Source organism: Seriola aureovittata, chromosome 3, assembly GCF_021018895.1.
Source record: "Seriola aureovittata isolate HTS-2021-v1 ecotype China chromosome 3, ASM2101889v1, whole genome shotgun sequence".
Taxonomy (NCBI): Eukaryota; Metazoa; Chordata; class Actinopteri; order Carangiformes; family Carangidae; genus Seriola; species Seriola aureovittata.
In genome coordinates, this window is record NC_079366.1 from 27,503,262 (window position 1) to 27,631,935 (window position 128,674).

General features: G+C 40.1%; 8 protein-coding genes and 1 long non-coding RNA gene across 15 annotated transcripts in view; 4 read left to right on the top strand and 5 right to left on the bottom strand.

Moving 5' to 3' along the window:
* The window catches only part of LOC130166478 (voltage-dependent calcium channel gamma-2 subunit-like), a 66,626-nt gene extending 63,529 nt beyond the window's left edge, over nucleotides 1-3,097 (bottom strand). Inside the window, exon 1 of the mRNA XM_056372096.1 lies at nucleotides 893-3,097. Coding sequence (XP_056228071.1) covers nucleotides 893-1,103 — 211 coding nt within the window. The 5' untranslated portion in view covers nucleotides 1,104-3,097. The remainder of the gene's footprint in view (nucleotides 1-892) is intronic.
* A 15,632-nt stretch (nucleotides 3,098-18,729) lies between these two features.
* Nucleotides 18,730-23,290, top strand: LOC130166842 (protein CutA homolog). Of its 2 annotated transcripts, XM_056372635.1 has the most exons (7): nucleotides 18,730-18,827; nucleotides 20,362-20,427; nucleotides 20,590-20,738; nucleotides 21,497-21,556; nucleotides 21,763-21,808; nucleotides 22,425-22,474; nucleotides 22,698-23,290. In XM_056372635.1, the coding sequence occupies exons 2-7, from the start codon at nucleotides 20,365-20,367 to the stop codon at nucleotides 22,795-22,797; spliced, it is 468 nt and encodes a 155-aa protein (XP_056228610.1). In that variant the 5' UTR covers nucleotides 18,730-18,827; nucleotides 20,362-20,364; the 3' UTR covers nucleotides 22,798-23,290. The 2 variants fall into 2 exon arrangements, with proteins under 2 accessions (XP_056228610.1, XP_056228611.1); XM_056372636.1 differs by lacking the exon at nucleotides 20,362-20,427 and having other exon boundaries at nucleotides 18,767-18,827.
* On the bottom strand, nucleotides 22,820-28,020 carry si:zfos-169g10.2 (somatostatin receptor type 5). Its single transcript, XM_056372634.1, has 2 exons — nucleotides 27,180-28,020; nucleotides 22,820-26,002 (listed from the first exon to the last, which is right to left on the bottom strand). Exons 1-2 carry the CDS (start codon nucleotides 27,960-27,962, stop codon nucleotides 25,289-25,291), a joined length of 1,497 nt encoding a protein of 498 aa, XP_056228609.1. The 5' UTR covers nucleotides 27,963-28,020; the 3' UTR covers nucleotides 22,820-25,288.
* A 13,676-nt stretch (nucleotides 28,021-41,696) lies between these two features.
* Nucleotides 41,697-49,738, top strand: LOC130163658 (serine protease 53-like). Its single transcript, XM_056367994.1, has 12 exons — nucleotides 41,697-41,797; nucleotides 41,952-42,138; nucleotides 42,403-42,582; nucleotides 43,358-43,416; nucleotides 44,225-44,370; nucleotides 44,524-44,660; nucleotides 46,011-46,015; nucleotides 47,310-47,544; nucleotides 47,723-47,929; nucleotides 48,411-48,463; nucleotides 48,694-48,851; nucleotides 48,979-49,738. Exons 1-12 carry the CDS (start codon nucleotides 41,749-41,751, stop codon nucleotides 49,129-49,131), a joined length of 1,569 nt encoding a protein of 522 aa, XP_056223969.1. The 5' UTR covers nucleotides 41,697-41,748; the 3' UTR covers nucleotides 49,132-49,738.
* Nucleotides 49,739-53,512: 3,774 nt separating this feature from the next.
* rac2 (Rac family small GTPase 2) lies at nucleotides 53,513-66,331 on the bottom strand. 3 transcript variants are annotated; one of them, XM_056372779.1, is made up of 7 exons: nucleotides 66,175-66,331; nucleotides 59,357-59,428; nucleotides 57,965-58,082; nucleotides 57,029-57,091; nucleotides 55,516-55,675; nucleotides 55,045-55,178; nucleotides 53,513-54,172 (listed from the first exon to the last, which is right to left on the bottom strand). In XM_056372779.1, the coding sequence occupies exons 1-6, from the start codon at nucleotides 66,207-66,209 to the stop codon at nucleotides 55,048-55,050; spliced, it is 579 nt and encodes a 192-aa protein (XP_056228754.1). In that variant the 5' UTR covers nucleotides 66,210-66,331; the 3' UTR covers nucleotides 53,513-54,172; nucleotides 55,045-55,047. The 3 variants fall into 3 exon arrangements, with proteins under 3 accessions (XP_056228754.1, XP_056228756.1, XP_056228755.1); XM_056372781.1 differs by lacking the exon at nucleotides 53,513-54,172 and adding an exon at nucleotides 54,179-54,563; XM_056372780.1 differs by lacking the exon at nucleotides 53,513-54,172 and adding an exon at nucleotides 54,179-54,567.
* Nucleotides 66,332-69,086: 2,755 nt separating this feature from the next.
* Nucleotides 69,087-82,274, top strand: cyth4b (cytohesin 4b). The gene is made up of 14 exons (XM_056372384.1): nucleotides 69,087-69,256; nucleotides 71,515-71,597; nucleotides 71,708-71,763; nucleotides 72,296-72,340; nucleotides 72,669-72,735; nucleotides 73,553-73,671; nucleotides 73,917-73,997; nucleotides 75,630-75,742; nucleotides 75,990-76,138; nucleotides 78,171-78,282; nucleotides 78,701-78,777; nucleotides 79,551-79,622; nucleotides 79,759-79,913; nucleotides 81,193-82,274. The coding sequence occupies exons 1-14, from the start codon at nucleotides 69,238-69,240 to the stop codon at nucleotides 81,272-81,274; spliced, it is 1,230 nt and encodes a 409-aa protein (XP_056228359.1). The 5' UTR covers nucleotides 69,087-69,237; the 3' UTR covers nucleotides 81,275-82,274.
* A 676-nt stretch (nucleotides 82,275-82,950) lies between these two features.
* LOC130166677 (protein FAM83F-like) lies at nucleotides 82,951-93,588 on the bottom strand. Its single transcript, XM_056372383.1, has 5 exons — nucleotides 92,769-93,588; nucleotides 86,375-86,542; nucleotides 85,980-86,101; nucleotides 85,079-85,824; nucleotides 82,951-84,707 (listed from the first exon to the last, which is right to left on the bottom strand). The coding sequence occupies exons 1-5, from the start codon at nucleotides 93,258-93,260 to the stop codon at nucleotides 84,661-84,663; spliced, it is 1,575 nt and encodes a 524-aa protein (XP_056228358.1). The 5' UTR covers nucleotides 93,261-93,588; the 3' UTR covers nucleotides 82,951-84,660.
* A 1,679-nt stretch (nucleotides 93,589-95,267) lies between these two features.
* LOC130163633 (GRB2-related adaptor protein 2-like) lies at nucleotides 95,268-104,122 on the bottom strand. Of its 4 annotated transcripts, none has more exons than XM_056367985.1 (7): nucleotides 103,367-104,122; nucleotides 103,190-103,277; nucleotides 101,513-101,604; nucleotides 100,955-101,077; nucleotides 97,934-98,096; nucleotides 96,165-96,254; nucleotides 95,268-95,940 (listed from the first exon to the last, which is right to left on the bottom strand). In XM_056367985.1, the coding sequence occupies exons 1-7, from the start codon at nucleotides 103,402-103,404 to the stop codon at nucleotides 95,755-95,757; spliced, it is 780 nt and encodes a 259-aa protein (XP_056223960.1). In that variant the 5' UTR covers nucleotides 103,405-104,122; the 3' UTR covers nucleotides 95,268-95,754. The 4 variants fall into 4 exon arrangements, with proteins under 4 accessions (XP_056223960.1, XP_056223947.1, XP_056223937.1 ...); XM_056367972.1 differs by having other exon boundaries at nucleotides 96,153-96,254; XM_056367962.1 differs by having other exon boundaries at nucleotides 96,153-96,257; nucleotides 103,367-104,119.
* A 19,425-nt stretch (nucleotides 104,123-123,547) lies between these two features.
* LOC130166747 (uncharacterized) lies at nucleotides 123,548-126,212 on the top strand. The gene is made up of 2 exons (XR_008827198.1): nucleotides 123,548-123,630; nucleotides 125,015-126,212. It is a non-coding gene; the product is annotated as an uncharacterized LOC130166747 (long non-coding RNA).
* Nucleotides 126,213-128,674: the final 2,462 nt, after the last annotated feature.

Sequence of the window (128,674 nt, forward strand, 5' to 3'; positions counted from 1 at the left end):
GGATTACTGAGAGTACTAAACAGTCCCTACATTGACATGGGCAAGAAATATTAAAAAAGTGTTAATCGATCCAATGACGGCCTGCTGGGTGATTCAAACATCTGGCTTATCTGTGTGTCATGAAGATAACCACCTGAAGTTTTACATATCTTTTTTTCCCTTTCAACAGTGTGTAAAACGACAAGCTTCTAGCAGGGACTGGTGGGTATACAAAGCAGCTGTATACCTGGCATGGATCTTGTGGTGTCCTGTGGGGGATTCAAAGTGAGCTGCTCTCTGCTGGGACAATTTAAAAAAAAAAAAAGAACAATCTGCACAGCAGCCAGGACCGACAACTGAAACCCTGGACAAGAGAGGAACCAAAAGGACCATTTGGTGGACGCTCCATCCAGATCACCTCAAAGGAGGAAGCTGTATTCATCTCTCAACACTAAGTTAAGTCTTCCTACACTTCACTAAATGGAAAGGGATGAAGGATGCTGCAATTTGTAAATGAAAGGTACCATTTTGGAATTGTGCAGAAACACAAGCGACTTGCAATACCACTGGCAAAAAGGAATATGATGTCAGAGGTTAGATAGATAGATAGATAGATAGATAGATAGATAGATAGATAGATAGATAGAGCAGAAATGTGTGTGTAGGTTAGAGAGAGTGAGCGTTTGCATGTGTGGAAATGGATGCAGAGCACATACAGAACAATGTGGGCATGTGAGCATATGTGTAGGCATGTGAGTGCAAATGCAGGACTGTGTGTGTGTGTGTGTGTGTGTGTGTGTGTGTGTGTGTGGGCATGTAGGGATCGATCTGCCTGTGTGCCTGAGCGTGGTAGGTGCTGCCGGTGTATCTGCGCATGTATGTGTGGCTTCGCCCCGGTGCATCCCCGGCTCACCTTCCAGGCAGCAGGTCCTCCAGAGGCCCGAGTGCGTCATCACCTCCTCGTTCTTCTTGCTGGTCTCGTTCTCGTTGGTGCTCTTGATCTTGCAGACGCCGCGCGAGTACAGCCAGTAGTCTGTCCCCACGGCGATGGTCATGAGGCTGAAGGCGGCGAAGGCCCCCACCGTGGTCAGCAGCATCTGAACTCCGCGGTCAAACACGCCCATGTTGCCGCATTCCACGAAAGGGGGGCCCCCTTTCCTCTTGATGTACAGGAAGTAAATATTTGTGAGTTTGCGTCGCCACGCCAGCTCGGAAAGCGGGGGGTGGGCGGCGTCGGGCGGACGACGGTAGCGGGGGGCCGCTGGGGGGGCGGGGGAGTTAGGGGAGCTCGGGGGAAATCGTATGGTTGGTTTTGGGTGGGGGGGCAGCAAACAGGTGAAAATTAAGATGAGGGTGAAGGTTCGGGGGTGGATGGGTGGCTGTTTGGCCCGGCAGGTGGGTCAAACAGACTTTGGCGAGGATGACAGAACCTTCAGCTACAAAGGTTCCTAATTTCTAGTCCTCAAGTGGCAGTAAGTTGCCCTGCTCTGGAAAAAATGTTGACCTAAAAACACAGGCTTCTAGCAGATCCCTCAAGAGACCTGGTCTGGGATCTAGGCCTACTTTGTTGAGTTGGAAGGCCTCTAAACGTCAAACTCTGAAAAAGGCCGAGATAATGAGAAGATGGAGGATTTTGCTCCTCTTCTCTGTGGTCGTCTCAGGCCTGAATTTGGCTTTTCCGAGCTGACTAAAGCAGTTACATGTATTACAATCCTCACAGCTTCGACGGTGATGTATGGAACGATGTGCACGTAGCGCTTGATTTTTTTTTTTTTTTTTCCCCACTCAGGCCGTCACATACAGCCTAACACTGTCACTCTGCTGCTCACACACAGACACACACACACACACACACAGACACACACACAAACAGACGCGCAAACACTTGCTCACGGAGCCAAACTTTCAACCGCACACACCTGTACATGGACAAGCACACGCATACATGCAGTGTGAATTAATTCATACTGAAAAGGGATGAAGAAACATGGGGGTGTGGGGGCGGAGAGTGGTTAAGACTAACACAGTTGGCGGCCTGATTTCTTTAAAATGGCCCCAAAAAAAAAAGAAAAGAAAAGAAAGAAAGGCAGAAGCAGAGACCTCCAACAAACGATGACACAATTCAGGATGAGATCTGACTACCTTGATGCAACCCAGTGGATCAGTGAATTATGGAGGCTCATCTCAGGCTTTTCTGAACAATCAGGCTATCACATGTATTCTGTGGGAAGACGGTGACGGGAGACAAGACAGACAGGCAGGGCCCAGAATATGTGGAGAAAAAGCAAAAAAAATAATAAGGACTGGATGTGCTGTAAGAAATGAAAGAACAGACTCAAACCAGCAGAATCAAGCGCTCCCCCAAAATCAAGGACAGAACGATAAATAATGCCAAATAATCAGCTGGTACCATGACTGCCATGAAAACCAGCCATTCCTTAAGAGATGAAGGAAAATAAACCAACCAGGGACGATCAACCCCCTTTCCAAATAAAAAAAAAATCAAGCCAAAGAGAGGAGGAAAAATGTTAAGTTATGAAAATCAAACGACAGCCTGCTTAGTTTTCCTTTTTCCTAAAATTCTGATCCCCAGTTTCCATATGTGGTCCCTAGACCTTTCTCCGGCGACAGAGGAAATCTGCTATGGGGGGATAGAGGCAGCGGTACCGACGGCACACCGCGGAGAGAGGGGCGCATCCAGGCGGAGAGGCCGAGCATCACCGGTCATGCAGCCGGTCGCAGGAATGAGGAGGACACGGAGGGATGGACGAAGCTTCCCGGAACGTCAGAGCCTCTTCCTCCAGCATCCAAACGATCCTAGACGGTTATATCACGGCCAACCGGAGCACACCGAGCGCACACAGACACACAGCCGTTCACTGTCATCACATGAAAATCATCAGAAATCATCAAAAGCAATGATTTTTTTTTTTTTTTTTTTTGGCAAGGCTGTCAGACGTGGTTGGGGGGAGATTATGTGCGCAAAAAAAATTATAAAATTTCAAGTCGAGCAACACACCAATCCTTGGTTTCCTCGTTTTTCTTCTTCGCAGAGCTGAGATAGAAGTGGAGAGAGGAGAGGAGGAGGAGGGGGTGGATGATGGTTAGAAGCAGAGGACGAAAAAAAATCGACACAACCAGAGAGCGAGGAGGAGAGAGAGAGAGAGAGAGAGAGAGAGAGAGAGATGTTCCGTGCGCAGCAGCAGCAGCACTTTACGCAAAAACAAGCGCACTGCAAAAAAAAAAAAAAAAAAGTCCTTTTCAACAAGTAAGTTCATCCAATGCTGAATTTCTCATTTTCCTCAACACAACAACAAAACGTGTCAGCCTGGTGAGGCCACCAACTTGTTTGGAGAATTTTGTCTTTAGATTCATTTTACTTGAGTCTTTTGTTGTATGTTGAAGGCAAAGCAACTGTGTTTGTACAGGACCTTACAGACACAAAGTGATTTACATAAGCTGAAGAAATGCATTAAAAGAATGTGTAAAAACACAAAATAAAATCAGTTAAAACAGAATAAAATGAGTCCAAACGATACAAATTCTATTGTGTATTTTAGTTACAGTAATTGCAATAGCAAGAAGAAACAGCATTCTTTCAAAGAAATTTGGCAAACAAGTTAAATTATAGAAAATGATGAATGATTTGATGAATAACCAAAATTTTAGAAACACTATCTCCCTATACGCTAAAAATAAAGTCTCTAAAAATGTTTAAATTATTTAATGTCGCATATTTTATTAATTGAGTGAACTATTCAATTACATCTTTTTTGTTGCATTTAAAATGAGTCGTTCTTTCAAAGAAATAGGTGTAAGTGGAAATCAACAACTGCTTAAAACTATCTAAACTCTTAAATAAGTGTGTAAGAATATTCGCTGTTTTCCCTTTAATTAGCACCGATTTGCAAAGCTATTTTCTGGAAACTTCCCGAGGACTTTTTTTCTTTAAATAGCAGACCTCTAGAATGAAGCATTAGCATTTTATTTCCCAATTAAAGATCCATGTTGTTTCAAAGCTCTCTCCACGCTGCCAGGAATACTCAATCTTTAATTTATTCATTTGTGCTGGCTTAAAAGTCAAAGGTTTTACGTCTAAAAAGACTGGGCTGAGCCTAAAAAGAATTGTCTATGTGTAAGTTTTTAAGTGTAGATATGTGAGCTTCCTCCCATGGTTACTAAACCCCTTACAGTCCTGACCTCAATGGCAGCAATGGCCTTGTTAAAAAAAGACCTGAATGTAGAACAGATGACTTATTAAGGCAGATATTTTTTGCAGTATGGTTGCCTTAAACCGCTGAAGGAAATCTGGGGTTAGATTGTCTGGTTTATGTAGAACAAAAAAATCTGACTGCATTTCATGAGGGCAGCAGGTGTATCTAATGTTTATAAAGATACACAAACCAAGTTCAAGTCCCTTCGGCAGCCAGCCCTCCACCCTGCTGGAGTGTCCTCCAGCAAGGCACCGCTCCACTCGCCCCTAACAGCCTGTGGGGCGCTGCTCCGTGGCTGACCTCCGACCTCCGGCCTCTTCATAGAAGAGGGGGCACGAAAAAAAAGATAATTTTCTGACAGGGATCAATAAGGTGTCACATTATTACCATCAGCAGGGTTATTATTTTCCAACAGACTGACGTGTATTTTAATTTCCTGGCGAGGGGAAGATGTGAGACACAAATGATGAAAGGGGCGAGTGTAAAACACCTGACCGGGCGGTTAAGGGCTTGGATGGCTTCAACAGAAATAGATTGGTTAGGCTGTAAAGCTCAGTGATCCGTGGCCTGTATGTTTGACTCTGTCATATGTTTCATATCCCCGCGCCTCGCAGAAAAGACAATGATTCTCATACTGTCACAACCACTGAAATATACTTCTTATTATATTTAGAGACATGCTCCAAAGGTTATTACAGAGTCTACAGTGGAATTAATTCATTTTGATATACAGTACACTTTATAATGTAGGTATGCATGCGCATGTAGATGACAGCAATACATGTAGGCGGAAGTATTCTGCACAAAAACAGGAATGGGAACGAATATATCCGCATGTGTGGCTGGATAATTTTCAGTATGTTTTCAATTATAGCTCGAAATATATTCTGAAGTTTGTTTGTTTATGTTGTTATTAGTCACATCCTGTTCATCCTCACAGTGCACCATGGTTACTGCTGCCTCTTCGTGGTGCTGAAATGGACAGCTCCCTCACTGGATCCAGAAGCACGGCAACTGTCTCCCTCTTGTGATAGGCTGCTCCGTAGCCACATGGTATTTTCATGGGGATTGCCAGGGATATAGACACAGATGCACACACACACACACACAAACACACAGATACTCAGTGCAGCAGGGCCTTCTGAGTGGAGACAGAAACGGTCTATAATTTCCCTCTCGATGTCATGTGAAGGTGGGTTGAGGTCTGGTAATGATTTGGTCGTTGTGGATGCATCAGGTTATCGTCCTCATGTTTGAGATGCTTTCTTTCCTGATTGCTTCTCTCACTGGCCTCTTGCTCTCAGTGAGAATAAGCAGATTGAAAATGGTTAAATAGCTAGTGACATTATATTGGTTTTCGTAAATATCCACCCTGCTCTGTGAGGCGTTTCTGAGCGAATCGCTCTCACCTCTGCACTTTGGTGGGAGTCGAGCAAAAAGAGTTTCAGATCATTATCACATCAGATCAGTAAGTAAATGAACAGTGCTGTGAAAAAGTTTTTAGGAACTGAAAGTAAAGTGAGAATACTTTCAAAAATAATCCCATATACTTTAGTTTTTAGTGCAGTAAACAGAAAAAACCTCAATCAAATTAATATTTGCTGTGACCATCCTGGATATATGTGGCCACAGTCTTTCAAGGTACTAACTGTCAGATATATTTGTTCAGAACATCTTGGACAACTTCTGTCTCTTCATGTGATCCCACACTGACTCTTGCTTGTTCGTCTTGTCTCTGAAGACAGGTCTTAAGGGCTCTGGCTGAATGTTTGGGGTCGTTGTTGAATGTTGCAGAATGAATGTGGGACCCATTAGATGCCTCTCTGATGGTACTGTGTGGTGGATAAGAATCGAAACGTCTGATGTGCCTAAAACCTTTTGCACAGAGTGTAAGAGTGTTACGAGTTGAAATCAGTGGTTCCCTACCTGATGGTCAGGATGTCTTATAGGGTTGCTGCACAAAATTATATTTATTCTTTAAGATATTTTTTTAAATCGCCGGATAATTTTACCTCTTCTTGCCTCTAAAAATTATTGAAATAATAATTTCTCAGTTGACTTGTCAAAACATATAAAGCTCTGCAACCAATGATCACAACTCAGTTCACAACTAGATGTTGCTTCATGTCAAGGGTTCACAAGCAAGAGAAAGAATGTCCCATCCCAACATATTGATCCTATTTATGGTGCCACGGTCTGGATTGTGTTACACAGGAACAAACGAGTGTACAGGCTTTCAAATGTACACTGGAATCTGGATGTTTGTACTGATACTGAGTGGATTATCTTTATTTAATTAAAGCCAGTTGAAACTGAAATTATTAGATAAGTTTTAGTTTTGCATTACTTCAAAACTAATACTACAAAAATCGTGTGAGACACACAGTACAAAAATAAAAGGAAGTGATTAATCTCAATTTCAGACTTAAATACCAAACTATCTCTGAAACAGCAGCAAGTAAGATGGACTTATAATTTTAAGACACATAGATTCCTTTCATTTAAATAAAAATAAAACTAATAATTGTATTTATATGTATTTTTCTCACAAGAGTGATATCCCAATAGGAAAGCCAGGCAATAATGAGTTTAACCATATCAATGTACATGTAGAGCTCCATCCAAGTAGAAAGGGAAATAACTAATCAGAACATAGCAAGCTGAACCGTAACCATCTACTATCAAGGTCTTGAATGACAGGTGAACTGATCCTAATAATGGCTAAGATTCAACAAACAAAGTGTGAAATCCTGATCTAAAGAGAGTGATTACATCCTGGCACCAAGAAATAGATTTGTTTATGACGTTTCAGCAGCTCATATCCTACAAATACAGCAGCAGTGTAGCTGTGGGCCATACAGTACAAAGGCTAACTCACAGAGGAAGTGCCATTCTTACACAATATTTCACAATTTCTAGGTATCAAATTTCAGATTTTTCACACTTATCTCTTGCTGCCATTTGTAGCCTCTGATATGCAAAGTTGCTCGCTGCAGCTTTAGCTACAAGGCTGCTACTGGTGCAGGCAAGAAAGAGCAATTCAGGAGACCAGGAGTGAATATATAAACTGAGAAGCGCAGCGTAGCAACCGGATCAGCCTGTCAGTTCATGCATACGTCCATCCAGCATGTTTCAAATGATGCCTGAGACATCTACTGTTAAAGAAACTCGGAACAATGGATTGTTCTAGCACTTTCAAATTACACTAAGTTGCCTGTTGGGGATGTTATAATTAAATGTCAAAACTTCAAACTTTGAAAGGCCATAACTGCTGCAGCACTAGTTTGATCTGTGTGTAATGAGGGAGGCTCTGCTGGCCCACAGCTGCATACACCATTTGTTGGTGACGATGTGCAGCCGACAGTCTATACTTCTGCTTCTTTTGTTGGCCTGCACACATGTCCATACATGAAACTTCAACATGCAGCATGCTCCAATGATGCAGTGATATTTCTTGGTTGTTTTTATGCTTATGCTCCCTTACATTAACTTTTTTTTTTTTTTTTAACCTAAACTTAACCAAACCTTAACCTTAAAATGAAAAAAAATCTAATTTGAATCCTGTCCTCTCCATTTTGGAAGGCAGTAATAAATGATGCTGTCTTGCTGATAATGGCGCCATATCAGATAATGCTCACATGGTCATTTTGGAAGGCAATGACAAAGGTAATTGTTCAAAAAGTATAATGATCAAATGTGCAAAAATTGATGGGATTTGTTTAAGTGGGAGTGCCTAAGTTTCCTGAATAATTTCGAAAAGTACAGCAAGGTATTATGATATTGCACTATCAATCATTCTGAAAGAGCAGATTCTACATCTTTCAAATGAGCGTTGCCTCATTTAGTGACGCAAATCCTTTAGCCTAATAACATTTCATACACTGAGTGAATTACAATTACAGCAACAAAACTAAATCTGAGATCCTGAAAGACACACAGGGAATGACGAACATGAACGGTTTCCAAATGAAAGACACAAAAGATCTCCACAGAAGAGACGAAGCTGCAGATAAGAGTGGGAGGAAGAAAGTGAAAGAAAAAGATAGAGAGAGAGAAAGAGAGAGAAATAGAGGCAGAGCCACAGAGAAGAAGAGAGAGGCAGAGAGAGAACAGTCTGCCATGTTGGCCGCCCTCCCTCCTCCTCCTCTGGGGTCTAGAGGACATGTTTAACATTCTACTCTACTCCTCCTCCTCTCCTCTCATCCAGCCACAGCCTCAAGTCCCTGCTGCACTCTGGTTACTGATGGCCAGAGACGAGAGGAGAGGCACAGAAAATCCCTTAATCATGACCAGCGTGGCATTGTTGCTGCATTGTTGTTGCTACATGTTATGTTCTCATTCTGCACAAGCGACGGATGACACAAGTGCAGTTTGTCTATTGTTTTGGCATTTTCAAGGCTTTTATCCCGTCTTTTACCTCTAGATCAATGCAAGTTTGTCAAGATGCTCAATGCAGCAACAAATGTGTGTCTAAAATGGAGATCTGTAGACCGATATGGTTTAACAGGAAAAAAAAATTCTTTATGTTGACAAACAACATTCAAAATCTGCTGAGGCTTGTCTTACAGTCTGCTGTCAAATTAGAATTGCCTTTGTGATTTATTTCACTGGAAATGCAATCTGCTTGAGGTTTGTGTGCCTTTACTGGGTCCCATAATAACATGAGGCTAGATGCAAAGATCGTAGAAAGTTAGTAAGACAGTTAACTGTCTGCTGCACTAATTAGTATTCACACATTAAAGGTGCTTTGTGTAAGTTTTTGCTATCACTACATAGCCACCTTCAGCATTCACAGTTGTTTACTTACCAGTCTAGAAGAAACGCATCAAACCATTCCGATTTCAAGCAATATCAATGTTAACTCTTTTTTTGCTACTGTTTCTATCACTTATTTTATTTTTCTGAAGTTAGCATGCTAACTAGTTAGCCCCAGCCTATCCCGTCTCATAAACCACGTTAAGATAGTGAATCACTGTAGCATCCACTCTGCCCTCAGTCCAAGATGAGAAGAAGAAGTAGCCCTGATCACAGGAACACACTACCTGCATAGCACATGTCTGGCGGTTGCGTCGCTGACCTGCTGCAGCTTGCATGCATGTGTGTGTTCACATCAGCTGATGTGCGTCTGCTGCATCGCTGCTACTAATCATTTGGCAGCAGAGAAAACTTGCACCTTTAACAGTGGCTCAAAGGACAATGTGTAATGCGGTAGCAGTGACGAACGTACAGACTCTGCTGTTCTCCTCAGCTCTGTGAAGCGAACACCCAACTGGATTGTTCAGGTTCAGTCTCACTGCTGTTCTCATCAACCTGATATACAGCCAGAGCAAGGAAAAGGCCTCTTAAGACACTATCCAGCATCAGACAGATAGTGATTCATTTGTGAAGAAAGTGGAGCTTTTAGCGGCTAGTGAGCCATATTTTCTTTCCCCCAGATTCTTTGGATTTACATCAGGAGACACAACTCCAAAAGAATGCTAATCCTGCTCCATATCTGCTGGATGTATATATATATTCCACTGTGATAATATAGAAATGTTATGTTGTGGCCAAATTTTTTTTAACTTTTCAATCTGTTAATCAATCATTACGGCTTTAAACTTTAGTTTCATCTTTTGTGCTCTGTACTTTGAAACCGCATCTTCAAAGTAACTATTGTTAAGATGGTTTGCAATCTTTTAAACAATTGAAAATGAACATGTCAGAGTTTTTAAGGGATTAACTTTACTTTGCTGCAGTGAGCAAATGCGCTAATCACAGCTGTTCTTTTCAAATGAACCGAATAATGCTGGCATATTAAACGGTCTTGGCCATGTAGTGTATGCATGCTGATTTCTTAACAATTGTGTAAGAATGGGGGAACAGCAGGTAGGTGCTTACTGTCAGTTTTAAAGTACTATTATAATTAACGTGGATCTATGATTATTTCACGCGCAAATTGACGCCAACAGACCTTAAAGGCACATACAGTATATTCAAATACGCAAACATCCCGTGTCTAATTTAGGCTCTTTTCATCTTCCCTCTCCTTCTTTTTTTTTTTTACCTCCTTTCTGTCTTTCTCTCTCTTTCTCAGCCATAATCCCAAGTCCTTTTCTATCCTCCCTCTATCTCCACACCCCCCACCCCCTTTCTTCCTCTCTCTTCTCACTCTCCCCCTTGTTGCCTGAGGGTGAGCCAGGGTGTCCTGTTCCTCTCGCTCGCTCTCATTGCGAGCTTCCACTCTGCATGAATGACTCTGCGTTACCTGCTGCAACCTGGCCTACTTCGAAAGTTCCACCCCTGCTCTGCTCTAGCGCCACCAGCAAAGTCACAGCCAGACAGAAAGAGGTGGTGGGCTGGTGAATTAGCAATGTGGAGGGAGGAAGAGAGGAGATAAGAGTGGAGCGAAGAAGAAAAGTGTGGAGCTTTGAATATATATATTTTTTTGAATGCACTTCAATCCTGCGTTCACATTGTGGCAGTACTTCATAAAGGACAAGCTATTCATTGTTTTTCAGTGGGAGAACAATGGGAAATTTCCTGCCAGCGTTGATGCGAGGGGCAGCGGGCTTTTTGTTCTGGATTTTCCCAGATCTGATCTGCTGCTGTAGCGATGAAGACAAACCAGACATTGAAAAGCCTCTCAGGATGCAGCCACATCTGTTTGTCCAGCTGTTCTCTCACTCCTTTTTCATTTCAGACTGAGAGTTTCGGAGGAAAAAGGACAAAGTGAAATTTGGGCTTAGTCGTTCCACTTCCCTGTGTTTTCTTGCTTTCTTCTCATTTACAGTGGAAACACTTAATGTGGAATCACTTAAATAAATCACGTCCACATTCATTTTCAGACATCACTATAATTACCCTCAACATATTAGACCATCACTGAGACGACAGGCAGCTTGTACACTGAATTAAAATGGGTCAGAGTTTGTGTTGAATCTGCTACATTTCTGTGTTGTGCACAAACCTGGATCTGTTATTATTCTGCAATCTTACACTTTACATGCTGCAGATTTAGTTTATCCAGTCTTCACATTAGCTGACCCGGTCAGAATAAATTTTCACTGTTTCTCAGAGGGATAAACAGCAACGTGCTCGCTGTACTCACAGAAATGAGACTATGAGAAATATGGTCTATAAAAGAGCTTATAATGCTACACTACAGCTTTTATTAAAAATGTATGAGTTGATTAAAGCCCTTAAAAGGGTCATTTCACCCAAATATCACACTGACACACACACACACACACACACACTGTAGTGGTACAGGTATCAATGCAGAAAGTACTTTTTTTTTTTTAATATCAGTTTTATCTGTTTATCGTAATTATAGCGATGTATTTTTGACCCACCCTCCTTTCAGGAATCATTTGCATTAAATAAATAATAAATCAATGCACTCAACCCCAGCATTTGTAAAAGGGTTCTGAATCCTTAAAAGCATAAAGCAAAAGATTAAAAAAAAAAAAAAAATGTCAAACTCAATCTCAATGTGCAAACTGCATGCGTGTTTAATCATCCCTGAAACATGAATAAACTATTTAACTGGAGTGCTGTCCTGGTTTTGCATGGAAACACTTTTATTTTGTCACCTAATTGTTCTTCCTGTCCACATTTTTGTGCTGAGTGTGAATGCATTCACCTCGTATGTGCGTGTACTTTGTGTCCTCTGTCCCTCTTGTAATTCAGTCCCTCGTTCCCATGTTCTTTTTCAGTGGCCTTCCCTCACCAAGACTGTGGCTCTTCACTTCACATTCAAACAAAGATCAGCAGGAAATTCACCTCAAGAAATTCAGGGGGAGAAAAAAAGTCTGAATGAATAAAACAAAAAGGCCAAAATACTGACAATAATGTTGATGATGTATTGTATTATACTCTCATTATTCTCTGTATGAGACCTAACGTAGGTCAGGACGAAGAAACAAGACACCTGCATGTTAATGTGTGCTGGAAGAATGAGTCTTTAGCATTAGTTAGCATTTTAGCACCTTGTACTGAAGTCTTTGGATTTTATGAATGGGTTTTTGGTCACAAGCCTGAACACAAACTACAACATGAAATACATCAGAAAAGACCCCAGTCATGACTTTTGCTTGATTGCTGTCTTAAAAATGTCTTGGTAACAAGTGGCTGAATGAGACTCAATAGGTTGTCGAGCCAATCACGAAAACCGATCTACTAACCAGTCGGCCTTTACAGCCTTGTTGTGTTTGTACTCCTGTTTCTGCGACTATCACTCACTCTGTAAGAGCACAGGCTTGTGTAGAAGAGGTAAGAGCTAAATCAAAATACAAGTTGTAGTTTGGTTGAGGTGTAGTTCGTTTAGCCTAAACATTAGCTTTTTAGCTTGGCAAATGGTATGTAGGCTTCAAAGATCATAAAAGTGCTGCTCATTTGTGAAGATTATCCGGCTGAATAAAATCTTCACATCATGAAGTTTTGTTGTCATATAGCTTATTCTTTGCAACTAAGGTGATGCTAACTTCTGAGTTGGCCTACAAAAATACATCATCCCTGCAGCACTCTAGAAACACATTTTTATGTTATTTCAGATTCCCTGTGGGGCAGAACTAAAACATATACATGTGAAACAATTACAGGATTATTTTTGCAACGTCAATATGTGCAGTATACGTGTTGTCGCTTTCCTGTCAAAACCAGTGCATCAACTTGTCATGAGTTAAGTAAATTAGCTATTTTCAGCTTTGTGATAATACGTTTTTAAGATAATCCGATGATGGTTTATTTAGCAAAATAGAATTTTCATAACTTGAAAAAAGTCATTTTTCAAGGTTTTACAAAATCTTGCAAACTCTTTTGACTTCTAGGCTGAAAACCACAGGTATAATCAAAATACTGTGTAACTGCTTGATCAGCAGTTTTACAGATGAGTGACTAGTCACCTATAGAAAGCCTCGTATTCAAGGTCAAGCCTATAGGTCAGAGAGCTAATCACTGAACAATATGTATGCCTCCATCCTTAAGCCATGGGTATAATTTAAATAAGCAGATAAGTGCAGGAATGAGTGCAATGAAGGGAAAGAGGGAGAGACGAGCTAATTGCTGTGGATTTTCAGTCCTCAGAGGTATTGTCTCCCAGACCCTGCTGTTACAGAGGTGAACTTCTCTCTCCTCTCGTCTCCTGGGTGAACGAGGGAGGTCCCAGGGTGCTCCTCCCTCTTCAGAAGTCAGTGTTAATGGGGGCAGAGGAGAACGGAGGGAGAGAGAGACAGAAGCTCAATCCAGAGTCTCTCCATCTCTTTCTCACCCTTCGCTTTTTCCATTTTCTCTCTCTGTTCAAATTCTGACGTACTGTTGCTGATTCTTTTCTGTCCGTGTGTTTCTGACCCTCTTTCCGTGGTTTGTGTTGGATGGCACTCGCAGTGTGGACAATACTGAGCTGACACATTTTGTCCAAGAACACCAGCCTACACAGAGCCCACCTTATCTGCCGTCACCTGCTTGTCATTATTCTACATCAGATTAATTACAGTTATTGTGCATTCTTATGCAAGTATAGCAAGATTAGTCAGAGGACGTGTGTTCGTGTAGAGTGTCAAAGTGGGTTATTTTAGGCTCCTTTGGTTCCGGAGGAAAAAATCTTTTTGAGTTATTTAATTCATCTGCAATGAATGTGACAATCTGACAATGCGAGGCGACCAACTGTGGGTGCACGTCCACGCCTTGATCCGGCGTTAGACTGTCCAGGTTGAATCACTGATACAACTGATCAGCAGCTGAGGAAATTCAAATACAATAGAAATAGAATAGAAAATATCTGGTTCTTTTATTTTAAAAAGTACAAGGCACAAGCCAGTGTTTATAAAGTTGTTAAAGGTTTGATACTGTATTTAGAGTCTCAAACTGATGGTAAAACACACTGCTTTACATAAACCTATAGGATTATAAGGCATGGCCATTTTTCTATGATTAATTTAGTATGTTAAAAATAGTGAGAAAAATCTCTGGAACCAACAGCTCCTCCAACTTCAAAACTGTAGAGGTGATCATCAGTGCACTCGGCAATACACCCCACATAGCGAGGGTAAAATTGGCAATTACAGTTTGGGTGTTCCTGGTCTCCAGAGGATGAGTCACAAGTTCTTGACATTTAATTAAGTGCTACTATCAGGTCAAAATTTCCACTTCATTAGCTCTTAAGTGACAACGTATCCTGAAAACTGATGGCCGGGTTCTCATGAAGTTAACTTTTCATATTCATGCTCCCTGGAGGATGAGTCCTAATGTTTTAATGAGCACCTGACCTTCCCTCTAATACAATAAAAATTCCAACCAGCACACAAAAATAACAGAATCTAATGGGCAGACTGACATGAAATGTATACTGAGCTCATTTAAGCTGCCCAGAGAGATGAACTGTTTTCATTTCGCAACACTCATCGAACTAGTGCCACGTTCTGACCGAAAAATGTCCAATTGGATTCACGGATTATCTCATTATCTAGCCTATGTTGCACCGAAGGGTTCATTCTGGATTTAGATGGGCTTTACTCTTTCAACGTATTGGTTTGTGTTTGTCGCAGTATCACGACACTCCTAGCATTTGGCGACAGCACATTCAACAGCAGATGTAGGGCTTTTGTGTTGCCAGTCAGTGATGGATAGAAGATTGATACTATGTGAAAAAAAGTGAAGTTGATGCAAGTCTCTTGGGTTCAAGCCCCCGTGTCTGCAAACAGTTTGTTCTGGAATAGTGAAAGAACCAGATTACGGTACAATTAAAAGTGATTCAAACATAATATGTCTTGATGAATCAGGATGACTTTATTTGCCCCCATGAGCACAAGAGGACGAGATGATGAAGACTGATCCCTGTAGAGAAATCTATTCATTAGAGCAGCAAAATAGCAACAGGAGCCCATAAAGACTGAATGTACATAAAAGACAGTGTCACATTGGAGGATGTTAAGTTAAAATGCAACCATCAACTTAAACACTGTAATGTCCCATGGAAATACATGTTGGTAGAAGATAGTGCCCCTAGTGGTCAAAAACATCACAGGTTACCTTTTTAAGAATGAACAACAACACCTTTGTACAGCAGCTATTAAAAGAAACGCCTTAGACGGTTGGTTGGTGTGTATCTATAGTGAACTGAAGTGAAAGCAAAGTTTCAGAAGTTCTTCTAATTTCGATCCACACTGACATTTGTAATGAACAAAAGGACTAAATATGCAACCCTGGAACACAACCTTGCTTGACAATAGGTTGTATGAGTCAGCCCATTCGTGTAGAAAGAGATGATACATTTTTTTTTTTTTAAAAGAACAAGAAAAAACACAGGAAAATTGTTTTTAGTATCTTTTAACACCATTTCCCACAAGCCGGAGGATGTCACAGGTTGAACACTGACAGGGACACGTACTGATGCCGCATTCACGTCATATGGGAGTTACTGTTTGTTTGACATCGCCAATATGTCTGACTCGGCCCTTGATAATGTGGTAGTGCCTAAAAAGCAGGCAAACATGGATGACTCGTGTCAGACAAATTCTGTCACTGAAGGTAATTAAAATCAGCTTTACAGATTTGGTGATACACTGTCACCACAGCACACACAGCATTTTTTAACCCTCACATGACATAGTGGGTGGGTATCATGGCTACAGGAGAAACGGTAAGTACACCTCTCTTGAAGTAAGTAAAACTTCAAGACATTATTTAATTTTAAAACATTTATATATATAAATTCTAATACCAAGTATATAGATTTATCTTAGAATATGGCTGAACCCCCGTGATCACATTTCACTTTTCACACAGGAAGACTGATGAAAAGCAGCTCCATTGAGAGCCTGCACTGAGTTTCTCAGTTGAGAGGGATCACGGCCGGTCCGGATGTGACGTCGTGACTTCTGCTCTCTGTCGTCTTCATCATGCATCCTGTAGTGAAACCGCAACAAAATGTCCTTAAGGGCGTGCTCCACTGACCCTGAGGTTGACACTTTTGCTGCATATTGAAATGTCCTCTGGTTGAGGTCCGTCTCTACCCACCTCTTCTCTCTCTCTCTCTCTCTCTCTCTCTCTCTGTTTCTTCCTGTGTCTCTCTCTCTGGAAGTTAAAGGGCCAGTAGAGCCTGATTAGAATGCAGAGGAGGAAGGCTCTGCTGCAAATTGAAAACATATTGATTCTCCTCATGCTCGGAGGGAGAGGGGGCGAGAGACAGAGGGAAAAGAAGGGGAGAGAAGAGAGGGAGAAAGAAAGAATGAAAGAGAGGGTGAGGGAGAGGGAGAGAAAAGAAGGAGGAAAAAAATCTGGTGATGAAACAGAAGAAGAGAAGACAGTTGCCCAGTGCCAGTAGCAACTCGTGTGTATGTCTGGCCTCTGCCACACACACACACACACACACACACACACACACACACACACACACACACACACACACACACACACACACACACACACACACACATAGGCTATGCATTGTTTCATATACCAAGATAACATCCCATGGGTTCAGGGCTATGGTCACCACGGCAACGGGGTCAGGACAAGCGGTTTGTGCGCATTTGCGTGTGAGTGCATCCTCTACATTTGAGCGCATGCTGTCATGTCCAGCCGTGGTGGGGAGAGGCCGCGGGATGCCGATGAGAGAGGACAGCGCATAACACGTACAGATGTGCTGACTGCACAGTTTCCATGGGAACAAGCCCCTCCACCCCCTTCCACCACCACCACCAACATATCCCTCCTCCTTCCATCGCTCCTCATTGCTCTTGCAAAAGCTTGACAAGCTCCGCTAATACGTCTTCGCTGCGTCTTTATGTGTGCCCATGCATTCCTGGTGGAGCTACAGCTACAGCTCAATCTATCTTGTTCTGAGTGCATGTGTCAAGTATGTGTAAATGTGTGTGTGTGTGTGTGTGTGTGTGTGTGTGTGTGTGTGTGTGTGTGTGTGTTATGCATATTTGTATGTGTGACATGCTTGTCTGATTCTTTAATCAAGGGTGAGGGCGAAGAGAGGAGAGTATGAGGGAGGTGGTGGATGTTATCAAACAAAGTGGCTTTCTGTCTTGTGCACAGAAATAACACACACACACACACACACACACACACACACAAACACACACAAACACACACACACACACACACACACACAGGGTAAACATCATTTGTGTGCAGACAGACAATCACACACATTGCTGCTACCCTGGTGACAGGAACTGATTTAATGTGTGTGTGTGTGTGTGTGTGTGTGTGTGTGTGTGTGTGTGTGTGTGTGTGTGTTATAACTAGCCTACCAGTGCCTATCATAAAACCTATTCTTGTCTTGTCTCCTGTACAAAAGCTGCCATCATATGGTTGTCCCCTGCCACTGCATGTTTAATCATTGCAAAGAGTTGGTTACAATAGTGGAAAATCAGTGTGTGTGTGTGTGTGTGTGTGTGTGTGTGTGTGTGTGTGTGTGTGCAGTGCACATTATATGCATCTGATAGCATGTGCACAAATTGATTGGTATCTCTTTTAGATTGCTTTGAGCCAAGCATGACCATTAAACTGTTGAAGGGAATGCTGAAATGATGAGCAGTGCTATGGATGGATTTTCAACCCTTTCTCTAAGCGAGCCTTGTCTTTCATGAAGGTCACATCTAACATTTAGGGGTGGAAAAACACCTTAAGTATCATTTCTCTAAATGAAAATGATGCTTGTCTGACGTGTGTGTGTGTGTGTGTGTGTGTGTTGCGTGTGTGGGGAGAATTTAAAGTGAGAGTTGCATTGGCCGGGAATCGAACCCTAACCCACCAATGCAAAGATGTTCTTAGAGGTCTCTGGGGCCCTCCACTGGTCTTTTACTGTATTACACTCAACAACTTGAATGAGCTACCCAGCTGCTCACACCTGGCCACCCTTTAAGTGGAACTTACCTGCAGCCTCGAAATGAAGTCAGTTGTTGATGATGTTTCTCCCTACAGTCATCTTGTAAAACATCAACTAAAGCAACCAAACATTTGTGTTTTAGTAGAGAGAATTTAAAAAAAGAAAACAAAGTTTGATCAGCTCAGTAAACAGCTGATATGGTCTACAGTCTTACCATTTTAAATGCCTGTCAATGCCCCAAATATGACTGGTGAAATTTATATAGACTTACAAAACATGGTGTGTCAAGACTTTCAATGCTCAGACCATTTTGAGTGATCAATACTAATTTATGATGTCAAAGATTTATCCTTCATTTACTAATTTACTTTGTGCTATTGACAACAAAGTTGGCAGTGTAAGATGCAGGGGAAGAAATAGGAGAGGCCATAACATCAACATTAAGAATAGGACACAGCAATCTATGCAGCGCACTTCATACGGTGCATCCAACCAGTCTCTGTGAAAAATGTCAGGCACTGGAAACTGTTGAACATGTATTCACCAACTGCAATAGATGCACATCCTAAATGAAGAAGAAGAAGAAGAAGAAGAAGAAGAAGAAGAAGAAGTAGTAGTAGTAGTAGCAGTAGTAGTAGTAGTAGTTTTCATTTTTAATTTTTTTAATCAGTATTCAGATGATTTAATACAAGTATTCTACACACTCCACACAGTAGGTGGCGGTATGCACTTTTAAAGCGGCTTCGCGATCCGCTAAGAAAACCACAGAAGAAGAAGTCAGTATCACGGGCAACATCCGGTAATATCAGAAGGTAAGCTACAAAACTAAAATAAACCTCAGCAGCTGCTGTTTTTTTTTTTTCTCGTATCAACCAAAAGTAATCGTTATCTACATTTTTTGCCAATTGGTATTGCAATGATGTCCTTTCATAAAGTCGCCATTGCTTTTGCTCCCGACTAACAACAGCTAACGTTTTTTGCTAACCCGGAAATCGGTTAGCATGTTTGCACCTCCGGTTCCTTCGTTACGAGTCTCTGGTTCTTTATGACTCTGACTGTATGTTTAGGGTCATTATCCCGCTGTGGAATTAATCTTGGACCGATTAGACTCTTACCTGCTGGTGTTATGTGATAGACAATAAAACCATTGTTTTACGACAGCAAAACAGGAGCTTCTGCTGCTGTACGCTGTGCTGCTACTGCAGGAGAGTATGCAACGCGTCAGTCTTCTTACACTAACATTAAATGTTCAAACAAACAAGCTGTAGAAATCATGCAGCCATTTCCTCACAAGAATATCGTTGTGCAAACATACAGCCAGAGTTATAAACATCTATCTCCAGAGACAAGATGAAGAAGAAGGAGTCCTGCAACAGGTGGTTTGGCCCCCTCAGAGCCCTGATCTCATCATCATGGAGTCAGTCTGGGATCAAACGAAGAGACAGAAGACACTGAGACAGCCTAAATCTTTGGAATAAATTATTTACCAAGTACCTTAAAAATGTGTGCAAACGTACAGAGGAGAACTGGTGCTGCTTAAAAGATACAGGTTGGTTGCACCTAATATTGATTTGACTTAGTTTGCAGTTTTGTGCAAGAGTAAAACTGTTCATAGCACCAGCATCCTCACTTTAGTTTTAGTACCTAAAGTCTTTGCATAGTACTGCACATGCAGAAACAAGTACAATTATGGAACATACAAGTATGCTGTATACAAGTACAAAATGGAACAAAATAAAGCTAAATACAGCATATGACAAACATAGTTTTATGCATAAAATTGAAGCATGCCACACAGGTTAAAATGACTTATTTCCATATTGGTCCCAAACCATGATAACATGGTTAACTAAGTATTATTCATAATAGAAGTTGTACATTTTTATTAAAATACAAAATACACTTTCACACAGTTTTTCAAGGTACTCGGCAGGTATTTTTGTTAAAAACATCTTGGAGAACTTGCCACAGTTCTTTAGTGGATTTAGTCTGTCTCAGTGTCTCCTGTCTGTCATGTAATCCCAGACTCACTCCATGATGAGGAGATCAGGGCTCTGTGTGGGCCAGACCATCAGAAGATAATATAAGACAGGTCTTTATGATTTAGGCTGTATATTTGGGGTCATTGTCATCAGAATCCTCCCTGTGTGATGGATAAAAATCTAAACATATAAAACCTTAAGCTTTGGCACAGCACTTTACATTCTTACTTTAATCTTTTACCTTTATGCAAGTAAAAAATACCCCAGCCTCGAGGTGCAATAAACATTTTTTGGCACATAAAACTCTGAAGCAGTCACTGTGTGTTTGTGTACACGGGCTAACTGTTGTGTTTGACCTGCTTAGGGCATGCGGATTGGACTGCCCAGTGCAGAGACACTGCAAGGTGGATCCTTAAAAGCTTTAATTTTGGTGAGTGTGCAGAGCATGCAGATGCCTCTAACACACCACAACCATTCCACTTAATGGTTGGTTTGTGTTTGTTGAACTCCATGCTTTGCTCTAATGTATTTTGGACATGTTGCCATGTTGTTGGACTTCATCTTCTTCCTCCTCTGTGTTTACTCCTCACAGACGGTGCTCCTGAGTGCGTTTATGTTCCAGCTGCTGAGGACTGTTGGACTGAGGGCGTTCTCCATGGCATCTGAGACGTACACGTCGGGCACACACTCTGCCGCTTTCGTCACCTGTCCTAACGACACAGTAGCTAAAGACTTGGCCAGGTGATACAATGAGTAAATGTGTTTTCTCATGATTATAGAATAAAAGATAAAGTCAAAGTTCTGAAAATCTATTTTTGACGTCCCTCTTCAGTTACTGACTGGACATAATGAAAATTGAGTTTTAGCTCATATACCTCTTCATCCTGTAAAACAAATGTACAGTGCATTTTGAAAGTGTTCAGACCCCTTCAAGTTTCTCCCATCTCCACACAGGATCTCTGGAGCTCAGCCAGAGTGACCATCAGGTTCTTGGTCACCTCTCTTACCAAGGCCCTTCTTCCCAGATTGCTCAGTTTGGCCGGGCGGCCAGCTCTAGGAAGTGTAGGAAGGTGCAGTTCCTTCCTCCTCATGTCTTGGTTTTTGCTCTGATATGCATTATTAGCTGTGAGACTTTTTATATAGACAGGTGTGTGCCTTTCCAAATCATGTCCAATCAGAACATCACAAACATGATCAAGAGAAATGGGAGGCACCTGAGCTAAATTTCAAGTGTCATAGCAAAGTGTCTGAATATGATATTTCAGTTTTTCCTTTTTAATGAATTTGAAAAAAGTTCTGTGTTTTCCTTTTGTCATTATGTGGTATTGAATGTAGATTGATGAGGAAAAACATGATTTTGTCATAAAAACGGAAAGGGTCTGAACACTTTCTGAATGCACTGTAGATTTTCATTTCTGCCATTCAGGCAACAGGATTGTTGCCAGTTCTTTTTAATGCCATTACGTTTATCTGATTCATTCTTTTCTTCTATCTCTCAGGGGTATTGTGGAGAAGAAGTTAGCCGCTTGCGTCAACATTATCCCAGCAATCAAATCTGTGTAAGTTTAGATACGGCTGCTTGTCAGTGTCAGGTCAGACTGGGATGTCTGCGTCTGTATTTTGAACGTGCACCGAGTGTTTTTGAATAATGACAGGTCGTGAATGACACTTGCATTTAAAGTAAAGAAATGATCTTTTCATCCAATATCGGTGCTTAATTATACTGTTGTTGTATAATTAAAATCATTTTGTCTCGGTCCTTCAGATATGAATGGCAGGGGAAGATTGAGGAGGACAACGAGGTGCTGCTGGTGAGTGCCCACTAAGTCTTGTGTTATTATAAGATGTCTACATCTTAAAAGGTAAATTACTAAAACTGCTGTTGTTACTTCAGAATAATATTATTGCAACAGCGTCACATATTACCATAACTGCTACTGCATCGACTACAACTTTAACTGCTACATATGTTATAATTGCAGCTACAAATAGCACTCACAGGTATTGTTAGGATTTTATTAATATTGTTCATAAACACTGATAACCAACCTCTCCAGAGTATTTTGATTAAAATGTTGTGTTTGACCCACTTGCACTGAAGGGTCATTAGTTTGGAACGACACTTAATGTGGCAGCTGCTTCATGCCAACACACGCTAACGGTGTGAAAGGGTGTTGGGGGAGGCTGGAGGGGCTGGATTGGAATTTGTCCTGTATTTTGAAGTGTGACCAGTATTAGATTTTGCTCTTTCATGGCCTGCATCTCATGCAAACTTAAGCAGGACGTCAAAAACCATTAGCATCTCGTTAACTTTGTAGAGGAATGAAGTCAGTGTCCTAGACTCAGAATGGGTTATTTTTCAATATTAAAAGACTGCACATCTGATGAAGTCGGTCAACTTGACGTTGTGTCTCTCTCCTCGTTTAGATGATTAAAACAAGAAGTTCCAAAGTGCCTGCTCTTGCTGAATATGTCCGGTACGTCTGTTTTTTTTTTTTTTAGACCCACTGCAGAAAATATCTTGCTCCATCCCATCTCTTATGGGAACACTGGGCTGATCATTTCTTCCATTACCTGCCGTGACTCACACAGTCAGAGGGCATGGCTTTAAATTACTGCCGTTAATATGTACTGTACTGTGTGTAACGACTGTCTGTCTGTGCACTCGGTCGACTTATGACCGCTTGTTGTCCTCCTCAGCTCGAACCATCCTTACGAGGTGGCCGAGGTCATCAGCCTGCCTATCGACCAGGGCAACCCGCCCTACCTCAAGTGGATAGGAGAGGTCGTACCAGAATGAGGCTGCGCTGATGGATGAGGAGATGAATTAAAGGATGCATGTAAAAAAAAAAAAACGAATCTGAAATAATGTGAAATTTCCTCCCTTTCAAACACGCATCCAGTGCTTCAACAAGGCTAGAAACGCACTAAAACAATACCATCCAAATCTGTAATGTTGTTACTGTTAAGTGCACAAGACCAAAACACCACAAAGTAACACATTTGTTTTTTTGGAAATGAATAAAACTCATATTTTCTAAAGTATTTCCTATTTTGCTTTACTCAATAGTGAAGATCTTCTTTTCCTTTACTACCTTCAACCACTAGAGGGCAGCCTTGGTCTCTTGTTCCGTCAACCGAGCGCAGAACAAACTGTACTTCAGCTTTGACTTGTTTAAACCTTTTCACTGAAGTGTTTAAAGTGAACAGCAGCAACAACGTTGGTCAGATCTCTGATGTCTTAAGCAAAAAAAAAAAAAGCATTTTGAAATAAAGTGAAGGATTATTTTTCATTGGTTTTAGTCTTTCTTGGTGATCAACAGAGAGTTCAGAGGTCAAAATGACAAAGGTTACACATTTATATACATGTAATAAATATATTACATACTGCATACGTGCACATACTATGTGCAGTAGTTCAAGTGACATGATTGCAACAACATCAGGTTTTACTATGGTGCAAAAATATTTACATACAATATCATGTGTAAACATTTATTTATTCCACTCTCACCACACCACTCTTTGCTTTAGTGCTTCACCAAAGCTCTTGACAACATGCTGATAACACAACATCTTAATACAAACACTGAACGTTTTGTGATCACACACAACAGACTGATTAAAAAAACAATTATGTGGCAAGTTGGCCTTGTAATATAACCTGTCGATCTGGGATTTAATTAGACATAAAATACTGACTTCACAGCACACTACAAAACACAGCCCTACTATTTCAACCATCATGACCAATCCAGTTTCTTTACATTGCCTGTGTCAGCAAAGTGTTAAACTATGAGCACAAAGCAGAAGTTTTTCAAGAAAATATCTTGACACACTTGACAGGAATGTCTTAAAGGTGACAGAAGTTAAAAAGTTGTTTGCGTTATTCGCCACAGATTCATATTTTATATCATTGAATCTATGAAATATCCCCCAAAAAAGAAGACCAACTCTTTGCAATGATTTTAAATCTGTCTCATTCTCTTCATCTAAAGGTCTATTTAAATATTTAAGAGGATTTAAGATTGAAATATACATATTTAAACACGTTTCCTACATGGAGGTGTGCAGTTCCCACTACCATGTTTTAGATTTGATAGAAAAAAATGAAGTTAAACAGTTTTGCAGAAAACAGACTTAAATATATACTGCTATACTGAACAAAAATATAAATGCAACAGTTTTAGTTTTTTCCATTAGCTGAAATCTACTATCTAAGACTATTTTGAAGCACACAAAATACCCCCCCCCTCAAAAAAAATGCATATCTGTAGCTCAAGTCACACAGTTCAGTACCTAATAAATGTAAAACTGCACATTTCATTGTGACCAACCCAAGACACACCTGTGCAGTAATCATGCTGATTAATCAGCCTCTTGCATTTATAGTTGAATCATTGCACCTGTTCTTGAAACCTCCTCTATACCTATTTAGAGAGTGTTTTTATGTGTTGCTATTGCACATCTCATGTAACAAGCTAAAGCAAGTTAACCTTGAAGGAGGAAAAAGAAAGCACAAAAAATAAAAACCGCTAAACAACAGACTGAGAGATGTGTTTGTGTAAACAGTGGCCTACAATTCACCTGTGCCGGCTGCAGTAAAAGCCGAAGCAGTAAAAGTAAAAGGTTAACATAGCTGACGTTTGTCATTTCACCATGGGTTGCAGTGTCTCCCATTGGGACATGATTCATACAGCGCATTAGCCATTTCAGTGCAAGATGTTCCTGATCCTTACAAAAAAAAAAAAAAAAAACGTGGCAGTTTTCTGCAGCATAACAGCAATAAATAAATTAATGATGGTCTTTCGTGTAGTAGATCATTTACTTAGAAGAGTCGCTGAAGCCAGACCACCAACATCAATCTCTGATGGCTGATTAGGTAGAAAATCTGGGCTTTTCTCAGTCTAAATTACCATGACAGTTGGTACAATAATCTCACTCTCAAGATCAGGAGTGAGAAATTAAGACAAAACCATCAAGAAAAAAATGTGTCAGTCTTGATGATACCACTGTTTCTTCATGTCTTAGACTATTTGCAAAGATAACGTCACACTGAGCTTCATAATACTTTGGCTATTTTCCAAGGCAAAGTATTTAACACATTTGCGCTCGTACTTCCCACCTTTCATGTTTCCATCCAACACGGTTAACATCATGTCTGCTTCTTTTTTTTTTTTTTACATTCTCGCACCGTTGCAGAAAGACTTTCATCGTTAACAATGCGCACATCTCTGAGAATTGATTTAACTGGCCTGTGCCAAAATCCACTGGAAACAGGTTCACGTCTGTTACAGATAGCTGATTTCAAGCACAGAGTTTTTATCCAGGAGTTCTTCAGGTTGTGACCTGCTGTTTCGACCGGGCAGAGAGGACACTGCCTCAGCAGGATCGAGGCCTGGGCCTTTTCCACTCAGTTGCTTGGCACTTTGACCAGAGTCCTCCGGCTCAGGCTTACCCCTCTGCACCGCCTGTGTCCTTGAGCCATCCGTTACTCCACTGTGGTTTCCATTTTCTGACATTTTGCGTATTTCACTCATCTGTACGGCCCCTTCTGTTCCGTTGATTTCCTCCTGGTCTTCGTTTTCACCACAGTCTTCCCTATGCGCCTTGGTGACTCCTTCACTTTTTTGCATTTGAAGCACGATGCCGCCCCACTCCTCTGTGGGCCGCTGTGCCTCAGTGCCGGCCCTGTCGTTGCTCTTCACCCTGCGTGAAGTGCGGCACAGGGCCTTCCTGAAGCCTCTCTTGAAGTTGTCGGACAGAAATCCGTACAGTATGGGGTTGGCGCAGCTGTTCGCATATGACAGCACGACAACAAAAAAGTAGAGCCCCCTGAAGTCCCCCGGCAGCACCACCAGGAGGTTGATGATGTTCAGAGCGTAAAACGGTAGCCAGCAGAGGACAAACACGGCCACCACGACAACTACCATCCTGGTGATTTTACGCTCTGACTTCCTGCGTCGAGAGGATGTGGCCTGTGCCCGTTTTCCAACGGTTCGCACCTTTTGAAAGAAAAACAAAAGAACTTTTTAGCTGTCTCGCGTAAACACTCACTGCTGCTAATGCTGCTGTATCACATCAGACACAATATGATGTAATATGATTTATGACATGAGATACAGAAACATTTTGCCTGAAACAGTTAAACAGTGCGTAGCTCAAAACACTACATATCGCTGGTTGGGTTAGGGAAAAAAAATATGTGAACTGATCTTTCAAATATTAAAGTAAACAGCACAAGAGAAACACATTATTACTGATAGCATCAATGCTAGTTTATGCTCTAAAGTAATAAAATAAATGTAGTCTTGTGTTAGATCTTGTGGTGGATACTTAATATTTTCCCACAGAGTCATAACAATACTGACTCGGGCACAGTGTGCTTTTCCATTTTCTGTGCACATATTGCATCAGTGTAATGTCCTCCATAATCATTAGTAATCTCAAACGATAACGGTCCAATTATAAAGAATATTAGCGTGTACCCATGTGTTGAAAGCTGTTGCATTAAAGGGCTTCACTGCTTTTCTCTACATGCATACTTACATAATACATATTTTTGGTAATATATATATTTGTGGCAGAAAAATAATGTTATACAATAGAATTGAAAAGTACGTGGAGCTCTTTAATTCATTTTTGACCATGTTTGGTTGGTGCCTCACAGCTGGAGCATTTCTCCAGCGTGGTTCGATACGAAACTGTCCTGGTTGAAACATCAGTACAATGATAAACATCTGTATTGGAAATGATCTGATTCTTTGATTTAAAAAAAAAAAGTTAAAGGCATGAGCCTGTGCGCATATAAACATATAATTAGACAGTGGTGTACCTACCTTTGTTGCCATGGTTACTATAATAACAGTCATGGCTTGGTTAGGTTTAGGAAAAGATCATGATATGGGTTTGAAATAACTACTTCCTCAACATGAGATGATCTTTGTTGTCATGGTTAAAGTATGAACTCATGGTTTCATGTGGGAATCGAACATCGCTCTCCTCGTTGTTTGTTGACACATCCATCCACCTCAACTGCTTCCTAACGCTGACTTTGGTGCTCTTTATACTTTACGTCACCGCACTTTTGCCTTTGCTCTTGTCATAATTATAAGCGTCTCCTCCGACTTCACAACTCTGAGTAAACAAATCTAAACATCTATGTTACTATAAATGTTTTACCTTGATGACTATCAGCAGGTAGCACAAGCAGATGACCAGCAGCGGACAGAAGAAACCAACAGTGCACGTGTACACGATGAAAGATGTCTTCCACACTTCTGCTGGCTCCGGCCACACGATGCTGCAGTTCCCATCGTCCTTCAGCACATCGGCAAATACCACCACCGGCAGCACCACCACGAAGGACCCTGCCCAAACTGTGGTACTGATGGCCTTAGCCACATGGGGACGCCGCCACCAAGAGGAGCGGATGGGGTGCACCACGGCCAGGTAGCGGTCCACTGACATCACCGTCAGGCAGAAGATGCTGGTAAACTGGTTGATGGCGTCCACCGTCATGACCACGCGGCACATTAGAGAGCCGAAGGGCCAGGAGAGCAGAGCGTTCTGCGCCGCCAAGAAGGGCAGACCCAGCATGAAGAGCTCGTCTGCAATGGCTAAGTTAAGGATGTAGATGTTGGTGACTGATTCATTCTTGGTGTAGTTGACAATAACATGGATGACCAGAGTGTTTCCCACCAGGCCAACGACACACACTATCCCATAGATAAGAGGAATGAAGATTCCAGCCAAACCAGGGAGCGATCCAGGTTCAGGTTTGGTGCAGTTCAGACAGGTGCTAAAGAGGAAAGGGGCATCAGTTGGAGTGAAGCTGAGAACCGGTTCAGAGGGAGTGGAGAGCAGCAGGAAATGGGAGTAAGGCGGCACAGAGCTGTTGCTCCAGGTGGCTGTAGGGGCTTCCTGAGGCAGCAAGGAAACCTGGGTGGCCTGGATGATCTCCATGGAGGCGTTAAGGGATTTGAGGCAACAGAAGTCGATAAGATCCCATCAGTGACAGGTAAGCAACCCTGAAAGGCAAAGCCAAGTTAGTTAATGTGGCACATTTAAAAAAACAAAGGCAATGGAATGTGCTTTACATTACATTAGAGCTGTAGTTTGAAATTTTGGGTATTACACTTGTCTGCTTTATGGGGCTGGAGGCAAGAGGTAATTAGCTTAGCTTAGCTTAGCACAAAGACTGAAAGCAATCATTTTGTTGTCAAGAGTTAGATGAAGAGATACGCCTCCAATATCTGTGCATTCAATATAAAGCTTTAGCCAACAGTCTGTTAGCTTAGTATTTCTTAGCTTAGCTTAGCTTAGCTTATCGTAAAGACTGGAAAAAGGTAAACAGCTACCGTGACGGTGTACAACGGTAACAGAATCTTACTAATAGCATCTCTAACGTTCACAAATTAACATGTTATATCTTGTGTTGACTCTGTAAAACACCAATGTGTAAATGCAAGTTGTGTGCTTGACTCTTTCTTGGATGGGAGCATTGATTTTCTTTATTTTTTTTAGATAAAATAAATAATATATAATTTGTCAATTGGCAAACTTTTGAGAAAGCCAGGCTAGCTGGTTCCCCTTGCTTCCAGTCTTTATGCTAAGCTAGGCTAACTGCCTCCTTGCTCCAGCTCCATACAGACATTAAAGTGGTATCAATCTCCTCTTCTTACTCTTAGCAAGAAACTGAATCTATTAAACTATTCCTTTAAATGACATGAAAAAAGAAATACAATGTAAGACTTAAAAAAATTAAAGGGATAGATACCATTGTTGAACAGAAAAGGAGAAGAGACTGGGAAATTAAAATGCAGCCACATAGAGACATATTGATGATGTGGATGGTCAAAATTTTCAAAAGTTTGGTCCAATCTCAGCCCAGTGGCTTGTAGAATACTAAACTACTAATCAACTTAACAACCCTCCTTCCATCACAACAAAAACAAGCCTGCACCAGAACAGAAACATAACGCATTTAGTTCTATTAGTACGAGACCTGTTTATGAAGCCATACTGGCTTCTTAATTACCACCGGGTCGCACAAAGGCACACCTTCATCCCTCACAGCGATGGCTAATAATTGGTGCTGTGTTAGGAACAATACACACTGACCTATGGAGAAAAAAATAACAGAGGCATGTCCTTCACAACCTTGGCTTAACAGCATTAATGAGGATGTGAGGAAGGAAGCTACAGTAATTTACAGTGCTGCAGGATACAGGGGGAAATCGTGAGGGATAAAGTAAGGATATCAACATTAGCAAATGAAGGGAAATACGATACAGCTTGTTCAATTAAGCAATTAGTGTGTTTGGAGAGGCTTTTTTCTTGTTTTTATATTTTGTAAGAACAATCACAAATGGTTAAAAAAACAAAACAAAGAGAAGAAGACAAAACAAGTTGCTATTTGATTACGTTGGCTTCATTTCAAGCTAAAGCTCTAATAAGAAAATCACCTTTGTTCAAACTGTTGAAATATTTGGTACACATGAATCTTTCTCCTGTAGCTTCTGTATTTTTTCTTTCCAGGTCGAATGTAACAGCCAATAACTAGAGGTCAGGGCCTCAATTACAAAATCTAAATGGCCTTGGTTGGTATATGCTGTGCAGCTGTGAGATGACCTGAGCCACTTCATACTTCAAAATATGCGAGTTCACACACTTATATAATCCAGCAAATATGCACATGACAGTTTTTGTTATGTAAGGTCATTTTGTAATTTTGTCTATTGTATTTTCTGGAGCCATAAAATCAAAGAGTAAAGCTCACATATTTAACATTTTTCCAGGGTTTTATTTGAAGTGTTGATCCATGAGAAGATATATTTGTGGTTAAAAGAACTCTCAGAAGAGATTGGCTGACTGTTTCTTGAGTGATTGAATAAAAATATAGCAGATTTCAGGTAAAACACTCAGAGAAACTAAATCCTGCACGGTTAGATGGTTGAACTTAGACCAGCTTTATAATTAAAAAAGACATGGAAATCTCATTTCATACAATATGGGACCTTTAATAGAATTGGTAAATCTACAGTCATTTTAAGACACTTGATGCATTTCCTGAGCCTTAAAATAACCCAATCCCCAACTACATATGAAAACTACATATTTGGTAGTGTCCATATTTACATTAAAGGTAGATATATTCTTGTTTTACAACCAAATTTATAGAAAAAAAGTTAAATTGAAAACTATAAATTAAAACACCACCTGCTCACACAGAGTCCTGCAGTGATGATAAAGAATCACCCATTAAAACCTCATTTATAACAGAGTAAATATGGGTAAAAAAAGGAAAATATAGAAACTGCACAAGATAAATATACGAATGCAAAGCAAGCCACTTGTTTTAGCTGATCATAAATCGTAACAATGCCTGCCTGGAGGAGAGAGATACAGCTTTATCACCAAAAGACCTGAATGCCTTGACCAGCTGGTATAACCCAGAGGAGGGAAATTAATCCACGAACATACAGTACACATTTATCATCTTCTTCTAAATCATAAAAGACTGCAGGCACACTAAAATGATTTTTTTTGACCAAATATAGTACTTAAAAGTAATATATAATCACTGAATGTCCTACTCAAGACAAGACCTCCCTTACATATCGGGCAGCTCACATTATCATGCACTTCCCTAGATGCTCCTGATTTCACCCTCCCAACAGCCGACCATCCTAATCTCTGACACACACAATAAGAGCAGACAGACAATCCTTCTTTCCAGAAGGCATCCCCTCCTTTGTCTGCCGTTCTGTGCCCAGGTCTAAGAGGAACTTCCAGAGATATGTTGCTATGGTGATGGATGATCACAACAAGGTCCCAAAAGGCTCTGTATGGAGCAAGTCAAAGAGATAAACAAGAGAGTCCAAATGAATGCTGCTTGAAGATCCCCGGGTGCTCTTTACATTGAGATACAAAGGCAACAATGAAATATACTGAGTATTGTGTGTCAGTGGACAGGTGTGTGTATGTGTGTGTGTGTGTGTGAGTGTGTGTGTGTGTGTGTGTGTGTGTGTGTGCGTGTGGTGTGCATGTGTGTATGGAAACTCCTTTCCCTCTGTGCATCTGCTGAGTGCAGATAATACAGGTTCGTATTTTTTTTCCTGTTACTGTTTATGCTCATTTAAATTCAGTCCCAGCATATTTGCCAGAGTCAAAAGCTAAATTGGGGCATTAACTCCCAGACTTGATTAAAATCATGATTTCAACATGAAAGCCACTCCAGAGCGAACATTCAGATCCAATGACTTCCTCCTCTGATCCACAGAGCTAATACAAAAACATTGTGTGATAACTAGTTTTAGTGAATCTTGCATAGCCAGACCTCTATTATCACGCTCATACAGAGAAAATAAAGCTCAAAGGTTGATTAAAACGGGGAGCAGACAGAGTGGGAGTTATTATTCTTCAGTGAAACAGCACTACAGGGAACAGTTTGTACTTGAACAGAGCAGGTGCCATTTCTGAAGGTGTGGGAGGGAACGTTTTAAGCTAATATCCAATCTAATTGATGCCTCGACATTACAAAGGTCTTGTTATTCCAAGTATTATGACAAGATTTTCTCCAGAACTCTGTGATCCTGCTGAACAAGATTATATAACCTTAAAGCTGCACTACTCAACATTTTTGTTTTAATAACAATCGGTCAAATGACGTCCCCCTCTAACCTACGCAGTGTTATAGCAACCTAAACCTTTACTGTTCTGGTTCACTTTCACCACTCTTATCCTCATATCCAGCTGCAACAGCCAGCTGTTTTTAGTGAAAACAACTGTACAGTACCTGCGCAGCACCACATTGCAAACATACAAATGTAAAGATTAGCTGTGGCACGTTTAGCTGCCAACGAGCCCGATGCTTTCCTCAGGAGCTGGTGCAGACCAAAACAGTGGTAAAAGGAGAATGAATATTGGACTTTAATTCATCACGTTAACATAATCATGACTCCAAATATATGCTGCAACTTTTTGCTAACACACTTCGCCACGACAAGATGATGTCAACGTGGTATTTAGAGGTTGTTCAACGATCAATTATCAACTCATTAATTTTTTATATTAAAAAATGCCTATGGCAGAAAATACTAAAGAAAGTGTCTTTTTCCTTAATGAAATCTTTATCCCAGGAAGAAAATATTTTTAGCTCAAAGTGTTCCCACACCAAGCTTTGCCTTGCTCTCTTCATGTTTGATCTGCGATGCCTACGGCAGCCCGTGTGCCGGCAGCTGAGTTTTCATTTCCATCTGTTGAAAATGAAAATTGCGCCCCGGCTGGTTGCTGCCACGTAGGGAACTTCATCGCATTGCTTCAAGACACACTACACAAAACACAACCTCGATGATACACACCAATTAGATCGATCAGATTCCATGTGATCGACAAAATTCTTAACGATAATTTTAATTTTATTTATTTAATTAATTTTAGATCATTGATTAATCATGCCCACCCAAAGACCACACCCATTCATTTTGATCTCAACTACACACCTGTAAAGTTTCGTGTATCTTACACTAATGCGTTGACGAAATCTGTCCACAAACAAACAGACACATAAAAACCTGCCAAAGAGCTTAACGCCACCTCTGTGTTAGTTCCCGCTACAGTAGGTAACTTCAGGACCACATTTTGCCTCGATGACACACACCTACACACACACTCACTCGCACAGTTAAAGCAATACCAGCCATGCCGTTGCGGCAGGCAATTAATTCAGGTTTTAACTGCGGAATAGATTTCCGCAGCGTTTTGATGGCTTGTAACAATGGAATAATTCTAGGAGAAACTCTAAACTCGTCCTTTTGAGGTGACATTTAATGTCTATCTCACACCAGTCAATGACAGCTTTTGTGAACAGCGCAAACACCTGAGGACGAGAAAATAGAGTCACACATGACACAAGGACACGTTTACTTTCAAGATCATCTCTCACATTGTGCCTCCACACAAACAATCTAAAGAGGTGGCAGAGAGGCAGAGAGAGGCATGTTAGCCATTTTTTGCTACCTAGTGTGATTGTTAACACTATTGATCATCAGGCTGTTAGAGAGTGAAGTAACAATAACTCTTGGCAATGAATTTCCTTTAGTTTGTCAAATCATTTTCTGACAAACATTTTGAGAGTAACAGTGAAAATGTGAAACATCTCTCTCCGTGCAAACGCCAACATGCTCCAAAGATGTTTATGTTTCTACCACTAGTTTTAAAAGATCCAATATCCCAAAAAAATGATACAAGGCAGATGAAAACTGGTGCAGTCTCTGTGTTGTTTCCAGTCCATCCATCTCAGCGTCGTCAAGTCAGATCCATGGGAGGAAGGGGTGAAGAGGTAGCAGTTTGCAGTGTCTGTTGTAATAACACCACTGTACAGCAAGTCAGCCCCCCCCCCCCCCGATTTCAGTGGCTTTAAAAATTTGTCTGAAACACCACAACTGTCCATATCACTCGTGGCAGTCCAAGTATTGTGCAAAATATGATGAGCTGTGTATGAACATGGGAAAACAAATATACCGATAGACCGGTACTCACGATAACTGTGATATTTTTAAAAATGAAACGTTGCCTCTGATAATATTATGATGGCAGATGTTTGTTTGTTAGTTCATCTGGTTTCCTTTTCACTATCCATTAAGTGTAAATCTTCTTTTCGTTCACTCTTGTACAGCTATGGTTCCAGCCTCTCTTTGAGTCTAATCCTTTTGTCATGGTTTGCTATGGCAGACACTTTCTGTTAGTTTTGTTTGGACTTTTCTCACTTCCTGTTTTATTTTGTAATTGGTTCCCTTGTGGGTCTCAGTGTTTTTGCTTCCTGTCTTGTCCTGTTTCTTTGTAGTGATTGTCTGCCCCGCCCTAATGTGTTTCACCTGTGTGCAATCACCCTTGCCTCCCTTGTCAATATAGTCTTTGTGCTCCCCTTTGTCTGGGTCGGTTCGTCTGTTGATTTCTGGGTTTGTCCTCATCGGTTCATGTTGCCTGTTCCTGTTTCCTGTTTTGAGTTCCTGTGTTTCCCTGTGCTTCACCAGTGTTGTGTGTAAGATTCATGGTTTTGTTAAATAAACCTTTTGCACCGTCTCCCAAGTGTTGGCTGCATTTTGGGTCCAGCCTTACCCCCCTTACCCTGACACCTTTTGCCAAAAAAAGAGATAAAATGAAACGAAAGATAAATTTGACTGATAATTTTTTCTAAAATTTTCTATAGAATATTGTTATCCTGAATTGTTTTGGTCATAATAATAATAATCATAGAGTGAAAATCCGATATCGTGACAGAAAAGCAGGCGGAACAGGAAAAGTAGACACTTGTAAGCATAACCTGCAGGAGCTAACGTGGCTACTGAGCTAACCAGTCCAGAAGTTGAATATTAGACCATTATCAGGATTTAATCATTTAACTGTCATTGCTCTCCACTAATGTCCTATCACTTGCTGGAACCAAGCCGCATCCTTCCTTCTCTCCCGGTTGAATTTTTTATAATGTGAGTTTTTATTTAAGAAACGTCAGTATGTGCAGAAGGAGAGCTCAATCACACTCCTTCTCTCAGACATTTAACAGCCGTGTGATTTTGCGTTTCACGGCTAAATGTGACAGAACTCTGCTCGAAGGAAACAAAGCAGGGTTGTGTTTGAATTAGTTGGAGCAAAGTACGCGTTAGTTCCTATTTGTTTGGGTTAAATATTTAATAAAGTGACACTGAACCTTTATGTGTGCATTGTCACTCAACACCTTTGTCTCTTGGCAAAATAAACTGTAAATGTGTGCGTATGCTCACAGAGTACTTGGCGTATTGATGACACTGGGCGCCATGGCTGCCACTCCTGCAGTATAATCCACTTCTCCGCCATTGATTGCTAAGTTCATTATCTTACACTCTTCGTTTGTCCACAACATTCCTGAATACACTGCTTGCATAACATGCTCATTGTCAGTCATCGTAACTCAGAACAAAGCTCCACTGGGGGGATTGTACTTACAGATTCATGGGCGAAGTGACGAGTGTTTGGACCAGAACGAACGGGATCGGCACCGGAGACTCTGGGTTTCTATTGGAATTCATTGTACCTGCTGTGAATCCAAGCGTCAGCTGCTGTTCTCAATGAAGGAGCAAGTTACAAGCTTTTCAGAGCCTCCTTTCAAGCACGCAGCGGTTGAGTACTTTGTTTTTTAGTGGAGTGCTCCTTTAACATCAGTTTCCACACTACAGCTGCAGTTTTACAGAGATGACACATTTGCAGGCACTATTTTCTGTGCTGAGCACCCATGCATCAGTCGAGCTTTAACAGGCCACACTTCTGACAGTGATTAACCTCTCACGCAGATGGAGGACCACGTATCCAGAGATGGCAAACACATACAAATACATCTTTAACAAACAGCCACACGGCCTTTGAATGAATTTCAGCAGCTGAATTTTCTGAATGCAGTCAGTATGAGAGGCCGCTACATGATTACATGGTTGGATACTGGGGGGGTGAAGGGATGCTTCCTCCTCACTGGAAACTCTATTGATGCATGTGTAATTGCCTCATAGTTGTTCGAAGCCGCAGCTCAGTAAAAACACCCTGCTGATGTGATGGAGAGACCACAAGGTCACCATTAAAACAAATGCCTGTCTGGTAAATATTTAGTCAGTGAAATTAATTCATGCTAATTGTTGAAATGGCCAAGCATTACTATTATCTTCAGTAAGTGCATTTCAGTGCATTTCCATTGTTTGTTTTACACTGTGTCTGGTTTCGAAGTTAAAGTTGTTCCCATTTGGTGACCTTTTCTGACAGTGAAAACGTATTCACATGGCATTTTAACAAACAGTTTGTAGCATTTAAATGCATTTGAGACCCCTCGTTGTGAATTTCACCAATCTGTCGTTAGTACTGAGCCTGGGGGACTTTCATAGAGATCTCTCCACCCTTGCTTCACATGTTTTACACAGTGATAACACCTGATCTACCACATCTGACGCCACAGGACATAAAACCACCATCTCCACGCATAACTGCACCCGTTCCCAGAACGACATGCGCACCGGAGCCTGAAACGCGCTCCTGCATCGTATGGCGCTCAAATATTGCCGGTGTCTGCTCCTAACATTTCTGCTTGCACACTGAGAAGGATATTGCTTTTATCGGGCCTGAATGTAAGAGGAAATTAATACGAAGACCGTTTTCAACCACAGAAATTGACTCTGTTCTGAAACATCAGTTATAAGTCATTAATATGAAAAGATTTTGTGTTGCCAGGTAGTGTCTGGTGTTTATGCTCCTCCAGCCTCCAGATATTTAATCCCGTCACTGGACTGTTTCTTCTGGAGGAGAGCTGCAGAGCATCTGGACCAAAATTAATCTAACAACCTATTAATCTATACAACTGCAGACTCGATAGACTGTTTCCTTAATAACTTACTATCACAGACAACTGCACACTTTGCTGCAGACTCAACACTTCACAACCTCAAAGCACAAAATATCTTCTTATGGTGACTTTATATGAACTATAAGTGTGTTATTAGTAGTGACAACTTGTGAACCCTTTTAAGGGGTGAGTCATTAGAGTGGCGCCTGTTTTGTACAGGTAAATGTAGCACCGCATGAACAATATAATACCTCAGAGGGAAATATTGTACTTTTGATTCTAATACAACTGAAGATTTCACAAAACAAAACAAGAAGTGATCATATCAAATATGATGCATTAATAGAGATTATAGTACGCAACAGTAAATAAAATTCTTGAAGTTAGTTCCTTCACTACAGGCTACAACAGTAAAATACTACCTACAAATAAATGCATTAGCAGCTGGACTGGCACTCAGTAGAGTGCATATCTCAGCCACGGCCAAACATTTTCTTCCACCAGATCTGGATTTTATGTGGGTTGGCACCAAAGTTGTAAAAACTCGTAGACGTCAACACCATAAATATGTCAGATTGATTTTACATGAAGATCTAAATATTATTTCCTGAGAAATTGACGACAATGTCTCACAATTTTAAGGAAGGTGATAAAAAACAATTCCTGGCTGCACCTCCTTTAACCAGATCAGAACCACACCAAGAGTTAATGGGTTCATCACTGGCCCGTGCCACATCCATCCACCAAGTTCGGTGCAAATCGGTTCAGTATTTTTTTTTTTTTTTGTAATCCTGCTGAGAAACAAACAAACCAATAGACACAGGTGAAAACATAACCTCCCTTGGTGGAGATGAAAAAAAACCTACTAACATATAATATAATTTATTATTAATTAGTCAAAGTGAAAAAGCAACAATGCCAAAAGCTCCATCGCACAGTACTTCAACACCACATACACTGGTACACACAGTGATGCTCCTCGGAGGAAGACAGTGAACTAATTATGTGAAAGCTGTGGTTGTTTATCTGACAGATGATCGACAGGAATCCCGAACGGATCCACTCGAGAACAAGAAAGTGTGAGTGGAAGAGAGATACACCATCAGCTAATTGGCAATCCCTCAGTTTTATTCCCCAAAGGGAGTCTATACTTCCTCCGGTTCAATCAACACATTTACAGGGTTGGACCCAGTCTGCAGCCCCGCCACAGTGCTGCCCCCACACGTTTCATTACAAAGACCGACAACAGCTCGTAGATTAGCCTGAGCGTGATCAATACTCCCACAAGCTTGTCATCCATATTGAAACGCACGGACACGCAAACGCGCTCGCAGGACTTTCATGAACGTGTTAAACCTTTTTTCCGCACGTACGTATAAGCACAAAGCATTCACACAAAGAGAAACATACAGGTGCGCTCACATACACGCACCTTCAAATGAGTCATTGTTCCCTGAGTGACGGATTAAACAAAGACAAAGACTTTGCAGCTCCCATAGAGAACATACAGAGGATTGAAGAGGGTAAACTATGTGTGTTTATGTTATATGTATGTATGTTCACTATGATTCTACACACAATATTAGCTACAATTAAGTCCTCCCACACAGTGTGCAACTCACATGCGGTCCATACAAATGCAAGTGATTACAGGCCAAATTGGCCAGATGAACAGAATCGAATAAAAAGCCTTAAAAGCTGCATTAGAGTGGGTGTTTACCAATTAAATAAAAAGCTCCTGTGTTTTCAGACAGATGCAGAGAGAGACGGAGAGAAAGGTCGTGAAAGGTTTGTTTTTTTTCTTTCTATTTGACTCCTATATCCATTAATTTAAGCAGTAAGACTTACAATAACAGGAACAAACCCAGACTGATTAAAAAGTTTAAACAGTGGATATACAGAGGGAGCACAGGAGTGATTTTGCCACTATTCATATCCTCTCCTCTCCTATCTCTTCTTTCCTCTCTTTCTTTTGTATCTCATCTTCTCTTTTCATCTTATTCTCTACTCTAGTTTCTCCTGTTTCCCTCCTCACCTCACCTCTCCCCTCTCATACTCTCATCTTCTCTCCCCTCCACTTTCCTTTGCACTTCTCTCTCTCTACTTGTCTCATATCTCATTTCCCCCCCCCCCCCCCCCCCCCCCGTCTCCACCTCTCCATCACATCCTCTGGTCTTCCATCCCAGTGGTTCCCAACCATCTTTTTTGTTTTTGTCCTTTAGTCTCCCACCTCAGGACAAAATCAGCGTCTACTTGCAACCCTTGTGTGATGCTGCACCTTACACCTGAATGAGCACATGCATTTGTCTGTGTGTGTGACAGGGAGATGGAGGGAGATTTTCCCACAATTGCCAAACAATACAGAACAATACCTACCTACGAGTAGGCTAAAGGCGGTAAAGGCGATGAGCTATAAGCAAATTATACAGAACATGTGTCTGTTAGATGACCACCCATAAAAAGTGACTCTCAACAAAGACCGTTGTGTAAAAGTACAATGAGATAACGACATTTAAATTGACATTCAGGTACAGAGTGTCCGCAGTCCGTGAACGCGCCCTACTATCACACTGAGGCAAATTTAGGACATAAAGCAAATAAACGTGTGTGAATTTATGGACTTTCAGCGACTCACCCGAGCTCTGCTGTTTTGATAAGCCAACCGCAATAGTTAATGTTTTACGACTGAACTAAAATGAACTTATCAAAAAAAAAAACAAACTCGTGTCTGATCTTTAGTGGACAGAGTCAGTGAGAATACAGAGAGCGCTGAAGACAGCAGAGCCAGAGCCAGGCAGCCATTAGAAAGATTAACAACAACAACAACAACAAAAAGGGTTAAACTTACCTTTATCCGTCAAGTCTCTGGTGATGTTGCACCGGGAAACCCCCGTTAGAGTCCCAGCTGAGGGTGAATTACATTGGACTGTTGAAGTGTTGCGCTGCAGAGCTGTGCAGGGGGAGAGAGAGCTGCGAGACCAGCCTCCACCCCCAGAGCCCTACACACACACACACACACACACACACACACACACACACACACACACACACACACACACACACAAACACACACACACACACACACACACACATTCACACAAAAGCGCAATTATGATGTTAATGATGTTATCGACCCGTTAGTTACTACAGGCCATGACCCGACCTGTGTCACTTCACCTCGTCAGTTTAATAAATAGTTTCTACCAATTTGAATTTGGTTCACTGAGAACCACATCGTTTGTAACACATATAATATAATAATCATCATCATCGTCATCATTATCCTCATCATCATCTTTAATTGTGGAGCATTTGAGTTTCAAGGTGCTTCACACAGATCAGTAAGTAAAAGAAAACACAAGATCAGGTTACGTCATTCTACAACTGAGAGCAAAATAAACCAAAACCATAAGATAAAAAGGTAAGAAAAATCAATTCAGAAAAAGAAATGATTAAATGGGGATTTCAACTGAACACTACTTCAAATAAAATTTTAGAAAAGTAGAAACTAAGAAAAAAAGAAAAAAGTCAGGATAGGCTCTCTGAGAAATGCATGTGTTACAGTAAGAAAGGTTTAAAAGACGTCACTGACTCAGCCATCCTGAATTCCTCAGTCAGGTCCTTCCAGAGCCTCGAGGCCCCGACTGCTAACACTCTGACCCCTTTAGTTTTCAACCAGGTCTCTGGAACAGATACAAGATTTCTGCATGAGGATCTCAGACTACACGTGATACTAAAAGGTCATCCATGTAACTTGGAGAAAGTAATCAATAAGACCTTAAAACTAATTCCAAAACAAAGAAAGAAGCTAAGACAGGAGTGATGTGATCGCTAAAAGCCCGTGCAGTTTTGAGTTAATCAATAGATGTTTTGCAATAATCAAGGCATGTAGAAATAAAAGCTTGTAAAATGGTCTCTGTATCTTTAAGGATAAGGAAAGATCATATTTTTGAAATATTTTACAAATGATAAAATCATGACTGAACCAATTTTGTGGTTTGCTGCTCAAAACTAGAAACTAAAAAGAATAAAACACCACAGCCTCTTTCAACAGATTTGACCTGTTCCAGCAGAGATCCAGCAGATGGCAGAATTTGAGGTACACCATCCCTAATGTGAGCAAATGATGAGAAATAGTTAGGATATAAAATAGGAAATAGTTAAGAGGAAAACCACCTAGTTTTGTTTTGAGTGTAGCGTCAGAGCACAGTGCAGAAACCAGTCAGTTTAGCAATAGGAGAGAAAACAGTGGAGTCTTATTTCAGTCAAATTACATACAGGACTTACAATGACACACAATAAAGATAGTATTCACTTTTATGTTCAGAACATAATGGCACTTATGAATTTGCATTTATTTCAGATCAAACATTACCATGTTATTTGCAGGAGGCAGCGAAGCTGAGCGGACTGCTTCTTCATGGGCAGTTTTTCAAGATAAGGAAACATTGAACCTTTAATGACCATTCAAACTGTTTTACAACAGAAGCCGCATTCTCCCATCCACACACACACACACACAATTCATCACATCAGTTTGGGGTTCAGTATCTTGAACCTTTCAAAACGCGAACCAGAGGAGCCGGGGAATCGAACAACCGGCCTGCAGAGCCGCTCTGCCTCCAGGACACACTTGTGATGTTGTATTGGTCTTAATGATTGGAACATTGTGAGTTCTTACCAAACATCAGTCCAGCAGCACTATCACTATCACCTGAGTAAAGGAAAGCACATGGAGGCACAGTACACTGGGATGTACAGTGTAGAAAAGGTCTCAAGGAAAAAGGAAAATAATCTTCCATCAAAATACAACATTGCTCTGTAGTTGTTTGGTGACTATCAAAATTGCTCATTTCTATGGTGCTAAAACAAAAATGAAACCAGATAATGTCAAGAAAACACCTCTGCATGAAAAAATGTAGAAGAAACTCCAGTTTATTTAAAGACCATTGTTCAGTCAACAGCAGCGTGAGGGACATTTACTTTGTCTTGTTTCCTGTCGAAACACAATCCATCGACTCCAATCAGAAAGGTCCGTCTGAAGGATTATTTTGTTTCCCCTTTAAAAGAGAAAGATGGAGGGATACAGGAGCACTGTGTATTTTACAGTGCTAACATGAACCTTGCTGTATTTCAGCCTGATCAGTGGGGAACTTTTTTTTCCTACTCAGTGTTACAGTCCCTCCTAAAACTTTGTCGAAGACAGTGACAGTTACTGTTGATAAGCGATCCTACATTTGCATAAATGTGTAGTCCTGTGTCGCCCATGGGGTCATGGTGACTTATCTTAATGAGATGATTATTGTGTCTCAGTTCAACAGGACGGTGTGAAGGTATTTAAAAAGGCACGGCTGTGGCACCAGGACAGCAGTCATTAGATGGTCAATGACAGCAATGGCTTCTCTGGCACTTCTTTACTTTCTGCTGTGGGTCGGTGAGTATAGAAACAATTGAAGTGTGGTTGATATGTGTAGGTCTTGTTTTTATCATGTATCTACAATAACAAAGACTTTTTAATTCTGTTCCTTGAAGAAGCAAAACGTTTGTTTCTAACTCACACTCACCTGGTGGAGGACTTTCTCTTTCAGGTGTGGCAGCGAGTACACCGGTGGATCTACAGAAGAGAATCTATAATGGTGTCCTTTGTGGTCAAACTGATCGTCTGTACCACGTCAGGCTGAGAGCAACTGATGGAACATCTACGTCACTCTGTGGTGGCTCTTTAATCCATGACGAGTGGATTCTGACTGCAGCTCACTGCTGGGATGATTCAAGGTGAGAAATAGATTTATAATTAATGACTAAAGTAAATGTGAAACTCTTGAAGATGAACTGACAATTGAGGTGTCCCTAATGAAAATGACATTGCATTGAAGACTGCATGTCTAAATAACTGGCGGTGTTTGTGTAAATAATTCTGTCTAACGTACATGCTTTTCTCTTGATAACAATCAAAATGAGATGGATAATCAACAGACAGATCTGTTACGAATGTATGTATTTAACTAAGTGATGTTTCTCTTTTTCTTCTACTTGTAGGACCATGTATGCAGATGTAAATTTCCACCCAGGTAACGAAAAGGAGACACTCAAAATCACAAGACATGAGATCTATACGGAAAACAGCAAAGGACACGACATCATGCTACTGAAGCTGGAGAAGAAACCTAAAAATATCTATAAAATAGATCTTCCAGACTGTTCAACTGATATCAAACTGTGAGTTGTGATCTCTCTCTCTCTCTCTCTCTCTCTCTCTCTCTCTCTCTCTCTCTCTCTCTCTCTCTCTCTCTGGCAACAATAAGTGCAGTTCTTTGTCAGAGTTTTATTAGATGCTATAGGAAATCCACCTCTGCTCAGGAGCTGCAGTTATAGATGAGGCAACATGGTTCACGTCCACGTCTCTCCACGATGACACAATGACCAAATGTCAGATACTGTAGGTTTCATTTACATGTTTTAGTTTTCAGACGATTTAGATTTTTCTGATAGACAGAGAAACATAAGTTTGACATGTGATCTGAGACTGTAAAAAGAAGAAATATTCAATTAATGTCTGAAACACCAGGGACGGTTGGAAAGGCATCAGTCATTTGAGTAATAATTTATAATTGATTATATTTTTCAAAGCCATTAATTTCACATTGACTTGTCCGACGTCTTCAGAACTTCACTTGTGTAATGTCATGTTGTGGTAGATGTATCCATCTCTGTGTAGAAGGAAATCAGGTTTCTTGTCTAAAGAAATATGTATAGTATATAGTTTTTGTAGTTTTAGAGCTCAAAAAACTGTCAAGATTCATTTTTCATTTAAATAATAACTTGTGCGCACAAGATACAAAGATGTTCAGCTAAAAGGACATCAGGAGTGTTTGCATCAGATGCTGTGTGTTCTTGAGGTCTTCATATTCTGGGTATTGTTTTATTCTTTAGAAAGTGTTTTTTAAAGTCTGCTTTCTTTCTCTAAAAATTGTTTTGTATTTTTATTTTCTAGGAATGACAAATTTAAGGTTTCAGGCTATGTCCATGGTGTAGATGCCAAAGGTGTAAAAGGTAAGATGCCTTTTAATTATCTATTTTATGATGATAATGCTTATGTTCATAGGGAAGATTTCCTTTTTCAGGGATTTCTATTTGCTAATATCCTGTTTTTACAGGATAAAATTTCAAATTTGTACACTTCAATTATGTAAGAAAAGAAATCTACCATTCAGCTGAGATGGGCTCCTTTCTTTATCAACAATAGCTGCAGTTATGTTCTGTCCTGTCTGCCAGAAGTTCTGTCTTAATTGATGTTTTATTCGGATTTTAAGTCATAATTTTACGATAGACTTTTTAGATCCTTGTCATTTTACCTACATGTTTTAAACAGAGCAAAACATTTTAGTCATCTGCTCTTGGATTTCGAGTGAATCGAGAGCCTGAAAGATGTTTTTATCCTGGGAGAAGCTGCTTAGGAAACTTAAATAATTAGTAAAACAACATACACCCTCGTAGGAGGGATAGCTCTCTCATTAATATCACATTTTTAGTGGTTAAATCCAGTTCAGTATTTACCTTTTCAATTTCAATTGAGGTTTCAAAACAGGTTATGAATTACAGACACAATTGCCGTGCTAATTTACTGTTCTCTGCATTGAACCAGTTCTACATATGGGGCAATAAATAATGAACCTCAGATGACTGTATGGTAATGCCCCACTACTAATGCCACATAAGCTGCTTTATTCTGTCCTTCAAAAAACTAAATGATGAAACCCTTCAGGTTGATTCTTGTTTATGATTCTTGTTTATGTTTGTATGAAATGAAGAGTTAACAGGTTTTTCTTTTTGAAATGTTGTCTTTTCTATCCTCCTCCAGTTCTCAAGGACTACAATGTTCTCCACTGCACAGATATGACAGTTGCTGACTGTAGCAATATCAAAACTGGCATACAAAAATGTTTTCCAAATCAGCCATATGGTAACTTTTTCTGTGGACAAGAAGCCGGGGTGGACACAGCTGGAGTGAGTTGGCATGGCTTCTTACTTTTTACATATCTGATGTGTAGTCAGCCAATGTTTTGAACATTTTAATTTTTCTAAACAATATTTCAATAATTGAGTAAAATTACATTATATACAATGTATAATTAAGAATAATAATGTTTTCTTCCTCAGGGTGACTCTGGCAGTGGAGCTGTGGTGGGCACCAAAATTTATGGCGTCTATAACGGTAGTAATAAATATGCATGTATGGCTCCAGTTATGTTCACGAGAGTCTGTGATTACATTACCTGGATCAACAACACTATTTAGTAGACTGAAACAACTAAACATTTATAATAAATAAATGATGAGAGTTCAGCTCTACAATGAACCTTGTGTGATTTGTGTGTCTTTAAATGTGAACTGTTTGTCACTATAACCGTGTAAAACTGATATTAAAATTGGATAGAAATAGTAATAGTTTCTATTTTCAGGAGTTTTGGGTTTTCAGGAGTATTTCATCCTTGGCCTCTTTACTTAAGAATTGTTCATTTTGTTTTTTGTTTTTTGTTTTTGAACTATTTACAACTGCTTTGCAAAAAAAGAAGAAAACTAGAGGGCATTAAAAACACTGAACTGAGTGTGATCTGCCGTCAAAGGGCAACGATAAAGAAGATTTCTCCTCACACATTCGTCTAAGATCTTTGTACATAGACTGTGTCCAAATTTAAGGGCTTGATCCCCAGGAGAATAAATCTATTTGAAGACCAGAGGGTTACACTGAACATGCGCCTCGTCCCACAATAACAGTGTTTCCTAACTGACTAAACATGACTGACTAAATGCTGATTCAAAAGTCTGTTATCAACTTGTATAATTAAACAATTAAAAAAAAAAAGAAGCAAGTCAAGGGTGTAAATAAATAATATAATGTAAAATGTAGAGGCTAATGGGTGCTTATATTCATATACTGTAGCTTTGATCTTTAGCCGTGGGCTCTATGAATGACAACGTTGGCCAGTTGGTCCTACACTTCTACACTGATCAATACTGAAATATCTCAACAAATATTGGGTGAATTGTAATGAAATGTGGTACAGACATTCATGTTCCTCAAGGATGAATAGTAGCAACTCTGATGCAAAGATAACATTCCCTCAAGCCTCAGTTACACTTTTTTGTGCTGGTTAATACATTTTTGCATGCATAACTAAGATGGACAAAACTGTAAACATGAGACCTGTTAAACATCAGCTGAACACACAGTATATCTGCGTACCGCTGATGGTGACACGCAGACACTGTTTATGTCCCAGTGAAGCCTGAAAACCCCACTAGCTTGTCCTCCACAAAAGAGTGTCTAGTTGGAAACTGGATGTCTGTTAAGTTCCCTCAGTAAAATCCAGATAAAAGTGAGATTCCTATCATTGGCCATGGCCCTGTGCATATAGATTTAGATCTTTAAAATATTTCACATACTTTGACAATGCTTGTTTGTTTCTGTTTTTATTGTTTTTATTTTTTATCTTGAGTAATTTATTATTATTTGATTATTTGAGTTATTTGATACATTTGTTTTGTTTATTTTTTTCTACCCAGAAAATGCTTTTTAAAATGAAACAAAAAAAAAACTGTGTTTATCATAATTATCATCTAAATGTAATTCTTCCTCTGTTCAGTGGACGTAAACATGATGATTGTTTTAACTATTGTAACATCAGATAATCAAGTAATAAAATTACAAAACAATTGTTGGACAATTTGGTTTTATTAGGAAATTAGCACTAAATTGTTCATGGCTAAGTTAAGTTATTTATCAACAGTTTTTATTGTAATGGTGTGCCATCTTCCCTTTTACAAAGCATCATTTCAGGTATTCCTGATGCTTTATTTTTTTTATCTAACCCTATTGACAAACCAGAACATTTATATGGGACAATTATGCAAAAGTAAATTTACAGATTACATTCAAAAACATGTTTTCATGTTCAATGACAAAGTAAATTTAAATGAAGGTTTGGTTAAAGGTGGAGAAAATCATGGTAAATACCACCACTCTGACCTCTATCCCTTTACTTTCCTCTAGCTATAAGGGTGCACTACTTCCTGCATTGGCTCTGAATGTTCACATTTGTATTATATTTATGAAATTCCTAATGATCCGTCACCCTTTTAATTTCATGAATAAACATTTTGAACATTTTTCTCTGTAATGAAAATCACAAATCACATGAGGGACAAACAGTAAGTGAGTTCCTCTGTGGGGCAGGATTAAATTTCAATTCATGGAAGGCGAGAGCAGGAACTGTTGATAGTGAAGAAAACTTTGCATGAATATCCAGCAGCAGGACTGTGCTGAAGCCTTTATGAGTTGACTGGTAGCTGCTGTGACGGAAAGGCAGAGCTACCACAGGGTGAAAGACAGAAATGACTCTGATGCTTCTTCTCTTTTTGCTGTGGCTCGGTGAGGATTCAGATATTCTCTCTACCTTGTTGTCGTTGTTTCAATAATGTAATTTTACGTCTTCCTAATCCATTTCATATAATGTGATTGCTCCTCTCACTTGCCCTGGGGCCGTCAATGTGACCATTTATCTGTATGGTGGGTCATTATGAAAATGAGTGCGTATGTTTTAAGTGGCGTGCTATGAAGCAACATCTTTAAGTGCGTGTCCTCATTGTTTTTTCCTCATGCACCAAAATCAGCAAATGTTTGTTTGTTACACATTTTTTAGGTCTCATTAACACTTTCATGGCATTTTAAGGAATAACAGGAACTTTTTCTGTTTACATAAAAAACTCCATAGGACTGGATTTAGTCTGCAGTTGTACTTTAAGAGACGTCTGTAGCCCCGGCACAGCTGTGGCAGCTACAAAGATACCACATGGGAACTGTGTCGGACTGTCAGGGACTGTGATTGGTCAGCTTGGGATGCTTGCATATCACCTGTTCTCCTAACGGGGTTCTCCACCTTAAGGTGTATTCTACTGTCCCAGCTCACGGTCACCTGGTGGAGGATTTTCTCTTTCAGGAGTCACAGGGAGCTCAGTGACGGATCTGCAGAAGAGAATCATCGGAGGTCGACGCTGTGAGCGTCAGTACCACGTCAGACTGAGGGGAGTGGCTGCTGACGGATCGTGGAGCCCGTGCGGCGGCTCTCTGATCAGTAACCGGTGGATTCTGACTGCAGCTCACTGTCTGAAGCCAGGAAGGTGAGAGAATGACAGATCTACTTCAAAAATACTGTAACACTGAAACACTATAAACATATAGACTTGTATAGTCTAAAGACAAAACAAATATAGATTAGAAAAAGAACTGCAGCTGGAGTATTAATGATGAATGTGTTTAATTGTTTAATGTTCATCTTTAACCTCTACCTACATGTAGGACTATGTTTGCAAATGTAAGTGTGACTCCAGGGAGTCCAGCACAGGAAGTGCAAATCACAGCAGAACCTGTCATCTATGTGGAAAAAGACAACAACAACAACAACAACAACAACGACAGGTCTCATGACATCATGCTGCTGCAGCTTCCCAGCCCCACTGACATTAAACCTGTAGGTCTTCCTGACTGTGAACATCTTCCAAAAATGTGAGTTGTGATTTTTCCCACGTAAATGTAGAAAGAAATGTAGGTAAGAAAAAAAAATGGCTGTAACAGACACTGAGGCATGTGGAGCTGTGTTATTCTGTGTTGTTCTGTTGTGTTATCTTCTAAAGGGTGAATAGCTAAGACATGATTTTTTTTTTTTTTTGGCTTTGATTCACTGTAAAACTAAAACTTATTCAGGCAAGTCTTTGACTCCATTTACACTTGTCATTCATGTCTCATAATCACATAAAATCCAGATGAGATATAATAGCCGCACTTTTGTTTACTCACAAGTCCGATTCAAACTCACCTTCCTTAATTTGCTGTGATTTAGAAAAAGATCTGTCCACACTAGTACGGAAGGAGAAGAAAGAAATCACATATCTCCATATAGTCTTCCATGTAAATGAGATGGGAGCTGAAATATCATATCATCACTACTGAGATCAGTAATAGTTTTATTACGGGTGTTATTTTCCAGAGTTCAGATTGCAGGACACGCTGCCACCACTGGAGGCCCTGGTAATAAACGAAGTGAGATTACTTTTGATCATCTATTAAAATTAGTTAGTCATTTTAGTTCCTACCAGTACTGTCATACACTCTGCACTGCAAAACAATTTGTAAGTTGTTATTTTAAGTATCGATACATTTTATAATTAAAATTATTTTTGAAGCCATTGTTTGGGATTAAATAGATTGTGTTAAAGTTCATATTTTTGCAGCGTATAAACTTTTTTCCTCTTCTTCTTCTTCTTCTCTAGAACCAGGTAAATCACCTGCTCTCCACTGTGCAGACATTGATGTTGTCGACTGTGAAGACCTCAAAAAAACTTTGCAGCAAAATTTTCAAGAGGTCTACCGGGTCAAGAAGTATCAGCACTGGTTCTGTGGCCAAACTCCTGGGATCGACATCTGTTATGTGGGTTGGCATGACCTCTGACCTCAAAGCTGTCATTTAAGTTTTGACCATTTTAAGTTATGTACATCAGTATTTCAATAACTAGGCCATAATTATATTGAAAACAAAATATATTTCTGTCTCACAGGGAGACTCTGGCGGAGGAGCGGTGTATGGAGACAAGATTTACGGGGTCATTTCTTTTCTTGGTGATCCTAAGTATGTATGTCGAAAAGCAAGTGCATTCATGGACCTCTGCAATCCAGAGTATACAGCTTGGATCAGTAAAACTATCACCTGACAGAACAGATGTCTACAGTAGTATGGTGTGGCTGACTGTAAAGACTCTGTCATAAATAAAGAGATTTCAGCTCAATGAGAAATGTTACCTGGTTCTGTAGTTTTGTGTTTTTCACACCCAAAAATGAAGTCATACAAATTGGAAACAGTGTTTGTAAGGATCAGACCAGATAATTGATCAGTTATCTGTTACTATATATTGTGCCATTTGTGAGCGATACAAGGGAATTTAGAAAAACTGAAGTAATGTTTTTTTGTTTTTGTTTTTTTCTGGTAAGAAAGAAAGAAAAAACTACCTCCAATCCCAAAACTGAAGAATTCCGCTATGTTGATAAATGGCCTGCGGTACTATAACACTGAAAAGGTACAATTGAAATAATAAAGGAATTTTAATATGAGTTTTACTATGTGCAGCTTATATTGTAACTTTTAATGTTCTATTACTTAGTTTTAAGTGCTAGTATTCCAGGAGAAAATAAACTACATAGTTAACTTTGACGTCATGTGATGAAATATGGTAACTTTTTTCTCACTTCACAAGCTAAGTTTCACAGACCTCCTTCATCCTTCCCTCTCTTCACCATCCATTTCTTCCATTTCTTCCTTTCCTTGTAACGTCTCTGTCCGTCTTTGGTGCCCTCTGTTGGATACTTTAAAAAACTACACCAAGTTGCCATTTCATTTTACCTGTGTTTTGTTAGATTTAAGGAGGTATCGCATTCAAAAGTTTCTTTCTTTGTCTATTCATCTGCTGTAAGTCTAGTACTTATTGGCTGCAGTATTTAATTGATGAAATATTATATTTTGAAGTAAACATTACAAGAGGGGGCACAGTACACCTGAGGGAAAGTAAAGTGGAACTAAAGTTGAATAGACCTTTAACACATTTTGTCCCATCAAACACAGCTGTCAGTGATATTATTAATTTCTGCTTTACATTGCAATCACAGCTGCAACAGATCCATCATTAATGTTACTTCCACCTGTGCTTTTCCTGCTTTGAAGAAAAGGCATATGAATCTGATTCTTTTCATGTGCACATGTAAATGTAATGAGCTTATAACAGAGGAACTGTAAGGCCAAAATGCATTTATGAGACCCTGTTTGAAATGTAACACTAGTTTCAGAAAATGTGCTTGTTTTGCATGTGACTACAACCAAACCTAAACTACATCAGCTCATACATGGTATTTGTTTTTGTTTTTTTCAGTCCTCACTTGTGAAAAAAGTCATATTACATAACTACCACCAGGATCTACTTTATACAAGAACAATGAAAAAACTGCTCTGTGAAGCTTCGAGGCCTCTAGGCCTAATAGTTAAGTTGGCCTTTATAGTTCAAATCTTTCTAAAATGAAAACTGTGAGAAATGTGCTTTTACTCTTTAAAATGAAATAATAGAAAACATACTGAAGCATTTTGATGCCTAAGAAACCTTTTGGAAACATTCAAAACAGGCTGATCCTTCTCTGTCATACTAAACCAAAACTCCTCTATAGTGTCTATGATATAACTCCACCTGCAGGCTCAGTGTGAGAGGTGTGAAAAAAGCGATTGATCTTGCCTCTGAAGTGCCACACCCCCCCCCCCCCCCCCCCTAGTTTGCTCTGATTGGTCAGGAGAGACGTCTATTTATTAGGGCTGTCCCAAACGATTATTTTTTAAACGATTAATCTAGCGATTATTTTTTCAATTATTCGACTAATCTAACGATTTTTTTTTTTTTTAAATTAACCTAACAGTAATTTTATTGCAATTATTTTCCAGTTATTCATTTAATATAACAATTTGCCCCGTCCAACATCTTGACTCGCTGCACCAGGGTGTTTCCTCTTTATGTGCTCGTGCATGACTGTCGTGCTAGAGTGATATGTCAGAGTCACTTTGCAGAGTCTGCAGACTACCGCACTGTCGGTGTCAAGATTAAAGTATTCCCAAACTCTGGAGGACCGCGTGCGAGCCTTTTTTGCCGCGTGTTGCTCCACACGCTCCGTCGTACTGCTGGTAGACGCCGCCGTGTTGTTCAAATAGATATACACAGACGCAAATCATTCACGTAGTCATTGACTTCAATTACGTCACCGCGTTGTCCCGGTCCGTGCGCTGCGCTTGTATCCGGGTAAACCAAAGACGACGGATATAAACGGTCCCAATAGAAAGTTCCGGTTTTGTTCTATGAACATTTACTCTGTGTGGTTTTACACGACGCGTCGACACTAAAATTCCACGTCGAATAATTTTTTATAATCGACAACGTCGATTACGTCGGATAATCGTCCCAGCCCTACATGCAATTAATCATGGATCCATGCAATCAATAACTTTACTCAATCGTGGCATGCTAACATCAGTGTTAGCAGCCAGTTAGTGCTAGCTAACGTTAGCTAACTTGGTGGATATGTGCTCTATAAATAAAGTCAGAGTTGAATGGACTCCTTAATTTCACACAAAATTATGCTAATATTGCTGTGATATGTGTTGAAAATTGCTCGTATTATCAGGTCTCTACGGTGCGAGCATTTCACTCGCATTTGCGTCAAAAAAACAAAAACAAAAAATCAGGTTGGTGTCCAGAAGCGCTTTGGTGGGATGATGGAAGACCCTGAACTGACAGCTGCAGCGATCCTTCTGCCAAAATTCAAGACTACTTGGACTGAGAAGGCAAACACCATAGAAGCAGGTATGATTTTCATCACTTATTATTATTATTATTATTAAAGGTTGTCATTTGGATTATTGATGGGGGATGTATAAACTACACAGTCAGTGTATCACCTACTATAGATGCTGGTCACACACAGTTTGAAGAGGAGTCTCCACTTCTTCAGCACAGAAGCAAAGCAGTGTACTGCTGTGCACAGGGCCAGCAACAAAACATTTAGCCACTTTAAAGAAGGCTTTGACCAATATCATACAGTACATGCAACGAAATAATGAGCTTGTCTACATGAGTGTAGAAAATGTTTTGGTTTTTGTAATGGCAACATTATGCTGAATTAAGTTGCCACATAAATGAAAGCCTCAATGTCTGATATATTCTGTGTTTTGTGTGTATTTGTCACTTAACACAGGTTTGGCCTATGTGAAGCATCACATTGAGCACATGACAGAGGATGAGATGGAGCATGTCGGCCACTCATCAGACGAGGACGATTTCGCTTTCCTCACTGAAGCCCAAAAAGTCAAAAGGCACAAGTGAGCTAGATGGGTTCCTTGCCTGTGTCTCAGACAAAATGGACCTACTGAACTCTTTTCCTCTCATCAAAAAGCTCTCTCTCAAACTCAACACTGGCCTGCCTGCTTCTGCTGCTTGTGAGCGTCTCTTCAGCTGTGCTGGACTGCTGTTCACTGCAAACCGAGCTAGAATGAACTCAACTAACTTTGAAAACCAGCTCCTGCTCAAACTAAATAGTAAGTTCATTGAGTAATTAAAATGAGGAACTGAAGCATTTACTTTCACTTTGGATGGTTCATCCAGAGATCTTTGATCCATAGACTTGAGGTTCAACTGAGGAGTGTTCCAGATGTTTCTGTTGGTTAACAGTGAAAAGACACTTTCACATCAACTGAGTTTTGTTAACATTTATTTTCATATGTGGGATAATCTTGTGCTGCTTTTATGTCTAAAGCCCTGTTGATTTTCTGTTACAGTGAGATGTGAATGAAAGCTCAGGCATGAATCAAGGCATGAGTATTTTGTCAAATTTGGATTTACATTATTTGTACAGTTTTTGATATGTGTATATCTGTACACCTAAGCATGCGACAGCCAGGTGAGTCAGTACAACCAGTAATCCATGTTTTCTTAAATAAGAAAGTGAGTTTGAGCTTTGTTTATGATTTTGTACTTTTTCATTGCATGGGGAGAGATTATACCCCCCCCCCCCCCAACACACACGCTTACCCAAAAGAAGTAACTAAGTAACTTGTACTCTGCGTACATTTTAAATGAAGTACTTTTTACTTTTACTTGAGTAGATTCCACCCCTGCTAGCTGATAATGCGCCCTTTGATTTCCAGTATTGGCTTATCATTTCATTACCAATATAAAATGTCATGTATGGTCGTATGTTGCTAAACTCTGTTGCTCAGACATGAGCAGTGAGACAATGGATTAGTTGTTGTACAGATACTTGACCCCATAGAGTGTATTTAATGTTATTAGTCTTTTGTGTAGCTGTTATGGTTTAGTCTTTTACCTTTTTGATATTAGCTTCTATAAGAGACATCCCCTTTGTTTTCAGTCAGATACATCAGTGTTACCTTACACAGACCCTCCACCCTCTGCTCATTCATTTCACTGCTGGGATCATGCAGGTGATGATGCGTGTCTGATGCTGCTTTCTGGAAGCTGTAGAGACTGTGCAGTAACTGGAAAAACATGTTTTTCTCATCTTTTATTCTAATATCACAACAAAGAATACATTTATGAATAGATTTTACTGAAATACAACATTGTTCAGCTCCCTACTCGTACAAAACTACATTACTGATCCTTATTCATAATCATTGTTCTTCACTCTCAAAACAACAGTGGTAGCACATTTTCCACTAATCTCATTGTAACACCATGTTTTCAATAAGTAACAAGTATTATCATGATTAGAAACTGCACAAGACTCCTTGTGTGCCTTATACTAGTGGCCCCAAAAAGGGCAGTGACATATGTGCAGGAATTTTGGTACACTGGTTAAAGCTGGCTGGGCGAATCTACAGTCTAATGAAGTGTGTGACAGTCTGTGGGACAGTGTGTTGCTTCCACATTAAGTGATTTATTCTGGTATAATTGAATAATTAACAGAGAAATCCTAACTGGTGCTGTGTATGTAATGCACTTTAAAATTCAGTCTCAGAATATGCTGTACAGAAAGTATTGTACCGTTTTATTATAACAGCAAAAGCATTATGATTTTTTTAAACTAGTGGAAATCTAGTTTTATTTTTCTCTTAGAAACATTACAACATTATAACAAATGTTTTTCTCATGAGCTGGGTTCAGCAGTCTCAATCTCTTTGTGGCTTCTCTCTGGTCCTGGAGGAACCTAAAATGATGAAGACCACATACATGTAGATGGTGATGTATGAGATTTGAATGTGTGATGTCTGAAAAAGTTCATTTCCGCTTCAGCATTAAGAACAAAAACATTTCTTCCTCTCAGCAAAGACGTGAGTCATTATTGCACATGCAATTTTGTAAAAATCATTTCTTTGTCACGTCTTTAAATACTCTCTGTACTATGACATTTTGAAATGCCAGCAGGATGCAGTTCTGCATCTATTAGGGTAATTTTAAAAAAAGATATTTTTTCACATTCCTGCATCTTTGGGTTTTTCAATAACTAATGTGACTCTTGTGGAGAAAAAGCTTGGATTGTTGTCCGTCAAATTGTTGCTGTAGTTTCCAGCTCACTGCATGATGTGTCTGTCCTCCTCCTTTCTGGAAAAAAGGAAATCTTCCCTGAAGAGTCTTGTGATAATAATTACCCAAGTGCTGTAATAGGAACTTTTATTTCACATATAAAATGTGACATTAGTGACGTCACTTTGCAAGAATCAGCCTTTATTTTCAGTGTGATATCAGAGCTCACTCCTTGTGTTTCTTATTCTATCTGTTGTGTTTAATTTGTCTTGTCTATTAATGTGATGGTTTTTTTTTCCTTCACCTTTATTCTGTTTCTCCAGCGCATGAAACTCTATGTTCAATAAGGAAGAAGCTTTTGAATCATCCATTAGTGACAAGTCCAATCTCGCTGCACAGTATGTGATCAAGAAGTTGTGTAGGGTGAGTTGAGATTTAAGATCCAGGAATAAATAAATCACTGTGACTACTGTTCTCTCTCTCTTGTTCACTACAACTTCTCATTGTTTCCTTTTTTTCTCTTCTCCTCCCTCCCTCTGTTTATTTCAGACTTACCGTCTACAGCAGTGAGCAGGGCTTCTTCTTGACCTTGGTGGGCTGGGGGCAGAGCACGGCGCGGATGGCCTCATCAAACACAGTCTTCAGACCACGCTGGGTCAAAGCCGAGCACTCCAGGTACTTCACTGCGTCTAAAGACACAGAATAACGCACATCAATAAACCGACACATAGAAATTAAGGCTAAGTCGGGGAAGTAGGCTGAAGTAAACAAGATGCCATTGTTAACAACAAAAGTAACTGCAGGTTTGATTGATGACCATGATCTGAAAGTCAATAACAACTCAACCAACATCTAAAGGCAAACCCAGTGTGTGAAACAACCTCATTCATCTATACACACAGAGTGGTTGATTATCACTTGCTCAGCAATTAAGCACCACTTTGTTTCAAGCCTCCACCAGCCAGTGAGGCTACGGTCCGCTGTCATACAAGACCTGAGAGTCAGTCACCCATGAGTGTCACTGACCTATCTCCTTTGCCAGAGCCAGGCCCTGAGGATAGGTGATTGGTGCAAGCTTTTTTTCCTTCAGCTTCTCGATGGTCTCCTTCTCGTCCCTCAGATCCAGCTTGGTTCCCACCAGGATGATGGGCGTGGAGGGGCAGTGGTGGCGAACCTCCGGGTACCACTGGTAGAGGACAAGCAAGGAGTTAAAGACAAACCAAATGAATGAAGAGAGAGAGAGAGGAAGACACTAAGTGAAGGTACGTGTCAGAGATGAGGAAAATGACAGGGGCTTTCAATCAAGCCATCCAGGTTTCAGGCACAAACTTTCAAATCATTTCAATCCTGTACTGACAGTCTCAACGCTCTCATCACCTCCTCCCACTTCTACAAATTCTCTTACTGTTTCCTTTTACTTTTCTCACCCAGGCTCGGTTGTTGAGCACTGCACTAATCTTCCTGCTCTTTGTCTCCAGTTGATTGTGCGTCTTGTAATGTAGCACAGATTGAATATTGTCTGATTAGTGATGGATGGACGTTGAGTGAACAGGATGCTGGTCAATCTATTCTCCACTGTGTCATTATGCTTTGATTTGCTCGACATTCAGCTGCTCGGGAGCCTTGCTGTCAATAGTTGTTCACTTCTACACACTAAAACTAACGAGCTTTCTGAAACTGATGAAGGAAGGAATGTGAAGTCAGACCAGGGTTAAAAGGTTGAGCATCATAAGAGGTTTGCGCTGGGACAAAAATCTCAAAAATTAAAATGATCATAACCAATCAGTATTTGTTTAACTGATTGTAGTCGTGACCACACGTGCAAAATAAATTTAAGTTTCATTATCTTAATATACATTCAGGTAATGTGGTAATTTGTTTTGCTTTAGCTCAAATACAGCTTTGTTTTCTGGGTGTAAATGTATAACGTTAGCTCTCTTTCCACTATAGAAGTTTCTCTACCTTTTCATCACCTGGGCTTCCTTTTTAATTTCCCTCCATGCCAACATTTTACTAAGAACCACTTTATTTACCATCATGTCAGTTCCATGTTAATGTGTTGAAAGATAAATAAAAGAGAGTCAATACAGTGTTTGAATAATCTATCACTGGAGCCTGAAAATGACCTGAGGTTCTGGAGACAGTGACACAAGTAATTTAATAAGATGCAACTAGGAGGCAGGTTATTAGCTTCTGGGCTCCAAAAGAAAATTGAAATCAGTTATTTTAAAGGAGCACTTCTATCAAACAGTAACGGTACCTGTGAAGTAAATTTACCTATAATATACCCATGGTATAACAAATTAAAAATAGAATATAATAAATTGTGCATCTCTTTATAGACACTCTTAATAGATGTGGTGATGGTGACGCAGGAACAATATCTGCCATGTTGATTGTTTCTTGCTTTTCTTGTCATTCAGCCATTTCTATTTTAGGACTACTTTATTTAATAGAGAGAAATATACAGTATATAAGTGGGAGCTATCGATTCCAGTGACATATAAAATAATAATGTACCTTCAGAGACGAGACTCACCTTAGCTCTGACGTTCTCGTAGGACGCCGGGCTCACCAGGGAGAAACAGATTAGGAAAACATCCTGGATGAAGATAAACAATGAGAAGAGGGAAAGATTAAATAGATTGTACCACACCAGCTCAGTCACTATGTCTGCAAGGATATATAGGAAATAGAAAATATATATTAAGTAACTTGTGGAGATGTCCACTTTGCTCTACCTGTGTGTGATTTTGTTGAAACAAGTATTTGATTTAAAAAGGGCCAAAATGTTCAGGCTGATTCGACCAAAATAAAATCTTATACCAACATGCACTTACTTGGTTTTCCCTGCACTTTCAGCCACTTCTTATGTGGTTATGTCTGTTATTATGACAACTGAGCAAAACAGTGCCGATGAAGGCCACAAGTGGGGGCTGAAAGCTCTGGTTAAATCAAGTAAATGAGCCATGTGTCACTAAATTACAGAATTAACTCAATTTTTCAAATGAAATACTCATCAAGTTAAAACTCTCTTTTCTCCTTCGGTCTCATGCAGGAACTTCTCACACTAAATAGCCTCTATAATGTTGGATATTGAAATAATAAGCCAGTCACAATAACAAAGGTTTTATATGTGTATTCTGATACTATGCTACTGCTACTACTATACAATACTACTGATTCTGATACTAAAACTTTTTTACTTTATCACAGTCAAGTGACACTATAAAGTCATCTGCATTTGTAGGAATTTATATCTACATATTACGTGTTTTCCCACATTAATCAGCTTCCTCAGTAACATCTTTCTTCTCTTTTCTGTTCCTGTCTTCTAATTTAATCAGCTGTAGCACGATCACTCTGCAGTGTTGGATATAGATCTGAAACGCTCTTGACTCCCAGTGTGAAACCCAGTGGGACACAAAGTGTATTTTACTTTATTATTTTTTCCTTCGTGTTAGTGATAGTATACCGTCTGTGGGTAGGAGAGTGGGCGGAGCCTGTCGTAGTCTTCCTGTCCAGCTGTATCCCAAAGGCCCAGGTTGACTGGCTTGCTGTCGACCATCACATTAGCTGAGTAGTTGTCAAATCTGCGGGGAGTAAGAAGGTCAGCGATCAATCAGTCAATCAGTTGGTGAGTCATTTGTGCCAAGGTAGAGTCTCATGATGAGACATTTATTGGAAAGGAGAGAAAACACAACTTATTAAAAACTGACCATTTCTTACCTTCACTTTGAGAACAGTTAGACACCTTCCCCTGTTAAAACACCAGTGTTTCAGGAAACCACTACAATGCTGTAGATTATAACGTTTAAGCAGCACTGCCCCCGTGTGGTCACACTGAAACACTGCAGTCTCATTTATGAGCTCTGTGTGTTACTTTCCTAACTTCATGTAAAGAGCAGTGACTGCAGGTACAGACTCTTCCAACCCGGGTCGCCTTATTGATTACATCACTTTTCTCTAATGCGACTTTGATGAACACGCTATTTTTTTAGCAGCGTCCTGTAACATTGTCATGTATTTGCATCTCACACCTTCAGTTAGTAAAAAACAGCTGTTTTAGGCTTTTTAAAAGCATCATAGAGACGACACCATCCCTGATCTTTCTTCTCTTTAACAGTATCCAGTCTGGTTTACAGATGATTATAAGATTTTACTGATTACATATCAATTACTTTAAAGGCTGACTTCTAGTTATATTCCTATATAATCCCTGATAAAGACTAAAGGAAACATTACATTATAAAGTCGGTGGGCACAGCAACATCAATTGTTGAAGAGGAGGAGAGTGTTAATCATTTACTCTCTTCTCTATTTTCTGTACCTGTTCAGTTTTTAACTGGCAAGCTTTTAGGAAGAAGTGTGTTTTCATAACCTGTAGGCTGCTGCCAGCCTGAACCTGTCAGCATTAACACCATCAGACATGTGCACATGTACTGCTACAGCATGTGTTTTTGTGTGTTTGTGTGTGTGTGTGTGTGTGTGCGTGTGTGTGTGTGTGTGTGTGTGTGTGTGTGTGTGTGTGTGTGTGTGTGTGTGTGTGTGCGCGTCATACCGAAACTTTAATGTGTGAACATTCAGACAGAAAGTTGACATATTGCAATGCATAATGGTAAGTTGTAAATGTGCAGCTACATGTCTGTTTGCTTGTACTTTTAATTTCCGTCATGTTTTTCATATATCTCTCTATATTTATATATATATATATATATATATATATATATATATATATATATATATATATATATAGAGAGAGAGAGAGAGAGAGAGAGAGAGAGAGAGAGAGAGAGAGAGAGAGAGAGAGAGAGAGAGAAATAGAGAGAAAGAAAAGAGGGAATGTGTTTGTGTGCACCATACTCACACAGTAGGAATGTACTCCCCAGGGAAGGCATTGGTTGTGTAGCTGATGAGAAGACATGTCTTTCCCACAGCGCTAAATCACACAAGTAAAAACACATAGAGAGAGAGAGAGAGAGAGAGAGAGAGAGAGAGAGAGACATTATGAAAAGACAATAAGTGTTTCAGCCAATAAAACTGGAAGTGAGAGAAAGATTATTGGTGGGTGGGGCTTTACCAAGACACATAGGTTTTGTCCCACTACGCTCTACATATGTACTACATACTAATGTTCACAGTGGGCTTCTTTTTGGGTTAGTGTTCTTTGCTTTCCATCTTGTGCTAACAGGAAATGATGTAAGACATACACTAACAGACATCAGTCACACCTCAGCTTTAAAATGCCACTGCCAGCTTTACAACGAGAAAGTAATTTGTTTCACTGTCACCCACATGGAGACACAGTTTTAGTGCTAATACAGCATTTTTTAAATCGAGACATGGGACCCAGTAACATGTTCATTACAATGAACAGCTTGTCTCAACATCCACTGTGAGGGAAGTGTACGGCTGCACGCAGGAGATGATCAAACAAGTATCAACTAGCATTGTTCTTATTTAGTTCAAGAGCTTTGCCGTCAGCATTTCAACAACAACACCAGAACTCGTGACCCGTCTTCATCAGGACACCGATCCACATCCTGGATAAATCTGATTGGTTGCAAGGTGCAAGGAGCTTCACCCTCGCTGCTCTTTAAGCAAAAAGCAGTTCTCCAGGAGGGTGAAAGCCCATCTTGAAACTGGGGGATCTGAAGGTCAGGTTCCCAAAATCCCCAAATGTTCCAACTTAGCCTTGTCTGTCAGGATGATATTTAGGCTTGAGTCTTCTGTATATAGTAATATAATGAATAGCTTCTTTGCCTCTGGTATGGTCTTACAGTTTCAGGTAAATCTTACTCCTTTTGCTCACAGAGTGACTGTATGCAGACATGCCCAAGCAAATCCAGACTGTGCCCAATTTGCAAGGAACCCATCAGCTAATCACGCACAATCACAATCACTAGTTCACCACCATCTACTTAGAAAGGCCCTGAGGTTCATTTACTGCATCTCATCAGTGAGTGGAGTTAGCGCAGTTGTCAGGGGGATGGTTCAGCGGATATCGTGTTACGTTAGTATAGAAACTTTGGTCACATGATAACAGGCGGTCTTATATGTCTTTAGTTGTTCTCACTTGTAATTTTTATGCCAAAAGAAAAACAAACTTCATCCACTGATGAGGATCATCAAATGCAGGTGAAAGCTCCAGATGAAGCTACAGTGGACTGTAAATTTAGATTAATTTTGTTAAAGTAAAGTTAAGTTTACTTATAGAAAATGTATGATGCAATGAAAAGAGGCATAAAAATATTTACAGTCTGTTCAGAGTCACAGGTGTTATTGATACCATCATCAATAAGAACATGAAAAAAACAGCTGTCCAGTGTATTAAGTCTTGTAAGAGTGGAAACTGTTCAATGGCAGTCAGAAAAAAATATCCGGGGCACTCCAGTTGTAGATGTGAAACTAAAAATCCTTTATCAATATATGGATGCGCCAATGTGTTTTCATGCCCTGATGAAGACTGTGAATCGAAACGCCTTGGCGTATCCATACATTAATAAAGGATTTTTAGTTTCACATCTACAATAAATAGGAACAAGGCGTACTTAACCTGATATTACACCATGTGGCATCAGGTTTAACACACAAGTTGAGTACCAAAGTGGGTAGGTACTAAAATCACGGGGTTAATATGCAAGTGTCAACTGAATTAATTTTTCACGAAATGACTCAATTTCTCTTGTCAGTTCACCCAAATCACAAACACAAAAAAACCCCCACTGACCCTTTTTGCATACTCAGCCGTGCACATAGTGTCATTTTCTAAAGCTTATTGAAAATAAAATATCTGCCACAGACAACTTCTGCTGCCAAAACCAGGCAGTGGAAGTGAATGGAATTTAGTTTGTTGCGCAACACTCAAAAGTCTTTGGACAGTTTTCACTGTTTTTGAAAAATAATGTGACAATTGAATTTTTTTCTAAATAATTTTCAAAGAAAAATACAATAGAGTAATGACTTTTGAATTCTTTGGCTATTGTCAGTGTAAATTTTGTGTAAAAAGTGTAAAACAACATATTGCCCTCAAAAATTCAAAACACTTCGCCTTTGATAGATGTGAAAATCACAGGGACGATACATCTGTTAGTGGCACAAAATCATGACGATGATTGATGATTGTCCAAAATCTTGATTTACTGTTCACTATTGAAGTTTTGAGTGTCTGTTATGTGGAGAATAGTAAAAGTGGGAGTAATTTCAGACATCGCTTTGGCCACAAAAAATGAATTCCCTTTTGTGTTAGGCGACAAAAGCATCACCTAAACCCAGTGGAGGATTTGTTTTAGCTAGAAAAACGTATCTTTTTGTGATTTTGTTGGACTGACCTTTTAAAGAGAAGTCGACAAATGCTTATATTTACTAAATTAGTACAATTTTGTTAGCTAAAGTCAAAATAATCAATAAAAATCTAAATATTTTCTCTTAAAGAGAACCATATTAAGAACTGCTCTAGGGTGTAAAAATAAAAAGTTGGCATTTTTAAGATGGCTGAGGAAGGAGATGACTCAATAATGGTTATGAGCAGCTCAGCTTAGAAAAGCTGTATGTGTTTGAGTACTTCTATCTTTATGTGGGCCGGTTTGAGTTTTAGAGGTTGAGTTTGATGATATTATGTCAAGTCATCACTTCTCCAAAAGGCTATTTGAGGATCCAGACTTGGCAGTTCCAGTTAGAATAAGGTTTATGTGAAATGTAAAGGTTGGGGTTAGGCATGTAGTTGTGCAAGTTAACGTTATTGTTTAAAGACTGTGTTTTGTCAGTGAAGACTCTCATAAGTATAGACATACAAGTGTGTATATGTGCTTTGTGGTTGTGTGTGAGTCAGAAAGGAACTGATCTGTTTCAGAAGCCTCAGTTAGTGCTGAAAACAGGAACCAGCCAAAGTGAGCTATCAAGAAAAAAAAAAAACCTCCACGACTGATCTCTCTGTCTGTTTGCTCTTAATCTGGTCTTCCATCGACTTTTCTGTCCCCTTCTGACACCATCGACCTTATCTGGTTTTAGTTTGGCAAACTCTTCAAAGGAGACTCATTCCCGCTCTATCTCTGTCCCCTCTTCACTCTTATTGCTTTCTGTCTTCCGCTGATTCTTTCTATCTTTTCTCTTCATTTCCATCTTTGTCCACGTTAGCCTGTTGGTTTGGCTCTCTTAACCATCACATAGACGTACTTTCATTAATTTCTTCAATCTGTGTTTGAGACACCCCCGTATTCCTCCCCTTGGTTCAGGCCAAACAGAATAAGCTTTAACGACATGGAAGCAAAGAGGTGTCATTTAGCTAATAATGTTTATATGAAAGTAGAGTAAAGCTTTAATATCTCAGAGGGGTAATTGGCTCATATTTTCCTCTTGCTTAGGTTTATGTTTGTTATGATTTACGTATTAGACCTTTTGCTTTTCAGTCTCCGTTCATGGTGGCTACTTCACAGAGCTAGTTGGTGAAATACTGTAGCTAGCAAGCTAATCACAAACACGCTAGCCAGCCAGCAGCATGCTAGTGCTAGTCAGTCACAATAGCTCTCCAAACAAACTATTCACAGGATTCATCACTTCAAAAGCTGTCTAAGCTAGCAGTTAGTTAGCAAGTCCATTAACATGGTCGCTAACAGGACGAGATGCTCACACAGTTTAGTCAAAAGATGTGTTTCTGCTTTTGGCTCCTGTGTCCTAACTGTCTAAGAACCATTCCTCTCTTGTGGAACAGTTTATAATCCATAGTTTTCCAAACTCAAAGTGAAAACTTTTCACCCCTTAAGTGAAAGCTCTGATCGCAGCAGTTCATTTGGAATTAATTCATTTTGCTGTGAAATTTTGGTGATTTAAACGTTGGCGTGATAAAATAGTACATTAAGTTAAAATAACATCATTCTACTCTGTATGACGTATAAATCAAATTACACTTTGTTGTTGACGTCATGTGACCGCGGTGTACTTTGTTACATTAGCTTTTTACTTCCAGCGATTGTATTGAGGCTTCAAAGATCACACAAGTGGTGTTTAGTGAAAATGATCTCCTTCAGGAAAATGTATCGTAAAAATCCAAAAGTTAATGTAAAAATCATTTTATACATATTTATACTGCAATATTTGTTATTTTCGAGAATCTGTAGGCACTACACTAGAATTTATATACTGTAAAGTTTTAAATAATGTTTAGATGGACAGCATAAAAGTCCCCTGTTCGTTATAGGGTTTTATATATATATATTATTACTATTATTATTATTATTATTATTATTATATATTAAGACAGTGATTTTTTTTTTCTTATGTCCCTTGAACTGTTATAGGCCATTCAACATGGATGGCCTATATAACAAGGTCATATAACAGCAGCACGTTGGCTTGTATTTACACAGACTTCCACACAACTTGAGAACAACTTCCTCTTTTCTGTCTGTTAATAGAAGCTTTATATCTCTTTTTCACACCTGGTTCAGTCACATGTTTAGACAGAAGAATTAGTGCAGCTGCTGTGTTTCTTGTAAAAGACTGTAGCTATTCTCTCCACAAGGCTTCACCTTGTGTGAGAGTGGTAGAGCCCCAAACTCAGCAGTAGAAAGGCCAAGCTGCTGCTACACAAGGATGTATGCAGGGCCTGCAGCACAATGTGCCACATCGGCACCTACCAGAGTCATTCAGAAATTACTCATACCACCACCAGCAGCTTCAACTGACAGCTTCTCAGCTCTGATAAGGCCAACACACATACTCTCTCAGGAGTGTTGTAAAGACTATGTTTTCAATTTTTGAAATCAGACACATTTCTTTCCACTGTGGCTATAATCTGCAGATTTGTTTCCTCTCATTCCTCACATTACGTCCTCCACTGTTCACTGCTGACCTTCACGGCTTGAAAATGTGTTGAAGATGTGGTCAAACAAACAAAAAAAAAAATGGGAGGAGTGTGACTGAAATTTGGTTCACGTTCTGGTCAGCCGCCAAGACAGACTGTGATTAAACAGAACCCATGAGGTTGTGTTTTCAAAATAAGAGGCTGAGCTTGTCATTCATGTGGTTTTAATTCACGTGAACAACTTTCTAACCTCGTGTCAGTATTAATTTTATAAAACACATAAAGAAATTAATGTAATTTCCTGAGCGAGTGTCATTTTAAACAGCCTCAGGGTATGTCACAACTCGTGAACTTCATGAACAGAATTAACACAAACCCATTGGAAGCCAAGATACAGAGCAGTCCACACATTTTCACTTGTTTTTGGCTTTGCTCTCCAAATCAGTCAACAAAGTAGGCGTTGGTACGTGCTCTCCAGGATGACACATAAAAGCTTTTTCTGATCTGACGCCACAAGACAACACTGTTATTTCAAAATTAAACCTTTTTTGATCGTAGACCACAATGGTCAAAGATTTCTCGATTTTTAGATTTCAGCACAAAATGTACTAGGTTAGGTAAAAAAAGGAAAGCATGGTGGGGATATTACAACTTCGATAAAGTTACAACACACTTGGTTATGGTTTGGGGAATGACCACAGTCAAGATTAAGCAAAACCTAAGCTAACTGTTGGTAGTTACCAGGAAACAAACAGCCGTCTACTGTTTTGTCGACTCCCCCTTCGTTCCGGACAGACAAAAGCTTTAATTTCTATGTCCGCTCGAGGGTTTTGTCACTTGAATGGAAATAAATGTGATTTTTTGGAAACAACGGATGCGTTCGTGACAGGAAAGTTTTGTTTTTTTAGGGTGTTCACCTACAAATAAAAGCTTTAAGTCTGCATCTTAGTGTCATAAACACTGTTTTATTTTAAATTTAGAGTGCTAAAGTAAATGTCTTTACTTCCTAAGTGATGACAGACTTCACTCTTCCCTGCTTACCCTACCTACTCTATAAATTTTAAATCACAGTGTCACATTCAGCAAACAACAGGAAGTGAGCAAGGGGAATCCAGCAGCAATACCTGTATGCAACCTGTAAATGTTTAATTTTCGCTAACTGTTTATTGATCTCTAGCAGCTACAACTACAGCACTTCCGCTTTACAATTTCCTTTAACATGACAACCGGCCCCTTTTGTCCCACCTTCAAGTGCAAAAACTCTGTAGCAGTTATTTTCCCTGATGTGGGAGACCACATCTTGTCCAAACTTGTTCTCAGAGTGTATTTTAACTGTTAGACTGAGGAATTTCACCAATTTTTCTAATACTGAAGAGAGCAATAATGTCCAACTTCAACTAAGTAGAGCTTCTATGTGTCATTTCTTGTCTTATCTTTTCTTTTCTGCGCCTCATGAGCCACTCTCTTTGGCATTTCTTGGATTTTAGTCTGTACTCTTACAGCATTTACAGCATTTTCCTGCATGTTGTGGCCTGCACTACTCATCCAGCACCCTCACTGTGGCTCAGCGCTGTCAAACACACGCCTAAAGGTTTACACGTATTACTGGACAGACTGTGTTCTTCAGCAAGTTTAAGAGTACAGTAGCCTCGAGTTTTTGACTGAACACAGCCACATCACTGCGGAAGTTGATCAAACTGTCACTCAAGGCTGATCGGGCCATGTGAAAACCGTTGACATTTCTATTAAAATAGCCCTAAATTCAGAGCCTGGGGCCAAACCATCCCTTTCATCATGCATCAGCCCAGTTAACACTTCTTGATTCAATACTTGAAGACAGCTTAAGTTATAACAATGTAGGTAAAGTAAAAATAATGCCGTACCCATCTCCCACGACCACACATTTGATAGCCTGCATCCTGTTCCGCTCTGCTTCGTTTGCGCTCTTCACCCTGACAGAAACAGACTCCGAGAGGAAGGTGCAGAGGCGCCGATCAGCATGCAACTACAGGAAATTGTTACACACCTCCCTCACTTCCCTCCCTTCGGCTGCCTCTTTTTTTCCTTCATTTTTGCACACATCTCTTCTTCCTGTTTTGTTGTGTGCTCGCTACTTCTAAACAGCAGAACTTGTGCAAACAAGTGTACAAATGTTGTAAAATGCAGGATAAATGAGGCGGAAGAAGTCTCTGTTGCATCAGATAAAAGCTGTGAAATGTCCATGAGGGGTTTCGAAAGTGGGAAGGTGGTGCAGTAACAATAACCTGGGCTTTATTTAAAACTTCCTCCTTTTGCATTCATGCATGTGTATACACACACACACACACACACAAAACACACACACACACACACACACACACACACACACACACACACACACATGCACATGCACACAAAACACACACACACACGCACATGCACATGCACACACATATGCACATGCACACAGAATACACACACACACACAAAACACACACACACACATGCACATGCACACAAAACACACACACACGCACACACACATGCACATGCACACACACACACACACACACACACACACTCAGAGAACCACATAAATTCACATGCATGTTTGTTTAATTAGTTAATTTAAGTTTAATTTCAATTTATAAAGTGATAGAAATAGATGGAAATGAAGAGAAATAAAACAGTTTTACACACAACTCTATCTAAGAGTTAAGTTTAACTTAAGTTAATATTATGTAATTTTAAGTTTAATTTCAGTTTGTTAAGTGATTTAAATAAAAAGTTCATTACTACTACACAACACACAGACATGTTTGTAGTTTAGTTTTTTGTATTTATTAATTAATTTATTTATTATTTCAGTATTTCTGGGCGACAGATTCTCCATACAGTTATGCAAGTGATTAAGTAACATCACGTCAGTATATCAAAAATAAATCAATATCAAAACTTTTATTCTCTGACCAAAAAAAAAGGTGTAGGCTGAAGCCTGAGCTTCTTGTGCCTAACCCTTAACCCTCAACGAAGCATAATCCTGGCTTTAGCAATACAGCCGTGAAGCCAAACAAAGACAGTGTAAGTTTTTTATACGAACACAACAGTACAAGACAGAAACAGATAAACAAAACATGACGGCTTATAACTGTCAGTCATTTCTCAATGATTTAACAATAACATAATCAATTATTTGTCCATTTTCATGAACTCCACTGAATGAGCATTCTTATCAGAGCTGTTGCTTTCCAACTTTTATGAAGTATTTTGGTTTTAACAATATAACTTGAGTAACCTGCTCCTCCAATACCTTATTTGATTATGCTGTTGAGCTTTTTACGTTTCCTGAACATTACTTCAATTTTCCCCCAATAATATCCCTTTTTACTGAATCTCATAATGCTTATTAATTGATCTTTTTATGTCTTATATTCATTTTTCATTTCATGTTCTACATTCTACATTTCAGGTATTTTCTGTAGAGTTTGTTCTTACATGTATCCTGCAGTAATCCATGGTTTATCCACATATTTTTGCTTCCCTCTGAATTTTTTAACATGAAATTTCAGTACAGCCAGGAGTGCATTGTAAGCTTTTTCTGGATCATGCTCAAGTAGTTTAAGTTTAATTTGTAAAAGTGATATGTAAGTAATATAACATACACTACAGCACACAAACACATCTTCAGACATTCTTCAATAACTGTAATATTCCTTTTCTACCAGTAGATGGCACTTCAGCATCATTTCTGTCATTAATTATCATGTCCAAAACTTTGACTGTGCACAGCAGAGGAGCTCTTTGTTCAACTATTAAACCTATTCAGGTTTGCATCTAATTTTCATCAGTTTTTAATCTTTCTTAAGAGGGAAAATATTTTAGTTTTGAGGCAAACAGCTGATGCATTCATTAGATCAACCATGAGAAACTCCTGAAATATCCTCATTCCAGTTGTGATTATGTCTGTGCTGCTGAGTGAATTAAAATGACTTTATGCTGTTGTTGTTTTTCCAAATCCTTCAGTAATATGAAAATGTTCCTGCAGTGACTTGCTCATTGTTTCCTGAATGCATTGCAAGATTACTTATATCCATTTTTTGATGAAGTTGTATTTATATTTTAGTCATTTAGCAAATGTTCCAGATGAATTTCAATAACAAAAGACACTGTTCAGGATGCTGCGTGCAGAACCACCCATGTTGACCCTTCATGACTTCTGCTTTAATCAAACTTTATCAGATGTCAAGTCAAGAAGGAAGGTGATCCCACCTTCAAAATAAAAGTGTATAATTTGCAGTTAAAATTTTATCAAAGTCAACAGCAGGGCTGATAGGTATCAGGGGATCAATGCTTACATCACCATGTGATGCGATTCTGGGCTTTCAAAACTCACTTCTTGGCTCATGCTGTGTTTTGCAACCAAGACTCATCGTCCGAGCAAATTTCAAAACACTCTCTGTCACTTCCACTCATAGTTTCTCGTTTCTACCTCATAACAACGGAGGATGTGCTACCAGTGTTTCAAGACACCTCAGATCCAGAAAACTATTGTCAATGCAAAAAAAAAGAAGCAAATTAAAAGCCTGTATTATTTTGTTACCTGAGCTTTCCTAGACTGCTTTAGACCACTTCTCTTGTTTGTTCTGCTGTTATTGTGAGACTAGATTTTTTTTTTAAAAACGCCACAACTTACCGTCCCTTGATTGCTTCACTTTACTTAATAAATCATCAAATAACAGTTTTATTTTGAAGGAGGGTCTACTTTGTCATTCATTCTGGCTTCATGCAAATTTCAGCTTGACAAAGTGATGGATGGGGAAGAGGAGGGGTTAAAAGACAACATCTACTTCATTCAAGTGACACTGCACTATGTGCCGAGCAGCCTGCATATCTTGACACCTCCACTTGGTTGTTTTTAACTGTGTTCATATTGTGCCTATTTCTTTTTTTTTTTTTATTGGATATAAATGACTGATTTCCCAATGGGTAAGACCTGCTTTCTTTCTGTCTTTTGATTGCTGCTCCTCATATTTTAATTTTAATTTTAAATCTCCACAAAGACTTTAAAACATTTGTTGGCACTTTGTTTTCTACTTGTGTAATACAGAACATGTTGTATGACATTTTAGGGTGAGGAGTAAGAGACTGTTTTATGAAATATGATTATATTGTTTTTAATGTATTTATTTTGATGCATTATCAAACTATCCTGTTATTATTTATCCCTATATGGTGTCCCCAGCTTCTATCTGCTCACAGTGTCAGCTTTCTAATTTAGAAACAGCTGTGATATAAAAAAGAAATTAAAAATGAGCTTCATTCTTTCTGGTGTGACCTGTCAGTGCACTGTCAGAGCAGCTGGTGTTTAGTTATTTAGGTCACTGGTGCACAGTTCTTGGTAGACCCTTATCACCACACAGCGCTGAAATAGGGAAGAGACATTAAAACTCATATCACCATTACGCACATCACCGATAATTATATATAAATAGAGGTTTTCCATCCATCCATTATTAAAAGTCAAACTATCAAGTAACTTTTGGTCCACAGGCTTCTTTTTTTTAGAGATTTCAACCAAAAGTCTAAATGATGTAAAATGAGGAGTTTGATGATTTATGACATCAGCTTGTGTTACAAGAGATGTAAAGGAAGGGTGGGGAAGTGGAAGTCCTGTGGTCACATCATCAACACCATACAGCTCACAGATCTCTACACAAAGTGTAACCGTTTTGTTAACTTTATTTTTTTACAAGGTTTGTTTGTCAGTGCAGAAAGAAGCTGCAAACAGGTGTCTCTAACTTTATGAGATAAGTGTAACAATCAGTTCTAGCTGTTCTCGGACGTGACATTGTCTGCGTTGCTCAGAGATACATGTACATTTATATTACTTCTGTTTTTGTCTCGTGAGAACCTCTCTTTGGTGGCTGAAATTCAAAGCAGCTTTCTAACTTTACCCAAAGCTCCTTCCCTACATGCAACAGCCACAGCTGATTAGCCTATGCTTGTAGAAAGTAGTAGGACAACAGTTATAGGTAAGCAATTTGCAGACAGGGTACTCTGTGGAGCAGTTGTGCATTCAAATCTGATGCTACTGGAAAGTTAAGCATGGAAACAATAAGTAAACTTGCAGCTTATGGATGGATGGATGGATGGATGGATGGATGGATGGATGGATGGATGGATGGATGGATGGATTCAGGAGTATTCTGTGATATTTTCTAATCGTTACAAGCAATGATAACATGACTTTTATAAAATAATATAAAAAGCTAGCATTGCGCATAGCAAGTATCCAGGAGCATGAGGGTTGGGACCCCTGAGATAAAACTGAATGGTCAACCTTTGACAAAAAGTATACGGGAAAAAAAAAAATCAGCATTACACAAAATTATGTTTTTTCCTACTTTTTTTGTGAAGTACGAGATACTTTCACCTCTTCAGGTCCCTCAAGCAAGAAATCTAATGGAAATCTAAAATCTAAAAATGGCCTCTGACTATTACTATTACAGTATCAAGTTCAGGGAACTCTGGCTCACCTGGACAATAATACCTGTGACGCAGTGACATATGGAATTGTTGATATAGAAACCAAGTGCACGTTGTCACTCAGAACCAAGCATTGGTGGTGGTTGATGGAGATGTTATCTGTTGTGGAGATAACCTAGCAACCTTCTATCAAAACCAATTTACCAGTCATGAAGGTGATTTCTTATTATGACTGTGTCACTGTTTCATCATCACATCTGTGCGTCTGTCAGCTTCCCTCTTATTGGGAGTGGGGAGTGACAGCGGTTGGCAGACTGGAGACATGGCAGGAGCCTGTTTAGCTGTTAGTTTAAATATAGATCCATGTGTTTGCATGCTAATGTCTAAATGTGTGTTTTTCAAGAAATGCAAAAAAACCACAACACCTGTATCACATATCTTCCAGAGAAACCTCTATTCCCCTGCGCCGCGGTTATCTGTAAATATACAATACACTGATACCGCATGCAGATTTTTATTCAAATCATTCAAGAGGTGATATCATACTGACTGACATGGACTTGACTCTGTAAACCAAACATTTTCTTTGGTTTACAAAGTGTAATCCTTTGAAAAGGAAATCCTGCAATGGATGTCAACGGATTTGAAGAAAGTTGTGTGGCTTATTATTAAACGTGAAAAACTGATTCTTTATTGTGAGTGAAACCTGAGTTTCTGAGAATCAGTGTGACGTTTTTTTTGTTCTGATTTTTGATCAGTTTCCTCAGATTTTACAGCAGATGAGAAGATGGAGATTGAGAGCATTAAGACGTATAAAGAAGACCTAATGGATGATATCCAGGTAACACACATTAACGCAAGTATGGTAGTCAGACATCTGCCTTTTCTGTCAGTCTTTTAATTTAAGTGACTATTTAAACAAATGTTTTTCTTCCATTCTGCCCTGTCCAGAAGCTGAAGATGCAGATAGACAACGTAATGGCGGAAATACTCAGCTTTGAGGAAAAGTGAGTTTATTCTGGGGAAACCTGGCACCTGTTGAAACACCTACCTTACAAACCAGTGTAGTATTTTTTTTTTTATAGAACTACTTCTTTTTCTTTTCTTTTTTTTGTTGAACGTCCACCAAAATGCTCCTTTGTGATTCATTAAAGCCACATAACTGTGGATCTTTAACAACTTTCACCTACCACAGTGTTAGCGTCTGCTCCCATGAGTCTTAACCTTGTGGGAGGTGAGGTTGTTGTTTTATGTGAGCAGAGTATGTAGCAATTTCCCCAAGAATATGGACTTAAAATCCTCAGCATCATGTTCCAGCTTTTCATTAAAGATGCACTGGCTCAGGTTCCTGGTACAGATGCTAACTTGAAAAGGGGGCTGTCGATTTAAGGTTTATATTCCTCCACATTTGTGTGGGTACTATTGATGGTGTAAAATGATTATAATTAGAGTTAAGACTCTTTTTTTAATGCCAACAACATAACTTGTTTTGTTAAGAGAAGTCTGCTTCTGAAAATACACTTTATACCACTTTATTAGGTACACCCAGCCTAAACCAATACAGTCCGAGACAACAGTCCCAAAGTAAGTGCTCCCTTCCAGAAGGTTATAATGTTCAGTTCTTGTTGAAACTGTTTCAGACAGGTGCTGATTCAACTGTGTGACCATTCTGGAGACAGCAGTTTGACTTATACTACCCATTTATATCAATGAGGAAATAACACACCTCTCTGTATAATGCAGCACTGTTCAACAGCACCACACACTGCAGCCTCCACAATGATCATACAGTTGAACCAATCAGCATTTAGTACAGCATTAGTTTTATTACCTAATAAACTGCATCATTTATTAATTTTACAACTCTTCATGAATGCTCATTTGTCTTTCTTCAATGTTACTTTTCCTGCAGCAAGACAATAGAGAAGAACAAACAGTCCTCAAATGGGAAGAAGAAATTCAACATGGACCCCAAAAAGGTGAGCTCAGGAGTGTGTGCACACGTCTGTCATATTATAATATAATATAATATAATAATATTTGGCAAGAAATGACTTCTTGCAATTCTTAAAAAGTTTATCAGGGAGTGCCTCTGAGCGTCTTCGACTGAGCAGCTTTAGCGAGCAGCTGTCTTGCATGTCGCTTTGTGGACTTCCTCCCTCTCAACCACACTGGAGCCCCTGTGACTCTCCGAAGTGACACTGTCACAGGCCCATAGCAAAGTTTCAGTGGTTTCAGTGGCAGGTCAAGCTTGTCACTGTGTGGAACACGAATGCTTGCAACAACGAATACAAAGTTAAAAAAGAAAAAAGCATTATCGGTTTGGCTTACTCTGAGCTGCAGATGGTGTTTAAGAGTACCTGAACTTAAGTTTAGAGGTTAATTAATGTTTTCTTCTTCTGTTTGATGCCTTGCTGATACTAATGCAAGCATGTTAAAGTATGCAAAAGAGGTGTGGTAGAGAGGTGGTGTTGCATTAGTTGTTCCTGCAGTAGGATATATCTTTTCTTTTTTTTTTATTTTCAGAGCAAATCTATTTGAATCACCGTTTCCTTTTCCCTTCCAGCCCCCCCCCCCCCAGGAGAGAAAGGAGAAAGAGGAAGAGAGATTGGTTTTAGGGAATTGGGATTACAGAAACAGCGAATTCTCTCAGTCTTACCAACCATAGATGAGATCATTATGAAACTTGACACATTTAGCCGCAGCACAGTAGGAAGTGTGTGTCTCGAGCACTATATTATGAACTGGAAAATGCTAAGCAACAATCTGCTTTGTTTTGCATGTTTGCGTGTGCAGGGCATCAATTACTTGGTGGAGAACAAGCTGCTGGATGGAGGCGCTCATTCCATCGCCGAGTTCCTCTACAAGGAGGAGGGACTCAACAAGACGGCAATTGGAGAGTTTCTTGGAGAAAGGTGAGGAAGAGGAGAGAGGAGGGTAGGAAGCAGGAAGAAATACAAGGTAGATAAGAAAGGGGGAAGAGAGGAAGAGGAAAAGCCTAACCCTCTAATCCTATGAGAGGAAAAGAGGATACTCATGTAAGGAAGAATGGGGGGGGGTGAAGGAAGAAGAAAGGGGAACAGAGGGATTGTAAAGGCAGGTTCCAACAAGGTGAACACTTTCCTCTGGTTTCATGTATCTTCCCCACTCTTTCTCACAGGGAGGAGCTCCACCTCCAGACCTTGAAGGCCTTTGTGGAGCTGCACGAGTTCTCCGACCTCAACCTGGTCCAGGCCCTCAGGTAAGATCTCTTCATCGTCCCTCCTGTCTCATCTACGACTTTCATTTATCAGGAAAAACACATCAAAAAGAGATGTAACTAACCATTTTACCACTTTTCTATGACATGATTGCATAATCCAGATGAGAGTCACTTACTACTCAGCATAGATCACCAGCCACATCAGGCATGTTGTGAGCAGTGGGGGAAAAAAGTATTTAGATCTTCCATGTAGATAAAGAAATACAGTATATATCAATACCACACTGTAAAATCGTGTATTACAAGTAGAAGGGCCTGTACACGGAAAACAAGCGCACGTAAACATCGGTTTACTCATCGTGGGGAGAACTACTCGGCCTGGGAGAAGAGTTGCTTGATGTTGTTTGCGAGGGTTTTGTCAGGTCTGAGATAATGATCCTGTTGATGTCTGCAGGCTTATCTTGGTGGCTACAATAACAGAAATCCTGCATCACAAACCGCGGGTGTGAAGTTTGTTTGAGAAAGGGCCAAACAGATGTTCCAGATGTAAGAAAACCTCATTCAAAATCTTACTAATATGCTAATAACTAAAAAAAAAAATCAGTGGCAGTTTTTTGACAAATTATCTAACATCATTGTTTATTCAGTACTAAGGAAATTTAGCAACCTTCAACGAACACCATTTTCCACAAAGCCCCAGACGCTGCTGGGCTAAATGTCACGGCTCGAAAGAAGAGGCGAGTCTGTGAGCGAGCCGTGGGGTCGTGGTTAGTTCAGATATGTCTGTGATGACAGCGTCTGTGGGTTTCATGGACAGTGATGAAAGGATGGCGTAAATACCCGTGCTTGTAGTTTCTTCACCCTAGTTTAGTTTTTTTTTTTCTGTGCTCACAACGTAATTGTTGTTTAACTTTGTTAAAATCACAAAGGTTTGAGTTTCTTATAGCAACTGCTGTAGTGGAAATGGAGAGAAAGTGACCCAGAGGAACACGCTTCATTTATTCAGAAAGACTGATGAAAGAAACGCTACATCAGAGATTGTATTGAAGCTAGTAGAACAGAAGTTAGCGTGGACATGACGGCTCTCTGTGAAAAGACAATGTTGGTTGCATTATGGGAAATGTGGGCTCAAGCTTAACACATACTATTGATTTAAAGCTGCGACATCTCTGCCTCTGCTGCGGCCTCACAGAGCCGATGGTGCAGCTGTTGATTCTTAGCTTCGTTAATCTGTCTCTTGCAAGTCCTCCAACTCTAAGTGCAATACGAAACAGCTGGAGCGCCCCTTTAAGGAAAAGTACATAACTATAATAAGATAATATAAGAGAGAGTCTTTTATTAGCTGATTATGTTTCACGAAGCAACTAGTAACTATATCTGTCAAGTAAATACAGTGAAATAATAAATACGCAGCAACAAATTCAAATGAAATAAATATTCAATAAAATACATTGTGCCTTCGTATAGTAACTGATGAGTTGCATGACATAACTGGAAAGAAAAGGAAGGAGTCATAATAAGTCACTCTGGAATTATCTAGTATTGAATTAATAACATTTCCTGTGCACTCACTCGCCAGACGTGTGGGTCAGCCACATTTCACACACCTCAGTAAACATGTATACAGTGTCATACAGGGGTCTTATTTTGTGGCGGCGTGTTTTTTGACAGGCAGTTTCTGTGGAGTTTCCGTTTGCCTGGCGAAGCCCAAAAGATCGACCGCATGATGGAGGCCTTCGCCACGCGCTACTGTGACTGCAACGCTAATGTCTTCCAGTCGACCGGTGAGCTTCGACAAATATGCATCCGTCCACCTCCTCTCTGGTCTGCGTGTGTGTGAGAAAATGTTTTTGTGTTGTGTAGAAGTGGATGTGTTTGACGGACTTGAGTTTGTCTTTGTGACTTTCATTTCTTCTTTTGTCAGATTTTTTCTCTACTCTATATTTATATGAACTACATTATAGAGTTATAAATATTTCACTTCCACCTATTTTTTTGGTGTGTGTGTTGCATCTTCCTTTAAAACACCAGACACGTGCTACATCCTGTCTTTTGCCATCATCATGCTGAACACCAGCCTCCACAACCCCAACGTGAAGGACAAGACCACTCTGGAGCGCTTCATCTCCATGAACAGAGGCATCAACAACGGAGAGGATCTACCCGATGATCTGCTCTCGGTGAGAACCTCCAGCCAATCACAGTGTCCAAACAGAAACACCAGGAAGCAGTAATCCAGATGGTAACACAGCTGACATTTCAGCTTCTGGGAGTTGATTGTTCATCTATTTTTGCCTTTAGAGATTTGATTATTAGCCCCTACATGTGTAACAACACAACCAGATCACGGCACAATGCATCATACAAAGTGAACTATATTTTGGGGGTTTTTAAAGTTGGAACAAAGACGATCTGTAGCTGTAAAAATAACAAAACTATACATACAAACAATGTCCCTTTTAATAACATTTGTAATAACTAACCTGAAGATTTAAAGATTGTCTATAAAGAATGTATATAGAATAAGAACACCGTCAACATATATCCATGAAAAGACCCAAACCAACAGTGTATTAGTCTCTTCCAATACTCTCTGACTTTCTTTCCCTGTCTGTGGCACTCACCTCCAAGCGTATTTATTCCTCAGGTGTAAATCATTAAAACTTAGTCACAAAAATATGGATTCACTGTTTTTAAAGTATAAAGTAAAGTATAAATAATTTCCCTAAATTGTAGCAAATGTTACTCAAACACAAGTTAATAGTAATAAATACTAGTTGGGGACTATTTTCAGCTGCAAATTAATACACATTCAGTGCTGTAGTGAGTATTTATGGTGACTCATAAATACTCACCATGTCACCCAGTGCAACAGTGTGGCTCATTGAGGTGTTTTAAAAGTTTTAAAGAAAAATGATGAAGCTCTATGACTCGGATTTCATCCGATTTGTTAACAAAAAGAAAAATACTGTATATTACCATCTTTACACTCTTACACCCATATTAGCCATCATGGTTTTATGGTGTAACATATAGTCACTATTATCAGTTAGGTGGTGAAATAAGTAAAAGCCCAGTTTCAAAGATTTTGATGACTCAAATGACTTTAAATCACCAAAGAAAGTGGTAATTTTACTGTGTTATTCAAGTGCAGATTTTTTTGGGTGGAGTTACTGAATGCAGTGTAGGTGGTTTTCATTTAAAGGAGCTATTTGTAAGTTTTCCTATTGCTACATAGCCAGTGTTAGCATTAACAGCTGTTTACTCACCAGTCTAGAGGAAACGTTATGAATTCAGTATCAAACTTCATTCCTTTACTCACCAACAGCTGTCTCCAGAGGTGGAAAGAAACACCAATGTTAACTCTTGTCTATATCACATCTTTTCTTCTACTGAAGTTAGCATGCTAACTAGCTTCCCCCGGCCCGTCTTGGCACTTTCTGATAGCGAGTCACTGTAGCCTCGGGTCAGCCCTGAAGACGTAGCGCAGCTCAGAGAACGTATTATAACCTCTTGTGTTATAAAGACAACCACCACCTTCTCCCGCCAAGAAACCACATTTGGTGGCAGAGAAAACAAATAGCCCCTTGGTGCCAAATATGAAGATTATTATTCAAGTGAGTTTTGTTTAGAAACCCCAAAAAAATGCCAGTTTCACTTCTGACTCTTTACATTTTCCAAGGTCAAGTTTGTAGTTTGACTTTCATAGAGTAAAAAGGAAGTTTAAAATCAAACAGAAAATGAGTGTCAAAATTAAACACAGAACCACACAGTACTTTCCCTACTTTCAAAAATGATACCACTGTCTCACGATCACATCATCTAGAACAGAAACACGCACACACAACCATATCCAGGTTGTTTTCATGCCAGTGTTTCCACCTGTACGTGACAATGAGCAGTAGGCTGTAGGAGATGGTAATGTTAAACAGTGTCCCAGACTGTGGGCTGGTGTTGGATTAACGATACATAAACACACCAAATGTCCCACTCTCCCTGAAAACGGCTGATTCATCGTTTCTCACTCCGAAGTCACACATACACACAGCGGTGTCTCAGTTTGAGTGAATGTAATAACTGACAACATCTTGACATCTTTAAGCATTTACTACGGCTTTTGTTCACCATGTATGTTCAATAGATGGAACAAGACGTTCAATAGCAGAACATTTTTTTATGTTTTCTTTAACTATTCAATTCTTTTCCACTCAGAAACTGTATGAGAGCATTCGCAACGAGCCTTTCAAAATCCCAGAAGATGATGGGAATGATCTGACTCACACCTTCTTCAACCCTGACAGAGAAGGCTGGCTCCTCAAACTTGGTAAAACAACTCTCTAAAATACATTTTTATTGTGAACAATTTGGGCTTTTAAAGAAATGCAATTTCCTATAAAGCCGCAGTATCACGAACCGGGCCCTACAGAGGAGAGAGGTTTAAATGTGCTTCTTGTGTGCTGCGTGACAAAGCTGCTAAACAAGGTTTTAAAAACAGGAAAGTACAGAGGAAGCACTAAGAAAATGACCCAATATTGGAGCATACCCTAAGTGTGCATGTAAACCACACAACGTCATGGGTTTATAAACACGGAAGTTCAACGCCTCTCAAACAACCGCTAATATTTGTATGTTGGTCAGTTTGTTGTGCAGTGACACAACTTTTGAATTCTTGTTATAGTCTCCACTGACAACCGATAACACAGCTAATAAGCTACATTTTCTTTGCTGTGTCTGTATCTCAGGAGGCCGAGTGAAGACGTGGAAGAGGCGATGGTTCATCCTGACCGACAGCTGCCTCTACTACTTTGAGTTCACCACTGTAAGGCCGCCACACTGCTCCTTCTTAAGTTATCGAGGCATAAAATACATATGAAAGTCTCTCAAGCCCTGTCCTTACTTTTTTTGTTTTTTAAACTTTTCTCGCTATTTATCCACCAGTCGGGTGGAGACCGTCCTCGATAGAGAGACAATACATACAAGTAGTCATTTGTCCAAATGCTTCAAATGAACTCTTGTACTCTATAATTAAGTTGGTTGCTGCAAAACCTCTTGGAGAGACAGTAACAGTGTGTGGTAGGGCATAACTTTAACCACAGAGATGTGGGTTTCTCTTCATATCGACGCTACCTTTAGCGAGAAGTTGTAGTTTTGAAAGTCTAACCAGACATTAACCAAAGAGGTGGCTGATCAGAAAAGGCTCACTGGTTGTTTCTAAGAAGTCATATGGCTCATTGTACAAGACATTTTGTTTGTCACATACAAATTACAAGTTAATGCTTTTAATTATGTTGTATTGTGTTAAATTTTAATTGTAACAAAATGCATTTCTATTTTCAGTAGAGTCACAGATTGTTACATTACAGATCATAATTCACTGTCGAGTCGAGTCAGAATTTTATTTATATAACCTAATATCACAAATTACTAATTTGCCTCAAGTGGCTTCAAAATCTGTACGCTATTACGAAACCATCTGTCTCTCCCGCTTCCCTTCTTTCCTTGACGCCAATGATATTGGTTCTCTCAGCTCTTTCTTCTTGCCCTCCTGATACATCACCCGACTCACTCCATCTCTTTCTAATCCATGTGCAGGATAAAGAGCCCAGAGGCATCATCCCTCTAGAGAACCTCTGTGTGAAAGAAGTGCCGTATCCCCGCAAACCGGTAAGTTCCTGCCAGCTGTGTTTTCTTTCATCACAAACACGTTAATAATATATATATATATAAAATATAACGATCATTTGATAGATCAATAGAGAGATTTATAAATTGATTATCACATGATTCCTGTGTCGTCTAGTACTGTCTGGAGCTGTACAACCCCAACAGTCGAGGGCAGAAGATCAAAGCGTGTAAAACAGAGACTGACGGACGAGTGGTGGAGGGGAAACATCAGTCCTACACCATCTGTGCCGCCAGCGCCGAGGAGAGAGACTCCTGGATCGAGGCCATCAGGTCAGACCACACACACACACACACACACACACAAACACAAACGAACACATACACACACAAGCATGCAAACATCAACACAAATAGCACTATAACATCTACACCAGACACATCAGAAAACATTACGTTATTTTCACTCATGGAAAACTCACACATCCACATGCACATTCCCGCAGTCTTGTTTGCCTGTGATCATCATTATTGAGCAGCTTCACTCCCTAAACATTTTTTCATATCTATTTTTCATATTTAAGAGTAACTCTCCGCTAGAGAGTTACTAGAGCGTGAGAGGAAAAGCGTTGCTGCTTACCTCTGATGGTTGAAAGGTATAAGTCTGGTAAACATATGTCCACTCTCAACATCACAGCGGGGTGAAGTCAGGTTGTGCAGAGAGCATGTAAGTCACCACTAGTTGGCAGTGTTAACAGTGTTGTTTGGAAACATCAGCATTCATTTGGAGTCATGTTTTTGTCAAGCTGATGAATAGAAGTCCAATTCTCACTCTCCTTTTAGCTCTGGTCTGGTCTTTCTAGTACGTGGGCTCTTTAGTTGCTCCACTTTGTCCCGAAGCTAACCGTTATTTTCATCTGTCTGCCGTTTGGTGTGAAGAGTAGCATACAGTGAGTTTTGCGTAGCTTTTTTTGAGAACAGCTGCCTGCTGTCTCTGGAAACAGTGATGATCGCTGTAAGAGTCACCAAAAGAGTAAAGTCGCTGTTTTAACCAATGAGCTGAAAGACGCTAAAACGCTCCAAAGAACTGAGGGGAACTACAGAGTTGGGCTACACTTTTAGTAAATGCATTTGATCCATTGTAATATTTAAATATTGATTGAAGTATCATTATATACCCTAACCCTAACCTAAACGTGATTCTAACCTCAACCTTAAAATCAAATCTTGACCCCTCAAACAGCACTTTGTGAGGTCGGGCCAAGATGTTGTCACAACAATGGTTTCAAACCAAAATTTGTCCATGCAGCCATAGAAAGACATGTACACAGACACACACACACTTGTCTTGTGTGTCACTACTTATGAGGACCCTTAATGAGGTAATGCATTCCCTCGCCCCCTAATCTAATTCTAACCTTAACATTAAAACCAAATATTTACCTTCAAACAGTCCTTTGAAGTCAAAGATTTAAGACTGCCATTTGTTCTTAGATAGATAGCTATGCAAGCACACACACACACACACACACACACACACACACACACACACTCTCACTCTCCCATATTGCTAGTTTAGCGTCTTCATCACAGTCTTCTTTACTTCAAACAGAGCAAGTATCACCAAAGATCCGTTCTACGACTTGGTCTCAGTCCGCAAGAAGAAGGTCATAAACCAAGCGCCTCAGGACTGAGCTGTCCCCCTATGGATGCTTACGGGTACTGCACCACCGAGGGATTTTGACCCCCTTTCACTTGTATTTAACACTGTGCAACACATCTGAGCGAGGACACTGGAGGCCAGACAGACTGGCACTGAGGGCAGTTGTTTGGGCTAAAAGAGGGACTTCTCTTTCCACTTCTCTTTTTACAGACTGAGCTTAACAAAGGTGGAAAAACATTGACTCGTTTCTGTTGCCCTCCTTCTTCACGTGACAAGCCACAGAGCGTCGACAAGATGGTGTTAGTGAAATCTCTTCAGCGGTTGTGGATTTTTTTATTTTTCTGTTTACATCATCATTAAAGAAGTGGCTGTGTATTTACCACACTTGTTTTTGTATCTCCTATACATGAGAGGATTGGTGCCATTTGGTTGATGATGGTCTACTCCACAAGATTTAGTTCCATGAAGACAAATCATGCATGTGATCTCTCAGCAGTTCCGTGAATGCTATAAAAAAATAATTGCAAAAAGCAGTGTCTTTCTCAGCTTCCTAACAGTTCTCACACGGCCCAGACACTTGCAAGTAAAGTAACAGTAAACAGCTTACTGTTTCTGTCCAGTGGGTCATTTTAAGGTTCAGTACAAAAGTAAGGGTCTTTAAGTTGTTTATGAGATGCTCCAGTTTGTACAGAAATAATTTCATGCATTTTCTCAAGCATTTTGGTATTTACTCTTTCCATTGTTTCTAAATTTGTGATACTTTATAGAGTGACGTAGGATTTACCTTGTAATATAGCCTGCTTTTTTTAATGTTTCACTTAATTATAAAGCAGTGCAATAAGTGCAATATGAATTAGGTCTGATTTTTTACGAATGCAATGTGTACGCTGTAAAATCTTAAAGAAATTGTTGAGCTGTTTCTTATATTGTAAGCCATTGTAACGACTGTACACCATATAGTGTGTATCATTGTAAGTATTGTATGCGTTTTGGTCTCATGAAATAATTATTTAATAAAAAAATTCAGTTGACATGTTAGACTGGATGCTGATTTTGGATCAAAGGGCAGATTGACAGCTGTGTTTTCAGCTGAGTGCACTTTGAAACCATTCGACCACACCTCACTTCCTCATATTTACTTCTTTCTGTGTGCCTGCTGATTTTATCTGTTTGCATCATTGCATGTGGCTCTTGAAGCACCAACGCCACCTTTGCGGTATAATTCAAAATCACATACACAAGTGTAGAAACCAGCTAATTTTAAGTATTTAATCGAACCCACACAGGTTGTGTACCAGCTTCCTCTGGCCTCCTACATCAACCAGCTAGTGCTTTGCATTACGTTATGATCCAAAATTATAAATGTAAATGTTTTAAATGATGGCTTCCTATTTTCAGAGTGGAGCAGGTTCTGTCTGCAGATTTAAGTAAATTAACCTGATTTGAACTTTGACATGTTTTCATCAGCTTGCAAACATCAGCTGGAATTGCAGTGTTGAATTAAAGGCATGATGGTCTGTGGCACTGTTATTTTAAACAGTTATGGTTTAGTCATTCGGCATTCCTCACCAAAAAAACACATTGTAAACATCCTTAAGGCTCTATGACCATTTTTACCTACTGTATGAAACCCTTTAAATATTTAAATCCTCATTGTTTACATACATATGCAGCTTTATTCGTGCCTTTTCACAAGTTGTTGTGAGCAAAACTTTATTTAAAAGCTTATGTAGAATCACAAATTGTAATTATTATTATCATACAACTGCAGATTTATGCTGTATTTCAAAAAGTTATCCGTGGGTTGCATTTTAAACATTGCTTTTGTTTGAGTTTTCCAAGACAACTGCAACCAGCAAACAAACTCTGGTCAGAGTTCTGATGCGTGCTGCCCGCCATGCACTGCATGTTTGTTATGGTCAGATCTGTATTTTCTAGTAGACACATTTTGCAGACATTCTGGCTGTTGATTTTCACTTAATCTTACAGAAAACCTCTCTCTGATAAAGCAGGAAGGATTTCTAGTTAGACAGACAGATGCAGTGTTTTAGAATGAACATTAAGATGCCAGTAACTCAGGAAACAACATATTTTCAGCCCTGCTGTGTGTGAGTAACACCAGACTATAAATGAGTGCGAGAACGCCTCTTCCTGCTGCAGCTTTGACTTCCTGTTTCGGTGTTGCACCACATACTCTACCCTCAACCCAACCCTGAGCTCCCATCATGCCTGTGGTTCCACTGTTGAGTTACGAGCTGTCAGAAAACAGCAGAGGGAGGACAAGGGTGTCAGCTAGTGGCCAGTTTGCGCAATGCACAGCTTTCCATCTTAAAAGTTGGAGTTGCACTGCAGTGTCACCACCAGGTGGAGCTGCAGTCAAAGTGAAGCATCGTGTTTGAACAGAAATACCCTATGACAACATCTTGCTTTTCTCCCATTTCATTTTATTTTTTACTGTATTTATGTTTTTAAAACACATTTTTAAATGTTTTGATCATGTGGTCCTCCTGTTTGAATTCAGCCATCCACTAAACAATCCAAATATTAAAAAAAAAAATCTTCTTGGTACCTTTTAAAGCTTTCCTTATCTGAGACCATTTAGTAAGCACAATGAACAAAAGATCCCACAATGTATTAGTGCAACAAAAAAACATTCACAGAAATTCTTTGTAACATTCATTTGCATAGAAGTGACAAAACGGAAAAAGTACACACATAACGGCCCACAACACCACTCAAGGGGTAATACAAGGTGAGATTTACTCACCTTCATGATTTCTTTCTGATGATTCCTTTTTTTTTTAAAGCAAAGGTAACAATCATCCGAGGTTTGAATATGACCTGCTTTAGGTTGCTCATGATAAGTGTGGTTCTTGCCCCTTTTGGGTCTTTCAGCAGAGTTAGTTCTTCAGAGGTCAGGTATGGTTCATGGTTACAGATAATTCCTGATCAGGGAAAAACCATCGATTTGCAACCTCAGACAACCTCATTTCTATATATTCTCTAAACAGATGAAGAAGATTTGTGCAAACTTACTTCACATTTTGTGCACTAAAATGTACACTATAAACCTATGCACTCAGGGTCCAGCAGGGAAGCAGTTATCCCTACATCCCTGAAGCCCCAAAAAGAGGCTCAGAGTAAACAAGATGCAAGTGATCACCGGGAAATATCTCATTTAAACCTTTCTGCACTCTCCCAGGGAAATAGATATCCCTTAAAACTTTGAATTTTCATTTTACATTTGGCACTAAACATATAAACAGAATGCATCACAACCTGAGTGATCTTTTCTTTCTGTAAGGCACATACAATATTGCACAAACAAAAGTGTCATTAGTGTTAAGGAAGTTATTTTTGTAATCCATCTCAAGCCTGCATGACTTGTTTCTGTCGTCAGAGAATGGCAGGTTCACCTCAGGACACTGTACATTCTTGTTTTTTTCGACGTCGACTCTTAACACCTGTATGAAAAAGAAAACACATTATGTCAGGATTGACATAGGATAATGCCTGTGAACACTAACCCTAACCCAAAAAAATAACTAGTTTATTTGCTGTAAAAGTTAGATTAAATCAGCGGTTTCGAACACTTTGGGCATGTGACCTATTTAAATGAAGAAAACACTATTTGTGACTCTTTACCAGTTTCATGTATCTACAAATTCTTTTTCCTAGATTAGAGTAAAAAAATATATTTTCTGCTTTCCTTACAGTTAAATCATTTCATCATTCCTATCTCTCAACCCTTTACAAAAATTGGGCCCACAGGTTGAGAACCACTGATTAAATCATTTGTCAATCTTTAGACACATCCACTTTATCCCTAACTTACTCTCATTGTCATGTGTAGTGACAGTTTGCTCGGACTCTGTCTTCCGGCCCAGTTTAGACGGCTTCTTCGTCTTCCATTTGGATGGAGATCTCACGATCACCTCAAGGTTGTCTTCGTTCTCATCGGCCCAGTTGGTTTCTGTGGGTGAAGGACATGTGCTGTCTGCAGGGCTCTTGAATGAAGGCTTACTGGACAATTTCTTCCTGAATAATTTCTGTGTCCATGTGAGCTGCCCCTTCTTGTCCTGCTTGAGTCCATTGGGCCTCTTGAAACTTTCACTCGGGGCTTCTGATGGCACCGGACTCAGCTGGCCCGTCCTCTCACTACTGGCCTGTCGTGGCCTCCCCTCATGTATCTCCTCGGGAGCCTCGGCCAGGAGTGAGCCCCTCTTAGGTCCTGGCCCCTGCAGAGACCCTGGTGGACGAGGGATGTCCCCAAACACCAGCGAGTATTTGGGGTTGTAGTATTTGTGAGCAGGCACCTGGATTTTGGCTTTCCGAGAATCCCCTAAGCTGACCTGGAAACGGGACGTGGTGGCTGGCAAAGGCGGGCGTTTGGGCCCCGCTTTGGATCGTATTGTAGCGGTCACGTTAGCAGCAGGCGGGCTAACGTGGAACTCCTTGTAGAGGTCCAACTTCTCAGAGATGGCGTACATTTCGCGGAAGTCCCGGTCAAAGAAGTCAACCACCTGCCCCGTCATCACGGTGATCATGTTTCGGTCCATACGAGATGTACACCAGGAGAAACTGCGACAGAGACGCCATTTATCAACTTCATTAGATTCTGCGTGTCCTCATTGGTTTATTAGGCTTACAGCAAACATTAAAAATCATTTTATAGAAAATACTTCAAGATTAACAAGATCTACACTAGAACTCATGCACACACGATTAGACCTCACCTGTAGGAGCCGAACATGACTTTTTCTCCGTCCACCAGCATGTACTTGTTACAGAGTGAACCAGGCAGTCTGCCGAAGGACAAACCGAATCCGGTTCCCTGCAGCGTCCTGGTTCTGATGTTCTGCAGCCACAGGAAAACAACACAGCCAGCAATGTTGAGAGGGTGACTTTGTACCAAAGACGCACACAGACGATACTACACTTCGACTTTAACCCCAAGAACTTCATACAGGTAATGAAACTGTGGGCGATATGCTACAGTATGGCTCCTGGACTACTTCTGAGGCATTGCTATGAAGGTAATCCATATCATTGTAACAATGAATCACACCTGTCAGAAATGAATCCAGGGTCATTCTCGTGCTTAATGTCTGTGCTGCATTCATCTCCTTACCCGCAGGTGCTGTGAGCCAATCTGCAGCCTGGAGCACATATCCAGGAAGTGTGGCACGCCTTGGTGATCCAACAAGATGTAAATGGGCACGGAGCGTCGCCAGGCCGCGTCCATCAGGTCCTGCAGGATCTGGACGTCTGTGAGCATGTCCATCACTACCGCTATCACCTGCAAGAGAAGACATATTTTAAAAGGCAACAGCAATTAATAATATATTTAGGTAGTAATGTAGAGGAATGGGTTTGTGTGATCACATAATTTAGGTTTTTAAAAAAAGGCTGTTTTCAAAGGCAGAATGCGTCACAGCGGCGTGACTAGGCTGCCCCATTTCGAAGGCTCTTTCAAATGTGTCTTTCTTTTTCTGGGCCCCATTCCTGGGAAGATAAACCGCTGAAAATATTCTACAGGAAGCGGACATTTAAACGGATATTAGATTGTTTCGGTGGTTGTTTTTAAAAGTGTCTAAAACACGTTTTTTTCCTGCTGGCTTCGTGCACAGCAACACATCGCTCAGTACCTCAGTACCTCACACAAGCCCACGTCAAACAACCCGAACTATCCCTTTAACTTTAAGCCAGTAATGGGCTTCACTTTCGTGCTTCATGGCTGTGCATTTTACACAAAACCCTTTTACAAATTTTACAAAAGCTGGATTTACATTTTAAAAATGCACATTTATGAAAATTCCCCTTGCTGCTGGGTCAGTAAATCATGTAGCAGGAAGAAAAACACATAGTAACAAATGAAGAAGCATGGATTTAAGTGCTCTGGTTCTCATTCATGTTACATTTCTATAGCTAAGGGGAAACAAATCTATAAAATGCTTAGAGGCAGAATGTCTTTTTAGACAGCCAACAAAGAAACCAGCAGGTGAAGCTAATCTGTCTAACCGAGGCTCTTTGCCACCCAGGGATACACTCACCCTGAGGGCGCTGTACAGCCGCATGAAAGAGTCTTAGCTGCTGGTCTGACAAAACCACAGTATTATCCCTCTGCTGTGTTCCAGTCAGGCCGACAGATCATAGAGACAGAGCTCTGCAACAACAACAAAAGGAGACTTGTTGAGGAATTGTCTGTCTTAATGTCTTAAGAAATGCTGCCGTACAGCTTTCGCTTTCTCCTCTGTCGGACTGCTGGGATTCGTAGTAGCACTTATAGCTTTTTACCAAATAAAAGCCAAACAAGACGATGGTTAATTGGTCTTTTTCTGCATTTAACTGTAACTAGTAAAAAATAACAACTAAATGCTGAAAAAGACCAGGAGGTGCAAGGGGGGAAACGACAGTCTCCTGCTGCTCTGTATATGTTTTATGTATTTTTATGATCTGTTCTGATACTCGTGCATCATGAAGTGATGAACGCCAGGATCAGGGTCAACCACAGGAAGTTAAAGACCCTGTTGATGGCACCTAGAGGCTGCAGTGTTCATCATACCTGACAATAAAGTGGAGTGAACAACACACTGATCCGATCATTTTGTTATTACAAGTTACTTTATGTTACATTCTCCCCCCCTGCTGTTCATGACGTGCAAATGTTCCTTGACTCATGATGTTTCGTCTTCTCTCCTCAGGTGTTGTGTGTTCTGGTCTGATTGAGAGGAAACCTACAGAGAGGGGGCAGCACACCGTCTTCCACCTTCCGGCCGCCGCAGCAGCAGTTAGTGTTGATGCTGTACAGGTCTGTTTCACTGCTCCTTTTGTTTTCGTGATGGGTTTTCTGTGGCGTTCTTTCTGTTAGGTTTAGTTTTGGTGTTGGTTTAGGTTTGAGGGAAGACACCAGATCCTACGACCCTTTGTGGGTTGTTCTGAGTGGCTTTCCATCCAACCACGGCCCATCACCTTTCAGTTGTTTGTTTTAGATGTTCACTATGGTTCTTTTCTGTTTAGTTTTTTTACTTCAACAAATTGACTATTTTGATTCTGTTGAACCTCTGTTTTTTTTTAGAGAGCCTTTGTGGGGGTTGAAACACTTACCAGTTCAATACTAATGACAATTTCAATCAACCGATTACAGCCCAGCCTAAAAAAAAAAGAAGACATTAAGCATCAAGATCAAAACTGACTGCTTGATTTATCCAGTGTCGTGTTGTGTCGTATAAAGGGGTGACTGAGACACAAAGACTAGCATCTCTTTCAGAGGAATGTTTTATCTTATTTCAGTGACCCTGCAACTATTTGACTCACAAATCACCTTCATGCCTGGAGCATTCATTCCAAATATATCACCAATGTGCTTGTGATGGTATCCTCTGCACAAGTATTTGAGCTGTATAGTCACATACTCTCCCTCTTTCTACCTACAGGGAGAAAAATATCTAATTGGAAAGTAATGAACTGTTCCAAGTTCACTTTCATTCATAAAACTGCGATTACATACATCAGCATTGGTTGTTGGTTCTGTCAGAGGAGACAGTGAAGCTGGTCCCCGGCACCTCGTTGGTGACCAAGGTATAGTATGTCACACAGTTTAAGCGTATGTGTTCAAAGGAGGGTGCTAGAGAAAAAGCGACCACTGCTACTAGATCATTATAAAAATAAAAAAAAAGGGTTTTATAAATTTGCCCTACACATTTTTTGCCAAGCTGCTTAATAGATTGGAGATATCTTGTGTATGTTAAGTTTTTGCCTGCGAGTGTTGCTTTGTCTAAATTGCATGTAGGTGTGATTGTGAGCGTGACTGGTTGTTTACTTGTGTATGTCAGCCCTGAGATAGACTGGCGACTTGTCCAACATCAGCTGGGATTGGCTCCAGCGACCCCTCGAGGGTAAGTGCTATAGCTAATGGATGGAGTGGAGCTACAGGAAATGTTTGTCATGGAAAATAGTGTCATGATAAGCTGCCCATTACATTTGAAATGTATCTCATATACAAGTAGTGATATTGTGGCACTACACAAAAGGTGTTGTGATGGGAAAAGTGATATAGCAGCACTTGGTGCCCTTGAGCAAGGCCTTTGACCCCAACTGCTCCAGTGGAGCTGCTGAGTGGACAGATTGTGTTGGTGCTGGCAGCTTCCAGGTGTGTATGTGTGGAACTATGTGGGTGTGATCAGGGCGTTCCTGTTAGAGAGAGGTTGTCTCAGTGAAACTCACCCGAATGAATAAAGCTTGAAAAAAAAAAAAAAAGGATTCCTTGGCAACTGACCACAAAATGTCTAAATGTAAATGAATGTTAGTCCGGTCCGTTGTAGTCCAGACGTGTAGACCAAAATGTTGGACAGACAGACAGATGACCAGAAGTGTCATTCTTAGGCCCTGCAGCTTACAAGACAAGGTCTGTGGATCATCGGCGTTAAAGGAACTCAATCATTCAGGGTCAAAGCCGTAGAAGTATCTTGTTGGGTCAATGAAACGTAGGATGGAGACGCGCAGGTTAAAAGAAGAGAGGTAAAACGAGAGACAGTTGGTCCTTTCAAACATGTGGAGACATGTTCAGTCCAAGCGGAGGATGAAGGCCTGGGAAGTGTGCATTATTGGACCGTTCCACTGCCCCCTGAAAACCAGAGTCATGGAAAAACCCTCTACTTTAACCTTGCAACAAATGTTGCTCTGTTCCTCTCAGAAAAGGCCTGTTGTTTCCACCCAGTGTCTCACTGAGGAAAAATGCTGAGCAGACGTGCGAGGGTAACGACAGAGATACAAGCTGAGGCATGTGGACAGTAGACTCGGTACTGAGAAGCCTAACAAACTGGATCATCATCATTAAGCAAAGTGAGAAAAAAAAAAAACGAGAAACATACAGCGACAGTAGATGTAATATCTGCGTGCAAAGATGAACATGTTGGTGCCTGGAGAACTGGTTGCCCAGCATGTGTTACATTAGTGTGTGAGTGTGATTATTTCTGATCAGTTACAACAAAGCTGGTAGGTTTGTAACATTCCACACATGCATAGCAAGCTTAACTACCATGTCACATGTAATCTTTTCTTTATCCGACAACTTTGGGAAACACCCACAAAAGATAGAAAAACTTTCTTTTTTTTAAGTAGGTTTATTATGAAGCGTATAGCGAGCTGGAAGCTCTTACTCCTGGCTTATCTAGGAGAATATTAAAAGATCACGTGAGCTAGTAAACAAAACACTGACGTGTACCTGCTGTGTGCCCTGCATGATAAGGTAATAAGTGGAAGGTAATGGATGTGTACGCACTGCGGACTGCAAATCACTTCATCAATAAAAGCATAAAAGCATAAAAACATAAAAGAGGAATCTGTCAAGGGCCAGTTATCTAGTTTAACCACTTGCAGAACTTCTGAGTTGTAACATGAATTTGTTTGCAACCAGGAAGAAAGGAACGAAAGGAAGGTAAGAACATGAGCAAGTAAACAGAAAGTAAGAAAGCATTAAAGAAAGGAATGCAACAACACAAAAGAAAAGAAAGAAAGTGGGAGGGGGAAAGAAGGACAGAGGAGGAGGAGGAAGAAAAAAAGAAGGGGAATTTCTCAAGATAATTCTGGGGAATTGCTAAAAGTAGTTGTTCAATAAAACCAATTAAACAGCTCTGAAGGAGTTATTTGGAAACATGCTCGTGTCGTCCTTCCTGACCCAGTTTTTAAGAGGCATTAAGAGGCAGAGAGGCCGAGCAGGGCCTGACACTGTGAGCAGGCGGAGAGGATGACTCAGCGGAGTCATCTGGCAGTCTCTGAGTAAACATTACGACGGGCAACGTGAAAACACAGACCCACTCCAGGCTCTCAGTCACTGTGTGGGGGGGTATTAATCACTCGAACGTGACTCCACCCCACCTGGACCATACGCGACTGAACATACGACTGCAAAGGGCAGAATGGCTTTGTAGGTGAACAAGTTGGCAGTAAACTGAGGCCCCAGCTTAAGAAGGTAGTGTAATATTACAACATGGTGGTCCTTTCGTTCCCATTAAAAGGAATCTTAATGATGTTATAAACAACAATGTGCTTCCAACTTTGTGGCAGAAATTCTGGGAAGACCCTCTCCTGGTTCAGCGTGACACTGCTCTCCTTAAGAGCTGAAACCAGCGATTATTCTCATTATCAGAAGATTTTATTGCGTAATCTATGAATCATTTATCTGCAAATGTTTGAAAAATGCCCATCAGGATTTCCTTAAGGCCGAGGTAACGTCATCATACTCCAGCCAACACCTCAAACTCTAAAGATGTTCAGTTTTATCATCAGAAGATCATTTAAAGAGTGGAATATTTTGCTTTTGTTTGTGATGAAAGTCAGGATTTATCATCTGCAAGAATTACAACAATCAATAAGGTTTTAAGTCTTTTTTTAAGAGAATATGTCAAAACTTCTCAAAGCTGAATATTTGCTTTTTGTGTTGGCATAAAAAAGTAAATCATATGTATTTGAGTTCTGGACCACTGGTCAGACAGAACAATACAATAACATGGTAGTTGTGATAAATAGATTAATAAGATTCATAAAATTAATAAGATTAATCAGTAGTTATATTTGTTAGTTGCAGCCACATGGTTTTTGAATTATATCTTCAACAGCCATATATGGACATAATGTTCTGGTGTCCTCATACTTTTGGCCACATAGTGCAGCACTATTACTGCTGACAGAAACTAACTGACCTCTCATGTTCTCTATTGTAGACGTGGAGTTTTGCAGTCCAGATTAAATCATAAATAAACACAGTAAACAACCGTATCATTTTTTTTTTTGTCTTTTTCATTTCTATTTTTTCTTCATTATATATTTTCTTCTTCCTTCAGGTTCTTTCTTTGGATCCATCGGTCAGATTGTTTCTCCCTCAACAGCAGCACACTGTTCCCAGGCAGCGATACATCTCATATTTAAACATGTGGTTAAACGTGTGTGTTGTTTACTGCTGACGTGAATTACAGGATTCAAGCAGGTAATACAAGCATAACTTCCTGTAGAGGATGTTAAGATTGTAGGTGATACAGAAAACGAAACTGTCCTGTCATCCACACACACAGATGATGTCCCTTGACAACACTGTATTTTTACTCTGTGACATTTGACCTCACCCCCTTGTCTTGTTATTGTCTCTAATGACTTATTTAGTCAACTGTTGACTTTAAACACATGCGATTCTTTCTGTGAAATGTTGCCTATTCCTCACAGCGCTTCATAAATCTCTATCCTGGGCTCACCTGTGCCATTAAGGTTTAAACTGTATTAATTTTGGTGTAGCCTCATCCTTCCTATTATGACAGACTATTTGGTATTTTGTACAGTTTTCAAATAATTATAGAGGACATCATGAACTTTATTTTTGACCCGTAATATGAAGATTTCAAAAAGGGGACATAAAAAGTTATATATTTACTGACATAATCTGATTTTGTGTGAATTTAAGATTACTTTTTCACTATCATGACTGTAAAGGAGAATACTGGCCATGTCTGCCTCGGACTTGCCCTCCTCACCTTGCTGGCGTCCTGTATGAGCCGCCGCACCACCTCTTTGATGTGAGGTCCATTATCTTTAGGCGGATGTGTGTGCACGACCACCCGGGTCACCCCTTTGAACAGACCCCCGCCGGTCCAGCCGATATCCAGCGGCGGCACCTGGGTGTCCGACATCTGGGGCCAGTAGGTGGAATGGACCCCCGAATCACTGGCGTCAGTGCCGGCGGCTCCCTGATCCGACTTGGACTGTGTTGCTTTGCTGCTGCTGTTGCTGTCATTACCCGAGTCATACTGTTTGAAAGTGCTCAACAACACTTTGACTTCTCTGGCCGATAGAAAGTCTTTCATGTTGTCATCTTTGAGTCTTGTTTTGAAGGCACCGTCGCCGTTCTTGAGGAGCTCCTCGATGGCAGCGCGCTGCTCCTCGCTGTAGTAAAACTCCGGTTTAGTCTCCGGGACACTGGCTCCGATGTGGCCGTCTTCCATGCACATAAGCTGGGATTCGGCCATGGCTGTGGCGGCGGTTACCCCTCCTGCAGCTCAGAAACTCTGTGGTCTGTTTGGTAAAACCTCTCAGTATGTGTGACACCGGACCCGGACAGATTGAACTAACCTGGGACAGTTTTCTTACCTGTCCGGGACGGGAATGAGGCGGAAACTATATGCTGCGTTCATGTGCTATCGGAAAAAAGGCCACTAAGCTGTAGGTACGCCCAAGACACTGTCTGTTAAATGTGGCCTTGAAACAATTCCTTACAGTCAGTGAATAAGATCAGATGTTTCTGTTTTTCTTTCAAATTAAAAATCAATTTAGTGCTTTTCGCTCACATTTTTCACATTTAATAACTAAATAACACCTATATCACATATTCTCTTATTCTGCCAAATGTTTGAATTTAACCCTTGCAGCCCATGTACATAACTAATCTTTGTAACATTAGGCAACCTCTCAAATATGAATTTAGAAGAAATGGATCTGGGAGTTAGGATTGCAAATCGAAATTTCCAATTTACAAACAGGACTTGAATGCATTGCGTTGTTTGCAAAGGGCTGGTTCTGTTTAAAGGTAGGGCTGTAAAGAGTTTCTCTTCCATCTACCCTGTGCTCATGTTGCATAAACAAACCCAGATAATAAACTGAGCAAAGAACAATTTATATGTAGGTCAAGATAGTCTCGTGCCACATGGAATATATGACAAATCCTAGATTTATATAAACCATAGAATAGAGCCATCATAAGGAGATTTAGGTCATGTTCCTTACAAAAAACAAGCTAAGCCTATTTCACTATCAATGTCACACAATCTGGTTCCTTCACAGAAGAAGCCAAATTACTTGTGTAATCATTGTCAGGTGTGATCGTGGTTAAATTGATGGTGATGCAAGAGTCTGAGGACACAGCTGTGTGATTCTTTTGAATGTACAAGGCCTCTCCTGCTCATTAAGTGATTGGTAACATCAGGGTTTTGTCACTGAGGCAACACCACTAATTCGCATAAATTCACTGAGGTCATTTCAGCCTCAGGAACAGGCGACTTAGTGAAAATTGATGGCATCATGGATAAGAAATTATACCACAACATTCTGGTGAGGCACGGAGCACCATCTGGGAGTCGTCTTATTGGGCCTGGATTTATTTTGCAAGAGGACGATGACCCTAAACATTCTTCTAACTATTTCCGGAACTACCTGCGACAGAAGGAATCTGCTGGAACATTGAAAATGATGGACTGGCCCCTGAAAAGTCCAGACCTCAACCCCATCGAGCAAATTTGGAGCGAGTTGGAAAATAAACTGGACAAATCTATTGTACATTCAAAGGAAAGCCTTTGGCTTGAGTTGCAGAACGCATGGGAGAACATTAGTGTTGAAGTTCTCAGGAAATATATTGACACTATGCAAGAGAGATGTGCTGCTGTAATTGCTGCAAAAGGTGGATATACCAGATATTAAAGTTAACAGTGGATAAAAACAGTAGGACTCACTTCATCTGATATTTGTTGAGCAACCATCTGCATGTTTCATGAACATTGTGAAATGAAATCATGTTTTGGAGGCAAAAAAACAGGTCAATATTTTCAGCTCTGTCAGGTGTTCTAATAATTTTGGCCACCACTGTAAATGTGTAACAGTTTTATTCATGGCACTGTGTGTTTTGTTCTCACCTTTCAGTATTACAAAGAACTGAATGCATCTTCTGGATGGTTTAGTTGTTATTTATTTTACAGGACACTGTTGTTCTATGGATGCTGAGCAATCAGCTATAACTTCAAAAGCTTCCTAAGTTGTAACTTATTGTAACGATGACCTTTGAGGGATTGTTATATCATGTAGGAGTGCTGCAGAGCCGAGTGTCAGTTTATAGAACCACTGACGTAAAGTGAAGTATTTTGCTCCAGATTTTTGGAAAGCATGATTTAATAGATAACACTGTAATAGCATAATATTTTTCCTGATTGAAAATGATTGTATAAATATGTACAGTATATACTGTCAACTCTCAATAATAATGCGTATCAATGTTTTTTATTAAAAAATAAAGCATTTTCAAAAATAAATACATTACTGTTGTGACATATTCATATCTTTTATATTGCAGGTTACAGTTTATGTCAAATACTCAGACCAAATTCAGTGGAATAAAGGACAGCAGTGTTACAGTATAACTGACACAGTACATGACCATGGCATTGGTTTGATTATTTTGTATTATCAGTCACTTTGTAAAAGCAGATGTCACTTTTTCCAGATTTATTGGAATCAAATTCATAATGTTTAGGATTGCTGTATGTTATAAATATATAAAATATTGAATCCAATATATAAACTTCATGTGTTAAATCTTTGAAAGCAGTTTGACAAACAACCAGTTTTATATTTTTCTATTCTATTGAAGACTTCATGCAGGTTCAGGGTTAAGTTGAGACTGTTAGCATAAGGCATTAATTGGAATAAAACATTACTGTAATATTACACCTGTTTGTCTTTATTTGTGTGCTCCTCTCAGATGGGGCTGGTGTAGTTGGAGGGGAACAGGCCTGTCCTGCCCCTCAGCTGGCCTCTCCACCAGGCCTGGTCAGAGCACTCCAGGACCTCGATGATATCGCCGACGCTGAACTCCAGCTCATCTGTGTCTTCAGCATGGAAACTGTACAGAGCTTTGACCTTCCTGGTGGAGGAAGCTTTGTGCTGGACACAGAGGAGGATATACAAGATGAGACACACAGACAGAAAGACAAGTTTCAGAGATCTTTTAAAGGTTGATCCACACTCACTTTTTCAGCTCAATATTACAGCTGGAAGACGTTTCAGAGTTTCATTTCTTGTGTGAAGAGATTTCTACCTGAATTTTGTGCACACACACATCAGTGTAGGCACACAAAAAATACACAGACACACACCGTATTAAATACCTGTCGTGGTGCAGGTTCACATGGGCGGTCGAGCACTGGAGGAGTATGGAGAGAAGCAGGGAGAGGTGGGAGATTGTCTGAAGTTCCTCTCTGCTGTTGGGACATGAAAAGCTTTACAGTATATTTTATCTTTGTAAATTTCCTTTGTTTATCTTCACTGTATTCAGAGGATAATATTCAAAAATCCTTTTCAAAATAATTCTTGAACCACACATACAATGACTTGTCTGATTGTATGACAGGTCATTTAGTCCCTTATTTTACCATGAGACCACCATGAGTGTAAACTGTCCATAAATAACAGTACATCTTAATTATATTGTCCAACTCTAGTTGCTAATTTTCTTTTCCTACTCAGAATAAATATGCTGTGGCCAGTATTAACATGTTCAGCTCCATGTAAACATTTGTGCCACTTTAAATAGGCTTAGGTTGTTTGCATTGTACATCGTGATACTGTGGAGTTAACAGTACAATTTATTATGTTGGATTTTACCATATGTGGTTGGTTGATTAAGAGTCATGTGATTTTTCTGCATTGTGATTGGCTGGGGGGCGGAACCTCTGAAGAGGTGCGGAGGTAGAGCTAAAAAAATAAGCTAACGATGCGCGTAGCAAAGATCGGTGTTCGGTGGACAAGTGCGTGAAGGAAAGACTGAGAACTGTTGTAAAACAGATTTAAAGTGTGGTTTGCCAGTTAATGCCCTGTACACATTAGATCACAAGACTGCTAACCAGTGAAAATTGGTATGTGTACTGTGAGAGGTTAAGTAGTAGGCGCAGTAGATGATGTTGTGTTATTATTAGCCTTTTCAGCTAGCTAGCTAGCTAGCGAGCTAAGTTAGCTGCCACAAGGAACAATCTGAGCTACGCAGACAGACTACAAGTTTGTTATTCGGCTAAGGACTGGAAGTTTCTTTGGATTACAAGAGACAGTCGGTGTCACCAGCCAGCACCACACGTAGCCAAGTGAAGCCTGGAAACTTCTTGAAGGAAGACGTGGGACGGAGAGAGGACTCCCCTGTCAGCCCGCCACGGTCAGCCGTCAGCCCGCCTGCTCACCGCACCAGCGTGGATATCAAACACTGGGATTGTGTGACTAACCTGCGGCTATTGTGAGTACTGAACAGTTATGTTTGCTTAGTTAGAGTGAAGCAACTTCCACGTCATTTCGCCATCGGACCTGCAACTGGGGTTTATTTGTTTAAATTTATTTAATTTTGTCGCCGGCTTGTTTTACGTTAAATAAAAGTACATAAAGTGGTTTATTAATGGTTGACATATGGATACAAAACAAGATTTAGAGGGAAATAAAAGGGTTATTAAAGGTTGAAATACAGAAGCAAAACAAAGGTAAAGGGATATAAGTTCAATTTACTTGGTTAAATACAAAGTTAATTTTAAAAAGAGGTCAGTAGACTGAATTTTCATTTTGTGTGAACCTTTTTTTTGTTTTATTCCTTTAACTTATTTTTTTATTATTCCTGAAATTATTAAATCCCTTTGAATATAATAAATCCAGACCTAACTTGGGGAAACATAGTATAAATTTTTGTGATTCCTTTTTAAATTGATAACCTTGTAAAGCCATAGGAATAAAGAAAAAAATAGATATCGGTAATTAATATTAAAGCACACTCTTTAAAAAAAAAAAACAGAATTAAGAGCTTAACTAACTTAAATGGGGAATTAAGCTTACAAACACAGGGCGCTACCTATAGAATAGGGTACACACTAGTTTGGCTGAAGTTTTACATGAGGTTTCCTACCTGTTGTTGTGTCTCCTGTAGAAATATCTGAGTGTGTTTAGAGACAGTGTTTTTTTTATAAAATTCCACCAGCTGGTTGAGAGAAGGGAACTTTTCTGACCACAGCTTATACTGCCCTCTCCCATCCTGCAGCACCTTGAAGTGCTGTACATCTGTTGCATGTCTACAAGAGAGTAAAATTAAAAAAGAAAAACAATATTTATACATTTACAAATTCTGTTTCTTGCAAATTTATAACAAATTGTAGCATTGACTTCTTATTTACAACAATCTCTCCATCTTTTGTTATTGAACAGACCTTGCCATATTCTTACCACCAGCCAGAAAGAAGGGGACAGGATGTAATGTAGGTGGATTAGAACAGAATTTAAAAGGGAAGGGAAATGCTACATGAGAGGACACTTCTGCCCCACTAAAAAACAAAAATTCACTCTCTAATAGTCAAAACTTTACAGTAATCTACAACATCAACATGAAATTCTTTTGTCAGCCACCCAGAAGTTTTGTGTTTTGTGCATGGGTCTGCCATATAGCACCAACATTATACAGAGAAGAATCCATCTTAGTAAAGGAAGTAAGAGATAAAACCAGAAAACTTGTACAGTTCATGATTTTGATGAAGACCCAGTGGCTAACATGAGCTGCCAACAAAGTACCATATGCAAACAAATTAAATCAGTCAAATCAAATCAGTTGTTAATTTACACTTAAAACTAATTTAGATCTTGTGTTTCTGTTTCAAACATCATAAAGTAGTTCCTGAGCACCAGATTTCCTCTTGTTTGCGTTGCTAAGCAACATCTAACTAAACAGGAAGAGGTTTGCAAGGTTGAGCCAGGAGTTTTTAAATCATGACAAGTTTTGAAACCGGGAGGGAAAACGACATTCACTGACCTGTCATTGTCAAGAATAGAGAAGAGCTCTGCTGCTATATGATATTATTTAAAACTTTCCAGCAGAGATAATGTTAGGAAAGCTCTTTGGGTTCCTCACACAGGCTGTCTTTCTGTCTCACACACACACTCACACACACACACACACACACACACACACACACACACACACTGCACCCTCGCTCACTCGCTCTCTCACTCCCTCACTGTTGTCCACATCTTTTTATTTTCTGTGAAAGGCTCGTTGTGTTCCTCCTCTTACTGTTATTTGATTTGAATGTCCTAATTCTCGCAAGTATCAAACATGTTTGAAATTAAATTTGCCTTGTTCTAACTGAACAGCTATTTATATTTGTTGTTGTGGTTGGCAGTTACACATACAACCCTTGCACCAAGATCCAGCTAAGCTTCCCTGTTGTTGTCTTTACCTATAGTTTAATTCTGGTGCATTAATTGAGATTTGCAAAGAAACACCTACGTCATAAGTTCTGTTACTTAAAGAATTATTGATGGTCTTCAAATCTAAGAAAGTCTTGTAAAGTATCTTTGTATCTTTAAGTATCCAGAGTTCTGATGTCTTGCTTGAACCAAAACATCAGATTTGTACTGATCAGTCTGTGTAATGCTCATCATGATGTATCCCATAACCATCTGCACCTGGATGTGTGTCACTGAACAGGCATATTTCATAGGAAGTTCAGTGGATTCATGTGATGCGAAACTTCAGCTACAGTATGTCACAGTCAGTGTTACACTGTTGTAAGCAGAAAAGGTTCTCAGACAGAAAGTGTGTCTGCAGGAGGAAGTGGTGTGGTCAGACAGTAATAAATACACACACACAAGACCAGGTCACAACAATGTATGTGGCTGGGCTGTGTCTTAGACTATTTGCATTCTTCCTACTTTCAGGTGTTTATCTGTTTGCTTATCTCCTCTCTGTGTTCACATTAACAATGTTTTAATACAGCTGAATTCTCAATAAAGCAGTTCTCATTTACAGGTTTTCCTCTGTCTGTTGTTAAGACTACATGTTAACCAGCAGTCACTTCAAAGCCGTTTCCAAACTGCTGCTAAAATCCTGATCTTATAACCATGACGGTGTCTGACAAAATAGAGAAGTGTGTCTGCGGAGGGAAAGCCCGACCTCATGCCCATGGGGCAATACTGGTGTCTGTTTTCCACTGAAAGTAACTGAGGTTTGTCCAGAAACTCGCTGAATTTGTCTCTAGGTGCTTATTTGAAAAAGAGTTGGTAAAGGGTTCTGAAAAGTTGGTAAATTTAGCAAGAAAGGTGCTAATTTATCAACAAGTTGTTTGTGCTCAATCATTTTAAAAGAGCAACGACCAGTGAGGAAACTCCAACATTCGGCCAACTGGCCAATGGAGTAACCTTATCACTCCGTCACACAGCATTCGGCTGACCAATGGTGTATCTCCATCACTCACTCAACTCCATCACTCAGTCAGTCAGAGACATTTGCATTTATAGGGCTGCCTACACTCATGTGACATTGAAGCAGAATGAGGAAAATCTTGGTTGAGAAGAACAAGTTGGGGGGGTCACTGAAAGGCATTAAAAAAAAAAAAGCGAAAACGGTGGACAATCTTAAAAAGATAGATTTTTGAAAAAAAAAGGGGTTTCATTGCAGGCAGGAAAAGAAACAGAATTTGAAACTATTCATTTCTACCAGTAGGCTTACTCGTAGAAATGATTGCTGATGCTAGTATGTTTGCAGCAGCAACGCAATACCAAGTTTACCTGCAATATACTAAAAACATATGGCATCAACCAAAACAGTAAAAGCCATCTCTTTAACTGTTACCCATCACTAACTGCATCCATGAAATCACTCACAGCTATAGTTGATTAATAGTAACCAAATTTCAGTGCTTGTTAGCCCTACAGGTGGGTGGCATGGTGGTGCAGTGGTTAGCAGGAAGGTTGGTTCAAGCCTGACTTTGCATATTCTCCTCGTGTCTGTGTGTTTCCTGTGAGAAACCTGGCTTCCTCCCAAAGTCCAAAGACATGCATATTACTCTAAATTGTCCGTAAGTGTGAATGTGAGCTATATGTCAGCCCCTTGATCGAAAGGCACCTACATGCACACATAAACACACACTGACTGCACCTGACAGAGATAGAGAAGTCACCCAGGGCTGCACTTTGGCTGCCTCGTATCAGAAAGGCCCCCACAGGTTGTGACATCAGCTTCTCCTCTGCGTCACTGCGACTGGCATCTTCCTGGTACCAGCTGGAGTCATGGGGGAGGGAGGTAGAGAAAACAACAGAGGATGAAATTAGGAAAATTATTAGCAGTCCAAACATAAATGCAGAGATCTAAGGAGTTAAAAAAGAAATGACATTGCTTAAAGTCTGGAAACATAATCAGGTAAATATCTATCAGCCATGCAGGCTAGTGTGTAACAGTATAAAGTGTAGGAAAACTTTGTCTGTGTACAGTATCTACTAACTGACCATTCATTTATCATGTGATGACTGTGTTTGAAAGAGAAATGTAACTTAACATAATTAAACAAAGAATGGTTTTCTCATGACACTGGGCATGTTAACTTTCATGATAAGATGACTTCTTCCTCTCTTCTGTGTGACTTTAGAAATAGTGAGTGTCCGTCTATCCCTCTGTACTTTTCTCTCTGGCCTCTGTGTGTAGACTTTTGGCTTTTACCTGGGCAGGTGAATGCTGATGAAGTTTTTGGGTACAAACCCCTCAGCTCCATTCAGCTCTGCTTTGTACCAGTTCCCAGTGGTCTGCAGAATCTGACGCAGTGGGACACAGTCACATGAGACACACTCACATGAAATGAAGTCACATTGAGGTGAATATAGTAAACAGCTTTCTTTTGGCGGTACAACAGAAATTAAATCAGTACACGAATACAGTAGAAGGGCACTCAGAGAGCCAGACCTCTGCCAAGGCCAATGTCAAACAACATACACCAGACTTGAGGGAAAAAACTGTAAATTCATAGTAAATGATCCTGATCTGCTCCAAAATTTAATGGGTTCTTCCATGGCCCATGCGCCATCCCTCCACCATGTTCGGCACAAATTGGCTGACAAATAAATGGACATAATATATAAAATAAATAACCACTGTAGTCTACATTTGTTGTTGCAGAGTGAACTTATCCAACAATGTCAAGCTAACGATTCCCTATCTGATCTATAGGGGTGGTGGTCCTCCTGGTTAATAAACCGATCTGACCCTCAACATAGAGGATTAACAGCAAGCTTATTAAACTTATTTGAGCTTTTTCACACTAGGAATAAACATTAAGACTAAAGTAACTTTGCACTTAATCATTTGCCTTCCAACAGCCCTTTCCTGGGAACTACATTTTCTCAACTGTTGGACCACCGTATCCCTACGCACAAGTGCCCCTACCTAGCTCTGCCTGACTAAAACAGCCAATCTGCGCCGTAGGTGTGCTTGTATGCAGTAATATTGTAGTTCAGCGGTTCACAAGTTGTAGTTCCAAAGGAAAGTGCTGTTTGACTGCAAGATAAAGTGAAAATATATATATTTTTTAATAAAGCGCACACCTACACTGATGTTAGCTTTTTTTTCCCATGGGCATATTTTTAAATGGCTATGGCATGTTTTTATTTTGCAGATTGCCCCGTTCACAGCGGCGCATCGCTCAAGTTCTGTGCCGCTGCTTCTCTAAACTAAGAGCGTGTTGAGCCGAACCTACTGCAGGTATTTAAATGACTATAGATCCTCACACAACCTCACGTCAAATAACCTGGACTGTCACTTTAAGAGGAAGACTAACATGTCTTGAGCAAGATTGTGATTCAGGGGTTTTGAGGTGACAGGGTCAATCTGTCTTGAAAACACAGAACTCAACTGTGCTACACAGGAGTAAAGATAGTTTGCACTGTTTACTTGTCATTATGCTTTAATTTTAGTTTGTGTGGTCCGTATATCAGCATTTAACTTATACATTTCTTCATGTCTTTGCTATTTATTTTTACTTTTTGTAAAACTTCAGTCAAGAAGAGATAAGATTGCAACTGATTGCAAATAGGAAATAAACTTGAATTTGAGCAGCAGGATGCAGTTTCGTAACACATTTTCATAACCAGCTGCAACAACTACACAGTGATACAAATTATTTCTTATGCTGTATTAATGTTCTGAATGTCCAGTTGACTCTGTGACACTGATTTACATGAAAACGCTGCTGGCACTATTTACACACTCCGCATTTGAATGCGTTTTCATATCGAGCGCTATTCATAACATGTAATGTGTGCACTAGGTTGTTGAAAACACAAAGCAGGAACAATGTATAAGGTCAAGGTGTGTTTGTTGTGTGTGTGTGTGTGTGTTCCTTACCTTCAATTTCTCTCCCTTTCTGAAGCTGAGTTCATCATCAGCTGTAGCTTCAAAGTCGTACTTGGCTGCAGCCTCCATAGTAAAGGACCTAAAAGAAAGAGGACAAAAGTATGAGGGTGTACATTTGGGGGTTAACAAATAACAAAACTGAAAGTATATTTATAGTTTTTTACTTACATAACACACCCAGGTTTAACCAAGATGTCTACATGCATTTTGGGAAGCTATAAAAACAGCACATTTAACACTGGTGTAACAAGTATTTTCTCTTGTCTGTCTTACCCACAGAAACACATATTCCTGTTATTTGGAGGCCAAAAACACCACAAACATAGTGATTTAACCTGTCCTCTCATCATTTTTCTTTTGTACACATGACAGAAATTGATTTGACAGAAGAAATCAATAAGCTATCACCAGCTTCACCTGGACTCTGTTGGCAGGTAAGGTGCTGTCTGCAGTAGGAAGAAAGTTCGTTTTGACAGCTCAGAAAGCAGCGGGCCAACAAACCATAATTCAAAATGACAAACTGTTGCCGTCTGTGCCTCATTGAAAAGAGAAAGAAACATTGTGTTACTCACCGTGTGTGTTGTCCTTGCAGTGCAGAGATCGTAGGGTTTACAAGGAGAAGTAGCAAACTCCTGCTGCCAACTCACAGGAAGCACAGTCAGACTGCAGCTGCTACTGAAACACTGTCACTGCTGACCTGTTGCACTGTCACATGAGCACACACAAATGTAGAGGTGTAAAGATGCACAAAAAAGATTAGAACTTACATGCACTGCATGGATGGAAGAAATTACTGTATGAATGTAAATCAATATTTAACTGAATAACTGGCAACTGTATATTTTTTAATGTATCAAGACAAAATACTAGCTTTTTCCAAACCTCTCAAAGAAAGTTGAAATGCATTTTAAAAAAAAAAAGGACACGTAAAACAAAGTTGAAGGCTCTACAAAAAGCTAATAAGCAGACATTGAGTCATTCGTTTGTTTTGTCAAAACATTGTTTTTGTAAAGACTGAATTAGTATTCAGTATTAGCTGTATGGTAACTATGGCTAGACATTAAATGCTAACATCAGAAAGCTAACAATAAGTTAACATTGTAAATGTTACACACTAAACATCAACATGTGATGTCAAATTGTTCTTAACATGCATAATATACCAATGGGCATTTTAGCACATTAGAGTACTCACAGCTGTGCTTATATGGCGCTGGATACTAAAGATAAAATGCTAATGAGCGAATGTTAACATTAAGCTTAAAGTAGCGAAGCTTAAAACATCTTGTGCCGATAAATTAACTATTAACTGATGAAAGCTGAACGGCTAGTTAACCACTCTTTGGTCAAACAGGTTGGTTGGAACTTTTAAACTATGGGATGTATTCACCAAACCAAAAGATTTACAATGTTAAATCAATAAGCCACTTGACACAGCCCTGTTAATAATACTGTATAGTTAAGCAGATTTTATTAAACAAGTAATTAACTTCATTTTATGTATCAAACATACCAAGGAAAGCAACTCAAGCAATGGAATTACATCTATTACAGTCTACACAGTGGTGTTAGAAACAGGAAGTTGAATTCCTGTCAACAAAGAGTTTGTCTCTTTCATTAGGTGACTTTTGCTGCTGTGGTTTGCTCAACTTGCAAAGTTCACGGATAGTACAACTGTGGTGGAGCTGATCAACGATGACGACCAAACGGCTTACTGGGAAGAGGTGGAAGAACTAGTAGGCTGGTGTGATGACAAGAACCTTTCTCTTAATGTTGACAAGACTGAAGATGACATCACCAACAACCCTCTTCTGGTCTTTGAGCTCAAACAAATGTGTGGAAAGAACTCAGAAGAGGATGTCTTTTCTAAGAAAGCTGAAGCAAAGAAAGATACCACCCCCAGTTCTCACTACATTCTTCCAGGGCTCTGTTTAAAGTATCCTGACCAACATCATCATCATAATCATCAATTGTATGAACTGTAATGCAGCCGATTGCAAGACCCTGCAAAAGACAGTGAGGGCAGCAGAGGGAATCATCAGAGTGCCTCTCCTCTCTGTTGGGGACATTTGTCAGGAGAGATGCTGACAGAAAGCCAGCAGCACTGTGGGGGGACTCCCCTCCCCCTGTCCACTGACTGTTTGCTCATCTGTCCTCTGGGAGGCGATGTAAGTGCATCAAACACCTCTAGGATGAACAATAGCTTTTTCCCTCAGGCTGCAGGGCAGTTCAAAGAAATAACCTGAATACACAGTTCACAACTAGAGACACTTTTTAAATATACTATGAAGTGACTATAGCATAAAACCAAAGATATGCAGAACAAAGAGAAAAATATTGTCAGAACACCCCTTGGTAATACTAGAAAAGATAATTAGAACAAAGCAAAGAGTCTGTTCGCTGTTTAGCTTGTAAGAATCTTTGTTATTTAGCACAAACACAAAGTAAAGAAGGGGCTGATGGGAAGTGCAGGTATTAAAGCATAAACCAAAATTAAAAAAAAAAAAAGATTTTGATCTGATGAAGAATTTGGTTACCAAATGTTATGGCAATCCATCCAACAACTGTTCAGACATTTCACTCTAAACCTTAGATGGTAACCACATGGTGGCACTGTATGAAAGGCAGGGGATAATGCACTAAGGATATATCTGCACCTCATTTCATGGCAATCCACCCAGAGGTTGTTGAGATATTTCAGTCCAGAGTGGTGGACTGACCATTAGACTGACATTACAATCCATATAGCCATATATCATGACTAAAACAGGGTTAGACTATAGTATAAGTGTACCATGAGATGTTATTAATATGCCATCAGGGATTAAATTTTGTTTATACAGTGTCAGCCATCCTCTATAGATGTATCAGGCCATTGTGAGCAATGTTGCACATCAACATGCAGAACCTCTTAACACATATATTGGATTTTTATATTATTTTTGCATTAACTTTCTTTATTAATCAGGTGTTTAATTTGCTTGGTTTTTCAAAAATTGACATTCCTGTCTGTTTTCAATATGTAAACAGTTCCTCAAATGAAAAATGTACTGTGTCTTAATAAATATTGATACTACAATATAAAAATGCATTTGTGATAGTTTTATTATGATTGCTAAATTAACCACACTGTTTGTTCATATGTTCCACTTCCTCATTTGTCTTTAATACATGAACCAGAAAAGTTAAATTCTAAACCACTATCACCAATATACAAGCCACTTTTTAGGCCACATGACTTACGGCTCGAAAGCCTTCCTTCACATGTAGCCTACTTATCTAAATTAACACAATGCAGCAAAGAACATTGTCCCACTATGTCTCATACAGTAGAAAACAAACTGAGTGTGATCACACATGTAGTGTCAAGTGAATTATCAGGAACAGAAATATAGAATATGCCTGTAGGGGGAAGGAGGTAAGACGGAGTGATGTAGGGAAAGAGGAAGGAAGTACAGTGTTCTGAAAAAGAAATGTGGCAAAAGGAATGAAGGGGGAGGGGGTAGAGGTGGAGTCAAAGTCAGCTAAGAAAACGAATAATAAGGAACAGATTTGACAGAGTGCAGGACTGAAACAGAAGGTGTTGGAGGTGTTAAGGTATGGACATGAAGCCGGGGAAAATGCAAGCAAATACTGACAAACCAACACACTCTTGTCTGTGTCTCTCCCTCTGATATTCACAGTCAGTCTCAATAGTCGGTCTGCCATCAGTGCTCAGATCCCCGTGTGGTGTTCGCTGGGGATTTGATCGTGAGACTTGGCTGAAAAGCAAATGATTTGAGAGAAAGAAAAAAAAAAAGGGAGGGGGGGTGATGCAGGGTCCAAGCAATCAGCATTCCCACCATGAGAGACTTGATGAATGGACCCAATGTACCCTCATAGATGTTTATGCGTGTGGGTTATTGTGTGTTTCTTTCTTTCTTCCTTTTTTTTTTTTTTTTTTACAATGCCAAAAGAATCATTTACCTCTTGATGACTGTTGCCAAGGTGACCTACAGCTGTACGTGCATCTATTGTTATGCAGCCTATTATGGAGAATCAGGAAAAAAACAAAATAGGTACAGGTGTAACTATTCAGATTATGTATTGTCATCTGTGTGTTTTTTTTGTCTGTGTGCGTGATACGCTATTTATTGTGTTTAATGGCCTGAGCCCGTGAAACATCCCATTTAGCTTCATGACAGAGCTCATAAAACTCTGTTTAAACAGGTGGAAAGGAATGTATATGGCTCAATGCAGAGCTGCCATTCTGCATTAATAGGCCCATTAACTCGGGGCCCATGTGCATGACTACGTGCACGTCTGTGTGTGTTAACACTCTGCGACATTGACAGTTGCATCTTTAGATGTCGAGAGACTTCAAACTCTGCAGGGTGAGTGAGTGCAAATGGAAGAGGTAGAGACTGAGAGAAAGACGAATGTGTTTGGCAACACAGGGACAGAGATGTATAAATAAATATTCTGTGAGCAAACATCACATTTCATTTTGTTTACCTCACATAACTCTGCTAATCCCCCTTCTCCCAAACCTCTGTCCACGTCTGAGGTGGCAGAAGGATTGAGTTCTTCGACAAAACAGCTCTCTGGAAATCTAATAAGACAAAAAAAAAAACAAACAAAAAAAACATCCCGCCAGGACTTGAAAGCAGCAAGACCAATATTGTCAGCACTACAATAACAGTGCTATAAAATCCCTTCTAACATTCAAAAATCTGACAGAACTGTCCCCAATAGGAAAACACCTGAACTCCACAGAAAGACGCATGATCTCCAAGTACAGGTTTGAACTGAGCAATGCAACATCAGGACCATCAATACAATATAAACGTCATAAACCATTTAAATCTTCCAAATTCTTCCTTTTTATTAATAAAGTGAATGTTAATTTGGATGACCAGTGTGCCCAGATGAAAGCAGATTAATAAAAAAAGTAGGCCCTTTATTTGCCTCTTACTAATAAATCATTAAACCATACGATCTATCACTTGCAACAGTGAGTAATGCGTGCCCTCGGATCCAAATAAGACACAAAAAGATGCAATTGTATGAGTACCCAAGCATGCGGCTTTGTAAAATAATGCATAAAAAAAAAAAAGCTCAAAATGCAGGTCTTATCTTGCAGATGTTACCGAGGCTGCACTGCAGTCTGAGCAAGTGAGCAGCTCCATGCAGACAGGATTTAATCCTCTAGGGGAGGTGGGGTGATTTTAACATTATTTTTGCCAGTCACTGATCTTCTTCCTGACTGTAGCGTAAATATAGTTAATTATTTTTCACCCCCACCCCAGTGATAATTACAGCTGCAATTCTCTACTTTTTTTTTTTTTTTTTTGGCAAACTGTTCCTCTGGTAATTTAACACCTGTCCAGCGTGGTGTCCTTGTATTTTATGGTGGATCTCTGAGTTTATTTCCACAGGAATAGTTGCTTGTCCTTCTACTTGTCTTTCTTTTTTTTTTTAAATCAAGTAACTGTAAAATTTGACGTTTGTGTGAAAATGGAGTAAGGTCCAGTGTTTTCACTAATCTGATAGATGGAAACATGCTAACAGCCTGTTATGTCAGCGACAGGTAGTGGTATTCTCCGTTGAGCCCTTTTTTTTCTTAGCCTCCATTTGTTTCCATATTGGCAAATTGGCACCATCAAAAATACGCAGAATTAGCTATTCATAGTTTTTGTTTGCAGTGTTCCCATGGACGTCCAGACAGCTGGATGTAAAATGTGTGATGATTCAAGTTTGCTCCATGCGTTTTCTTCTAGCATTTCTAAGTAGATTTATGGAAGTTTATTTTCAGTGGACATCTAAGATAATTCCTTGGGAAGTATACGTCACACTAAATGATATTGATATCTGTTTTATGGATCTGACTGACTTATGACTCAACTGACAATAATTAAGCTTAGCCATAGAGTAATGCGCATTTTTCAATACATATTTCCATCGAGTTTTGATCTGTTGTTCCATGCCGGAAACGGTGGGTTGCTCTCTTCAGGTTGGGATGGAGTGTTTAAATATCTCGGGGTCTTATACACGAGGATAGAGCAAGAGATCAACAAGCAGATCGGTGCAGCATCAGCAGTGAATCAGGTGTTGTACCGGACCGTTATGGTGAAGAAGGAGCTGAGCCAGAAGTCGATCTTTGTTCTGACCCTTACCTATGGTCATGAGCTTTGGGTACTGACCAAAGGATGAGATCCCTGATACAAGTGGCTGATATGAGTTTCCTCTGCAGGGTGGCTGGCCTCAGCGTTAGAGATAGGGTAAGTAGCACTGACATCCAGGGGGGAGCTTGGAGTAGAGCCACTGCTCCTTCACGTCGAATGGAGCCAGTTGAGGTGGTTTGGGCATCTTGTATAAAATGCCTCCCGGCTGCTTCCATTAGAGGTCGCCTTCTGGGCACATCCAACTGGTAGGAGGCCCTGGGGTAGAATCAGAAGTCACTGGAGAGATTATATACCTCATTTGGCCTGGGAACACCTTGACATCCCCCAGGAGGAGCTGGAAAACGTTGCTAGGGAGAGGGATGTCTGGACTACTTTGCTGATCTGCTGCCACCGCGACCCAACCTCGGATAGGCGACAGAAAATAGATTGATGGTTGTGATCTAAGTTCAAAAAACTGTCCTTAAACATTTAGGTTTAAGTTCGATGCACAGTGTCTGACCTTCTAAACCACCCATCACAAAAGCTAAACTAGAAGGTCTTCAATCTCATAGCCTTCACACCGCTTTTCTCGAGGAGCAGAGTGAAGACCCACACTCAACCAGAGTACTCAAGCATCGACCCTGTTGAAGCATCCCTGAATAAAGACTGAATTAACTCCAGCTCCACCGGCAGCTGACCCCGAACCCCCCCACCCCTTCTGCAAAATGGGCCTAAGTGAAATGATAATTTTACCTCAAGAATCAATAAAATGCCGTGTATTAGTAGGCCTCTTCTGCCAGTCAGTGTTCTGGCCTTGTTCTGAACATAATGATGGATAAGAGCCTATCTGTCTCTGTCAATGAGAGTCCATACCTCACCTTCATCCACTGGACTCATACATCAGCTGCTCATATCCATGCATCATACCACATAACACTGATGGTGCCTTTGGGTTTAAACGGCTGTGAAATGAATGGTTGTGTCTGGGCTGCAGGGGGGGCTGACACCACAGAAACAGTCCATCAAGTAAAGTGGATTTAGGACCTTAGGAAGACGCTGGAACATTTGAAGTGGGTTCGTCAGGATGGGTCAACTCATTGCATTTTCCTCTTGTTCTAAAACTCTTAACAGTAATGCTATGTCTCTTGAGACTGCTCCCTTAAAGTGATCCTCCCTAAAATAAAAGAACTAAAATTCTCCAATACTGCCGGATATAAATCAAACATTGATGATGGTGTATTTAAGGTGTTATTTTGTCCTTTAAAGTTGATTGAAATTTGCTTAGAAATGTAAAATATGTGTATGTCAGTTCACTTTATGGGTCGGTCCGCATTAAACTCTCCTCACCATGACAACGGTTCCCATGTGTGTCCTGCTATTGCAAACAGTGCTGAAAATGACCCTCATTTCAATACCATGCATATTCATCTCATCTGGATGACACACAGACTGGGTCAGAGTGGGCGGAGGCGGGGAGATAAAGAGCGGAGATGAAGGGATGAAGGAATACAGGCACTGCAGAGACAACAGACTTCTATAGGAGAAAATGTCAATGTACAAAACACACACACACCCCCACAGAGGGGTTACTGAGGGCAGTGGTGTGTCAATCTCTCTAAAATAATTGTATTGCTCAGTCTGTCATATGCTGTATGGCAAGTTGAAGTTTACTGTTGTGATTATATTCCTATAGTTCCATCTGTTTCCATACTGAGGTCTACATGGGATCCTGAATGTCGCAGGAAAATAAAAACAGCAAAAATAAAAAGTTTAGGTGTTGGCTTAGTTACTGGACACTTATACTGTATTACCATATTGAATTTTGGTGGTCTCCAAAAGAAAGAAAAGTGAATACGGAGTGCTGCATAGTTGGTTGTTTGTAACCTAAGCATGGCTTCAGGTCTGTTTACAGTGATCATTATAGTTAGTCAACACACTTAATCACTAAAATATTTAGGAAAACCCAGGTCAACCTAGATGAGTTGCAGAGAAACTGCAAAACACATGAGGGTCAGAATCGTCTGTAAAGCAGCCAAGAACTGTGGGTGTAACAAATGATGGGGAGCTCAAAAACATCATTTCGACTGCTTCCAAGAGCCCGACAGGCGAGTGTGTGAGTATGAGACTGGTAAACAAGCTACACCAATGTGGGTGTTTACATTCTGCTTTAAAGAAGTATTTTGTGTTTAACTTTTACATCTTAATACAGTAGATCTCTTTTCTTTGTGTTTACTTGATCTGTAATCTAGTATATTACATGACAACTTGATCTGTGAGAAACTGTAACATCTCTAACACATTTTCAACACAAGCGAGTGTATGTGGGATCGAAGTAAACTACAGTGACTACAGTTCCCCCAGTGCAACAGTGTGGATCACTGATGTGTCTTTAATAGTTTTCTGGACAGTAGTGGAGCTATCTGGCGCAGAGGAATAAGCTAAATCAGTCTTTGAATACACAGGCAATACTTTAGTTAGTAGGATCATTTCATTGTTGGGTTTCGCTCTTTTAATTGGATTTGCCAACTATGAGAAAAATATAGAATATTGGCAGCCTTATCCTGCAAATGCTTCTTTAATTTGCATTTGAATGAATCTCCACTAGACTAGAATAATCTCTGTGTGTTTCTCTAGACTTCTCCTCACTGTTTTCTCTCTGAAATCTACACTGTCAGTTTCTCATCTCTCCACTGTCTGTCTTACTTTTCACTGTGTGTCAGCAGAGAACAGCTGCACCTTTTCATCAGAAGGACGCTTTTTGCCCTGTGTGTAAAACCACTTAACCTGTATAAATCACCGTCTGTTTGACTGGACTGTGTGCCAATTATTTGTTCGGGCGGTTTGAACACTTGTTAGAGCAGCTTTTGGTTTATACAGTGGGAGACAGAGACAGAGAGAGAGAGAGAGCAAGAAACAGGAAACAGAAAATTGGAGTGACAGAAAGAGTCTGGGAAAAAAAAGGGGATGAGAGGAAGGCTAACGAGCTCTTGAGTGCACAGAAACAGTTTTGTGTAATCGCTGATCTCACTCACTTCACATAAAGTAAACATGTCAGTGAGCTATCTACCAATGAGGAAACACATGCTTGACAGATTAGAACTTATTAAGAGTCAGTTTGCTCTGTTCAAATCATTCAGAGCATCAGCCGAACCAAGCACAAACACACTGGTCCTCACTGTCAAATACGGCTCCACATGTATTTCCACATAGGACTGGAAAATGGCTTGCAGAGTGTGATCAAAGGGAAAGGGAACACATTGAGAACTAAAGATTGGTGCAAGGCAACAAAAGTGGCAAACACTTAGCAGAGGTTTGGAGCAACAGCAGTGTACTGTATAGTGTCTTTATGGAGGTTTAAGGAGGTGTATAGTTGTCTTTGCAAAATATGCCAATATGAGGGGCCATCAGGGGCTCCTTTTCTCCTTGGGGGGGCCCCCCAAGCATTTGCCTGGTTTGCCTCTCCTAGTTGTGTGTCTGGTGATGAGCAAGAAGTCGATGATGAGGGCGCCTAAAACATCTTCAGGTTTAAAGTCAGTTGTCTTAAAGACAAAACCCAGATTTAGCTTTTATACCATTTGAACCAAGCACTTTTCTCCAAAGACTGCAATGATAAAGTTGAAGATGAAGCATCATTGCAGGTTTTTCTACGAAGACACAGTCACTATATGTATAGCATAAAAGTTGCAGTATGAAAAACACACATTTTCTATTTCTATTTAAATCATAAGAGCAGGAGCGAAGAGCTCCCTTTTCCCACACTTTGGGACACCAACATTCACTTTCTCTCGCTGTAAAGAGCAGCAAGAGAGACCATCCATGCATAAAAACTTAAGACTCTGATGATTGGTCGTACCATTTCCCCACCCCCACCCCCATCAGATACTGAGTGGAAGAAATAAATGTCAAAAAAGTGTCTGCAGAACGCCCTACTGACATTATATTAGCCAAGTTTGAGGCAATAAAATTCTTTAAATTAAAAAAAATAGTTTTCTTCCACTTCCAGATTCAAATGCCAAGAACAAATGCCAGGGTGGAGAGACACATTATATAAGCCTCAGTATGTAGAGCATGCAAGGGGTTAAGTTTACATGGAAATCTATGTTCTAGCCCGTTGGGTAATTTAGATGAGAATGCACACAAACCTAACCCTTCATATAATTTACCTGGAGGTGAATCAGGTAAAAAGTTCTACACCACATTAATTTCCCTCATCAAGTCTCTGCCAATCACAGAGGAGGACATCCAGATAAAAAGAAGCTGATGACAGAGATAATTCCACACTGTGATATAATTGGGATGTGTATTCTACCAAATGGGATTCAACATGAGAAAGATTAACATCAAAAGTTTTGTCCACGCGGTGAATTCTGATGGGGGCACTACTGAGGCTGGTCAGCAGGGGTCAGTAGAGCGCTGCTGACTGTTTACTGTTCATTTGCAGCTGCTGGAGCTGAGGGGAGATGTGTGAACACAAACAGGCTCTCAATCAACACAGACACACACACACACACACACACACACACACACACACACACACACACAGAAACTAGCCTGTCCATCAGACACATTCTCAACAGAGTAATGATGTCACACTCTGGGCATGTTGCTCAGCACCTGACAGCCACTAGCCACGACAGTGTGCCGCTGTGTCAAACACACACACACACACACACACAAACACACACAATGTCAGGTCTTTGAACTTTCTAATCTTTCTTCTGTCTGACTCTCTCTCACACACTTGCACTGTGTGGTCACTCGTGGCTCTTGATGGATGCCAGTGAACAGGTCACGGGGTTCTCACTGAGCTAAACTACCTGTCCATTACAGGCTCATTGGTCGTCAGTGGAGTGAGAAGTTCAGGGCTGCTGGACTATGTTTTGTATTATTTGCTCAGTGAGCATCGCACTGTGTGAAAACACAAAAGAGAAACTTATAGATTTGCTTTTTTTTTCTTCCATTTTTGGTGGCCTCGCTTTCACTAGTGCTGGAAGGAGAACCACTTATTAAATATTTGACAGACCTAATCATATATTTCCCTCCTTCTCTTTAATCATGAGAGATAAAGCTCATCTTCATCAATAAATTCATAAGTCAAGCTTATAAGTGCTTCACTTTAATATCATTTTGAACATCCTCTCTGTTCTCATGTCTTTTATCGTGTCTTGTTCTCATGTTCGGTCACTGTCTTGTTTTCATGAATCAATATGCATCATTTCTATCGCCGCTCTCACCTTTCTTTAGATCCTCCGACTCCCGTAGCCTCCACCTTTCCCTCTATGTGCTCAGCCAGTAATGTTTTGTATGTTGGTCTGCACAGTCCAGGTCACACGGTTGCCCTTGTGTGCCAGGGGCACCAGATGGTACAGCCGCAGGAGTTGGCCTGCCCACGGGACCTCCATCCCCCCATCATACAGCACTGCTGCCCACCCTAAGAAGCGCTCGGCTCCCCGACGCCACTGCACTTCATACAGGACCGGTCCTGAAAGGACAATACTGAATTTACATGTAGAATTAAATGAGTATTTTAAATCAACCATCCAACTGTTGAATTTTCATCTCAGTCTTTATCCAGTGTTTTTATTTTGTAAAGACTAATTTATGTCATGAAAGCAGTGCTGTGTCTTTGCTTTGAGACACCTGCAGATGACAGTAGTATGATACCACATGACTTGAGACTTTGGCTTGCAGTAGTGTATTTAAGTTATCCAATATATTCATACCTATTGTTTTACAACTCCAATATGCTTTGAGCGTTATATCCTGAGAGATATGTTAATGAAGGCAAAAATGCCCCAAAACACACTCCTCTTTAAACCCTAATATCTCTTTATGGAAAAAAACGCATTGTAAAAAACAAAAATTGCTACACATTACAGCGTGAAATGAGCTATTAAGACTAATCTTTTGTGGGGGAAGTATTTCCTTTGTATTTTCTAGAGAGGATTTGGGGATTTTCTGATTGACTTCAGCATAGTCAGAGAGTTACATACACACACCTTTAATTCCATTTGATCTCACAGTCTGTTAATTAATCTGACTTCTAATTGAATTCTTACACTGTGCTGATTCACTGTTGCCATTCTCCTTTTTCTCCTTTTGGTTTTTAAAACTTATCTTTTACCAGTGAAAGGCTCAGTTTACTAAAATCCCTTCTTATGATATTGATGATATTGAGACACATGTAGTTTCGGCTTTTTAAGACTCCATCAAATGAAAATCAAGTTTATAACCACAGCCAGGGTTTTATGCGTCATACAACCTAAGGAACCAATCCCGTCAATTAGCGACAGAGGTGCAAGTAAAAGATGCTAACTACGCTAACCGTTCTGATATGTCTGCTAGTCGCCGATTTTGGTCACAACAGACTCCTCATCTGGGTCTGACTGCGGCTCAAACATGTGGCGGAGTCTCTGATTTTCCTCCTCTAAGCATCTTGATACTCTCGGCTCTTTCACCTGTCCACCTGGAGCCAGCAACGGCGGTGGGCGGGGCATAAGGCCTGATCCAGAATTTCTCAATGAGGAAGAAAGTGCAGATGTGTTACCAGCCCCAGCTTTCCATTGTTTCCTCACTTTTTATGTGGGAAACATGTTAAAGAAAAATATTAATCATAGCAAAGGATTTTTACATATGTCTGGAGAGAAACTTTAAATATACAGCACTTTCTCAGTGCCATTACCAAAAACCAACTTCCATTAATTTGTGATTAGGGCTGGGCTATTGATTAAAGTTCAAAGACATGAAGAGCAGGCACCGAATGTTGCATCGGATGTGTATCCTTGCTACTTATTCTTGGATGGAAATGTTTTGCCTGATTTAGCTTGGATCTATTTTAGTTCTTAGTTACAAAGTTGTTGCTGCTCTTAACTTGGCTGACCTCTTCTGTTTAATGAAGAAACAGAGATAAGTACGGTGTCAAACACAAGCTCATAAAACTCAGGTATCATTACCCAGCCGTACGGAAAAGAGGTTAAACAGGGATTAATAATCAAAGCCCCTATTCTCGGTGAGAAGCCCCTACAATTATTTACACAGAGATTGTGATTGATGGACCCAAAACTGTGACAGCGTCAGGTAGAGTCAATATGTTCTCTGATGTCCTGGTTTAAAGTACAGTGATCTAATGACTGCTCCGCTCCGCCAAAAGACCTGCCCGGTTTACAGCCACTGCAGCAGCTGTGAACACGCCGGCAAATGTCACCGTCACTTATCTTGACCCTGTACTGTCTTTTTTAACTCCCCATCCTTAACCTCCCTTTAGATAGCTAGATTGCCGGAGATGACAAGAAATTACAGAGCAGAGGAGTGCAGACTCTTAAATGTCAAGAGAGGAAGAAAGCGAAGGGGTGGGAGAGAGGAAGGGAGGAGGAAAGAGGCAACGTGCGGAGGAAGGGAGGGAGGTGGGTGAGAAGTTGAGAGAAGAATAGATGAGGAGTAGAGAGGTAGAAGAACAGAGGGTGAGAGGAGAAAGTTTTTGTGTGTGTGTGTGTGTGTGGTGTGTGTGTGTGTGTGTGTGTGTGTGTGTGGTGTGTGTGTGTGTGTGTGTGTGTGTGTGTTAGAGTGGATGACATTTGAGCCGGGACCAGATTGGTGCTTGGAGCTCAGTCCCTTCACTTCAGGCTCTCTGTCAGCTCATTTACTGCGCTGAGAGGCGAGAGAGAGAGAGAGAGAGAGAGAGAGAGGGCGAGGAAGCTGAAAGAAAGAGAGCAAAAGGTTAGAGCAGATAAGAAGAGAGAGTTTCCGTGGATAGAGGGGGGCAGCCTGAAGGTTCAGTTTACTTCAGTTACCTCTTAAAAAACAGTGAAAAATGAGGTGTAGAAGAACCAAAAAGGGATAAATCTAATATAAAAAAATTTTTTGGATTATAAAATGTATTTCCCTCAAGCAAACAACAGAAGCAGAAACAACAGGTTTTGGGTAAAGCTGACAGATTGCCTTTGAAAGGCTCGGTCTTACTGAGAAAAAAAGAGAGTTGTGGCCTTTTCAGTATGAAAATGAGAAACATAGCTTTAAAGCTGCATGGACGAAATCCACATGTTGGTCCCCAATAGCAACCGCTTCAATTCTGTCGACGTCAACGCTCAGAATCCTCTGATGTGAAATCAGTAAACTGCCCATAGCGTGCACATGCTCAGTCCAGCTGTCCTGTGGTCATTAGAGGTGGAACGATTCAGAAGCCGAGACCAAAACCCTCATACAATCGTCCACCTGATACCTGAAGACAGAACCGCATTTCCCTCGACCCCCACCCACTGCATTTGTTGCAGGTGTAGCCTGTTGAGCTCTTATTACAGTACTGTAATGTAACAAAACTCATTTTTCATTTCACAATTAACACTATAAAACATTTAAATAATCAAATTACATCTTATCTCTAATTAGGGGAAGTTGTATATTTTGTAAATATTACACATGACACCGATTTTTATTATCTTGTTTAATTAGTTCAAGATGGATAATAACCCCTTTGACTGGGGACACCTCCACAATAAAGGCCACTTTGTATCTTGCAAAATTTAATGTTTTAACATGAACTCCAGCAGCAGAAATTATTTGCAGTAACTTAATATAGAAGCCTTCATCATTTCCTGTGAATCCTAGCTTTGTAGATAGCCATTATAATTCAACAGAGGCAAGGCATCGAATAAATATATTGAATTGCTAATGCTGAAAAAAAAAGACCAGCTATAAACAGTATCAAAAACAGTGTTGATTCAATGATAGTATTAAAGATTACTTTGTTATACTTTATTATATTACAAAGCTTTATTTTCATTGTTTGGTCACCTTTTCGTATCAGTTGCAAAGTACAGAGTTTGTTTTCTTCTCAGAAGTGACTTTTAAAATACTGAATCTTAACTTTGTAGAACATTTATTCATAGAAAAAAATGACCAACTAAAAGTGAAGTTACTGCCATCATCCTGCAGTATATGCTGGTGTAGCTCAGCGCACGCACAGCCTTTACAGTAGAAACACCAGCACAGTGAACATGAGGCTCTGTGGCCTTGTTTTGTGCACACTGTCAGCTGTTAAGATGTCTCAGCAAATCAGACAAAAGCCCTGTGCTCGCATTGTCATTGGCCATTAAAGTATCATCACAAGGACAAAAAGCTCATAAGTCTCAGCGCTAGAGAGGGATAGACGCTTCGTGTACAGTGTGTTTTTTTTTTTTTAGGAGAGCTCAGAGGCCGCAGCTTCCCTGGAGCTCTCCGATGATGAGGCAGCTCTCACCGCCATCGCAACCCAGTCAGAGGCCACTAATCTGAGCCACACAGTCAGGGAGCGGGCCTTGGAGTAGGTCCAGCTCCTTCAAACTGGACAAAGAGAAGCATCATGTGTTCATCCTAATAAGGCAGCCACTCACATACGTGTGTTTTTTTTTTTGTTGTTTTTTTTTCTTTAGAATATACTGCACATCTGGCATGATGAATAATGCATGTGCCAGCCCGCAGATGCTCGGCTGTCAACGAACACATGTGCTTTATAATGTGTATGTTGACAGGTGTTAAGTGACAAATGAATGCATATGGACACACACACACACACACACACACACACACACACACAAACAAACACACACACACACACACACACACACACACACACAGACAGAGGGGAGAAGTGCTGAGCTATTGGCTGGCAGTCAGTAAAAATGCAGTGCTGCTGAGTGCAGAGCAACCTCACCACTTGGCCCGCCAGCAATACTGCAAAGCACCATTTAACTGTGGTGTGTGTTTGAGTGTGTGTGTGACAGTCTGTGTGTGTGTGCTCGTGCGTGAGCACATTGCGTGTGTGTGCGTCCAGGTAGGCCAAGGCAGTAGGTGTTGATGAGTCTGCAGTTGGCAGGACTTTGTGAAGCTACATGTGGTGTATCTGTGTGGGCAAATTTCTGTACAAGTGTCCATTTAAGCATCACAGTGAGTCGAGTGTGTCTTGTTGATCTATCTATCTATCTATAGAAGATAACTGGAATTACAAGCTGTCACATTGAGAGAAGTGGGCTAATCCACCTCTCTCATAAAAACCACAACAATAAATATATAAAGATATAAACACACACAGAGGCAACACTGCATATTCTTGACATCAGAGAAATGATTATCTGCCTCACTGATACATTACCAAATTATCATAACTGCTAAGCAGCAGCAACTCAGCTCTAAAGCAGCAAAGCACTCACTTATCAGACTTCTCTCCTACTTTGAATGGCTGTGCAGTTTCCCCTCAAGGAAGCACTGACAGAAATCTTTTTGCACACACACATGCAAACATGAATTATCTTGTATCTTAAGGCTGAAAACTCAAACGTTTGTGATGTATTCTCTGTCGAGTTTAAATACTTTATCTGAAGCTTTCTGCTGCACGCACACTCACAGTGCTATGGGCAAAAACATAGATACGTCCTATCCAGGTGCTCCACTGCAGCAGTTGGAGGTTTTGGGAGTTTGTTGTGCCATGTTACACTAAAATGCTTTTTAAAGAGACAGTTGTACGTTTATTTTACTTTTCCTTTAAGAAGGAAGGCCTGTACATGACATTACCATACAAGACTAATATTAACAAACCTAAGATATTGGCTCGTCAATATGGTCTTACTCGACAGCTGCGGAGGGCTCACTCTGTAAAATTCTTCCCAATGACTTTCAAATGTTTAAGAGTCCTGAGAGATCATGATGGTTTTAAAAGATTATTCTTCCCAAAATAACATTTCTGGCAGAAACATTAAAAATCTGAAATGACGTTATGCAAATGGCCGATTAAAAGACATTTAATCCCTCTACAGCGTCCCCCAAGTGTCTTTAATATGAGTGAGATCTCTGCTGCAACAGGATGATTAAGCTACTCCCTAAAAAGTTCTATCATTGAGCTGACAATCATACATAAATCTTTTCATTAAATTACATAAAAACCCATCAATTAGTAATTTTCAGATGGTCCCAACCTACCCCCGACCCCATGTGGTGATTATGCAGTGGACAGAAACACATCAGCTCTGAACCACTGGTGTGTTGTACCTTCTGCAACTAGGATCCCCCCCCCCCCCCCCCCCCCCCCCCGCTGCAAGTAAGAGCTCTGGAGGAACACATAGATAGACAGATGGACATAGAACAGACACACACACACGCATGCACACACACACACACACACACACACACACACACACACACAAAGCATGTACCATCAGGGCCTGGAGAGCATCAGGGAGATACATGCGTCTCACATTTAATTATCTACCTAATGGTCTCACTGTAGTGTCATTACAGAGGAGAGAGAGAGAGAGAGCGAGAGGAATAAATAGGGATCAGGGAGGCGGTGCGAGTTTCAAGCCTTTGTCTCTGTATGACAGAGACTGTATGTAATGCAAACAGCTGGACAGAGGTATGAAGTGCACTCAGCACAAACATGTATGCTGATGTTATATAAAAAAAAAAGCCTTATATGCATTTAGACTGATAAACCAGACAATGTAAAACACACCAAGAGGCATGTTACATCCAAAATCAGTCTAATGAAAACTAGAGCTAATATATAACAAGTGTTATAGTAGGCTTTAAGTGCTTTAGTGTAAGTAAATATATAAGTATATAAAAATATAATATATAGTTTTCCACACCATCCGTACAGCCACATGTGTACAGAACAGGCAGTAATCTGTAGGATTTTTATAGTAAAATAATTTTTTTTAAAAAGACAGATAGACACAGCTGTGACAGTCACTACAGACACTGTAGTTGTTTTCACCCAAAAATCATACACTGGTGGAAAAACAACAAAACAGCCATAATTATGCTTTTACAATGTGATTTATCTTAAACCTATTTTTTTTCTGTGCAGAAGCAGGAAGTCTTAACTTTTTATTTATTTATTTATTTATTTTAAGGAAGTCTTCTTCTTCTTCTTCTTCTTCTTCTTCTTCTTCTTCTTCTTCTTCTTCTTCTTCTTCTTCTTCTTCTTCGAGCAACATGTCCGCCTTGATGTTTGTTTGTGATGACATGACACACGTTAGCAAGCTAACTACACGAAAACGTTCAAGCAGAGAGGAAACTATGGTAGGTACAACAAATAAATGTAAAAACAAACAAACAAAAAACAGGTTATATGATGTGTATTATCTGTAGTTGTCTACCGTGACGACATCAAATAAATACGTCACATAAATAACTAAGGCCCGAAAATGCTATGAACTACTAGCTAGCTTGTTAGCTTAATGTATAGCTCAAACGCAGCAATAATTGCATTCACCCAACCAGCCACTGTACAGTTTTGAAGTAGCACTGTAGCTTGTCTGTTTTGTGAGACCTGTTTTACAATGGGTAGTGGTGTTTTTGTCTAAGCTCACTATTACTAATAGAGAATAAGTTTTAAAGGCAAAAGTATGCTCAAATTCTTGTATTAGCCAAGCCTGTCATACAAATAGGTTCATGCATAATGAAGGCATGTTAGACTAATTAGAAAATAAATAATATATTCAACAGTATCTTTGTATCTGCAGAGCCCAGAGGTTTATTTGTGCTCAGGTGAGATCTGGTGTACTGTCCTTGGAAAATGGACACTTTCATTCAGTCCCAGAGGAGGACAGAGTGTCACCTGTGTGATTTGGATGAGTTTGAGAATGAAATGCATTTTCTATTGAACTGTCCCTTTTGATGTGACAAGCCATTTTGATATGGATTGATATGATACATTGATTTTCATAGAAAACATGTGACATTGCCCAGTTTTTTAAGTGCCTATGAGCGTGTTTAATTTGACGAGTTTATGTCTGATATAATGTTTTTGATACATGCATACTTGTTGCCATCTTGTTTCTTCTTATTCTTGTGTGTCTGCTTTCATATAATGTCTGTCATCACTGTGGGGCTCCTTTTCTCTCTCTCTGTAGCTGCGTATTTCTTCACTGTGTCCTTTTAAAAGAACTATAATTTCTCTCTTTCTCTGCATATTGATGAGGGGATTACAGATTAGAGTGATGAAGGATGATGATGGGAAAAGGAGGGGATGATGAAAATGAAGAGATATATTACAGCTGAGAGCATGGAGAGAGGATGAACCTATGCATTTCTAAGTGTTAGATAATGAATGAATATGAAATTAACTGATTACTTTTACACCTGTGGATAGCACTGAAAAGTTAAATTTAAGTGGGATGCGTTTTGTGGTAGTTCATTGGGGGAATTATATGAGGAAGTTTAAGACCAGAGAAAATCTTGCACACGTACCAACTTAAAATAACTCACTCACACTTTGGGAATATAGCACTCTATCTCAATCATTTCTTCTCTCTAATTCCTTTTCTTCTCATGTATCACTGCCCTCTTTCTTCCACATCTTAAGTAAAACAGACTGTTGAGGCTTAATTAAATCGCAGATGCAGGTGGATGAGAACTGTGGGTTTATTGTAGAATAAAGAGGAATGCTTATGGTTTTGGAGATGGGAGGGAAGCTGAAGCAGAGGCCGGGCAGGCAGGTGAGTGGAAGAGTTGGCTGGTAGGAAACTCAAATGAAGAAGTGGACGCAAGACAGAACATAGATAGAGAAGTGAGGATGACCACTGAAACCACCTTACATCATAATTTCATGCAGCTTTAGATAGCTTTTATACTTTCAGCTGCTTAAACCATTATAGAAGAAATTTTAGACCAAATATCTGTCTTGTTTCGCTGCGGTTTGAGTGCAGTATTTGAGAGTGATAGCTGACCTTTAAAGCACTGATGCGTGTACATTATCTTTTTTGGGGAGGCTTAATCGTCCTTGTAGTGGCCATTGATTTTTCAGTCAAAAGGACATTGATAAAAGTCTATTTTTTGACTGATCACTTCATGTGAAGTGAATTTAATTTGTACTTTGTCAAGGAAAAAAAAAGCTTGCAGCATGGTTTGGAATACATAAATAGCTCTAGGGCGATATGTTAAGTGCCAGAAAGGTCACAATATTAGGAAGTAATTCTTTTGTGAATTGGCTTTCTGAATTGTTGCCATAAATCCCACCCATGTCTTTGATCCATGTCTACATGTGACCTCATTTCAGTTTCTTTCTTTCTGTGGTTGTCACATGAATAGGCCCATTTGCTGAGGACAGTTTACTTCTGCAACAAGGTCACCCTGACACAGACCCACAAGTGAGCTGAAATGGAGCACGAACAGGCTCATCTGCAAAGACCCCCCCCCCCCCCCCCCCCCCACACACACACACACACACACACTCTCCTGCTGAGGCTGTTCAGTGACCCATCAGGCCAGCAAAAGTCAACATCTGTCAACATGGAGTGTGCTGCACCCTTCCAGGTAAAAAAAACAAAAAAACAACTGTTTTATAAGTTGGTGAAAAATGTAAGTTTTATTAGGCCTCCACTGCAGTACGACACCACACTTAAACATACTTGACAACAGCAGAGGACTCTTTTAAAACCTGGCATTTAGTGAATGCTTGGTTGCGTCAAGGTGATGCACCGAAGTGGCCTCACTGATAAAAGCCTTGTCTAGCTGAGCTCTCAGACTGACAGAGTGTGGCAGCCACATAGTCAGAGGGTGAAAGGGTGACCTGCTGGAGGACAAACTGCAGCCTGTCCTTACACTTTGAGGACTTCTCCTCAGGGGGGCCTTTCTTTATGTGTAATCAGCACTTCACTGTTGGTGACTGGAATACTTTACTTTGTTTGCGCAGGGCAAATTTGAGTGAGGTCCAATTTTTAATGTCACGCAATCACCTCCATAAATGACTATGATAAATATCATAGTATTGTGAATGAATAGGTTTTCTATCATCGCTGCTTATGCCAAATGTCTTTCCATTGATTTTTTTTTCATCATTAACCTCGATTAATATTAAGCTTATTAAATGAAGCTTGCATAAATCTGGGTCCAAATTAACTGGCTGGCTGTCATCATTCGCCTGAATAAAACAAACTGCCAAGCGTGTCATCCTCTTTGCATTTAGCTCACTTTTGTCAGTAGCAACTACCAGCAACTCTACGAAAGCTAGTAAATGTCAGTGTTGGCATAGAAAGAGAAAGCAGAACATAAGTTACATGATGACACTGACTATGATATACGACTATCTCTAAATAACCTGTTCAGACAGAGTCCTTAAGATTGACTTTCAGTGTGCGTTCACATGTGTATACCATATGTGCATGTGTCATTTTATGTATAAGACGAGGCGCTGATGATTTATTGTCCGTTCTTCATGTTTCATGTCTCAGATTCTTATCAGTGATCCAAATAGGTTTAGGTTTCTGCTTACTGATTACTCTTTTATTAGTTGGAAAAACATCTGAGCCTGAGATACCTGTGGCAGAGGCATAAAAATGCTGAAAAACATTTGAGCGATGCAGCTTTACAGGTTGTAGTGCAGAAATACCAATGTTTAAATGGCCTATTGCTTTGAGTAATGTGAAAAACACTCAGTTAACTGCTCTTAACAAACAAGTCCTCAGCTGCTTTGTTGACTGAAAGATGAGATGTTTTGTGGCATCTTCCTTTTTTCTGGATCTTTTACCTTAGACCTTCACAGCCCTCTCCAAAGGTTGCTCTCAGCCACTTCTATTGTCGCTCTCCTTGTAACTTTGCCCTGGACAAGCCTGTGCGCGGAATAAAAATCAATCAGGGTGTGTTCTACCGTGTCACGCTGCTTGCCATATTTCAGTGGTATACCTTCTTCTACTCCCAGTGGTCCATCACCGGTATGTATGAGGACCCGATGTGAAAAGAGACAAGTGGGCATCGAGAGGACAGTGGGAACGTGACCGAGATGCACAACGACCACTCTACCCCCGGGGTGGGATTGCTCACCGGCGTCTTGGAGGCCGCTTGACCTTCCTTGTTCTGTTTGCAGTGGCGAGGGGAACAAGGTGAAATCCAATAAGATTTTGATAAACCGCGCTGTCACCGCCGCTGTGCTTCTCTGTGTGTGTGTTTCTGTGAGCGGCTTGTGTGTGAGATAAAGAAGAGGGGAGAGAGACTTGATATGCCCGAGTGTGCTGACACTGTACTTTAGGTTCATCACCTGCAAAGGTGTTTGGTCTTGATGGGAACATTCATCCACAAATTGAAGCTCCAGATGGATCCTCTGGTTTTTGGATATTTGAAGGCATAAACAATCCACTTCTGTAAATGTCATAGATGTAAGAAACATTTTATGGCTGTTGCACTATTACAATGGTAAGATGCTACTTCTAGGCTTCCTGTGATATTTCCCACGTGCTATTATAAGATTTGTGTTAGTGATGATATTGCATGATAGAAGTCCATTTTCACTTTGGTGTTCACAAAATCTGATTAAATCACTGTATAGATTTACAAAGAGTCGTCCATCTCTCCTCTATCGACCTTTATTGGCAAACAGAAATACAACAATAGATAGATTTTTGGCACAATCCCCAGATATGTCTTTTGCTTAGCTGGCTGTGGAGTATAATATGTTTCAAGTGCAGGTGTTTGCTCATAACTCACTGCCCTTTATTGTTGGTTGGCTAAAAATGCAAGTAGGCCGGGGAGAAGATGGAGACTGTGTTGAAATGCCAAGAAGTTGGCCGGTTTTATTCTTTAAACACACAAAATTGGCTTTTGAACGACAAAAAAACTCAGCACCTGGTGAATTAACTGTTAGAATATTTGTACTTATCAGCAAACCTGGCAACCCTTCTGCTCAGATGTTGTGGGCATTTATGTTAAAGGACAAAAAAATCTTCTGTATGTTGTTTTATACTGGATAGCCCAGTTGTAGATTCATGTGAGCACATGTGGAGTCAAGCCAAGTGTAGGTGCTGAGTATCTTTATGCAACAGTAGCAGTGATTTGAAATAAGAATAAGGGGCTGACGGCCCCAATGTGGACATGCACAAATAAAAGAGCTTCACTATAGTAAATTTTCAATCTCAACCGTGTCTTTACCATTAGGCAAAGGTTGGTAACTGCCAGCAGCAAGATGTCCCAAAAAGAGAAGAAGAGTATTGTTGACTTGAAAGAAATAATTTTCTTTAGCTTATTAGGTTGATTACAGGCTATTTTCCCCGCCATTGTTGCAAGAGCACAGAATAAATGAACCAAAATGACCCATGTTTGAGCAGATTTGATATCCATTGGGAGCTGGTTCCAGTAGTGGGCAACATAGTAGCTAAAAGCCAGTTTGCCCTGTTTCTTTTTAACTCTTCTAACTAACAGACACTAACTGACCAGCTCCTGCAGATCTTAGAGACCTATTAGGCTTATATAAAAGTATAAGGGGAGATAGTGTTTGATGCTCTAGCACTATTCAATCTGCCTCAAAGCTCAACCAGCTGTAGTGAAGCAAACATTTGCTTCATAGGCAACAACAGCAGCGATGATGGGACTGCTGGACCAACTGATGCACAAAGCCAAGGGGAAGTGCATAAATATTACGAACAGGTGTAATGATGATGGAGATTAAGACGAAAAAAACACAGGAGCACAATATCTTGTTTGGTTAAAGAGATCGGCTGTGTGTTCTTGCTCAGATGTGTAGGATGAACTGTGAAGAATAAGGCTTCTCTTTTAAGGCCTCTGAACTAAAAGTTGTCTTCAGACATATGAAACCAAGTCCACCATTGCAGAACAATCACTGTGGATATTCTCACATCATACGCTGTTAACTAATGGAATAGCTCAAATTTACAAATTTGTATTTCAGCGCTCTTATAGTTTCACAGTGCCTTGGTGCCTAAATACTGGTTTCAGGTGTAAACTGTGGGGAAAAGTGAATTGTGTTTGTGTGTGGAATTTCGTTTTGATACGCCAAGTCAAGACCCCGAGGATTAATGTCCAAGATCAATATCATCAAGTATTCGAACTGAATTACGTTGTAACAAAACAATGGCTGACATTTATTTACTGTCACAAGGCAAAAAATTTGATTTAAACTCAGCTTCCAGGCACCGTCATCGTACACACTCCTTACTCTCTATAGATCTGACCTCTGACACAAAAACCCCACAGTGGGTTGTTCAACTAACATCTCACTCATAATTAAGACCTATATGGCCTTTATCACTGTGAAGCTGCATAAAACTTTTACCTAATGCTTGTTTTTCCTGATGCAGATTCAGACATTTTATTATCCCAAGTGGGAAACTTGATTTGCAGTCAGGGTTACAGATAACAAAACAAATAAAAAAAAACACAAGTCCAACAATATACACAGTACAATAAAAGGCACAACACTGTGAAACACCAAACACTATAAAACACAGAACACAATAAAATGACAATTTATGTGTGCAAAATCGGCAGGGTTATTGCACGTAGGATAAAGGAATTTTTAGTCCTATTGCATCTGTACCAAGGAACTCTGAATCTACAGCCTGATGGAGGGGCTTCCAACTCAGAATGAAGAGGGTGGTTTGTACAGTCCAACATGGATCTGGCCTTGCGGAGAACCTGCTGATTTAAGATAGCTGTCAGGGGATTAGCAGCAACCTTTACAATCTGGCTTGGGTGGTTTTTGTGTTTCATGCTCAGGTTACCATACCAGGCAACCATACCTAATGTTGTGACAGATTCCTGAAAGACTTATCCAAAAAGTTTCCAAAAGGTGTATGTGAGCCTAAAGTGTCGACGCCTGTGTGCCACAGTATCATGTTTTATTGTGTGGTTATGACAAGTGGCAGTGCCTTTCTACTGTCTGACACAGTCTGAAGCAGGAAGTGTTTTTATTCCCTGTGAGAAATCAGGTTCTCCTTAAGTTATTTCACAGCTCTTTATATGTAACTTTACAACCAGTTTTTATAATGGAATCTGCCACTGTGGAAACATTAAGACAAGAGGGATCAGTTGTTCGTCCTGCTCCCATTTTAATAAGCTGTAAGGTTTTATACTGAATGGAAACATTAAAAAGTGAACTATATTGCGGCCGGTCGCTGTCCGTGGTGCTGATCTTAGGATTCGTCCTCAGTCCAGACACACGCTCTCTCTCTCTCCCCCCCCCCTGTTCTGCTTCACTCTTCACTTCCTCCTTATCACACACTGTTTTTCTGTCTCTTTACAGTGACTGTCTCTCGCTGACATTCTTGCGCACACATTTTCTCACCACAACTGATTCCCATCCCCACATCTCTCTCTCTCTCTCTCTCTCTCTCTCTGGCACGCAAGCGCGCACACACCTCCTCCTGTTCAAATATTAATTTGCTACACCTCAAAGGCCCCTTTGCCTCCCACCTACATCCTCCGTCAGAGGAACCTGTGGAAGTCAATGTAGAAATGTAAACCTATTAGGCCTATATGATGACTTTACATCGTAAGTACATGAAACAGAAACCCGATGATAACAGCAGTCCGTGGCTCAAAGCCTGTTAGTCCCCTTTCAGTGCTTATC

Excerpts from the sequence above, each read along its gene's own strand:
- LOC130166842 (XM_056372635.1), top strand. The coding sequence starts at position 20,365 with ATGCGGATTGGACTGCCCAGTGCAGAGACACTGCAAGGTGGATCCTTA. Across the intron at positions 20,739-21,496 it reads GTAGCTAAAGACTTGGCCAG|GGGTATTGTGGAGAAGAAGT; the intron begins GTGATACAATGA and ends TCTATCTCTCAG. Across the intron at positions 22,475-22,697 it reads GCTCTTGCTGAATATGTCCG|CTCGAACCATCCTTACGAGG; the intron begins GTACGTCTGTTT and ends TGTCCTCCTCAG.
- LOC130166677 (XM_056372383.1), bottom strand. The coding sequence starts at position 93,260 with ATGGCCGAATCCCAGCTTATGTGCATGGAAGACGGCCACATCGGAGCC. Across the intron at positions 86,543-92,768 it reads TCATACAGGACGCCAGCAAG|GTGATAGCGGTAGTGATGGA; the intron begins GTGAGGAGGGCA and ends CTTCTCTTGCAG. Across the intron at positions 85,825-85,979 it reads GTCATGTTCGGCTCCTACAG|TTTCTCCTGGTGTACATCTC; the intron begins GTGAGGTCTAAT and ends TCTCTGTCGCAG.
- rac2 (XM_056372779.1), bottom strand. The coding sequence starts at position 66,209 with ATGCAGGCTATCAAATGTGTGGTCGTGGGAGATGG. Across the intron at positions 57,092-57,964 it reads CACTCTCCTACCCACAGACG|GATGTTTTCCTAATCTGTTT; the intron begins GTATACTATCAC and ends ATCTTCATCCAG. Across the intron at positions 55,676-57,028 it reads ACGAGAACGTCAGAGCTAAG|TGGTACCCGGAGGTTCGCCA; the intron begins GTGAGTCTCGTC and ends GTCCTCTACCAG.
- LOC130163658 (XM_056367994.1), top strand. The coding sequence starts at position 41,749 with ATGACAGCAATGGCTTCTCTGGCACTTCTTTACTTTCTGCTGTGGGTC. Across the intron at positions 42,139-42,402 it reads CACTGCTGGGATGATTCAAG|GACCATGTATGCAGATGTAA; the intron begins GTGAGAAATAGA and ends TTCTACTTGTAG. Across the intron at positions 44,371-44,523 it reads CCGGGGTGGACACAGCTGGA|GGTGACTCTGGCAGTGGAGC; the intron begins GTGAGTTGGCAT and ends TTTCTTCCTCAG.
- si:zfos-169g10.2 (XM_056372634.1), bottom strand. The coding sequence starts at position 27,962 with ATGGAGATCATCCAGGCCACCCAGGTTTCCTTGCTGCCTCAGGAAGCC. Across the intron at positions 26,003-27,179 it reads ACCTGCTGATAGTCATCAAG|GTGCGAACCGTTGGAAAACG; the intron begins GTAAAACATTTA and ends TTCTTTCAAAAG.
- cyth4b (XM_056372384.1), top strand. Across the intron at positions 71,764-72,295 it reads ATACTCAGCTTTGAGGAAAA|GTACACCCAGCCTAAACCAA; the intron begins GTGAGTTTATTC and ends CCACTTTATTAG. Across the intron at positions 76,139-78,170 it reads TACCCGATGATCTGCTCTCG|AAACTGTATGAGAGCATTCG; the intron begins GTGAGAACCTCC and ends TTTTCCACTCAG.
- LOC130163633 (XM_056367962.1), bottom strand. The coding sequence starts at position 103,404 with ATGCATGTAGACATCTTGGTTAAACCTGGGTGTGTTAT. Across the intron at positions 103,278-103,366 it reads GTTAAACCTGGGTGTGTTAT|GTCCTTTACTATGGAGGCTG; the intron begins GTAAGTAAAAAA and ends TCTTTCTTTTAG. Across the intron at positions 101,078-101,512 it reads ATCAGCATTCACCTGCCCAG|CTGGTACCAGGAAGATGCCA; the intron begins GTAAAAGCCAAA and ends CCATGACTCCAG.